Genomic DNA, 142,798 nt, shown 5'->3' with positions numbered 1-142,798 from the left:
CTTGTGAAGAGCAGAGTATTGTGGCTCCTAATTTAATCAACAAGTCTCTTCCCAGTAAATTCACAGGCGCCTGTTTTGAACAAACATAGCTGTGTAACAAGGTCTGATCTCCAACCGTTGTGGGGAGGGGCACGGTGTAAGGCAGAGTTTTAGGTTCCCCAGATATGCCCACCACTGTAATCACTCTGTCAGTAAGTCTTTCACGAGCAACATTCTTAATGGTGGAGTACGTAGCTCCAGTGTCCACTAAAAAGCTGCTTCTTCTTCTATCTACAGTTATGGACAGCATAGGGTCCGCCGTTGTCCCTTCACCGTCCTGGGCAGTCTGTGGGGTGTCCTATAGCTGGGGACCACCCTCGTAGTACTCCCACCCCATCACAGGCATCTGTGGGGCCGGGGGCACTCCAACTAAAGCACCACGAGGTCCACCTCTGTGGCCAGGATGCTGATAGGGCCCACCACGGGCTCCCCTGCCTCTTCCAGCAGCCGGGTTCAAAGGGCACGCTTTAGCCCAGTGTCCAGGTTGTCCACACCGGAAACAAACATACATCTGGCCTCCCCTACCACCTCCCATCTGACCCCTTCCCCTGAAACCACCTCTGTTTCCTCCAAATGGGGAACCTCTCTGCCCATAAGGGGCCGGGGAGTGATAAGCACCATACTGGGGGGGCTGTGGATCAGTTGGCCATGGGTTCGGATACAAATCAGGGGCAACTGGACCAGGAGGGGGAGCCGCAGCGGCCACAAGCTGCTTTTTAGGCTTGTCACCTTTTCCACCCAGGTCGTTTTTAGCTTTCTGCAGCTGAACCTTCAACAGTTGCAACTGTAAATCTTCGACGCTCTCCGCTTTATCATCAGACTTAATCTGCACTTTGTTAAGATTAAAAATCAAATGTTTCTTCCAGATTGCAAAGTCACAGTCCTGCAAATCAGGATTATCCTCCATTTTCTGGCTTACTGACTCCGGAATGCCCCTCAGCACCGCCCTTCTAAACCACATGCTCTGTGAACAAGTCCTACTGGGGTGATGACCTGTATGGTTCACCCAGTCTTCAACAGCCTGATTTAGATAATGGGTGGGATTTTGCTTTCCCTCCCATTTAAATTTCTGTAAGGTGCCTTGATTTTTGGGTGGGAATTGTTTGCGCAGGGCCGGTCCAATAAACCTCAAGGCCTGCATTAGTGGCACCTCGTTCTCATGCATGGTAGTACCCGCATTTTGTTCCAGGTCCGCTGCCTGAGATCGGGATGTGCACCTAGTTATAATAGCTCTAAAATCTCCCAGTGCGAGGTCCTGTCCAGCTGTGTATTTATCCAAACCAGCCAACCAGGCATTCCCTCCCTCCGTTATGTCAGGGAGTTTGTCCACTAGGGCCTGGACATCTCCGAATGAATAAGGTTGATACACTGGTCTACGTTGCGCTTTAGTCTGGACCAGGGGAAATATGCCTGGAGGCTGAGGCACAGGGCCCTTAGATCTAGTCTGATATCCTAAACTGGGAGGGGTAGAGGGGGGTGTATTGTTAAGGTCACTGAGTTCATCATCAGTATCCTCAGTTTCTTCCCCGCCTGGTGGGGTAGCAGCGTCAGCAAAAACGTGGGCTAAACTCATCTGTGTTTCCGGATCCTGACGGCCCACCAAAGACATGGTAACTGTGACATTTGGTGAAGTGCCAGGCTCAGTTTTTGCAGTAGCGGTCAGATCTCCTTTAACAGCGACAGGAGTGCTGGCAAAGGGGTTGGACCGGGAAAGAGGGGCTGACGCAACACGATTATTCACCTGGACCACTGACCTATGTTCATTTAAGCAGCTGCGTAATGCTGCTTCTTGATCAGTTAATTGTTGTTCAGTGGGTTCCTGTCTGTTCATTCGAACCGCAAATGGTGCGCTCGCAAAGGGGTCAGTTAGGCCCTCAGATCCGGTTCCAAAACAATGGGACATAGAAGAGGGGGCTCTACTACTAGCTGAGGATGTCGCCGACAGAGAGGAGCTTCCTGGGCAAAAATGCTTGGTATCTATGGGAGTTGGAGCTACGGGCGGTTCTTCTCCAATAGTCATTATGCCACCAGAGATATTAAGTACCGGATATATGCCTGCTGAGGGAGGAGTTGAGGCAGAATAGGGAGGTGGCTGAGACCTATTTTTCTTCATGTGTGGTTTTGCAGTTTCCCATAAACACACCCAGTGATTAAATTTAGCTTTGCGGCCTGCGTGCTTATCTGCTTCCTTTCTGTGTCTCACCCCGCTCATCACACCTGCACCTGCTGCTGCTGAGTTGGCTTCTTCCTCTTTCTCTTTTGCCTGCATAGCCTTATTCTGCCAAATTATTCCCCAGTTACCACTACTCCCCTCGTCCTTTCCCTTTTCTTTCATTAACCTTTCAGCTGTTTTCCTCAATGACTCTTTCTGCTTTTTTGCTTCTTTAGGCTGGTGTGTGGAGTTGATGACTGTCTCAACACATGTTAATTGTTCTCCCAATGTGCTAAGAATGACACCGGGACCCCAACCATCATCATTAGTTTCTCGATCTAATTCTCCATCCATTTTACTGTCAATGGAGGAGTGTTCTTTTATTGATTTTAAAGGAGAATTTGGGCCAGCTGGGTTTCTGCCTCTGTTAGGCACTAACAGCTGGGGCGCTGCTTTAAAGGTGAGTCAGCACTGAAATATCCCTTCAGGTGTTACCAGGCTTCTACCAAACCGGAGTCTGGCGGGTAACCTTGCCTAGAGCTTCCTGATAGGGGTGCTAGTTGGTTGTCACCTTGTTCACACGTCTCATTCACACTTCATACATTACCTGCAGTCACTCATTACCCTCCTTATGTATGTAATAAATGTGTAAAAAAAAAAAAAATTCTATGTGTGGTGTATTATTTTAACCAAAAGAGGAACCTAGTTCCTTTAATTGTGTAATCTGTGAACAACGGAGAACCAAACTGTCCTGCCCAGTGTTCCACAGCAAGCATTCAGCGTGTATTTATGTGTGTCCAATATCAAACAGAACATCAAAACATTTAAAACACTAAAATCATCGGGGTTTTAAGAAGAGATCCGTTTTCTCCTATTGATCAAAGGGACCCCTCCTTTGGACTCCAACCAGTACTTCTCCTTTTTAAGTTTTAGAGGATCTTTTCTAATAAAGTCCTCTGGGCCTTCCTAACCCTTCTGTAGTTTAGAGAATATTACTAAAAAATATTCTCAAGGCCTTTAACCTTTTAATTTGTTTAGAAAGGCGTTACTAATAAACCCTTTCAAGGTCCCAGACCTGCACTGAGGTATGTATCCGACACCGGAGAGCAACCCGTCGGCTGCAACCGTGGTCAGACCTCAGTTCACTCTTATCTTTATTCACTTATTCACTTATTTCTTATTCACTTATCTCTTATTCACTTATTTCTTATTCACTTGTCTGATTCTCAACAAGCCTTAAGTAAGCCAGACAATTTTGGTTATGAATTACTAGGAGTTTGGACACTAAGTATTTTTATAATGTTCAATATAGCAGAAATAAAAGGTCTGCTTACCTTGTTTTTGTGTGCACACAGCTTTTGTCCAAACTCCGTTCACTCAGACCACGGCCGAAGTCCTCCCATCCGTTCCAGTTGACCTGGAGCGGATCCTGTTCGTGACGCCAATTGAAGGATACAAAAAAACAACAACAGCAATAGAATAATATTAAACACAAAGTGAACCCGTCTTCCTTCATTAAATAGGTTCTTTTAGATGTTAAGGAGGAATTGACTTAACCAGGCTGGCGGAGAATGAAGACAACCGGACACCTGCGGCAGATGGGGAATCAGTGAACTTTTATTGAGACAGAGACAACCTCTCAACACAGCTCACATCAGGAGATTCCTAAAATTTGCTGTGAGGATGGGTATATATTCTCTAAAACTTACAGGAGGGGGTTGTGAGGAAAGTGCTGCATTAGCAGAAAAAACAACTCCATAAAAGGAAATCGGCCTTGGGTGTTCTAGTCTCTTCGCTTGCAGATATCTTGCACCTGCAGGATGAGGCGATCGCTTCTTATCGCTCTCAAGGCCAAAGTCGTGAGCACATTTTTATTACACAGTTGCACAGTAACTTTAAAGCTGAACAATATTTAAAGCTGAATAATGTTTGATCAGATTATATTTTCTTCATGTGGCAGCAATTTTTCACACCAGCATATTAATTAATGAAAGACCAAGACAGACTTTTAACTCATTTGAAAGCCTGATGCTTAACATTGTCCACCCCAGCTGTGAAACTCAGAAACCAGTCTTACTTGTTATCATCTATCGTCCACCTGGGCCTTACACAGAGTTTCTGTCTGATTTCTCAGACTTTATATCTAATTTAGTTCTGAGCTCAGATAAAATAATTATTGTGGGTAATTTTAACATCCATGTAGATGCTAAAAATGACAGCCTCAACATGGCATTTAGTCTGTTATTAGACTCAATTGGTTTCTCTCAAAATGTAAAAGAACCCACCCACCACTTTAATCACACTCTAGATCTTGTTTTAACATATGGCATACAAACTGAACATTTAACAGTGTTTCCTGAAAACCCTCTCCTGTCTGATCATTTCCTGATAACATTTACATTTACAATAATTGATTACACAGCAGTGGAGAGCAGACTCTATCACAGTAGATGTCTTTCTGAAAGCGCTGTAACTAAGTTTAAGAATATAATCCACCCACTGTTATCATCTTCAATGCCCTGTACCAACATAGAGCAGAGCAGCTATCTGAACACTACCCCAACAGAGGTCGATTATCTTGTTAATAATTTCACCTCCTCACTACGTACGACTCTGGATACTGTAGCTCCTGTGAAAACTAAGGTCTCTAATCAGAAGTACCTGACTCCGTGGTATAATTCTCAAACACGTACCCTAAAGCAGATGACTCGTAATCTGGAGAGGAAATGGCGTGTCACAAATTTAGAGGATCATCATTTAGCCTGGAGAAATAGTTTGCTGCTTTATAAGAAAGCCCTCCGCAAAGCCAGAACATCTTACTATTCATCACTGATTGAAGAAAATAAGAACAACCCCAGGTTTCTCTTCAGCACTGTAGCCAGGCTGACAAAAAGTCAGAGCTCTTTTGAGCCAACAATCCCTTTAACGTTAACTAGTAATGACTTCATGAACTTCTTCACAAATAAAATTTTTATCATTAGAGAAAAAATTACCAGTAATCATCCCACAGATGTAATATTATCTACAGCTACTCTTACCATTGATGTTAAGTTAGACTCTTTTTCTGTAATTGATCTTTCTGAGTTAACTTCAATAATTACTTCCTCCAAACCATCAACGTGTCTTTTAGACCCCATTCCTACAAAACTGCTCAAAGAAGTCCTGCCATTAATTAATTCTTCGATCTTAAATATGATCAACCTATCTCTAATAATCGGCTATGTACCACAGGCCTTCAAGCTAGCTGTAGTTAAACCTTTACTCAAAAAGCCATCTCTAGACCCAGCAGTCTTAGCTAATATAGGCCAATCTCCAACCTTCCTTTCATATCAAAAATCCTTGAAAGAGTAGTTGTCAAACAGCTAACAGATCATCTGCAGAGGAATGGCTTATTTGAAGAGTTTCAGTCAGGTTTCAGAGCTCATCACAGCACAGAAACAGCTTTAGTGAAGGTTACAAATGATCTTCTTATGGCCTCTGACAGTGGACTCATCTCTGTGCTTGTCCTGCTAGACCTTAGTGCAGCATTCGACACTGTCGACCATAATATCCTATTAGAGCGATTAGAACATGCTGTAGGTATTACAGGTACTGCACTGCAGTGGTTTGTATCATATCTATCTAATAGACTCCAGTTTGTGCATGTAAATGGAGAGTCCTCTTCACACACTGAGGTTAATTATGGAGTTCCACAGGGTTCAGTGCTAGGACCAATTCTGTTTACATTATACATGCTTCCCTTAGGAAGTATCATTAGAAGACATAGCATACATTTTCACTGCTATGCAGATGACACCCAGCTCTATCTGTCCATGAAGCCAGATAACACACACCAATTAGTTAAACTGCAGGAATGTCTTAAAGACATAAAGACCTGGATGGCCGCTAACTTTCTGCTTCTTAATTCAGATAAAACTGAGGTTATTGTACTCGGCCCTGAAAAGCCTAGAAATATGGTATCTAACCAAATTCTTACTCTGGATGGCATTACCTTGGCCTCCAGTAACGCTGTGAGGAACCTTGGAGTCATTTTTGACCAGGACATGTCCTTCAATGCACATATTAAACAAATATGTAAAACTGCGTTCTTCCATTTGCGCAACATCTCTAAAATTAGAAATATCCTGTCTCAGAGTGACGCTGAAAAACTAGTTCATGCATTTATTACTTCCAGGCTGGACTACTGTAATTCATTATTATCAGGATGTCCAAAAAAACTCACTGAAAAGCCTTCAGCTAATCCAAAATGCTGCAGCAAGAGTACTGACAGGGACTAGAAAGAGAGAGCATATTTCTCCTGTTTTGGCTTCCCTTCATTAGCTTCCTGTTAAATCCAGAATTGAATTCAAAATCCTGCTCCTCACATACAAGGTCTTAAATAATCAGGCCCCATCTTATCTTAATGACCTTGTAGTACCATATCACCCTATTAGAGCACTTCGCTCTCGCTCTGCAGGCCTACTTGTTGTTCCTAGAATACTTGAAAGTAGAATGGGAGGGAGAGCCTTCAGTTTTCAGGCCCCTCTTCTGTGGAACCAGCTTCCAGTTTGGATTCGGGAGACAGACACTATCTCTACTTTTAAGATTAGGCTTAAAACTTTCCTTTTTGCTAAAGCATATAGTTAGGGCTGGACCAGGTGACCCTGAATCCTCCCTTAGTTATGCTGCAATAGACATAGGCTGCCGGGGGATTCCCATGATGCATTGAGTTTTTCCTTTCCAGTCACCTTTCTCGCTCACTATGTATTAACAGACCTCTCTGCATTGAATCATATCTGTTATTAACCTCTGTCTCTCTTCCACAGCATGTCTTTATCCTGTCTTCCTTCTCTCACCCCAACCGGTCGCAGCAGATGGCCGCCCCTCCCTGAGCCTGGTTCTGCCGGAGGTTTCTTCCTGTTAAAAGGGAGTTTTTCCTTCCCACTGTTGCCAAAGTGCTTGCTCATAGGGGCTCATATGATTGTTGGGTTTTTCTCTGTATCTATGAAGCGCCTTGAGGCGACTTATGTTGTGATTTGGCGCTATATAAATAAAATTGAATTGAATTGAAGTCTATGAACAGCACTCTGACATATGAGTCTCTAGTGTTCAGATGTGTGAGGGCTGAATGAGGGGCAGTTGAAATTCCATCATCGGTTGAGCGTTTTGACGTGTATGCAAACTCAAATGGATCCAGGTTGGGGGAAAGAGATAATTTGATTTGATGCATGACTAACCATTCAAAGCACTTCATAATGATGGAGGTGAGTTTGACAGGACGGTAGTCCTTAAAGCAGGAGGCAGATGACTTCTTGGGTACAGTAATGATGGTGGAGGCTTTGAGGCATGTGGGAACGACGGCCTGACCCTAGTGATGTGTTAAAGATGTCTGTGAAGACATTTGTGAGTTCCACAGCATAGTCCGTCAGTGCTCGTCCAAGGATGTTATCAGGACCCGGAGCTTTGCGTGTATTGATTTTGGCAAGGGATCTCCACACACTGTCTGTTGATTGTGTCACCACGGTCTGCAGAGTGGGCTTGTAGTCTGTGATGGTTTGTCTGTGAAGGTTCTCAGTCATCCAGGTCATCGTAGTCAAAGGAGCTTGCAAAGAAAAGCGTCTGGACTTCTTTAAGTTACTTGAAGACGTTTCACCTCTCATCCGAGAATCTTCTTCAGTTCTAAGTTCAAATGGTGGAGAGTCCCAGATATAAACCTAGTGGGAGTATCCCCCCACAGAGGGACAAAAGGACCCCCTGATGATCCTCTAATCGCCTGAGCCAAGGTGTGAAACTGGGTGTGGGTCCCAATCAGCCAGAGTTTCGGGTGAGTTCATTGTGAAACCTGGCCCCACCTTATCATGCGAATTCCTGAGATCAGATGGCCCAGGATGTGAGTGGGCGTTAAGGCGTCTGGGAAGGGATCTCAAAACTGGATTATAGATGGCAGAGAGTTGGTGTCTTCAACGGCTTCAAGTAACTTAAAGAAGTCCAGACGCTTTTCCTTGCAAGCTCCTTTGACTCTGTGATGGTTTGTATTCCTTGCCACTGCCTCCAAGTATTTCTGCTGTCGCTGAAGCTTTGCTGTAGCTGTAGCTGATGCCACGTGACAGGTTTGCCCTTGCTGTTCTTAGGCTCACCTAATTCCCGGCTCTGAAGGCTTGCATTTCTCAACCTTAGGAGCCTTTAAACCGGACCTGTGAGCCATGGTTTCTGATTGCCCCGGACAGTGATAGTCCTGGTCTCTGTGACATCATCGATGCGTTTTGGGATGTAGGCAATGACAGTTTCTGTATATTCCTGAAAGTCTGTGGTGTTGTCGTGTGTGGCAGCCTGTGGTGGAAAAGCAGTCTTGCGGTGCCTCTGACGACCCTTCTGGCCACACAAACCAGTTCGTAAGCAGGTACTGCTTACGAACTGGTTTGGTGACTTTGACCAGGGGCCTGGGGGAACCCATGGCACACCTAGGTTTCTGCCTGTACTGACCCTTATGCAAAATAGGTGGAATTAAGACACAGTTCCAAAAGCAAACACAACTGATCAGTGCTGAGAGTGGTCCTGTTGCTGAGGTTGGGATGATCCTGTAATCTCTTATGAACTACCTCCAACGCTTCCGTGACTGGGATGCAAGTGAAGACAGATGTAACATCTCTCTCTCACTGTACATGTACTGTTTATAAGATTGGGGAAACCTGCACAAACAAAATATTTTGCAGCACAAACCAGCACAAATGTTTAACATCAATTTTGTTTGATTTGAAGAAGGTGGGGAGGCCAACTTCACTCACATGTGTTTATAAGGTTGGGGAAACATGCAGTCAGCTGAGACTGGAGAAGTCACTTGGATGAGTGACGAAACATTTCTCCCAGTGAAAATGTCCAGATGAACAGAATCAACCATTTGGGATTTACTTACCTGGATGATTAAGCGCGCATCAAGATGTTATTTTATTAATATTTTTAAAGTGATAGCAGCACAAACGAAAATTTCTGGTTGACCTTTTGACCTTTACATTTTCATTAATATCTTTAAAAAAGAAGCAGCACAAACAACAATCTTAGCAGCACAAACAACAATTTTAGCAGCACAAACCAGCACAAACGTAGCACAAACATTTGATACCACTTTTGTTGGACTTCAAGAAGGTGGGGGGGGCAACTTCACTCACATCCTCAATGGTAATAAGGCTTTCCCAAATCAGGGGAGGAATATAATCTTTTCAGCGTACCCCTGGTCTGCCAATCTGACATGTCCAAACCCCTCAATTGGATTGATTGATTGATTGATTGATTGATTGAATCTTTATTTTGAACATGTTGAAAAAGTATAAAAAAAAAAAAAAATAGAATTAAAAGAGACAAATGAACAAAGCAAACAAAAGGAAAACGAGCAACCACAACTCCAAATAACGTCCATGTTCAAAAAGGAGCAGGAAGAAGCATAAGCTTATTTAATCCCACCCCTTTTCCACTATCTAGTATCAATAGACTACAGAAATACCTCCTTGTAATTACATTATATGTTATGTGTAATTTCTTTTTTTTTTTTTTTTAATATATACACATATATGTTTCTATCTATCCATACCTACGTATATACACACATACGCACATATACACATTTTCAATAACCCCATTAACACCTGAAGGATACACAACCTACAATTTTATATATATTTAATGTATATATGTATATATATATATATATATATATATATATATATATATATATATATATATATACACATACATACACACACATACACACATATATATATATATATATATATATATATATATATATATATATATACACATATACATATATACCCATACCAACAAACCCGTGCATGCGCACACACATGAAAATATTAGACAAGAACACCCTATCAAATCTCTACCTTTTCCCTGTACCCTGTAAAAACCATATCCTTAAACCGCTTTTTAAACTGCGCCATGCTTGGACATTGCTTCATATCTTTACTTAGTCTGTTCCACATCATTTTAATGTGGAGGAACAGATTCAATTTTGGATAATTTTTTCTTATCAGTGAATTAAATCATCATCAAAAAACTGCATTTTTTATTTACCTGGGTATTTTTGTCTATTTTTTTTTTATGATCTGACAAAGAAAAAGGAATCAGGAAAAGGACAAATACTTTTTCACAGTGCTGTACATGTGGGTTAGAATGTAGATCAACTTGTAAATAGGTAGCCTGGATTTCACTTTTGGGTCACACCCAGTGACAGTCAAGACCTGTTGTCCATCCCAAAGACACGGAGAAGTAATTAACTCATCCCTCAGGGAAAAACCCAAACATACCGACAAGGCAAGACAGACTTGAGGAATTTATGAGCGCGAACCAAGAAAAACTAGTAACTGCACGTAGCTTCTGCACGTAGTTTCTGTTGGCAACACTCCTTATCTTTGTAAAAGATAAACTATAAGTTTTTTACAAGGCTGGAAAAAGAAAATGAAGAGGGGTGCTAACTAAAGTGACTTTCACTGAATTAAAGTACAAGATATCATGTTTACTTCCACTTTGTTGTCATATTATTCATTCTGTGAACAAAGAGAAACCTGTAAATAACTCATGAAAGAATAAAGTTACATTGAAACCAAGCACACCATTGTTTTTCTTGTGACAATACCAATAAGTTGCATACAACTGTCATTCACCCAGCAGTGCAAATGAAAATTAGAGCCGGTTCCTTGATCTAAAGTGTTCAGGGTGTGGTGTTTGGGGACGCTGAACCACACAGGTGCTCTCTATCATGTGATCATGCCTTACCTATTTCAGTAGGATGTCGAGACCTGATGAGAAGTGTGGTGTAGAGGTGAAATGGACAGCTGGAAAGCTGCACAAGCAGTCTGGTTTATGAAACACTTGCTAATAGAGGTTCAGTCATTTGTAAAGGTTCAGTCATTTAGTCTGGAGCGTTATGCCACAAAGTTATCTTGCAGGGTTATTTTACATGACTGGAAAAAGAAAAACAGACATGAGGAGTGGTAGTTTTCATTTTCAAACAAGCCTAACACAGATTTCAAGTCAAAAATATCGTGTTTACTTCCTTGAAAGTGTTAAATATCAACACTTCACCGAGTTCTTTTGATTCCTCAAAGGCATCTGATGGAAGAAAACACACTGCTCAGTAGATCATTTAACACTTTTATTCTCTCACAAAACACTTCTAGGAGGGAGATGCGTCCTGCGTGACACGCTGCCGCGGACCTTGAAACGGCTGTCCCATTCTAGTCTAAACAACAGCATTTCAGTAAATCTCCCCTAAAAGATGGTTCCCTGTTGTCTACTTGTACACTCAAGCGTGGGTAAAGGTCTCCATCATTCTACTACTAAAGGACATGTAGTCTAATGCCTTTATTATCAGGGCCATGTCCACTCAATACTATATGACATTTTGGTTAATATAGCGCAGTGATAAGGCACTTCAGAAACTTCATTTTAACAAACTTCCACTTTCTGCCAGATAATCTGCTACCCCGTGGTTGTAGCAGACTACATAAGCTCTCTTACCCAGTGAATTTGCTGAGAGGAAGAGCATTCGGTCGAAGCTTATTTCACTTTTGGTTTTATTGCCTCCTGCTGTGAGTTTCGACTCACTTAAGTGAGTGAGAGAAGTTTCTGTGCTTGTAAGTGTTTTTATTGCAGACCCTCGTGCCGCTTCCTAGTGTAGCAGGTTGGAAAAGGCTACATGTTTATTTTTGTAAGGAAACCAAATACCCCCTCATTTTTTTGTTTATTATTGTGAATTATTTTGACATTGTTATGCATTGCCAGACCAAAGTTATATCTCATTCCAGACCATCACAGACTACAGGACCACCAAACCCTCCCCCGCATCCTCTGATGTCTCCTTCCTCAACGAGCTCAACAACTTTTATGCTCGTTTTGAGCGAGGGAACCCCACAACCACAACCAAAGCAGATGTGACGCCAGACCACCAACCTCTGACTCTCTCCCCCACCGATGTAGGAGCGGTGCTGAGCAGGATCAATGTCCACAAGGCTGCAGACCCTGATGGCATCCCCGGGCGTGTTCTCAGAGCGTGTTCTGGGGAGCTTGCAGGAGTGCTCACAGACATATTCAATCTGTCCTTGGCCCACGCTGTGGTACCGGCCTGCTTCAAATCCACCTCCATCGTCCCGATACCCAAAAACTCCAACCCATCTTGCCTCAATGATTACCGCCCAGTAGCACTCACCCCCATCATCACTAAGTGCTTAGAGCGACTGGTCCTAGCACACTTCAAATTCCTGTCTCCCCCCCACCCTGGACCCCCACCAATTCGCATACCGCCGGAACAGGAGCACAGAGGATGCAGTCTCCATCGCAATGCACTCTGTCCTCTCACACCTGGACAACAACAACACCTACGCCAGAATGCTGTTTATAGACTTCAGTTCAGCATTCAATACAATCCACCCCTCACAACTCATCAGGAAACTGACAGACCTGGGTATCAGTTCCCTCACCTGCAAATGGTTACTGGACTTCCTGACCAACCGCCCCCAACATGTCCGGCTGGATAACCGCTGCTCATCTACCATCACAATGAACACCGGTGTACCACAAGGCTGTGTGATGAGCCCTTTCCTCTACTCCCTCTTCACCCACGACTGCAGACCTGCTGATGGTTCCAACACCATCATTAAGTTTGCAGATGACACCACGGTGATTGGCCTCATCAGTGACAACGATGAGGCCGCCTACAGGGAGGAGGTGGATCGTCTGGCTGAGTGGTGCGACAGAAACAACCTGCTGCTTAACACCGAGAAGACCAAGGAGCTCATCGTGGACTACAGGAGGAATGCTGACCCACATCCACCCATCCACATTAAGGGGATGGCTGTGGAGCGTGTGAGCAGCTTCAAGTTCCTGGGAGTCCACATCTCCGAGGATCTCACCTGGACGACCAACTGCTCCAAGCTGGTCAAGAAGGCTCACCAGCGCCTCTTCTTCTTGAGGACTCTGAGGAAGAACCACCTGTCCTCAGACATCCTGGTGAACTTCTATCGCTGCACCATCGAGAGCATCCTGACCAACTGTATAACAGTCTGGTACGGGAACTGCTCTGCCTCGGACCGGAAGGCGTTGCAGAGGGTCGTGAAAACTGCCCAGCGCATCGCCGGAGCACCACTTCCTGCCATAAAAGACATCTACAGGAAGCGGTGTCTGAAAAGGGCTGGGAAAATCATCAAAGACCCCAGTCACCCATCACATGGACTCTTCACCCTCCTGCCCTCTGGGAGGCGCCACAGGAGCCTCCGGACTAAGACCACCAGGTACCGGAACAGCTTCTTCCCCACAGCTGTCAGACTCCTGAACTCTGCCTCCTGACATCTGACCCACGTTAAACTCATGGACTGAACATACACACACCCACAATGGACAACTGTACCCTCAAACACAATAATAACATGGACTGAACCACCACTCACAACCACTAGCACTTTATATAGCCTCTGTAGAAACTATCTACACCCTCACTTATCTTAACTGCACTACTGTATAGCTCTGTGTAAATAATCATTCTGTACATTCGATAATCTTTAATCCTACAACTGTTTACAACTTGCATAGTTCCCATTTCTGTATAGCTGTATATCCCAGATTCTGTAAAGTTATTTATTTCATATTCTGTATAGTTTTTCATATTTATATCCTGTTCATATCCTGTACATAGCTTGTACTCACTACAGCCTGTACATACTTATAGTTATAGAATATTCACAACATACTTCATACCGTGTACATTATAACATACCATAATAGACCCATTTCTGTAATATACTCACATATCTATATTATTGCTAATATATATTGTAATATATCTATATCACTAAAGCACTTCTGGATGGATGCAAACTGCATTTCGTTGCCCTGTACCTGTGCATGTGCAATGACAATAAAGTTGAATTCTATTCTTCTATTCTATTATGCTAGTAGATGGTGCTCTTGCACTGCTGTAGAACTACCAGAGAGACTCTAGCTATAGGCTCTGCGCATGCGCAGCTTAGAAATAAATGAGCTCCGGCCTTAGCAAGACGCTAACTTTGGTGTCCTCTCTATTAATCCACAGGTGCTGACAAACAAACTTTTATGTTACCGAACTGGTTCTGAATGTCATGTAAGTTGAGTAACAACTGTTCGGCCATATTTTGAGATGATTGTGATGATGTTGTTTTTAGGGGTGCAACGATACTCGTATCGATATTGAACCGTTCGATACAGTGCTTTCGGTTCGGTACGCATATGTATCGAACAATACAAAATTTTTAATTTATTTTATCAACTTTCCTTCTGACGATGCTGTCTGTGTTGAGCGCTCAGTGGATCTGCGCTCGACAGTGCAGCCTAGGCGGAGTAGTCGAACGCAGATTCACTGAGCGCAGGGCAAGCTAGCGAGACAGAAGTTAAGCTCTCCTTGCAACATGGCAAATTGAACCCGCCCCTCATTCAGATCTGGCGTTTGGAACTATTTTGGTTTTCATGTGACGTATGACCCTGAAGGTAAGCGCGTCAGGGACTAAAGTAAAACAGTATGTTGGATGTGCCACGCAATGCTCAATTACATGGGTGGGAACTAGTGTGTTAGCGCAGTTAGCTCGTTAACGTGTTGGCCGTCCAGCCCCATTAACGGGGCGATCCGGGGTAGCTCGTTAACGGAGATTTGCCGTGTTGTGGCGTTAACGTCATTTCATCGAGATTTACGCTGACAGCACTAGTGGGAACACAACGAATATGACTGCACATTTATGCTGACATCATCCTAGTGCAAAGACAAGTGGAAGCAGACAAAAACAACAAGCACGCATGCTACAAACTTTACACAAGTCATTTAGAGAGCCGTTAGCACATGATTCTCCTTATGGGGACCTGATATGTTTATTATGCTGCTGAGAATATAGCCCAGAAGAAGTGTATAGTATAGCTTTTATTTCGGAAAGAGCCATTTCTCTGTAATAAACTCTCTTTTCCAAAGATGAGTGATTCCTCAATCAGATACAGGGCTCGCAAAATCGCTAGCCCGACATCCCGGGGCTAGCGATTTTTCCAGTCGGGCTACCAAAATCTATCTCTGCCCTGCCCATCGGGCTATTGTAGGAAGGAAAAATATATGTCAATGCTTTTGCATTCTTTCGGAAATGTAGCTGGGTAATTATGTCATTGGCATCGGTGAGCCACTGTCAATATGTGACATATTGAAATCGCGTTTGAATTTGCGCTTGTTTTTTGCTTTCACTTTGCAATCGCGCAAACTGTGTATAGAGAGCGACAGCACTGATCTGTGAGTGATGATAATTTGTGCACCAATTCCTCTGACATCGTCTTATCAATCGTTAGCTTACTACGCAAACATGACAAGTGAACTCTCCCGCAGCAAGCTTAAACATGTGAGAGGTTGATCGCGCAGAGAATTGCTGAGCTTATGTGAGTGCGCGTGTAAAAGCAGCAGGATTTATATTTTAGTTCTGCTGAGCCAAATAAGACAGGTCAGGGTGAAGGGTGAAGGGTGACAGCCAAAGAAAAGCTTACCACAAAACGGAAAAGTTATGACAAATCAGACTATAAGGCAAAAAGAAAGTGCAGCTTTATGGTTTCATGGACAAAAGAATTTCTGTGGCTGCAATATGACGAGCTAAATAACCGGGGCTGCACATAAGTGGTCCGCAGGTGCGCATTCGCTGTCAAAATAAAAAACGCGCACAAGATAAGAAGTTGCAATGCGTCTTTGCGTACATAAGATTTTCAGGAGGAGGACAGACATTTGTTTAGAATTCTTAAAGATGTTGAAGAAGCAAGCTCCTTTAAGCAATTACTGTGATGTTCCTCCACCTCCAAAGAAATGTCAGGAGTCCGAACCACAAAAGAAGCACGTATTCTCGGAAAAGTAGTTGCAGGAGGTGAGCTGGCTTCAAACAAATGATGAACGCACAGAGATGTGGTGCGGAATGTGCCGTGAAAATTTAATAAATGACAAATTAAAAAGGCATGAACATTTTTTTTTGTATCGAAAAAATATCGAACCGTGACACCAAAGTATCAAACCGAACTGTCAATTTTGTGTATCGTTGCACCCATAGTTGTTTTGTGGTATTTTGTTGTAATGAGTATTAGTTTATCAGTTAACGCTATTACATTATATAGCACTATAAGTATATGCTCTGACAGTGGCAACCTGGGCTTCAGAAAATGTGTTGTAGTGTTTGTTTTAGTGTTAGCCAAGCAGTACTGAGTACATGTGTTAAGGGGAAAGCTGTTAGTTGGTGAAACATTTGCAGTCGTCTGCCTCCATGTTGTGTTGCGTTCAGGGGATGCCATGTTCAAAAGTAATAGGGCTTTGGAGTTGACGTCAGTGCACTGTGGGATCGCGGCGCCATGTCAGAAGGCAACAAATCAAAACAAACACACTGTGTTGGAAGGCTCTAACCCTGACAGTGCTGCTCATCGCATGTTTACTTTAAAGCAGGGCCGGCGGAGCCTGGCAGACTTCTCCGTGGACTTTTGGATCCTGGCCGAGGAGACGGGTTGGGAGGAAAAGGCGCTCCGAGGAGCATTCCTAAACAGCTTAAACGAGAATGTCAAACGTGAGTTGGCCACTAAAGAGCTTCCTAAATCGTTAAGTGCCCTGGTTAACATGTGTATCAGTCTAGACGACCATATGCGGGAGTTTGGCAGGCGGACTGGAGATGGGCGACGGTCAGTAGGGGGCATAGGAGTTCCGACTGGACTCCCCTCTCTCGAGTGGAGAGAGGAGGGAACGGACTCACCTGACCTGCCCAGAGGGTCAGTCAATGAGCTCGTCAATAGCTTCAATGCTAACATGTTAAATGTAATGGACACTATTGCTCCCATTAAGGTGAAGGTTATCTCTGGAAGGAAAAAGTCTCCATGGAGAAACTCCACACTGGTGAAAAATGAAAAAAGAGAGTGTAGGAAAGCTGAGCGCAGATGGAGAAAAACAAACCTCCAGGTTCATTATGACATTTATAAAGAGAAACTTCACAATTATAATTTACAACTGAGGAATGCAAGGAGGTCCTACTTCTCTGACATCATCACTAAAAACAGCCATAATGCTCGGGTCTTATTTTCTACAGTTGACAGGCTAACAAACCCTCCTGTGTCAGTGGCAGCTGAACTTCATTCGACCATGGCCTGCAATGACTTTGCCAAATTCTTCACTGAAAAAATCCAAAAAATTAGACAAGCAATTGGTACATCAACAGCAGATCCAGTTGACCACAACATATTACTCAAACGACTGGAGAACTGGACAGGTCTTTCAGGAACTGTACTAAACTGGTTCAAAACATACGTAGAAAACAGGAAATACTTTGTATCAATAGGTAACTTCACATCTGAGCAGACAAGTATCACATGTGGAGTTCCCCAAGGTTCCATCTTGGGACCCCTTCTGTTTAACATCTACATGCTCCCACTGGCACAGATTATAAACAACAACAAAATAAACTATCACAGCTATGCAGATGACACACAAATATATATCACAATGTCACCAGGAGACCGAGGCCCTGTACAGGCTCTTGGTAAATGCATTGAGGAAATCAATGACTGGTTGTGCCACAATTTTCTCCAGCTAAACAAAAACAAAACTGAGGTAATAGTCTTTGGCGCCAAAGAAAAACGATTACAGGTCACCAGAGAACTTCAATCTATACATCTAAAAACCACAAACCAGGCGAGAAATTTGGGTGTAGTGATGGATGCAGACCTAAACTTAGAAAAACACATTAAGACAATAACAAAGTCAGCTTACTATCACCTCAAGAATATATCAAGGATAAAAGATCTGATGTCTCAACAGGACCTGGAAAAACTAGTCCATGCATTCATCTTTAGTAGGCTTGATTACTGTAACAGCATCTTTACAGGTCTACCTAAAAAATCAGTCAGACAACTACAGCTCATTCAGAACTCTGCTGCTCGAGTCCTCACTAAGACCAAAAAAGTGGACCACATCAGTCCAGCTCTGAGGTCCTTACACTGGCTGCCTGTCCGTCAGAGGATAGACTTTAAAGTTCTGATGCTGGCCTATAAAGCTCTGAATGGTTTAGGACCAAAATACATCAATGACCTCCTGACCCAGTATGAACCATCCAGATCCCTCAGGTCATCTGGATCCGGTCTTTTATCAGTTCCCAGAGTCAGAACCAGACACGGAGAAGCTGCATTCAGCTTTTATGCTCCTTATATCTGGAACAAACTCCCAGAAAGCCTCAGATCAGCTGAAACACTCAGTTTATTTAAATCCAGGTTGAAGACTCACCTGTTCTCAGCTGCATTTGAATAAAGCACCAAATCCACACTTTAAGCTTAAATTTCAAAACTTACATTTAACTACTGATTTTATCTACTGTTCTGATTTTATCTGTTTTGATTTTATATACTGTTGTTTGTTTGTTTGTTTGTTTGTTTGTTTGTTAATTAGTTAGTTAGTTTATTTGCTTGTTTTATTCAATTTTAAATCATGCTTTTTATTTGTTCTTGTTTCTAATGTCTCTGTAAAGCACTTTGAATCACCTTGTTGTTGAATTGTGCTATACAAATAAACTTGCCTTGCCTTGCCTTGCCTTGCTGACAAGGAGCAACCCATGCAGCTGGGACGGACTAAATTCACCCGGAGCAGAAGACAACTGGTGGGTGAGTGTTTTGTGTGCGGGAAGAAGGGGCATTTCGCGGACTCCTGTCCCTCATGGCTAAAAGACTCAGCCCGTCAGTAAAGGTGGGGATACTGACGGGTGCGCCGGTGAATACATTCCTCCACCTCAGCTGCCCCGCTAAATTACGGTTTCTTTCCCGCACCCATTCTTGTGATGCACTAATTGACTCGGGAGCTGAACAAAGTTTTTTGGATGAGGCTTTGGCCCACAAGATGGGTTTGCCTGTTGTTCCTCTCCCTGAAACGCTCCAGGTGTCAGCGCTTAATGGCAGGCCTTTAGCCGCTGTCACTCACTGCACTCAAGAAATCACACTCACTCTCTCCGGCAATCACACTGAACAGATGTTCCTGTTTCTCTTCAAGGCACCTGACACACCCTTAGTTTTGGGATTCCCCTGGTTCCAGTGACACAATCCACATCCACAGATTGATTGGGCCAAGGGATGCATCGTAGGGTGGAGCACCCATTGCCATGAGCAGTGTTTACGCTCTGCTGTGCCGGGTTGCATGTCAGACGATCCTGCGGGGCCGCCCACTCGCCTCGACTTGTCAACAATGCCAGCCAAATATCATGATCTAGGTCGAGTCTTTAGCAAAGACGGGGCCCAATCGCTGTCCCCCCATCGTCCGTACGACTGCGGGATTGATTTGCTCCCAGGCACCCCCTTGCCCACTAGCCGACTCTACAGTATCTCGAAACATGAGCGCGAGTCTATGGAGCGCTACATTACAGACTCCCTGGCAGCAGGCATCATCCGTCCCTCCACCTCTCCCTTGGGTGCAGGCTTCTTTTTTGTTGAAAAGAAAGATGCGTCCCTACGCCCCTGCATTGACTATCGGGGACTGAACAAGATCACTATCAAAAACAAATATCTTCTACCTCTGCTCGTCTCAGCTCTTGAACTCCTTCAAAGAGCCACCCATTTCACCAAACTTGATCTCCGCAATGCTTATCACCTGGTCCGCATCCGCGAGGGGGACGAGTGGAAGACGGCCTTCAACACCCATCTGGGCCACTTTGAGTACCTGGTAATGCCGTTCGGACTCACTAACGCCCCTGCCATTTTCCAAGCCCTGGTAAATGACGTCCTACGAGATTTTTTGAACCACTTCGTGTTCGTTTACCTTGACGACATTCTGATTTTCTCCAGGTCCAGAGCTGAGCATGTTAAGCATGTGAGACTGGTGTTGCACCGCCTGCTGGAGAATCGGCTGTTTTGTAAAGCGGAAAAATGTGAGTTTCATGCCTCAACTGTCTCTTTTCTGGGTTTCGTCATTGAACAGGGCCGGTTGCGAGCGGACCCGGCTAAGGTCAAAGCTGTGTTGGAGTGGCCTGTGCCCGGCACCCGGAAGAAGTTGCAAAGTTTTCTGGGATTCAGCAACTTCTACAGACATTTCATCCGGGACTTCAGTAAGGTGGCATTGCCTCTTACTCAACTCACATCGCCCAAACAGCCGTACCTGTGGTCTCCAGCAGCTCAGCAAGCATTCGACCGTCTCAAGAGCCTGTTTGCCTCGGCCCCCATCCTGGCCCAGGCTGACCTCGCCCTGCCGTTCGTGGTGGAAGTGGACGCTTCTGATTCGGGAGTTGGGGCAGTTCTCTCTCAGCGCAAGGCAGGTAAATTACACCCGTGTGCCTGTTTCTCCCGTCGGCTCACTCAGGCTGAAAGGAATTATGACGTGGGCGACCGGGAGCTTCTTGCCATCAAGTTGGCGCTGGAGGAGTGGCGGCACTGGTTGGAGGGGAGCGAACATCCTGTTATCGTGTGGACGGACCACAAGAACCTCGCCTACCTCCAAGCGGCTAAGCGCCTGAACGCCCGACAGGCCAGTTGGGCATTGTTTTTTGCACAGTTTAACCTAACCATTACCTACAGGCCCGGGTCCCAGAATACGAAACCAGACGCCTTGTCACGCCAGTTCGCGCCAGACACGGACCCTGAGGAGAAGGAGAGGCCCATTCTGCCAGCCTCATGCATTGTGGGGACCCTCACCTGGGAGATAGAAAGGGTGGTCCGAGATTCTCAGCGACAAGAACCCGAACCAGGCACCGGTCCAGCAGGTAGATTGTACGTTCCCTCAGCGGTCAGGGGTAAGGTCATCCACTGGGCACACACCGCACGGTTTACCTGCCATCCGGGCAGGAACCGAACTGTCACCTTTTTACAAAGACTGTTTTGGTGGCCCTCTCTTCATTAAAATAATCAAATTACAGCATTTACATTTATGTTAGACTACTTTTAATTAACTGCTTTAGCCCACTTACAATGAAAATTTTAAAAAAATCTTGTTCATGACCTGTGTAGTATGTGAACACTATTGGAAGTAAAAATAACTTGAACTCCAATTTTGAAAACACAACTTTCTTTCTTTCCTTTCTTTTTTTTTTTATATAAAGCTCTGACTTGTATTATGAGTCTGTGGTCTGGGAGAGTCCTGTAGCTCTCTGTCTACAAAATACAGTATATAATGACCCTTGACTACACTACACACTAACTACACAAGATTTGCGCTAAACGTCACATCTCAAAACAACACCGTCACTCCTAAAACTTCCCCCTTCCTAAACAACTAAATGTTGCCATATCATTTTTTTATTGGTCCACATAGTAAATTTTTCAACAGTTTGAGCCAGTGTCTTATTCTGCTTTAAAAGATATAATTGATCATCTCAAAATCTCTGGTTCCCCGCATGATATTGTTCCTTCTCGTTTCTTTAAGGAAGCTTTACATGTTATTGGTCCTTGTATCTTATCTCTGCTGAATGCATCATTGTCATCAGGTTGTGTACCGTCTGTCTTTAAGCATGCTGTTGTGCAACCTATTATGAAAAAGAAAAATCTTGACCCTAATGCTCTCACTAACTACAGGCCGATCTCTAAACTCCATTTTATTTCCAAAATATTGGAAAAGGTAGTTCTAAAACAACTTCAGGCCTTTTTAGATGCAAATGGTATTAATGAAAAGTTTCAGTCTGGTTTTAAACCTCGCCACAGCACAGAGACAGCCTTACTTAGAGTTTTTAATGATCTTCTTTTAACTGTTGATTCTGGATATTCTGTGGTCTTAGTTTTACTTGACTTGTCTGCTGCTTTTGACACGGTTAATCACAACATTCTTCTATCAAGATTGGAACATGTTGTTGGTCTCAAAGGTACGGTTTTATCTTGGTTTAAATCCTATCTCTCAGAGAGGTCGTTCTCTGTTGCTATGGGGCAACACTCCTCGGCTTCTGCCCCTATTTATTGTGGTGTGCCTCAAGGGTCCGTGCTCGGTCCTGCTCTTTTCTCTTTGTACATGTTGCCGTTGGGATTAATTTTTAGAAAACACAACATCTCCTTTCACTGTTATGCCGATGATATCCAGATTTATTTACCTTTGAAATCCGATGTGACTGCTTCTTTGCAACCTCTGTTCAACTGTTTGCATGAAGTTAAAATTTGGTTATCACATAATTTTCTTACATTGAACGAGAATAAGACCGAAATCATAGTCTTTGGTAGTCACACTCCGCTAGACCAGTTAGCTGACGCCCTAGGCCCTCTCGCTAGCCATCTTTCGTCCACTGTAAGAAACCTCGGAGTGTTCCTGGATGGCTCTTTTAAACTCGAGAAACAGGTGTCCACTGTGGTAAAAAACAGCTTTTACCAGTTGCGTCAGATTTCCAAAGCAAAGCCGTTTCTTCCTTTAAAAGATCTTGAAAAGCTTATCCACGCATTTATTACATCCAGATTGGACTACTGTAACTCCCTCTACTCGGGCCTCCAACACTCCTCTCTTTGCCGGCTCCAGTTAATTCAAAATGCAGCGGCGCGTCTTTTAACAGGTACGAGAATTCATGAACACATAACTCCAATTTTAGCCAAATTACATTGGCTCCCTGTTAAATATCGTATAGATTTTAAAATTCTTTTGTTCACTTTTAATATTTTGAATAATTTAGCGCCCAGTTATCTTTCTGATTTACTCCATTCATACAATCCCAACAGGGCACTTAGATCATCCAACCATAGGCTCCTAGCACAACCTAGGACTCGAATGAAGTCGAGAGGCGACCGGGCCTTTGCATCCGTGGCACCCAGACTCTGGAATAACCTCCCCGTTCATATTCGCACTGCCGAGTCTATCCAGTCTTTTAAATTACGTCTTAAAACTTATTTTTTTACTTTGGCTTTTGATTCTGTCTAGTTGGCTGTTTTAGCTTGTTGCGTTGTTACCTATTGTTTGTTGTCCTCTTCTATTGTTTGTTTTAACTGTCTCATGTTTTTATTGACTGTGAAGCACTATGGTCAACACTGTTGTTTTTAATATGTGCTATATAAATAAATTTTGATTTGATTTGATTTGATTTTTCCACCAATAGGAAACGATGGGGGGTTTTGCTCACAGGCGGAGAGTACTTTTTAGCGCTTTCCTTATAAAACGCTGTTTTTACCGTTTCTTCCCGCTGTAATTGTGTCCTATCAACACAATTTAAAAACTGGTATAAAGTCCACACATTTTCTGTCAATTGTTTCGTCTGTCCTGCTCACATCTCCATTGGTTGTGCACGTTGTCATTAACGTGGCTTCACTCCACATCAGCCACGCCGCTTTGCTAGCTAAAACACCGGTGTTGGCACACAAGGACGCTGTCGTAGCCTGTCGACGTTGATTAGCTGCGTACACGAACGTGAATCGCATTATTGGCTGGACTATGGGATAAGGTGGCATCATTCTAATCCCATACTGGAGCAGCCAGTCACTTACTGACTCCCACTGCAAAAACAGAATTGTTAAAGTATTAATTTTAATTACAATTCAGGTTAGATTTTTTTTCTGTGCGAACCGCAGATTTTCTGTGCGCAGAGACCGTGCCAGCAGTGCGCAATTGCGCACACGCGCAGCTTAGAGGGAACATTGGTTGGAACCCTGGCAGAATAGGTGCTAAAAAAGTACCTGGTACCAGGTACTATGACCTGATGGAAACTCTGAAAGTGTGGCAAGGCGTGGTGAGCCTGCTGAGTAGGTACTAATAGAAAAGGGACTTAATTCTCCCACAGTTTTCCAAGCCCTCGTCAATAACGTTTTAAAAGCCTGTTTGAACCAGTTCGTTTTTGTGTATCCAAATGACATATTGATCTTAGGAGTCCTAGAACGAGCAGAAGATCACAATCCGCAGAGTGCTACAGTGGCTTCTGGAGATCCGACTATACTTTAAAGCCGAAAAATTTGAATGTACTTGGTTACACCAATTTCTACCAACACTTCATTCTCAACCACAGTTTTTTATGTGACATAGGTTTTAATCCACTGTGGACTGGCTACACATGGGACAAATTAGCTGATAGGGACCACCTGCTGAGGCATGGGTGTGTCCAGAGGTGGCCTATCAGCTGTGTAAAGACCTTTTAAAGCAGGCTAGCTGAGCACTGAAGGAGAGAGGCTGGAAGGTTGATGCTAGATGTCCTGCGTGACACGGCGACCCAGTCATGACCTCATGGAAAGGCAACAGTAGGAGACAACGTGTGTGATTGGCAGCAGGGCAGAGGTTTACCTCTACTGTTGTTTACTGGGTGCAGCTGGGTTGGGAGAGGGTCGCCATGGCCATGAGCCAGGGCCGCTTCTGGGACCCTTGTTCTGGCCCCTATTTGTTATTTTACAGGACACCGACGCAAGGGGAGCTGTGGCGGTGGTCGCATGATGGATTCGGGTGCAGAACGCAAGCTGGGCTGGGATGTGATGGGCCAGGGGAAGGACAAGAAGATGGGAGGCTCTTCCTTGTCTGCCAAAGACGAGGCTGGCGTGGACTCTGCTCTACAGAAGGAATTCCTGGCCTGCTGATGGACCCATAATGAACATGTGGCATAATTATAGCAGGGGTTTTTAGTGAATGTAGAAAATGGTAGTCTTACAGGTTTTAGAATTGTTTTATTTAGTTTTAGAAGATTGACAACATTTTATTACGTACATTTTAAGGGTGTTTTTATTTGTGCTCCCTGGCCTAGTAATAAACTGTTTCTGATCAGACCTGCTTCATCTCTGTGCCCGTGGTATCTGACCCGCTTGCTCCCCCTTGTATTTTAAAGAAGCTTTCTTTTTAGCAGGACATTCTGGCGCGACTGCTTTAATGTCTGTGTGTTACACCTACACAAAAGTTCCTTTTATCTGGTCCACAGAAGCCAATGCCAAGTTGAAGCAGGTGAAACAACTATTCACTGTTGCACCCATTTTGGTTCATCCTGACCAGAGATGGGCAGTAACGCGTTAACGTGTTACTGTAATCCAATTACTTTTTCAAGTAACGAGTAAAGTAAGGGATTACTATTGCAAAAACGGTAATTAGATTACTGTTACTTTCCCATAGGAATGCTGCGTTACTACGTTACTAAAACTGGGATTTTTTGCCAGAATGTCTCATGACAGTGACGTAAGCAAGTGCGACGTTCGTGACAACAGCTGTGTGCAGATCAACAATGGATCACATATAGAGTGCGGAGAGAGTATGAGCGTGCAGCGTTTAAAGCGTGGAAGTACTGACCTTACTTTAAGTTTGATTCCATAAAAAGTGACAAAAACATTAGTGTCCGTTGTGCGTGGGAAGAAAACTTCTTTTTACAGTGAAAAAACCCCTAAACTTCCAAGCAAGCACCGAGTGCGCAACGATGTAATGGGAAATTCACAGAGAAACTCGTGGATTCTTCCACTGACCGCTGCGGCACATCTGCACCAGGGTAAACCTCCGCCTACCCTACTCCTGCTTTACAGGTGAAAATAGAGCAAAAGGACCGCTAGTCTTTGATGTTATTTATTTTCTGCTGTGTTTTACTTGCATCTATTTGAAAGACTGAGTGTAAACACACACAAAAAAAATTATGTGCTGGAATGTGCAGAAAATAGGTTTAAATATTAAACAAATTTCTTCCAGTCAGAGAATGTTGCATATAATTAAATTTTTGGTTGATGCATAAAGTTAAAAGATTAAAACTAATAAAACAAGTTTTAAAAAGGGACTTTTCCGTTTGATTACATTTTGTATGATGGATTATGTAGAAAAAGTAGAATTGGGCTGAAAGATCTATCGCTTTATCACCACTTCAGGTTGTAAATCGTATTTTTAAAAAGTAACTAAGTAACTAAGTAATTAATTACTTTTGAAAATAAGTAATCAGTAAAGTAACGGGATTACTTTTTGGGGGAAGTAATCAGTAAATAGTCACCGATTACCTTTTTCAAGTAACTTGACCAACACTGATCCTGACACAAAGAAATAGTTTACTGTCTAGGTAGACACACTGATTCTGGGATGGGGGCAGTTCTCATCCAGTGTTCTGGCCTGCATGGTAAGCTGCAGCCTTTGTTTTTTTTAATTTTACAAACATTCTGTTGTGTTATAAGCATTCACATATAAATCAGGACTCCTATTTGTACTTGTGGACTTTAAACTAGAGGCAGATGCGGGACTTCCATCTGCCTCATCAGGGACTCATTCTGGACTATAAAGTAGATTAAGCCTACATTTGAATTCTGTTTTTGTATTTATTCTTTACTTTCTCTCAGACCATCAAACACCATCAGGGCTACAGCTGAAATAACAAAAACTCCAACTGTCTGATGTAAATTTGAACATCCATTTAATGGGATACTCAATTATAATGATGTAATGATAAAACAATATTAATAAGTCTGTTAACTATTGGCATTTTTACTGGCCTACACTGTCCATACGTATTCACTGTTGGACGCTTTTGAAGTTGCAGGACTTGTGAAACTTGCCATATTTCAGCATGGTGTGCAGCTTATAGAAGCCAAAGATTTCAGCCAATTCAGCTCCAATCAGATGACTAAAGATAATAAAATACACCATTTTATGCTTCAAGGTCATAGGTCAAAGGTCAGACATTAGCGTGTTGTTATGAAAGCAGGCTGACATCCTTACGTTGTTATAAAAACATCATAAATCATCAAATAGGTAGTATAGCCCTTGCCCTTTGGGGAGAATTGTGCTCCACTGTTTATTCTTTACTTTCAGCCTATTAAACATCATTTGGGCTACACACATCCAATAACCATTGTCTATTAAGCACATTCACAGACTGCTTTGTAATCCTACACATACAGTAAAGTTCAGTTCCTATTTCCTCCATTTCCACCTTTCAGTAAACACCAGATCAAGGTCAGAAACTCAAAGAGCAAGAAGCTTAAAATAATTCAATGTGACAGGTTTCTTAAGAAATTTGCAATCATATAATCTGAAACTGAAAAAAAGATCAAATATGAGTATCAGTGAAAAAAAATAGTTTCCTTAAAAATGTAATCAAAACTATACTCATGATGAGGGAGTTCAACGTTCACTTTCTACTTTTTGTTTTTCAGTTTCAGCTCTGATTTGGCTCCATGGATCAGAATCTGTTATTTATTGGGCATCTGAAGTGATTTTAAACTTCAGAGCTGAATATGTTGCAAAATTCTCCATCTGACCAACTCAGTTAGCTGCAGACTACAACTGATAGACGACTACTATTCTACTTAATATTCTTTTTGCTCATTTATTAGAGATTATAAAGTCTTAAACGGTCAGTAAACACAGAAATTTCCTGATTAAATTGAGATTTTTCCTTTTTTCAGTTTTTGCATGTTAACCTACATTTAACCAAAAATAAATAAATCCTGATGAATTTCTGCTTTAAATACACATATCTCAGTAACTTGCAAACAAACACAGGGCAGGCCGTAAAGACGAGTGTGTAAAGTCTTATTTCTTAGTTTTATTTCTTTTGCTTGTTTCTTTATTGTTTTCATGTGTCCGTCTCAGGCAGGGACACATGAGAGCTTTTTGTTTCTTCTTCTCTTCTTATGTCCTGCAGGCTGTTACATGATGTCTTGCTGGTGCTGCGTGGACTCGCTGACAACCTGAAGGAGAAAAACATGAGACAGAAACATAAAAGCCTTATCAGATGACTTCTCTGTCTGGATGAATGTAAGATATCTGGAAATGAGTGAACACTGTCCCAAATCCATACAAACTACAACAGTCGAGACAGAAAGATTACAGTCAGAGAGCCCAGGTGAACACAGAACAGATTAAGAAACACCAGCAGTCACTTCAGCAGTTAATTACTTACATTAAAGCAATCTTTATTTGTATGTAAAGTTTCTAAAATATTAGGTGTAAATAAGGTAATGGACTGTTTTCTGTCTAAATATGGGACAATTGCATTTGCTGATGTGGCAAGAGTGTTTTCTGCAGCTCTGCTTCAGAGGAGTGGTGTGGCAGTGGGCAGTGCCAAAAGGCTGGCAGAGTAGCTGGGACTGATTGGTATGATCAGTCCTGGTATTTCAGTTGCCAACCTGTAACGTAGAGGGGAAGGCTGTGCCAGAAACAAGTCGGCTGAAAAGCTGCACAGAGCAATTTGGAAAAGTTGCAACTAATACTTACCCAGCTCTTTAACAGTGTGTTTGTGTTGGTCCGTCGTGTCACAGTGCTGTCGAAACCCAGATGCGCTAGGACAGATGTGCAACCAGTACAGCCAGTGGAAGTGCTGACAGCAATGCTGGCAGAGATGGCCATCGTGCACCAAGAACAGGCGACTGTGCATCAAGATCAGCTCCAGTGGCTACAGAATTAGGCCGAGCGCCAGATGAGAGTGCACCTAGTCTCGGTCTGGCATCCCCCTGGCTCCTCTGTTGTCCCACACAGTCATGTCAAGCAAACCGTGACATGGCTGTATGACTGGCCAAAAACCACCCGGCAGTGCAGCCAGCAAACCTGCTGGATCAACCACAGCCAGTTGTGGAGAATTGGCCAGTCCCAGCCCCAAGGAGGAGGTTCCCCAACTCCACTATAACTTTGCTGGTTATGGAGCAGCCACCACAACAGCCAGTCTCGCTGTCTCCCCACAGGTTCCAGCAACTAAGCTGCCCCCAACTCACAGGGAGCCGTGCAAATGCTGAGGCAGGTATGTTGGAGGTGTGGGCGGCCAGGACACTGACATTAGGAGTGCCCACTGATGGATGTGGGGTAGCTGTTCCGTGTTGCTGGCCCTCCAACACCTACCCCAGGTCCAAGAGGGACATGCACTGTCAAGGTGCCAGTGGATATACGCCAGGCTCTGGTGGACTCGGGCTGCAGGGTGAGTCTGGGCTGCATGCAGACCCTGGTCCTCCAAACCCTGGTACGGCACGGGGCGTTGGTGGAGGTTAGATGTGTGCATGAGGACATACACAAATATAAGCACTGACCTACCTGTAATTTGTATTGATTAAAGATAGGCTTCATAGAGCGAGTCATAACACTGGCACCTCCAGGCCCTGTTTCAGATCATCTCCCGAGTCGGCATCCCCAAAGAGATACTGACCGCCGGTTCATGACCGGCTTTGTGGAGCTGACCAGCCATGTAACTAATCTCACTCAAAAGAGTGCCCCAGATCTGGTCCAGTGGACAGAGCAGTGCCAGGCAGCATTTGTGCAGTTGAATAAAGCTCTACCGGTCTTTGATAAGATAAAATGTGATTTATAGAACTTAAATAAATTTTTCATGAATTTCTTGAATAAGGTGCTGGAGTGGATCACATCAAAAGAAAAGCAAACAAACAAAAGAAAAAATCCTTATGAAGGGAACTTAAAAACTTACAAGGCTAATGAATGCAGTTTTATATCTTAGCAGTTTTACCTCTCCATCGCGAGTCTCGATGGTCTTGATGAGGACAGTCTTCTTTGAATGCATCTCAGAGGAGCGCTGCTGCTCAGGGCTGGTCTCTGATTAACAAAGGTCAGAATACATTTAATTTTTATTTAATATGTAAAATGTGTTATGTTATTTTGAAAAATCAATGAAAACTTTATGTGGATGCCTCTTGGACCTATGAAATACAAATTAAATACAACCCCATAACACTGGGGTTGTATTTAATTTGTAGGTTAATTGATTTAGAAATCAATTCATTAATTAACACCCATTTTCTTAATTAAGTAAAATTTTAATCTTACATAGTTTTAATGTGGTAAAAAAGTAAAATATTATTGAAATGTATAACAAACAGTAAAAGAGGCTCCATCTGAACAGACTGTGGAATCAAACAGAATAAGGCCTGTGTCCTGGTTAAAGGAAGCCTAGCCCCTGGTGGTATGTTTAGGTAACTGCAGCTGTGTGTGCACCTCGGAAACTCAGCGTGGAGTAGGTTTGCACAGGCAAGGCAATCCTGCAACGGGAGAAGGGAAAGTGTAGAAAATATCATTTTAAATGTTATTTTATGTGTATCTGGATAAAATATTGACATTCTGAGGCAGTTTTCTTTTCCAAAGCTTTATTGTAAAGGCAGCACACTAAAACAAAAGAATTTTGGCCTGGTTGGATAGTTTGATAAATTACCTGCTCTCCTCTCCTTCCAGCAGCTTCCTGTAGGTGGCGATCTCCACATCCAGCGCCATCTTGACATTGAGTAGGTCCTGGTACTCACGGAGGTGGCGCGCCATCTCGTCCTTCATGTTGGCGATCTCCGCCTCCAGGCGGGCAATGCTATCCTGGTAGTTGCCGGCCTCTCGTCCATGACGGTCCTCCATGTCCCGCATCTGCCTCATCAGAGACTCATTCTGGATTAATCAGAGAGGAGAGTCTGAAATCAAACCGAGCTCAGAGAAGATTACGTTTAAATAAAAACCGAAGAAGGTTTATGAGACCTACGGTGCCTTTGAGGGAGTCGATCTCACAGGTGTAGGCCTGGATCTGGTGTCTGAACTCCATGGTCTCCTGACGGGCCTGCTTCAGAGCCTCGTTGTTCTTACTTACCGCCTGGTTCAGATCAGACACCTGCAGGGTCAAAGGTTAAATAGATTTCACAATTTATTTTAAATCCCCAACTCTTGGATGTCAGAATCGATCTATAAGTGTCGTTAATACAGACAACATCCCTCTGACCTTGGACTTGTACCACTCCTCAGCCTCTGCGATGTTCTTGGCAGCAATGCCCTCATACTGAGCCCTGATGTCTCGTAGTGCTGCCGTCAGGTCCGGCTTGGACATGTCCATCTGGATCTGGACTTGAGTCTCCTGCATCTGGGCCTGCAGCTCACGGATCTCCTGTGGGAGGAGGAGAAACGTAAGGTTGACTGGCCTGTTATATTTGAATTTGAATTTGATATACCTTTATTAGTCCCACAAGGGGAAATTTCATAAGGCTGCCGACCTATTGCACGCAATGGCGGTGCCAACTTACCCTCCGACCTTACATACATTACACAAAACATCACATGGGGAAGACAGGTCAGAGAGGTATAACAATGGAAAATGCACCACATGAGGAAAGATAAGGAGAGAAAAATAACTCCCCCCAGACTGAGCTCCAACAGGGAGATCAGTTTGAGAACAGAAAAAAACACCTCTGCACATAGCACATGAAAAAACTCAAATACACCAAAGAAACACATGACAAGCAACAGGGGTGGGTAAAGGGTGAGAGACAGCCGATTTAGACAGTGCATCCGGGCCTGTAGCCTGTGCGCTGGTCTCCTTGATCCACCGTCAGCATCGGAAGGGAATAAGCGTCGAAGGCATTTGGAAAGGGAGTGGGGATGAGTGTGTGCATATCAGTGTATATGTATGTGTGTGCGTGTCCAGAGTTCAGCTGAGACAGTGTCCTTTGCCCTGCTAGGTTAAGTAAACAGTCTTCCAGCCAACCCAGGTGGCCTTGCATAGAATGGGAAGGAACAGACTCAACACCGTCGTTATCAGGGTGTTTTTGTTTGGCTCCAGCCTTGAGACCGCAGCTGGCGCCAAAGGGGTATCCGCATAAGTGATGGTGGTTTTTACTTTAGTGCGAACAGCTCATATGAATTTCAAAGCAGTTCTACAGTCCAACATTGGTCTCTCAATCTCCCGTTGGAGAGCCGCGAGCTTCGCCATGATGTTATCAAACTTGCGCTCTGTGATATTGTCATTCTTGTGCTCAAAGAGCCGATTCTGAGAACTCACGGCAGTGTGCCTCCCCGAGATGTCATCCAATTTGCGCACAGAGATGTTATTTCGAGCTAGCCCTTCCGAGATGTAATCCAGTCTGCAGTCAGAGATCTTATTCTGAGTGTTCACAGCAGCCGTAGTCTCTCCAAGATCTTATCCGTGCTGACTCAATGAGCCCATTTTTAGAAACTCACGCCTCTTCCCATCGGCTCTCTGTGTGAGCTCTATGACAAATTAGTCATCTGTGCTAGATGTACCAGTGCCCTGGCCCTATGACAGCTGGGATAGGCCTTAAACATCACCAGTTTAATTGAGGAAAATGAATGGATGGCTATCCAATTATAGAGCATAACAAACCTTACGTAGTTTTAAACATCACTATCTCTCCTTGTTGTTTAGGACACAAACCCAGTCTGGCTTAATACAGAAAAAAGCCATTGAAGTCTAACTGTAGTAACCATGATTAAATTACATTCAACCAAAATCAGCAACTTTACCAAACATTAGTGAAAGTCTCTGGTCTGGAGGGCCAGAACTTTATACACCCACCATCAACCCCAAATTCCTTCTGCAGTTCATAAATATGATTAATGAGGACCTGATGTGTGACAGTAAGCCTTGGCAGTGAACGACCAGAAAAGTTGGCATCTCCCAGAAGCTAAAATGATAAATGAAGCTATAGAATGTGCAGATGGTGAACTATTAGCAATGCTATAAAATAAATTAAATAAAATACCAATAAAAAACAAAACAAACAAAACACAAGGAACAAACATCTGAGTAAGTGAGCACAGAGCTTCATACCTGCTAATTATTACAACATGAAGAAGAAAAACAACAGAAACAAGACTAATAATAATGAAGATAAAAAGAATAAAAGAACAACAATAATAACTAGAACAAGAATGAGAGGAAGAAAAATAATTACCACAAGAAAACCAGGAAGAACAAGGAAAAGAACAGTAATAAAAACAAGTGGTACAAGGAGATAATAAGAGTATGAAATTAAAGAATCCAAGTTAAAGACGCTTTAAGATGTTATCAGGATTTTCTTCCTCTTTCTTTATACAGTGTTGCAAATTAATTTGCAGATGTGAAGTAAAACAAGATTCACCGTCATCAGACCTTCTGAGGTTTTATTCCTCCTTTTGTCTAAAAAGTGACTTAATTTTAGTCCAAACTGTTTCTAACACTTTAATCCACTCTGAGTAACCCTAGGCCATGTCGAGCACACTACTTTGGCATCATGTAGTAATCGCTCCAGGCTGGAGACAGAACGAAGCCCATGCTGATCAGAGACGAGGATTTGTCCGCCGGTTGGTACACAGAGTAATTTTAGCCTTACATCTGCTGTGGGAGATTTCAGAGCTCTACTGCCACGCTGCCCAGGCCTGCTGCCAACAATGCAATTCTGTGCGTGTTTGAAAGTGAAAACTCCCCAAACCCTCTCGTTTGTCATCTCGCACACACAGAGACAGATGTTCTAACAGATGCTAAGACAGACCGAGAGCATTGTCACACAGCTCAACACACATTCTTAATCCTGTGAAGCTTGTTTGTGCCTCACTGACAGATTTATTTTAAAGCAACAATTTGTGACACCTTTCCTCCCTAAAGTCCTCTATAATCTACTTATTACTAAATGTGCGGAAGTGCTTCAGGAAGGTGAACGCACGCAAAGCTACTGGTCCGGACGGGATTCCCGGCCGCGTCCTCAGGTCATGCGCGGCTCAGCTGGCTGGAGTGTTCACGCACATCTTCAACCTTTCCCTCTCTCTGTCTGTAGTCCCAGCCTGCTTCAAAATGGCCACCATCGTCCCTGTACCCAAATCCTCCACCATCTCCTCATTGAACGACTGGCGACCTGTAGCCCTGACCCCCATCGTAAGCAAATGCTTCGAGAAGCTGGTCAGGGACTTCATCTGCTCTGCACTACCCGACTCACTGGACCCTCTACAGTTTGCATACCGCCACAACAGGTCCACTGATGATGCCATAGCCCTGACACTACACACTGCCCTGTCACACCTGGAGAAGAGAGACACGTATGTGAGGATGCTGTTTGTAGATTACAGCTCAGCATTCAATACCATCGTTCCCTCGAAGCTGGACAGGAAACTGCAGGATCTAGGACTGAGCAGCTCCCTCTGCAGCTGGATCCTTAGCTTCCTGTCTGACAGACGCCAGGTGGTCAGACTGGGCAGCATCACCTCATCCCCCATCACACTGAACACTGGTGCTCCACAGGGGTGTGTACTGAGCCCTCTCCTGTACTCACTCTACACCTACGACTGCACGGCCACTAACAGCTCCAACATCATTGTGAAGTTTGCGGACGACACTACAGTGGTGGGTCTTATCACCAACGGTGATGAGACGGCTTACAGGGAGGAGGTCAGCGCCCTGACCCACTGGTGTCAAGACAACCATCTCACCCTCAACGTCGCAAAGACAAAGGAGTTGATAGTGGACTTCCGGAGGTGCAGAGAAGTACACACCCCCATCACCATCAACGGCGCTGCTGTGGAGAGAGTGAGCAGCTTCCGGTTCCTTGGTGTACACCTGGCTGAGGATCTTACGTGGTCAGTACACACAAACAAAACAGTGAAGAAGGCGCAGCAGCGCCTCTTCTTTCTCAGGAGACTGAAAAGATTCGGCATGAACCCCCGCATCCTCAGGACCTTCTATCACTGTGCCATTGAGAGCATCCTCACTGGATACATCACCACCTGGTATGGCAACAGCACCGCCTACAACTGCAAAGCTCTCCAGCGAGTAGTGCGGTGCTCTGAACGGATAATTGGAGGTGAGCTTCCCTCCCTCCAAGACATCTACAGGAAGCGCTGCCTGAGGAAAGCGGGGAGGATCATCAAGGACTCCAGTCACCCCAGCCATAAACTGTTCAGACTACTTCCATCAGGAAGGAGGTTCTGCAGCATCTGGTCCCAAACCAGCAGACTGAGAGACAGCTTTTTCCATCAGGCCATCAGACTGCTGAACACGTCATAGACACCTCAGCTTCACTACTGGAACTTCAACATTATGCACTCCACACTGTATATAAATGCCACTTGTTTTGCACATATTCAACTCTGTATATTTTTATATATTTTATTATTATTATTATTATTATTATTATTTTATTTTTTATTTTTTACTATTTAATTTGTAAAAATGTGTACACACACACACACACACACACACACACACACACACACACACACACACACGTAGGAAAATATTTAGTATACACATCCAGAAATGCATACACTATTATATATTGTACATATATTTATTAGTTTCAGGTTGGCCATTCTTGTATTTTGCTCGTTTGTGTTGTTGTGTTTGCACATCTCTGTTGCTTGTGGGGCTCGCACACAAGAATTTCACTCGCATGTGCTGTGCCAGTGTGCCTGCACATGTGATGTGACAATAAAAGTGATTTGATTTGATTTGATTTGATTTGAAATGAAGAACCTACGCTGATGGCAGCAGTGTAATAAAACACTTATGAATGCATTTTAAACCCTGATAAAGGAGCTGGGATCAGCAACTGGTAAAGATGGAAGAGGGTGAAGAACAAACCTCTTCATGGATCTTCTTCAAGAAAGCGATTTCCTCCTGCAGCGTCTCGATGCGTCTCTCCAGGTCCAGACGGGCCAGAGTGGCAGCGTCCACATCCTGCAACATTAAAAATGTTCATTTTATGTAAAAATTAGATAATCATGGAATAATTATCGACATATTTTCCATTGAATCAAAGTGTATAATGATTTTAAAAAATGCATATATTACAACCTTCCATTAAGTTTGCCACACCAGCAGGCTAATTATTGTGAAACATGGCAAACATATGGCCCATGGGCCAAAATGCAGACCAACTAATCCAGTCCACTTGATGGCTTTGAAAATGTTAGAAGTACAAAACTTTTAACAGTATTTTCCCTTTTAAAATGTTGTAACCCAGATTTATAGCCTTCTTACATCCATAGTCTGCCATAGTACACCAAAAAGTAACAGAAAAAACGAAGATAAATTTTATTTATCACATTCATATTATTATATTAATATTATTATCATAATTATATTATTTTGTTATGTTTATAGTTGTTTTTTTATGTTTTTGCTTCTATGATCTTCAGCATTCTTCTTCTATCTTCTAGTATCCTCCTCCTCCTGTCTGTCCTCCTTCACTACATCCATGACTCTTCGCTATGAACTTGTCTTTTCCTCCTGCCTGGCAGCTCTATCTTCAACATCCTTTGTCCAGTAACAAATATCCACTATCCCTCTTCTGCATGTCTGAACCATCTCAGCCTTTCCCCTCTAACACTGTATTTATTGGGGAAAGTACAGGAAATGAGAGTGGGACATACCGCTCTGAAAGCAGCCAGGTTGTTTTCTGCTTCTTCTTTTTGAAGAATCTCCTCCTGGAGTCTGCAGGACAGTGAGACACAAAGCATGGTTTCAGACAGAGAGCCATTAATTAATGAGCAGCTGGATTAATGATTGGTTTGAACACACTGTAGAAGCTGCTGTCCACACACCAGGGAGCTCTGCAGAAAGACGTTAAAGCTGAATTAGGCTAATAAGTTCAAAGATGCATAATTTCATAGCCTGTATATAAAAGATGGATGTTGCCAGTGTGCTCTCACCCATTGGTTAGTGACGCCTCAGGTTTAGCATTTTCATTTTGGTGTTTTTAAACCAGAAGTGACTGCACACAAGGTGGCCTGCCTGATTGCACATCCTTCTTTATCATCCTTTCTAACCTTAAATGGTCTGAAAAATGTAGAAAATAAACATTATATTATAATAAATAAGATTTGAAACTAACATACAGAGGTGACGCCCCCTGCTGGCAATTAGAAACAATACAGGTTTAGCACAATTCCACATTGGCTTCAGACTTGGAAGTCCATTACTTTACAGTCTGAGCTTAAAAGGACACTTTTCCAAAGTAAAAGATGAAAGTGCATACTTTAACTTGAACTTGTTCACTTTTTATACCCTGTAAAGGTCACTGATCGGTTAAAGACTCCCCTTGTGGAATAGATTTTCTAAAGCCTGAGGAGGTTAGGAGGCTTGTTTGATCTTTGACTCTTGAAATACAAAATGCTTATAGGTTATCATGGCAACTTTTTTTGTCCAGTAAAGTCAAAACACACACTGCCTACCACATTTAATTATTTAAGGTGTCAGAAGAGCGCCTTTAAGTCTCAACCACAAGGAAAGAAATGAACTTTTGCTTGTTAAAAACGTAAACTGCAGACAGAGAAAGGACAGATCCTTCAGATATGTGTGAGCTTGTTCCTCTCCTTTTATAGAAGAGAGCCATGTAAACACAGTGTGTGATTAGCACTAACTTTGGTCAGTCTCAAGTAGTAACACACACACTGACACACACATGCCTATTAATCACATCAAATCAGTCGCCAATGCTTTTTGGAGTCAGAGAAAAATGATGCTCAGCTCTGAGATTAACAGCAGTTTATGTCACATTTTGAATGGACTGATTGAAGAATTGTATGCTCAGGAGCACTTCATCATTATGTCAGGCCTAAAGTTAAATCATGGCACACAAGTATATTTATTGATGCAGACTGGTTTGAGCTTTGCAAAATGCCTCTATAATCATCGCCTATTCGCTTTGGAGTTTTCAGGGGATCACACTTCTCTCATTTCTCTGCTTTGATGTTTTCATCATCTCTGCAGGTGTAAAATGAATAGCAAGACTTGTCATGCTGTAAATAACAATGCAGTAATAATATTAATAATTAATATTATTAAATAAAGAGCTACGTGGAAAGAAAATTACAATTTCTATCATTTAACTCAAATTGAATTTGTCAGAAGCGTGGTAACAGAGCTTACAATATAAAATTATTTTATAATAAACATATATATTGATGAAGTTACATTTTATATTTTCATATAAACTTTATAATGCTGTATAAATTAAACAAAATATATAAAAATCAACTACAATGAGGCTAATTATAAGATATTAAAACTAACATAATTTCCCAGCTTTGTCTTTCATTAAATTAATAAATTAAATTTTCTTTTCCAGTTATTAAAAACACAGCTTTTTTATTCAAATAATGGAGTTGTATCTAATTTAACACCAGACAATAGTTAGTTGTTGGCACTATAAGCTAACTGTCCTAATACAGAAATTAAGGTACATATTTAAACTTATCTTATTAAACACACAGTAATTAATCCTGTTCATAAGTTCAATATTCGTTGATAAATTAGAAAATGTTTTTTTATATTCCATAAATATTCCAGTTAAATCTAATCATAATAAAGAAGAAAGTAATAAAGGATGCTTAATTTGGAAATTATTAATTACTACTGTAATTAGCCTACGAGTTCAATGGTATTCAAACAGACACATTAATCAACAGTTTAATTTTTTTTTTTTATATTTTAGGAAGTTAATGTATTATATTAAATAAAAAACCAACCAAACCAAATCAACTATAATGGAGAAAAAAGTAACAAGAAGTTTAGCTCAGTAGGTAGAGTGGTGGCCCCATGATCGGACGGTCAGGGGTTTGAATCCACTGAACGGCTACCCTGAGGTACCCCTGAGCAAGGTGCCGTCCTTACACACTGCTCCCCGGTGCACCTGCTTAGTGACTGCCCACTGCTTCACTGAGCGAGTGGGTCAAATGCAGAGAGAGTAATTTCCCCACAGGGATCAATAAAGTATACATTTTTATTACTTTTATTATTATTATTACTAGCGGTTAAGCTCAATATTAAATTTCTTTAAGTCAATACTAATTTATTAACCTAGGTCATTATTTCTATATTAGTTTAAAAAAATAAAGTAATTTATTATATTACAACAAATATTGAATCTAATCATAACAGAGAATTACTATCTACATAATATTTATATAGATAGTAATTATTGCTGTTTAGCCTAGTTAGCATAGCCAAGTAAAGTAGCAGTAACTACCAAATAACTTGCTTATGAAAATCACATGACTTAATGTTATTAAGCTATGCATTTAATTAGATAAAGATTGATTAATTATGTGGTCACTAATCTTGCTCATTAGTTCAAATGAGGGAAAAACTCATTTGGCAGCTAGTTCCTCAGTAGCTTGCACCCTACACCATTTAAGAGTCCATTGTAATAGTCAGATAGCTTTTTAGCTTTTGTGCCAAGGTTAGTAAAAATAACATTTCACTGATATTCCGATGTTTGGTATAACCCTTTATTATCAGAGATTTTTTACCACAGCATAAACATGTTGTTAGCAGGATTACATAGATTATTTATACTTTTTAGATGACCTAATAAAATACTTTGGTTTATTTTTGCTGATTGTAATATTTTAGCAGCATTATTATTGTTAAGCTTCAGTCAAATATATGTTTTACTTTGATTTATCTGATTATACGCCCCTCTACATTCTAACATCCTTATACCCAAAATACCCCCTGTAAGGCACTCATCCTCATGACTCACCTGTAATCTTCTTCCTGTGATGATGTATAAATGATCCTGTTATATTTTGATTTAAACAGCTTTGCATTTATACAAAATATGTTTAAAATATATTTAGAGTATTTAGGAAATATCTTGAAAATAGCAAACGTATAATCAAGTAATCTGTTGTAAAGAGCACAATCTGTGAAACCAATAAGATGCACAGAGGAACCAGGGTTTAAAAATACTTCCTGTAACTGCAACAAACAGCAGATCATCTCCCACACGGCTGGTTGAATCTAGCACACACAAGCCTATGTATCACCTCATTCCTCCATTCATTATTCCACTCCACACACTTCTTTTCATTTTGCGTCACAATTTTTCACTACTGCTTGTTGAGCAGTTGGCAAGTGTTCACAGAAAAGTGCAATAAAATACAAAAACCTGCAGAGTTTTTGTCACATTTTAGTTCCAGATACACCACACAGTGGGTAAATGCTCCAGGTTGTTGCTTAAATTATGGTAATATCAATATTTCTGTAACTGTTAAGTGTATGGGACAAGTAATATTGTGTACTTGTGTATATATATATATAATATTGTGTTTTTAAGAAATATTTTCAGTTTACTTATTTTAAAATTATTTTTAAAATTGTTTATTTGTTTGAAGACTCACTATAAGTCTATAAAGATTTTTACTTTAAAATTAAGTAAAGCTCTTTTTTGTCATAATATATAAAGGTCATGTCAGAATAAACAAGAATAAACAAGCTAGTAAGACACATGACTCTTCTTGCTCCTCCCACCTGATTTTGAGTTTATCCAGGTCATCGAGCAGGTTGTCCCGCTCCACCTCTATGCGTGACCTCTGATTGGTCAGGATCTCCACCTGCCTCCTAAGCTCGCTCATCTCCTCCTCGTACAGGTCGGCAATGCGCGTGGGCTCACGGCCTCGCAGGCGCTCCACCTCCACCACTAGCGCCTGGTTCTGCTGCTCCAAGAAGCGGACCTTCTCAATGTAGCTGGCAAAACGATCATTCAGGTGCTGCAGCTCGGCCTTCTCATTGGTCCGTGTGGTGAGAAACTCCTGGTTGAGGGCGTCCGCCAGGCTAAAGTCCAGCGTCTCGCCCATGCCAGCATAAGAGCGCCCAACAGATGCCCGGGAGGTTGTCACCGGCCTGCCATAGTAGCTTGAGGAGACCCGGTAAGCTGGTGTGGCGCTGGTACGGGTCACCTCATAGACCCTGGAGGTGACATGACCCCCGCCACTGCCACTGTGGCCCAGCAGGGATCGGTTGAGTGATGGTGAGGCGTAGGTGCCATGACCGAAGGTGCGGCGGTACGATGAGGCGGTCTGACCGGAGGAGCTGTAGGAGGCCATGTTGGAGGACACAGAGAGCCTGGCGAGAGCTGCAGCAGAGAGGAGCACTGAAGAAGAACCTGCAGCCCTCAACTATTTGTAGTTACCTCCTTCCTCAATTTTCCCCCCTCCTTCCTGGGAACTGCCCTCCCTCTGTCTCTGTCTTTCTCCTTTAGCCCTTCTTGTTACATTCTTTTTCTTTCTTCTCTCCTTTCCTGCCTTCATTTCTTCTCCAGCTACCTTTTCCCCCTTGCCTTCTCTCCTTTCTCCCTCAGCCCTTTCTCTTCACTTTCTTCTGCTTTTGCAGGCATTCATATTCTATGCAGCCACAAATTTGTTTCCTTAAGACAGGATGTATAAAGAAAAAGGCAAAACAATCATAATTATGATCAAAGGAAGGAACAGACATGCTTAACACACTGCATTTGTTGTCACTAAGTGATTTAAGGCAACTATTGTTGTGATTTGGCACTATATAAATTAATTAAAATTGAATTAAACTGAATTAAAAACAACCATTGTCCAAGCTGTTACTTGAGTTGCTGACATAAGGTTTTTTTCCAATTTGTTTATAACATATTGATATTTTTATTGGCTTTGAGTGGTCATGTGAGTATTCATCAGTATTTTAAGCAAATGATTACAAAACATGTTTAACGAGCGGAAGTCCCTTAAAACATGTGAATTTTAAAGCCACAGTGTAGTGTGAGGTTGGGGTGGGTGGATAGGTCAACAAAATATTGGACATAAACAAAATAGACCTGTTTCATTTTTTTTAAACCAGTCAACCAACAATGTGTAGCATTTCCATATCTAAGTGTACGAAAAGGGTCTGCAATCAGTACGGACATCCATGTGTTTGGCACATCTGTAATAGTTAAAACAAGAAGAAGTCATGCAGCAGGCTATGGCAGCTTTTTTCCCCCCACTGAATAAAAGCTTTTTGCCATTTCAAAGTCAAAAATTCAGGTTACGCTTGCAAAATATTTAGTTAAGTTAAGGGTAAAATCAGGATTAATTCAATCACCCTGCTGGATACACTTGATCGACAGATATTAGTTTGTAGTGGCTGGTGGATGTAACTTTTAGACTTCCCAATTATTTGTCACTCAACTGAGAGAAAGGCACTTAAATGTCCATACTAAGTTACCTAAGTTAAACTAGGCTGACCTAGCTCTTGGTTAGGTTTAGGTAAGATTACTGGGTTAGAGAGAGCTAACATACAGGTCACTACATCTAGGGTTAGTGTTATACTAACTCAAAATTGTGAGAAAATAGTTTGAAATTGACCCAAAATTTAAAACTTCAGGTTTTTAAAGTTGATGAGATTTGCTCTGGAGCCAGCTTCCATATCAGGACCTGCTGCTGAGTGGGGGCAGTAATGTTTATATTTCGCCCAATACACGTGTTGCATTTATTAGTCAAACAAAAATAGAGGCACAATCAAGAGCAAAATAGTCCAAATTTCCTTGATTCCTGTTGAATGATCAATGTGGCTGTTCTCCCAGGTGTTACAATAAAGTTTATTGACAAGAGGATTTAAGGTTTAGCTTAGTTAGAACTTAGCTGGAAGCTAGGTAGCTAGCTGATATACATCCATAGATGATAAAACATGTTCTGAAAAAGGAAATACAGCAGTGCTATAACTTTGATGTAAGTAGAGACAGAAAACTAAATAGAAGTAATATTTGGTAGGTAGTGAATTTGGACTAACATATAATGGTCTGCTAGCCAAAGAGCTATGGTTAAGCTAATGTAAACACATTAGCTCAAGGAAGATGGAAAATTAGGGTTGAGCTATTCTTAATAAAGGTTAATGTTGACAGTTCTTGATGGGCAGAGACAAACACTATCACAATATTGCTGAATGAAACTTTGAAAGTCCAAGCTTCAGTCAAGAGAAAATTCGAGACGATTCATCCACCACAAGCAGTCTGCACTTCCTTCTTAATATGGTGGGGTACACTGACTAGCCAAATTCGAGATGGCCTCAAAACTTTTTGCATGCAGAACGTGGAGTAAAATTATTTTGAGGCTCTCCGTATCTTGTTCCCCATGACTCTTTTATGGTTGTTTGAGTCTTTTTGTAGTAGTTCTGCATGCTTTTGGGGTTATTTTTAATCTTTTTGTGAGTATTTAGGATGATATTTGGGGGGTGTTTATATCCTACTTTTGCTCAGCAATGTTTTATTTTCAATATAGACAACAATTATAGTCTATACCTACAGTTTGTGCCTACACCAATCCTTGCAGATCCATGAAAACTAGAACCGATCCTTTACAAAAAGGATAAACTTCCAAGGAAGACCTGTCGAGGTTCATGCGAACATCGTCTTTCCCTGCCGCTGTGATCTCACATCATAACAATGCGAGGATGCAAGGCAACTTTCAAGACTTAGCCTCGTCCTCACATGGTGAGGTGGCCCAGGTTGTTAATGACAGCATTCGAGGGGGAAGAGCTCTGACTAACCTGCCTTAAAAAGGAAAACTATCCCGTCCCAAGAGTCTGAGACACAGAGTGCAGCAGTACATACCAGAGCAAAGAAATACCACATTCACAAACAATATGTGCCATTAATGCTGATAACATTACATGTGAGTGTGAAGGGGATTTAAAGGGAGGTTTCCCTCTGCCAGCATTTAAAGTGGCAGATCTGGAGCCGTGTCAAACTTTAAAGGAATTACTAACACAAAAACATACTGAGCCAGATATTCATACTACAGTGCTACTGTAGTATGAACCTTTGATCTGTCCAACAATTTAATTTCATCTACTTTAGATAACAGTTTATAAATTGCTGTTTTATATGTCTCGCTTTTGTTTTTATGTGATATATTCAGTTGTATTTATAGTGAACCCTGGCTGGTTGTCTCCCTCTTTATGATGATGGTAGAAAGTGTGAACAGTAAGCAAAACAATGGAAATAAGTCTGCATTTCCACCCTAAGTACTTTAAGCTTTAGGTTCCAGGAGCTTTTTCTCAAGAAACTAAAAGGTTTCTTCAACATTAATCAGTCGTAACTTTCTTAAATCCCGCGGTAATAAAGGCCACACAGACGAGTCTCTCACAGACACTTTGACTCAGACAGGTTTTAATAATGAGATTAAAAAGGCTGCAGTTCATTCAGGTGTTTCTGCTGAAGGGCCCTGCAGGGCTTTCTGTGACACCTCATTAATGGGATTATGTACAACTGCACTAATCTCTCAGTGAAAACTCACACCTCATCAATGTTTAAAAAGGTTTCTGTGGACTGATCCTAAGCTGGATAACGCTAAATCTTTCCAAATCTAAAGCCTAAACAAAAAGGTAGAATATTTAGCTTGTGGTGATGAAATGCTGACATTTTTTTTAAAATAGTGTTTAGATGTAGTTGCAAAGCAGACATTACAAGTGTGAAATGTGATGCTGGTTTAATCCACTCAAGCTTCTTTTGCTGTCTTCGTAAGAAGAGAGTTTAACATGAGTATTTGGGTTATCTGACAAAATTCTTTTTCTTTTTAAATAGAAGTCTTATTTATTGATATCTGTTTTCTGTGTCATTGTAGGATTCCCCTGTGTTCCCTGGTGTATCTTTGTATAATTTAGTCTCAAAATGTCAAATTCATGTCGTCAGGTGCAAAATAAAATCACGATTATCACATCTGGTCCTCGGTCATTGACCCAATGTCTTGAGTAGGGCTGGGCGATATGACCCAAAATTCACATCTCGATATTTTTTAGCTGGACGGCGATATAAGATATATATCTCGATATATATTTTTAAAGCCATAAAGTAAGAACAAAAAGAGAGTTCTTAGTCAAAGCTGTGTCCCAGAAGTCACACAGGCACTTTTATTAACATAGAGCAGATGTACATAAAATTTACTCAAAAATAAATTATGAGCATTTATTAAATAATAATGCTCCATAAATAAAAGAAAACAATGTTGTTTTTGTGCATAACAAAAAGCTCACAATTGTGCAGTCAAAATGTAAACTAAAAGACGCTGAGCATAGTAACAAAGACAGATTTCACAGCTGCTCTGTTCCCAACTTGTACTGACTTGTACTGACAGCCTGGAGTTTGAAATCCGCTTCGCAACCACGTCTCTTAACAGGTGCCATTTATGGTCCTTATACACAGGGTAATATTACGTTGAAGCACAGTACGTATCACTCCGCGAGGCTCAGCCGTAATGCTCCGACAATCCATCAAGCGGTGCAGCTCTGTAGCTTACCAAAGTCGTACTAAAACATTTTTTGACAGATTGCTGAGCGCCGTGTTCCACATAAAATCGGTTCGCGGCCATCAAGCACAACCAGAATTCATACATAAGGCGCGCTATCAACTTTTGAGAAAATGAAAGGATTTTAGTCCGTGCAGCCCCTCTGGGCTGCATGGCGTTAGCGTGGTTAGCTCGTTAGCGTGGTTAGCTAGCTAACACGTTGACGCCGTCCAGCCCCACGCACGGGGCGATGCGCAGTAACTCGTTAACGGAGATTTGCCGTGTCCATCTTGTCGCTTCCTGCAGGTGAAGCGATGGGGGAGGAGGGGGAGTTGTGTTCAGTGAAGGAGAGGCGAGGCCGAGTAACGTTGCGTAAAGACGAAAGTGGGCGAAAGAGAGGCAAACTTGCGGCTCCACAAGTGTAATTATAACGTAACATAGACTATATCGATATAAAGGATATTGTCACATCTTATATCTCGTATAAAATATATCGATATTTTTTAAAAACTCGATATATCGCCCAGCTCTAGTCTTGAGCTTATGGACGTTCTAGTTTCAGTTCCATTTGTTTGTTTGTTTGTCTGTTTGTTAGCAGTCAAGTGTTTTTAAGGTATCAGCTCGAGCTAATTTAATTTTGGGGAAATTCAGCTCAAGGTCACACCAAATACACCAAAATCTGTAAAATCTTTATATTACCCACAATTTTTTTGGATCATTGTCAAACTTCACACTCCTTGGGGGACTTGAATGCCGAGGTTGGCTAAGCGTTTGACCTTGACCTTCATTGTTAGCGCCCAAGGTCAAAGTAAACCATATCAAGTAAAATATGATATGAAAGGGCATGAAGAGAGCTGTACAATACATGTTTTTTATTTTCAATACGACACTCTACAACATGACAATGACACTGTAACAGGCTAACGTCAGCATGTTGCAATAAGAACATCATTTTTTTTCCATTTATTTTTTTAAGTTTTCTTTCAAGCCTGTAAATAAATCAATTTAGATTATTTCAGTCCACTGAATTGCCATGAAAATAGACTTAATCCTCATCCTTCCACCTGACATTTAACCTCCTGTAGCTGAATGTTGGGTCTTTTATGGCCAGCACCACCCTCCATGCTCTGGTGTGGACGGTGCAGATGCTAACAGACCTAACAAACCTATCTAGGTCAGTAAGGTTGTGGAAATGGAGCTTGACTCCTTAATACATAACCCCATGTTTGCCTACTGGTGGTGGTCAGAGGGCCCGGTGGCGCCTGTGTCCGGCAGCCTCGCCTCTGTCAGTGCGCCCCAGGGCAGCTGTGGCTACAAATGTAGCTTGCTATCGCCAGTGTGTGAATGTGTGTGTGAATGGGTGAATGACTGAATGTAGTGTAAAGCGCTTTGGGGTCCTATGGACTAGAAAAGCGCTATACAAATGCAGGCCATTTACCATTTACAGGTGTAAGAAACACTGATAAGCCTTCACACCCTCTCAATGAGGTGCTGGACAGTTTAGCAAAAGAGTCTTTACACCATGATGCACTACAGGAAATCTTTCCTACCTGTGGCCATCAAACTACACAACACCACCTGGACGTGCTCCATCTTGTTTATATAGTTCATGGCATTGCTCACCTTTGGAGTATTTATTTTAATATACTGCACCTTGACTTGCACCTGGAAATGTATCCCTCTAGTAGGTCATTAGTGTCCTCTCCAAGAGCAAAACTGTAAACTAAAGGCAATGAAGCCTTCGTTTATTCAGGTCCACTAGCATGTCTAGTTATTATCATTATTGTTATAAAGTGATTGCAATTAAGGCCTGATGCTCATACCAAGAAATTATTCCAACAACAAATCCTCCAAATGAAAAGTCACAGCAGTTTTTGATTCTCCATGCAGGCATTCCTGATTGATGAGAGCCATGCATCTCTAGCAGGGAACTGGAGTTCAGTGCTCATGTTGTCATGGTTTGAACTGGAACAAACTTGTTTTTACTATGTTAAATACACGTTAAACAACTCAGTTTTCTGTGTTTCTGTCATGGTCCGGAGTCTGGTGACTCCATGTTTATGTTTTGTGTTTATTAATATTTTAGAGATTTCTGTTTTTTGTTATTTTTCTTCCAGTGTTTAGGTGTTCTCTGTGCTCCCCTTGTGTTCGTGTCATTTTACTTTGACGGTCCTTTGTCTCACGTCTGTGTTTCTAGCCTTGACTCCATTTAGTCTCGTCAAGTGTGATCAGTCCAAGCTGTGCTCTCCTCCTGTGTCCCATTCCCTCGTTATCCCTCAGTGTATTTTAGCCCTGTGTTTCTTTCTGTCAGTGTTGGTTTTTGGGCTTCTCCTGTTGTGCCCCCTGGAATCACCGGCTGTGGTTTCCCAGTTTTTTGTTATTAGTTTCTAGGTTTTAGTTTGGTATTGTAAGTTGTGCCACTGCAATAAAGCAGCCTCCTTCAGTTCATCCCTGTGTTTTGAGTTCTGCATTTGGGTCCTTCCTGCTGCCTGCCATTTCATGACAGTTTCAAGTGCATCTTACCATCCATCCAACCATTCAGGCATAAGCGGTGGAAAGACTTCAGTGACGTTACTGCTGTTTGGAGTTTTCTAAGTTTTCGTTTAAGTTTTTTTTTGTTTTTTGCTTGTTTGTTTGGTTTGTTTATTGTCTGTCAGCAGGATTACACAAAAAAATACTTGATCAAATTTGGCCTTGAAGGAACTTTGGCAATGTGCAACTAGAACAAGAACAAGAACCAACTATCTAAGAACCAGTAGTTATTCTATTTTCTACCACTTATCCAGTCCAGTCTGAAGGTAACTACTCTACATATATTTCACAACCACTTTGTCACTCTGGCCACTAGAGGTTGCCTAACTTTAAAACATAACTGTAAGCTTTCCCTAATTGATCTATCCTGTGATTTTCTGTGTGAGGACTATTCTAAATCCCATACGATCTGAATGTGTTCAGCACTTCCACTGATCTCACATCTATTAATAAAGTCTGAATGCTAATGTGTGAGTATGTATTTTCATCCCTCTGGGCTTCCTCAAGAGCTGACAGCTGAAGTAAACCTCTCTTCAGCATTTTCTGCCTTTCCTCCTCTTCCTCCTCCTCCCTTGGTGTTCAGGACTATATAAGGATGGTTCCCCTGGTGATACAGTGATGAATGGCAGCATGGTGGGGGGATGGAGCATAAACACAGAGGTCTCCAGATAGAAAATAAAACCAAATGAGAACAAAAAAGAGGGTGATTTGGCTCTGTTAGTCTGCCTAATGAAACACACAAGTCTCAACAATGCATTGCAATTTTAAATCTGTTATTGGCACTGCAAAAAGACAGAAAATGATGGATTTTAGGAATTTAGTTTAAGCTCTTGTCAGTATCTGAAGCCTCTGTATGCTGCTGCTTTTGGTATTATTTTAAAACAGCTGATTGCTGTGCTGATTTTTTCTGTAGCAGTGTGGGTGTTAACACAAATATCTGATCAGCCAATAATATTAAAGCAATTCCCAAATGTATCTAAACACGGTCAGGATGACCTGCTGAGGTTCAAACTGAGCATCAGAATGAGGAAGAAAGGTGATTTAAGTTTGGATGTGGCATGGTTCTTGGTTTGAGTATTTCACAAACTGCTGATCTGCTGGGATTTTCCCACACAACCATCTCTAGGGTTTACAGGGAATGGTCAGAAAAGGAGAAAATATCCAGTGAGCTGCATTTATGAGGGAGAAAATGTCACAAAGCTTAAATCATGTCAAACTAGTTTCTTGAACATAAGCTAACTGTACTAAAATAACCTCCACAATAGAGCACCTGTGGTATGTGGTGGAACAAAAGATTGTCATCATGGATGTGCAGCTGACAAATCTGCAGCATCTGTGTGATGCTGTCATGTTTTTAGTACCTTGTTGAATCTATGCTATGAAGAATTGAAGCAGCTCCAAAGGCAAAAAAAAGTGGCTCCAATTTGGTACTAGCAAAGTGTACCTAAAAATTTCAATTCAGGGTATAATAAAGTAAAATATATCACAAAAGTGACCCAGTACAAAGTGTAATGACTGATATTAATAATTAAATGAAGGAATTAGTCTGAAAGCGGAGTCCTGTGAGAGTTCCATTGCGCCTCCTGGCCGCTGGGTGTCGCTGCTGCGCTGTTTGTGACTCTGCTCCTTTCTCCGCCGCTGTCAGCTAATCTGTCGTTGCTCGTCTTCTTTGTACCATTTCAGAATATCAAAGTCCGGTTAATGCAGGTAAGTGCCATAACAATGATTACTGTGGAGCCGTCACGTGGAGGCGGTGCTTCCTCACTTTAGTCGCAAAAGAAAAAGAAAAAAAGAGTGACGAAGAAGACGTTGAAAGCTCGGGGTGTCCCGATTAGGTTAGCTAGCAAAACATAGTTAGTTCCATTATCGGACAAAAACAGATCATACATAAGAACTCAACTTACAGTCCGAAGTTGAAATTAGGCGCTAGCTGTTTGTCACGATTACTAAGATCTTGCTAGCTTTGCTGTCGCGTTTACTGTGATCAAGTTATTCTTTATTGCCCACAGTTTTCACACTTTTTATACTTTTCCCCCCTTTAGTCGCTGATCATGAAGAGCTCCAAAGAGGCCGTGCAGTCAGCAGCCAAAGAGTTTCTGCAGTTTGTCAACAGAGGAGTGTCTCCGTATCACGGTAAAGTCTGCAAAACTCTGGATTTATCCCTTCAAATGTAATAAAATATGTATCATACGGAACTTACGTACATGGCAGCGTTGAATGTTTTTTATCCAAGTTCCAAACTGTACCGAACCAAACTCCGTTTATAAATCTTTGAATTTAAAGTCCTGTTGAAGCTCAGCACCCGTTTATATGAGGTAAAGTATTATTGCAAACCTTCTCCGTGTTGTCAGAGGCAGGCTTTTACTTCGGCGACCATGTCCAGTACTTAGTAAGCATAATAAGAAAAAGTCCAACTTCTTAAAAATGTTACTGGTGCATGGCTGTTGTAGCTCGCTTATTGAGAGTCTTACTGGCATATTTGTATTGGCAGTACATTAGAGCCACAGAAGGAAAATGAATAAATGGGGAAAGAAGGAGCTGGAGGTGGCTAAAGATTTGAGGAAAAGAAATTTGGAAATTTCAAGATTAATATTGCAAATTTACACAAAATGTGCATGTGGTAAACATTGCCACCCATTTCTGAGGGAAAGAACTACCAAATTTACAAGGAAAACTTGTAATTCATAAGAAAAGATATAAATAAAATTCTATCAAGATGGAAAAAAAATGAAAAATGCATTAGAAAAAAAATCCTCCTACAAATTCATGAGGAAAAAGATGACATTTACAAGAAAATTGGCAAAATTAAAAAAGGGGAAAATTCTGAGAAAGAACTGGTAAAATTACAAAAAACTGAAACAAATACATGGAAAATACTTAAACAGGTAATAAAGAAAAAACACCATTAAATTAACAAAAATCTATTGAAATTATTATTGAAAATTATTTTTATTGAAATTATTGAAAAATTAAGCAGTTATTTGAATTTACCATTGCTCTTATAATAAATGCCCAGCTGGAAACTGAGGTTTATTTTCTGTCTCTAAAGAGAAAGTTTTCTCATTTAATAAAGTTTGTTTAACAAGCAGCTGAAAGTAAAACAACTTCAGTAAAGCAGGTCCAGTCACATACTATCCAGTTCAGTATGTTGTACATGACACATGCATTATAGGAGTCCACGGTATGCCACTCTTTTCTTTGTGGTGTAATTTTAAATTTGACACCTGTTTTTCCTCGCACCAAGTTTTTTATGCTGACAGTTTGTTGCTTTTGTGCTTTAAAACCAGTGAGAATCAGTGAAGAGAAGGCAGCAGGTTGAGTTTGATAGGAAAGACGGCGAGTGTCTCTCTGTTGTAATCAGAGCATAAACGGGTCCTCATGTTTCAGCATTAACCAGCTGAGATGCAGTTCAGATCACCTTTGAGCCAGAGAGATAAGATTGAGATGGAACAGATATTTCACCATGTCTACAGCCTTTGCCCTCTGAACTCTATCCCCAAGAACAAATAAAGAACCAAAGAATTTAAATAATTTTTCAGTTCCTTAACGGGAATGAAGTGCAAAAGGTAATAACGTTTTGCACTTTTTTTGGTTTATTTTGGTAATTTAATTATTGAATTGGTAGCATCTTTTAAATAGCTTTCGCACACTTGGTTGAGAAGAGATAGACATTTTAAAGTCATGTCTTTGCTCTGAAACTCATCTCTACCTCATTTTAGGCTTAACAAAATCTGAGTTTTCACTAGTTTGAAAAACAACTGAAAAGTAGAAAATGGCTCCCATTGATTTACTGAGGAGTAGTTAAATGTGACAGTGAGGTCTCTAAAACTCAGTCTCTGTTGTCTCAGTACTTTAATCAGCGTTGAAAAGTAATCATGACAAACAACGCCCAGAACTGACAGTAAGGCATGTAGTCAGACTGCATAGATCAGTTTGACTTTAACAAAACCAAATAAACTTCATGTTTCCTCCACTTTCTCGCCCTGCAGTGGTTGAAGAATGTCGCCGGCATCTGCTGGAGGCTGGGTTCATCGAGCTCAAGGAGACGGAGCAGTGGGACATCAAGCCAGCCAGCAAGGTGGGGTAAAAAGTAGTAGAACGGAAATCTAAATGGTTCGCACAAGATTGCACTCTCAACTGTACAGGGAGTGCAGAATTATTAGGCAAGTTGTATTTTTGAGGAATAATTTTATTATTGAACAACAACCATGTTCTCAATGAACCCAAAAAACTCATTAATATCAAAGCTGAATGTTTTTGGAAGTAGTTTTTAGTTTGTTTTTAGTTTGAGCTATTTTAGGGGGATATCTGTGTGTGCAGGTGACTATTACTGTGCATAATTATTAGGCAACTTAACAAAAAACAAATATATACCCATTTCAATTATTTATTTTTACCAGTGAAACCAATATAACATCTCCACATTCACAAATATACATTTCTGACATTCAAAAACAAAACAAAAACAAATCAGCGACCAATATAGCCACCTTTCTTTGCAAGGACACTCAAAAGCCTGCCATCCATGGATTCTGTCAGTGTTTTGATCTGTTCACCATCAACATTGCGTGCAGCAGCAACCACAGCCTCCCAGACACTGTTCAGAGAGGTGTACTGTTTTCCCTCCTTGTAAATCTCACATTTGATGATGGACCACAGGTTCTCAATGGGGTTCAGATCAGGTGAACAAGGAGGCCATGTCATTAGTTTTTCTTCTTTTATACCCTTTCTTGCCAGCCACGCTGTGGAGTACTTGGACGCGTGTGATGGAGCATTGTCCTGCATGAAAATCATGTTTTTCTTGAAGGATGCAGACTTCTTCCTGTACCACTGCTTGAAGAAGGTGTCTTCCAGAAACTGGCAGTAGGACTGGGAGTTGAGCTTGACTCCATCCTCAACCCGAAAAGGCCCCACAAGCTCATCTTTGATGATACCAGCCCAAACCAGTACTCCACCTCCACCTTGCTGGCGTCTGAGTCGGACTGGAGCTCTCTGCCCTTTACCAATCCAGCCACGGGCCCATCCATCTGGCCCATCAAGACTCACTCTCATTTCATCAGTCCATGAAACCTTAGAAAAACCAGTCTTGAGATATTTCTTGGCCCAGTCTTGACGTTTCAGCTTGTGTGTCTTGTTCAGTGGTGGTCGTCTTTCAGCCTTTCTTACCTTGGCCATGTCTCTGAGTATTGCACACCTTGTGCTTTTGGGCACTCCAGTGATGTTGCAGCTCTGAAATATGGCCAAACTGGTGGCAAGTGGCATCTTGGCAGCTGCACGCTTGACTTTTCTCAGTTCATGGGCAGTTATTTTGCGCCTTGGTTTTTCCACACGCTTCTTGCGACCCTGTTGACAATTTTGAATGAAACCCTTGATTGTTCGATGATCACGCTTCAGAAGCTTTGCAATTTTGAGACTGCTGCATCCCTCTGCAAGATATCTCACTATTTTTGACTTTTCTGAGCCTGTCAAGTCCTTCTTTTGACCCATTTTGCCAAAGGAAAGGACATTGCCTAATAATTATGCACACCTGATATAGGGTGTTGATGTCATTAGACCACACCCCTTCTCATTACAGAGATGCACATCACCTAATATGCTTAATTGGTAGTAGGCTTTCGAGCCCATACAGCTTGGAGTAAGACAACATGCATGAAGAGGATGATGTGGACAAAATACTCATTTGCCTAATAATTCTGCACTCCCTGTATATGCTGAAATTTCAGAATTTGTATTTGTAAAATCTGACCATGTTCACTAACTATCCAAGGGCTTTTATTTTGGAAGTATCATGATAAATGTCTGTAAACGTCTAGGGGCTTTTGTTTTGAAAATCTGACATTCGATTTTGTTTTGGGAAAAAGAGACCCTTTAAAGTATCCTGGTAAATTTCTATAACAGTTAAGGGTCTTTTATTTTGAACATTAAATGTGTATTTTAACATCCTGAAGTCCTTTACCTTGTGTGTTATGTGTATGTCAGGTAGACTTTTAATACGAAGGAAAATTATCCTGGTGAATTTCTATAATTTTATTCATTTTCTGCAACAATCAAAGGATTTAATTTTCAAAGTTTTGCATATGTCTGAATGTCCTCATAATTTCCCAAAAGTAACTGGGGACCTTTTATTTAGGAAAAAATGACCCTTTATGATATTCTGGTGAATTTCTATAACAGCTGAGGGTCTTTTGCTTTGAATATCTGACTTTCATTTCACATCCTGACAAGTTACTGTAACTAACGGAATTTTTTATTTTGAAAAAGAATAAGAACACATTATTTTGAAAATGTGTTTGAGATTTCTGTTAAGTTATAATAAAGTGGGGGTATTTAATTTATCTGCATATGGCTGAATTTCATGATGCTTCCTGTCATAATAGCTTCCTAACAGAAGCTTTTATTTTGAAAAATGTGCATCTGTAGGTTTCCTCCTATAGTGCAAAGACATGCGTGTTAGGTTAACTGCTGTTTAAATAGTTTTCCATTTGCTCTCTCCATTTGAATCTACCAATCACAAGCAGGTTGTTTCTGATTGGTGGACTTGCTTCAAGGGAGACCATAATGGGGATAAATTTGCCGTCTTTCCCGTCTTCTCTCTGCAGTACTTTGTGACCAGGAACTTCTCCAGCCTCATTGCCTTTGCGGTGGGTGGACGCTACCTGCCGGGAAACGGCTTCTCTATGATCGGCGCCCACACAGACAGCCCCTGCCTCAGGGTGAGACTCCGCCCACTCATTCACCTGTATCAGCTCTTTGCTTCCACTCTGGATGCAAAGCCAAACCATAGCGGGGAGGAGCTGAAACATGAGGAGAGTGAAGCTGAGCCGATGCCGAGAGTCATGAGGAATGGTTTTTATTTTACTATCAGCTTCTTCCTCTCATGTTTAGGAGGGTGGACGCCAAAGGAAATGCTGCGTCTGTCTGGAGAACCAACATGGTTTTGTTTTAGTCATTTTAAGGTCTTAGAATAATCTGAAAACTGAGGCAACCTCATCCAAATTCTTTGTACCAAAAGAAGGGAAGAAAAATCATGATTGTGTTTATTTTTTGATTGTGAGATTATTGATTGTGTTTGTGCTTCCAGGTGAAGCCGAGGTCTAAGAGGACCAAGCAGGGCTGCCTGCAGGTCGGCGTGGAGTGCTACGGCGGCGGAATCTGGAACACCTGGTTTGACCGTGATCTCACCATCGCAGGCCGCGTTATGGTCAAGGTAGTGTGATTGTTTTTATGTTTACTTCTGTGGCTTACTATTAAATCTGTGCTGTCTGGTTTTCTTTGGGGTTTGTTTTTTTTTTATTTTTTTTAAGCTGTACAGAATATAACTTACAGAAATGTTAAATTCATTGTAAGGCTCAATTGTAAGGTTTTGGTCTTAAATTTGATATAAATATGTAGCTATTTTTCTGTAAAATAAAATGTATGTAAATTTATGACCAAAAACATGAAGCCATTTTCTTTCTAATCAGGAAACTGGTTTGCTTTCTATGCGGAGCCTGACCATCAGCTTTGACCCATTCCTCTATAAAATGTCAAACTTCGGTGCTGCTTTTTTTGATGACATTTATCGAGCGCACCACTGAGGACGAGAGGCTAAATGTCTCGCCTACAGCTGTCAGCTCGAGCCAGACTGTGACACAACAGTAAACCCGTTTAAATGAGTAGTCGAATCGCTTTTTACAGCAAAACATCACAAAAACGCAGCTGCACGATTCAGAAAATTCAGACAGGCAATACCTTTTTCAAAGACCACTATCAGTCACCTTAACATTATTGAAGCAGCGTGGGATCATCTTCTGTTGAGTCCGTTGAGGGGAAAAAAAACAATATAACAATCAGTAGGAGCTTCGACAACAGTGACATATTCACAACTGTTTCTGATTACATGATCCATACTGTTGATTTCCTCTTAATGTGTGCATGCAGGAATCCCTGTTCAACTTTGGCCAGAAAATAATTAACAAATCAATGTAGAACCGTAAACTGGGATCCTGTTTTCCAAGCTAAATGTAGCCCACAGTTAGTTTATGTAATGTCCTTTTGATATGATGGAAACTCCATATTTTTTACTTCAGAGTGGCGGGAAGCTGGTGAATCGACTCGTTCACGTCTCCAGGCCTCTGCTCAGGATCCCTCACCTGGCCATCCACCTGCAGCGGGACATCAATGACTCCTTCGGGCCCAACAAGGAGAACCACCTGTCAGTTACTAAACGCAACACTTCTATGAAATGCACCACTTTTATTGAATTTGTTACAGTGGAAGCTCATATTAAACATGGACACAGGCACAAATAATAAAACCTAATCCCCGTGAACACTTTATTTCGGGCTTCTATTCTACCCTTGGATCTGCGTGATGTCATAGATAGGCAGGGAAGCCTGTGTGTCATTGCCTTTTCTTGTTCTATTTTTAGTCCATCATTGATGTGACTTTGAGATGAGCTTTGGTTTATAGTCGGTATGTTTCATCTGTCTCAGTGTGCCCATCATCGCCACTGCCGTCCAGGAGGAACTGGAGACAGGCTCGGCGTCCTCTGGAGACGCCTCCTCTGCTGCCAGCACGGTAACCCCAACCTACTGTAAAAAGCCCTGAATGGGATTACATTCATTCATCCAAAATTTGGGTAAAAAATTGGTATTAAAAGCTCTTTCAGATACCTTAAAATGCTGAGATACCTTGGCCTGCAGAAGCTGGGAAATGCCAAATATTTAGATCATTTTGAGGCCTGAGTAATCTCTGGAATAAGAAAAGATAATCTATCAGATTTGGTGTCTGAAAGCTAAAGATAAACCGCGTACTTTCAGCTGACATCACGAACATGAGTCTTAAAGATGCTGCGTTGTGCTTTGTGTCCCTTCCTCAGGCGGAGAAACACCACCCAGCGCTGGTGAAGGTGCTGTGCTCGGAGCTGGGAGTCGAGCCAGAAGCTCTGCTGGACTTTGAGCTGTGTCTGGCTGACACGCAGCCTGCGGTGAGTCCGCGAGTAAACCATTGACTTCCTGTCACTTTCAATGCAGTGATGATCCCAGGAAGTCGGCCGATGTCTTTAGTTTAATCAGTTTTTTGACAGCTGGCACAGAATCCAAGACAAACACATGCAGAATTTGTTTGAATCAGGTCAGTAGATCCAAAATGATCATGTGTTTGACTGCCAAGAAGAACCAGCATGAAGAGAAATGTGGACGAACTGATAAATGAAGGCAGACTGAGGCTTGGGCACACTCAAGATTTAGCTTGAAAATGCCATCAATTGCATTAGTAGGCTTAAGTATCTGTCACAACAAAGGAAGGAGAGCGATGTCTGCACAGTTAGCTCAGGTTGACTCTGCAGGCATTTCAGAGAAACTTAAAGCGACTAAAACTCTAAAACATCTTATGTCAGGTTTCATTTCAGATGTGTGAATAAAACAAGTTGAGATGGAGCTTCTATGGCTCTGATTTTATTCCAGTAAGTTAGATTAATTTGAGTATAGTTTTTAGAGCACCGGTTCTCAGCAGTGTGCTTCATACTGTAAAGACCTACCGATAGAGAGAGAGAAGCTTATAAACGTAAGCCTAATTTTATAAGTAGAGATGGTGTCTGTCTCCTGAGTCCAAACTGGGAGCTTATTCCAGAGAAGAGGGGCCTAAAAGCTGAAGCCTCTGCCTCCCATTCTACTTTTAAATATCCAGGAACTACAAGTAAGCCTGCAGTCTGAGAGCGAAGTGCTCTGTTGATGTGATACAGTTTAGACAAGAAATGATGGGCTCTGATTATTCAGTACTGTGCAAAAGTCTTGAGTCACCCCTCATATCTTTATATTTTTGCTAAGAACGTATGAAATGCGCGCAGCAATTTATTGAAGCATGCAGAAATATGCCACTTCTTTTTTTCTTTTTCTTTTTTTTTGTCCTCCACTTGTACGGGTCCCTCAATTGTTTTTTTTAAGGACACGCTGCACACCATGCTGAGAGACACCAAGTTTTCAGCTAACCGCTCTTTGGGAATCACCTCGCTGGTGAAAAATACTATTTCATGTCTGTCAAACTGTGTTGTGTTTGGGATTTTTCATAGATTCAACTAAAGAAATGGTAACAAATTGTGTTTTTCTGCATGAAGATACAATTCAAAATTGGCTCTTTGCTAAGTTGATAATTGAGTAAGGTACCCTTTTCATGCTTGAATGATTCATAGGTCAGCGTTAAGGATTAACTAAAAATGGTAAGGTACAACGATTGGACTGAAAAAGCAACAGCTGTCCAAAGAAACACTTTGAAAGAGCTTCAGAAAGTTGGGAGAATTGTCGCTTACAAGCACTTTCAAAATTACAGCAAAGTCTGGAAGCAAAATGTAAAGAAATGATGGGGACTCGAGGCTTTTCAGAGTAGTGTGTGTGAGAAGAAGGATTTTAAATTCAGTTCTTTGATGTGTTTGGGATCAACCGGAGGCTTTTCAGAGAGCTTTTAGAACAGCTTCATAATGATAAGATGTTACAATGAAGTAATAAATGTACCAGTTATTTTTTTCAGCATCACTCTGCGACAGGATTTCTAATTTTAGTGATATTGATCAGATGAGAGAAAGCAGTCTTCCAGATTCAAACACACTATAAGGCATACAGGAGCTTCTCCTCACACTCTGTTTTTCACCTCGAGGACTCTGTGAGATTTCCAGCCTCGGTTTAAATGAAACTCCTCAACAGTTTTATGAAAGAGGGTCGAAAGGGCAGACTCTCATTCTGCTCACTTATTCCAGGCATGTTTGATAGGGACTACTTGCTGGAGTAAAATTTGTGCAGCGTTGGTGACTATATTTGAAACAGTGGAGATATGTCTGTGAAGGTTCTTAGTCATCCAGGTCATCGTAGTCAAAGGAGCTTGCATGAAAGGCGTCTGGACTTCTTTAAATTACTTGAAGACGTTTCACCTCTCATCCGAGAAGCTTCTTCAGTTCTAAGGAACTGAGAGGATCATCAGGGGGTCCTTTTGTCCCTCTGTGGGGGGGTCACTCCCACTAGGTTTATATCTGGGACTCTCCACCATTTGACCTTAGAACTGAAGAAGCTTCTCGGATGAGAGGTGAAACGTCTTCAAGTAATTTAAAGAAGTCCAGACGCCTTTCTTTGCAAGCTCCTTTGAAACAGTGGAGAGTTATGATGGTACTTACAGTCTCTTTGTACCAGTGTGAGTTATGTATATGAGATTGAACAGAGTTTAAAGTTTTTTTTTAAATCTGACCGTTTATGTTCTGTAAGTCTAGTAACAAAACGTGAGTCGGCGCCTTCCTCTCTTGTCTCTGCAGGCTTTAGGAGGCGTGTACGAGGAGTTCATTTACTCTCCTCGTCTGGACAACCTGCACAGCTGCTACTGCGCCCTGCGGGTCAGTCGCTTTTCCACCTGCTGCAAGCACAATTTCACTTTTACTACCAGGCCAAAAAAAGAAAAAGGATTTATTTCTCTTTTTCTTCTTGTGTCTTTCATTTTGTTCCCACTGCTTGAAAAAAAACCTTTATATGTATATTTTCAGTTTATTTATAGTTCTTCAACATTAAATGCAGCAAATGTGTTTTGTTCTGTTGTTTAGTTTAAAAATAATGGAAAGATTTACTTTAAAAGCTTTAACATTTGAATGCTCTGAATGAAAATGTAAATAACTGGCATTAAGCTGGGATTCAGTTAAATGAACTCGTGCTAATTTCTTCCTCACAAAGACTCTCCCAAATGTTTTTCACATATCTCACAAAGCAGACGGAGGTTTTTAATCACACCGAGCCACGTTTCTCAGTCCTCACTTCCTCTTTCTTGCTCAGGGGCTGATGGAGTCCTGCACAGCAGACTCTCTGGCTAAAGATCCCAACGTCCGTATGATCACTCTGTACGACAACGAGGAGGTGAGTCCACCAAGCTTTTAGAGAGGAGACTGGGCCAGTGTGGGGCAGCCAGGATACCAGAGAAGCAGGCAAACAGCAGCTTTAGTGTCTCATAATTAAACAGTAATAATAATAATAATTAAAAGCTCCTCTGCAGGTGATTCTGAGATGATGCGAAGCTGCTGTTTGCTCTGGATATCTCACGTGAAAAAACGTGAAAACAACCAGCAGAGCGATGAAGAATGATGTCATCGCCTGCAGGTGAAACTACCTGGGTGTATTTTTTACAGTATGGCCTGTTTCCTGTAGGTGGGATCAGAGAGCGCTCAGGGCGCTCAGTCCAACCTGACAGAGCTCATTCTCAGCCGCCTCGCCTCCTCCCCCTCCAACCTCACCGCCTTCCAGCAGGCGGCGCCGCTCTCCTTCATGATCAGCGCTGACATGGCGCACGCCGTGCACCCCAACTACCAGTCAGTATCAGAGATTACGTGCTCTCAGACATTTGCACTAAACGGTCATTCGAGAAAAAGAAGGCGTTTTAGATCATTAAGATCAGATAAAACCTGTAATCGCTGGTCTTCATTTGTATTCTAGTTTGATATGTTTTTAATTTTGTTTCCTCTCAGGGAGAAACATGAGGAGAACCACCGGCCGGCTTTTCACAAGGTGAGTCAATTTAATTGCTATTTAAAGTTTAGGAGACTCACCAGGTGGTTGATTTCCTGTGTGATTTTTTTTTTTTTTTTTGTTTGTTTGTTTGTTTGTTTTTTTGTTTAAGGGCCCGGTAATCAAGTTCAACAGCAACCAGCGTTACGCAACTACGGCTGTCACCGCCTCCATTGTCAGAGAGGTGGCCAGCAAGGTCAACGTGCCGCTGCAGGTAAATTGAGAACTGAGTGATGGCATTTGTGTGATTGTAGAAGACTGTTTGCAGTAAAAGTTAAGAAACAGGAATTAAAACGGTGGCGTTTATGTCACTGTAATTCATGAAGAACTCAGCTTGTTTTCTGTGATACCAGTATTTGTGTAAAAGCACATTTCCAGATTTTTCCAGATGTTTACATGTTATGTCCTGGAATTAGTTGCAAAGATCCAGCTTCTCCAGTTCCATTACTGATACCAATGGATACTAGTGTTACGTTAATAAGCTGTATCCCTCACTGTGAGGAAGAGACTGTGGCAGCATCAGGTTCGATTTAAACAATAAAATAAAATGTGACAAATGGATCGACCCAAGAATGTCATTTTATTGAAGTGGAATGTATTTGTAAAATAATCAGACAAAAGGACCACTGGGTAAAGGACCGAGTTTAAATGCAATCTGTTACTAGCAGCCTGTCACAAAAGCACATTATTTGTTCTCCTTTCTTTATTTGAATTTATGAAATACCAAAGTTAACACAGTTTGACGGACATAAAATAATATTTTTGTACCAACAAGGTGATTCCTAAAGAGCTATTAGCTGAAAACTTGACATATAAGGACACACTAAAAAAATCTGAGGAAACTGGAGAATTGGAGGACAAAAGAAGACTTGGCAGGAATAAAAAACTATCGATTACTTAAAGAAATGAGTAAGAGAGTTCAGACTGTGCTGAAGAATAAAGGTGGTCACACCAAATTTATTTACACTATTCTCATTTCAATTCATGAGCGTTATTAATGCACTTTGCTGTTTTATATAGTGTAACTCGTTTCACCTTTCCTTGCTCCTTGACCTGCAGTGCCTCTTAATACCCACTAGAGGCAGTTTTTATTTTTACTCTAACTTAATAGTCTGAGCGTTCCTGTTGGTCTTCTTGTAGGACGTGATGGTCCGTAACGACAGCCCCTGTGGAACCACCATCGGTCCCATCCTGGCGGCCCGTCTCGGCGTCCCCGTGGTGGACATCGGCTCCCCGCAGCTCTCCATGCACTCCATCAGGGAGATGTGTTGTACATCCAGTGTCCTGCAGAGCACCACCCTTTTCAAGGTAACAGATCAAATTGGGTGTGAATTATGTAGAGCTAATTAATAGACCAGCTGGTTTTACTTTTGAATTCACACACATAATAGCTTCATAAAGTTTGGATTTCCTGCAAGATCTGGCAGCTTCATCAGCAGTTTAATCCAAACATTCTCTGTTGCTTAGGTAAGATTTGTGTGTCTCCCCTAATTCATGACCTTGTAAATTTATGTTTTCTATAAAGGACGTGATTAATGAAGTATAAATACCAAAAGTGATGGTTACATGGTAAAACACAACTGACTTTAATTGTTCTTATCATTGTTTCAGTACTTTGTCGTAAGTCTGCAGCTACTTTTGAAAGTTGCTTAAATAAACTTTAACATACAGACACTGGCCTCAACTTCTCAGATGTAACACTTTAACTTTGTCTTACATCTTTTGGCTTTTTGGTTTCTGTTTAATGGAGACGTCTCTTGCCTTGCTCCTGCTTATCAAACAGATCCCTTTATCTTGTAAAGACAGAATTTTCCTCATCCTCAGCCACCTCTCATGTGGAGTTCCCCAAGGCTTAGTCCTTGGTCCCATTTTATGTTTTTATGTTTTTATATATATATATATGCTTCCATGCTTTGGACTCATCATGTTTGGAGCCGCTGCCCATCCATCTCTGCTATCTCAATCGAAACAAAACACCACATCGCCCCCATCCTCGCTACACCGCACAAGCTACATATTTTATTAAATTGATTTAAACCTTTTTTTATTGATTATGCCATGTTTTATTTGCTGTTGTTTATTTGAGTTTGGAAAAGCGCTTTATGCTATTTTTTATCTTTCTGTCTGTTCAAACCAAGGCTCTCAATCTGGGGCCTGTTCAGTCATTTTTAAGCCTGTATAAGCCAATTATTGAACATTTTATAAACTTACATTTCTCTTTACATTGTTAATATTTTGAGAACCTCCATGGTGCTTTACTAATGTATGTCTACTTGTCAACTCCTAAGTTACTGAGATAAATAGTCATGAGCGCCTGAGCTGACAACGAAATATCCGTTTGTCACAGTTCTAGTCAGAATATGTCAGGTTTGAACTGTCCAGCTGTGGCATTAGAATCAAATTAAGTGATCTCATTGCTGGCATTTGACAGAGTTCTTTTAGGTTATATTTTTACCTGTTATTGTGCTTTTTTCATCTACTTTAAAAAATCTTAGTGATATTAAACTTTGCTGTCACTTCCTGTTTTCTGCTTCTTCTCGCTTCTTCAGGGTTTCTTCGAGTTGTTTCCCACCGTGAGGAGCACGCTGGTCGTTGACTAGAGCTGGGACAGCCACAGCTGATCGGGAATAAAGGATTATACAGACATGTCATTCTCAGTGAACGACTGCATTATTTTAAAATCTTCTGCAAATCTGCAGTGCTTTATTTGTGATTTAAATGCCAAAAAAACATATCTTTTAAAATCACCTGACCCCCTCAGAATCAACACTTTCTTAAAGTATATAGTAACTTTGGTATATTTAATGAAACCAGGCAAAATTCAACCAGTATTTTAGTGTTTTGGATCTTTCATAGCTTCGAGTACACATGACGTTATCAGGGCTGAAAAGCACATTTAAATAGTTTTTTAAAAACTGCAGCCAAATCAGTTTGTGGCACTTTGAGTGGGTGTAAATCTGAAGAGTAAATCTTGTTTCTATTGATCTGTTTTCTGATGATTCGCTGGTGAAAACTTTCAAATGTGCACTTTGGGTCAACTTCTAAGGGACAATATCACCATGCGTGACAGGCGGCCTGTTAAAAAAAGTTTTAGGATATGAAAAGTCTCCTTTTTTCCTTACATTTGGATACCAGGCTTGTCTTCTAGTCGTGATTCCTTCTGCAGTTGAAATAACTTTTAACACTCTGAGCCACATTCATACATTGGTTTATTCTCTCCCCTTTAAGCACTTTTTCACCATCTCACACACTTACACTCCAGTACTGTGTGGGAGCAGTTTGAGATTCAGTGTCTTGCCCAAGAACACTTCGACATGCCAACAGAGACGCATGAAGTTCACATGTTGTGTATAATGATTTAGAAATATAATAATGCAACAAATTAACTTTCAGTGCATCGAGATCAGTGGTCCTCTCTTAGCGATATATGAACCAGATGTTCCCACCTGTACCTCAGACTCACCTGATCATGTTTACATGTTATTTATGTTTGTCACCAATTTAAATCAGATTGGAGCTTTCCAGGGATACTGGATTTTGGGTGTATATTTGGCTCTGTTGCAGTTCTGAGCAGAGCTTAAATGTGTATATGTTCTTGTGAAATTTGAACAGATCAAAAATGCTGGAAAAATAATGCCATGATGCACGTCGAGGGGCCTGTAACATTAAATATACTGAAGTTACTGTACTTTATATAAAATGAGCTGATTCTGAGGTGATCGAGTGGGAGTGAGAGTGGGTTGAATCCTTTTATAAAAATGTCTTTTCTTGTGTGTGGATGAGTCTAGGTTTTAAATCTGATCTTGCTGTAATTGTGTTCGATTATATCGGACGAAAAAGCTGCACTACTTCAAGACCTCATGTCTTTCTTATGAAATGAAATTGTGTAGAAGAAACTTTGGAAAAAAATGTTTAAAATCCCTTCTGTCTCGCCCTGTTTTTATTACTTTCTTGTTGGTGGAGTCGGTAAACACGGAGTGGAGGTAAATGTGAACGTTTCATGCTGCAGGAGAGGCTGCAGTAATTGAATTTCACCTCCTCTGTTTTAATAAAATGCAGCGAGGAGCTGGATGTGCCGCTCTGCCAAGTGCCGGACAGTTTCTTGGCAGCATGAGGAGGACTTATGAGCCATATCAAGATGCAGCAAGAAGAAGGCACTCCTTAATCCTGCTTTTAGTCTCATGGGCTCTGTTAGAAAGTCAATTACAATCCTGTTGGGGAATTCATCAAAATAAATCACCTGAAATTACAAAAATTAGGTGAAAAACAAGCAAGAATGCTGAAATAAGTGAAATTAGAAAGAATTGTGGCTGCTGGTTAAAACATATTTAATAAGTTTGTTGTTTTTATTGTCATTTTGTTGAATATTACAATTTTCAAAGCTTTTTAAACTTATAATTTTAACAAGTTTGATCAAACAAATACATGCATGGTACACAGAGGAGGATATTTTCAGTGTTTATGCATTTATGTGTTTTTCTAACCCTTAAACATCTCAAGTGGTTCAGATGACTTTAAAACCGTTCACATATTTTTGCAAATGAGCCTTAAAAGCTCTGGATAGAAACTTTAGCCCTCGATTAAATGAATTTAAAACAATCACTTGTGATGTGATTGATAGTACAAAGAAAAGAGAAGTAGGGGTAACTTTGAAGGACGAGTGTGTGAATAGTGCTGTGAAGGTCAGGCAGGATCGTGGAAATCAAAAATGTGATGTGGAGTGGGCACCTTGCTAACCAAGCTTTCAAGCATTAGCTAATAACGTAGCACTGCACCTGCTTGTCCAAATATGGTCACTTATGGTGACATTAAAAAAGACAACAAAAGAACAGGGCTGAAAACATAATTAAAGCTTAAAAATTGAGTTCAAAACAGCCACGTTTGATGTCACGTGGCCACGTCCATCTTTTATATACAGGCTATGGCAAACACTTGCGTGTGTTTGAAAAACAGTGTCAGAGATGATGACGTTAGCCCCACTAAGTCATCCTGTATTTTTTTTATTATGCATCTAATTTGCACATTTTCTAAATATTACGGACACCTCTTGCAGTTTTACGTCTGCTGTTTCTACTTAAACTCTGGATTTAATGACGCTTTTAATGATGTTTCCTTTAGTTTTTGCAGTTTAGCGCCTCCTGTGGCTCGGATTATCCACCCATCCCTCCTCGCTCTCTCTTTCTCTCTGCGTCTCTGTCTCTCAGCCTCACTCTTCCTCTCCATCCCTCCTCCAGCAGCAGCTTCTCCTCTGACATGGAGAGCTGGTAGAAGCGCGGCGGCGGCTCTCCCCTCCTCGCTCCGATGGATGTTGGATGTACCATGCGGTCACCGCGGCTCTGGGCAGCTCTGTGCCTCCTCCTCCTCACCGCCTCTTGCCGGCTGTGCTCGGCCACCCGACACGGTAAGAGAGTGGACGTGGATCTGATGCGATGTGATGGAGACAGATGCACTTCCCTCTTAATAAAGTGGATCTGTCCACCCTGCGACGCGCGGTGCGTAAATCACGATTTCCCCGAAGAGGAGCTCCCCGCTGTTAGTGACCGCAGCACTGAGCCGCCTCGGTGCACTTTGTGCTCACGTTTCACTTTCTTTGCAAAATATTTTAAAGAGTGTAAAACCTATTTTCATCGGCGTTTACTCAAATTCACAGCGGGGTTTGTGAAAGTTGCTCGTTGTCTCTACTGGATGTTTTTCAAATACGGTTGAACATAATCTGGATTCAGCGAGTTTTGCTCGGCTTTGACACTCCTGCATAAAAAAGTGCAGAAAGTGAATAGAAATAACACATGAAGTGCCTGTTCTTGCATTTCCGTTTGTCCGCCTCTGAGGTGTTTACCTCGGTGCTAAATTGCGTGAGTGACGCAAAAGCTGTGACCAGGGGTCGGCTCGGATGTGTCTGAGCGCTCAGATGAATCATTTTGTTGATCACAAACAAACAGAGCCAAAACAGCAGCAGGAGAGGCAGAGAGAGAGGGAGGGGCGAGGGCTGGGTTGGTTTGTTTTGGTTCACAGTTAATTTGCCTTCACAAGGAGCCAACATGATGATGATGTAGAAACTGACAGGGAGTTATTTTCATGCAGGGGCCTCTGAGGTCACAGCAAGATCCATGAGAATCCAGAGGAGCTAAAAGCCGGATCAAAACACCCTTCATTGTCTTTATGTGGAAAATTGTTTTGGCAACGCCGAACATCTGACTTGTAAATGCAAAGTAGAGTGACTGCCACAGTGTGAAAAATAGCAACAGCAGGAGTTCACACAGTCTGCTAACAGAGCAGTTTAAAAAGAGCCAAATGGACAAGACGTTTGCTGCCTGTTTTATTAAGCTGAGCATGAATCTAATAAAGCAGCAGTTAGAAACATTCATATCCAGACTGCAGCACCTGCAGGTGCTTGGGCTGTTTGCACTGTGGTCTATAAAGATGTGCTTCATGAAGAAAATGTCTTTAAAAGCATTTAGGGACTTAAGATCAGACATTATGAAGTCAGTAATGTGCATAAACGTACAGGAAACCATCAAAGCGAGCCTGCAGATCCTATTTTTCTTTACTGCTTTCTGTTTAGCCAGAGTTTTACTGACTGAGCTTAAGGCAGGGATTATATTCAGTTTGTGGACATGGAAACAAACCTGTGTGGACATCACGAGTAAGTAGTCATTGTAGTAGGAGCAGCGATATGTGGCCTCAAAATTAAATAACATTTCAAGAAAATGTGTGATAATTACATATTTTCCATCCTTCTTTTCTAATGAGCTAATGAAGCAGATAAGATAAGATGAGATGAGATAGCCTTTATTAGTCCCAGAGTTCAGAAATTCACATTGTTACAGCAGCAGAGGGGACAAGGCAGGAATAAATAAATAAATAGATGATACACTTCCTAATTTGAAATATAAATCTATTGAAACAAGGCGCCAGCAGCATTATACCCACAGGCACAGCCTAATTAAATATAAGTGCAAAAGTAGCCCAGGTAGCATTTTTCCTGGAAAGTTTCAGTAAAAGTATAAAATAACTATTAAATTAAATATTGATGAAGTTTGTCGTGGATACCAGGGTTAGTATAGGTAAGTAAAACTGTTTGGTTGAGTAACATGTTCATGACACAGCAGTGTCTATCTGGGAATTAGCAAAAAAACCTAATGTTAGGTGGCGTGGTGCTAATGTGGTGAAAAACAGTGGAATAGCATTGGTATGTCACCGTGTTTGGACAGGAGCGTCTTCTATCAGTTACGGGAGGGTAACATCAACCGAGTGTTTATTTATTATGTGCAATCCCTCCTAAAAAGCCGCAACACTGCCTTCAAGTCAGGGGACAGGGCTGCGTATAGGGCGGCCAGGGCAGACCTGAGTAGAGGCATCAGGAAAGCTAAGGCTGCCTATAGGAGGAGGATTGAAGATCACTTTGCTGACAACGACCCCAGAAAAATGTGGCAGGGGATCAATCACATTACCAACTACAGAAGCAATAACCAGGCAACATCTAGGACTGATGCCTCACTGGCTGAGGATCTAAACCGTTTCTTCGCCCGCTTTGAGACGACCAAGCCCTCAGCTGCCACACCACTTCCACCCGCCCCCAGCACTGGCACACTAACACTTAGGGAGCACCAAGTGAGGTGTGTTCTAAGGTCAGTGAATCCCAGGAAGGCGGCAGGTCCTGATGGAATACATGGAAAGGTTCTCAGAGCATGTGCTGACGAACTGACCGGAGTCTTCACTAAAATCTTCAACCTTTCCTTGTCATCAAACACCGTCCCGCCCTGCCTCAAAACCTCCACCATCATCCCCATCGCCAAGAAGACAGCTGTGGCCAGCCCAAATGACTACAGGCCTGTTGAACTTACGCCTGTAGTGATGAAGTGCTTTGAGAGACTGGTCTGTCAGCACATCAGGGCCGGTCTGCCTCCCACTCTGGACCCCCACCAATTTGCCTACAGGACAAATCGTTCCACCGAGGACGCCATCACCATAGCGCTCCACACTGCGCTGAGTCACCTGGAGCACCGAGGAAGCTATGTGAGAATGCTCTTTCTGGACTTCAGCTCAGCATTCAATCATATCATCCCGGAGATCCTGGTCCAGAAACTGTCTCACCTGGGACTCTCCACCCCCATCTGCCTCTGGATCAAGGACTTCCTGACAAATAGACCACAGTCTGTCAGACTCGGCCCCCACCGGTCCAGCACCATCACACTCAGCACCGGGTCTCCACAAGGATGTGTTTTGAGTCCCCTCCTGTTTACGCTCTACACATCCGACTGCTCCCCTACCCATCTCTCAAACACCATCATAAAGTTCGCGGATGACACCACAGTGGTTGGATTCATCTCAAGGGGGGATGAGTCGGACTACAGAGATGAGGTCAACAGACTGACTGAGTGGTGTTCAGTTAACAACCTCCAACTGAACACCACGAAAACTAAAGAACTTATCTTGGACTTCAGGAAGGGCAGAGCAGACCCGGCCCCACTTTACATTCACGGGAGCTGTGTAGAGAGGGTACACTCCATGAGGTTTCTGGGCGTGCAGATATCTGATGACCTCTCCTGGACTGCAAATACTACAGCGGTGGTTAAAAAGGCCCAGCAGCGTCTCCACTTTCTGAGAGTGCTCAGGAGGAACAACCTGGAGGAGAGGCTGCTGGTGACATTTTACAGAGCCACCATAGAGAGCATCCTAACGTACGGCATAACAACATGGTATGCAGGGTGCTCAGCTGCAGACAGGAAAGTACTGCAGAGGGTCATCAACACAGCCCAGAAGATCACTGGCTGCTCTCTGCCCAGCCTGGAGGTCACTGCAAACTCTCGGTACCTCAGCAGAGCTGGCAATATCATCAAGGACCACTCTCACCCCAGCAACCAACTGTTTGAACTATTACCGTCAGGCCGACGGTACAGGTCACATAAAACCAGGACAAACAGATTCAGGGATAGCTTCTTTCCCAGAGCTATCACCGTAGTAAATAAGCACAAAAACAATTGAACCTATTCCATACCGTCACTGTCATTATATTATGCTGCTATTCATACTGTCATTATATTAATGCTGCTATCCTGTATATATTGTACATACTATTGTTTGAGTACTTACGATTGTTTTTTTTGTACTTTTTATATTTTACATTTATATTTATTATTGAAACTTGCACCAAGGGAGTGGCACTCCAATTTCGTTGTACTCTGTACAATGACAATAAAGGCTATTCTATTATAGTTTGCGTGGTAATATTTTATATTTGTGAGTGTGAGACAGCACCCATTATCTGCTGCTAATGGTATGTGCCATATTCATTAGTGATGGACGGGTGGAGGTTGACAGGTAGATTAGGGCTTCATCTGTGGTAATGCAGGCGTGGGTGTTGTTTTTAGATTTACTGGTCAATCTGCGCTCCTACCATAACCAATGGTCACGAGCTCTGAGTGGTGACTATGGATACAAATGATTGTGGCTGAAATGAGCTCCCTCCATAGGCTCACCGGGTTTTCCCTTATGTAGCAGGGTGAAGCGCTCAGGCTGCTCCTTTGCTACTTGTGTCAGAATCAGTCAGTGTAGGTGGTTCTGGGATTTATTTATAATGCCTCTTGGGAGCCTCCTTTTGGAGGTTTTCCAGGCACAGCTCAGACCTCGATGAGGAGATTATATATCTCACCTTGTCTGAGAATACCCCAAGACCCCTTAGGAGGAAGTGGAAGGTGTTGCTGAAAACAAAAATGCCTGGAATAGCAGCTTAGCCTGCTGCCACCACGATCCAACTTTGAATAGGTCGGGATGGATGATGCAAAGTTCCAATCTTGCTTCCTGTGCTTCTCATTTAAGAACCACTCAAAAACCTGCCAATTAAGCTGCTTTACCCTGTGTGCAGTCACTGCAAATCGCCTTGCAACCCGCCTCCACTCCAGTGCCTGCTTTTCGTGTCGTCTCTGACTTAATCATTGTCATATCTGTCGTCACTGATGTCGACAACTGGGAAACTCAATAGGACCAGAGAAATGATGGACACCCCTAAAAGATAGACAGATGTCCATAAATTGGCTCCAAACAAAAACAAGTCCTTGAAATGTGCTCTTGTAGGAGCATTTTGGGGTTCCTGAGCTCAGGCCTCTTTGTGTCTGATCACAAACGAATAACAACCGAAAGCTTCATTCAAACATTTTCAAAACTAGTGCTGGAGTATGTGGGTCAGGTAGACGCTGAACCGTAAATAAAATCTGTACATAAAGCAGCTTTAAAAGCAGCTCATTCTGACAGTTATGACTCATAACCAACCCCTCCGTCAGCTCCGTCTGCTTGCTGTAATTACAACAGCTCGCCGTTTGTTTGATGCACTAAACACGACGCAGTGTTTGAGCACCGCGGGCAGAGAGCAGCACAGAATGTTAAACCTTTCTCATCTCACCGTCCGCAGGCTTATTTATCGTCTCATAATCCAGGAAAAGGACATCATGCAGTTTGACTCATGACACATACCCCTGCAGAGATCCTAAATGCTGTGTGATGTTCCTGAAGGGATCTGTTGAGTTGATGGATTTATGTTGTGGTTTTATAGATTTTTCTAAAAAGTTTGTAGACAACGATGAGCGGTGCTGTGCATGGATGCAATGAGCTATGATTTAAATGTAAATTTCGTTGTTAGTGACTCTTTCTTCAGTTAGAAAAGAAAACGTAATGTGTATGTTATAGCATGCGTGTATTAACTGGCACCTTCTCAACTCAAGGGATTAACCAATGTTGTGTCTACACATAACAGACCATTTAAATTGTATCTTTAGACTCTTTGTTAATAGCAGCCTGTCAAAAAAAAGTAATTTGTTCCCATTTCCTAGTTTGACATAAGATGGTATTTTTGCACCGACAATATGATTCCCAAAGAGCTATTAGCTGAAAACCTGCCATATATCAGCATGGTGAGCAATGTGTCCTTAGAAAACATAACTGTTCACTGAAGCATCATCAGAAATGGTCTCAGTGGAAGGGCGACTGTCAGGAAGCTTTCTTATGGAAAGGAAACAGGAAGAAAAGGCTGAGGTATGAAAATTACACAAGAACTGGACTGAAAATCAGTGGAAACAAGTCTGATGGGGTGATGAATCCAAGTTTGAGATTTGACATTTTGATCCATCGTCTGGAAAGCATCTGATTGTCAACAGCTTCATCTTTCAGCCTGACAATGATCCCAAACACACTGCCAGTGCAGTAAAATCATCCCTGGATAGAAAAACACACAGTGGAACTCAATCAGTCATGGATTGGCCTCCCCAGAGCCTGGACTTCAACATTATTACAAAGGTACTCTGTATGAAAATAAACATGATGATAGATTTTTCACTCTACTTCCATTTTGTTAGTAATTTAAAAAAGTAAACAATGGCAGTTATTTTAGCTCTGTAGCTTCGTAACTGTAACAAAAAAAAGGGTATTCTTGTAATGAAAAAGTACCGGATAATCATAAATATACTCCTGCATGTCACATGTGGTAAAGGTTTTAATTATTTACACCTAATTATAAAGCTTCGGTGTCCCCCCAGAACAGCTGTAGGAGGTAGCTTGGGAGTGGCATCTCTGTTTACACAGTTAGCCCCATGATCCAGATCTGAATAAGCAGCAGAGGATGGATGGATGGATGGTATTAAATGTACTTCTATCCGATTGTTCAGTCTGACGTCACTAGCCGTGTCTGGGTCTAAACTCCGCTGCAGGTCCATATATCAAACGATCACTGTGGCATTACTGAGAGTTGAAAAACTGTCTAAAGTCTTTCATCTTTAATAAAATGATCAGCGTTCTGCTCTACCAGATGTAACAATTGAGTTTAACATCCAGGCATCCATGAAAACGGAATTTATGACATTTAACGGAATTAGAAGTTAGCAGGGAGTTAGCTCGCTAGCTTCTATCTAAATACAATATAGCATGTCCTGACTGCGGGGTTTTGGAAACAAACTAAAACGTACATCTCTGCTATCACTTCCAGCATAAATGAAGACAGAAAACTAAACAGCAGTGACGTTTGTAGGGTTACTGAAGTTGGGCTAGCTGGTATATAATGATGTGCTACGTGACCGCTAGTGACACAGCTATGTTAGCATAATATAAACAAGCTAACTGTTTTTCCACTCGATAAAAGTTAACGTGAGTGTTCTCGGTGGTCAGAAACAAATGTAATCGCATGGCAGGATGCTGTAAAAGGACCAAACTTTAGCCAGGAGAACAACTGAGATAATCCATCCACAATACGAGGTTAGTCATTCATATACTGCTGCATGGGCTGGGCTGTAGTTACATCCTAAGGTTTTAAAAACTGAGCTTAAATAAATAAATGATTAATGGTAATAAAAGCCGAGGGAGGTCAACAGGGATCACTGACTGTTTTAGGAGCTTTTCGAGATCAAATAGAAGAAAATACATAACATTAAACATGTTAACAACACAAAAGCCATATTAAACGCAGACTACTTTAGACCCGGAAGTAGGATTCGTCGCGTCATCACTGAACAACCGGATATGCATTTGACAGACAAGAGGTTCAAACAGTTAGAAGAAAACTGTGCATTGCACAAACAAGAGAAGAAATAAAATAGCAAAGACACTGAATGTTTTCAGAGACACTGCTGGAATTATAGTTTGCAGACTTAAAGTCAGAGTTACTGTGGCTGCACCACCCAAATTAGGCAGAGAGAGGAAGTTATCACTGGCAGATCACTACAAAACTACAAGAAATACTACAAAAAAAACTTTCAATTGGACTCTGTGGCAGCAGGTTTCAGTTCATACAGTAAGGTGCTCACTACATGCTGAAGATCTCTATGTCTTCCTGTTAAAAGGTAGTTTTTTCTTCCCAGTCTCGTCAAGTGCTTGCTCATAGAAGGTCATCTGATTGTTGGGGTTTTCACTCTAATATTATAGGGTCTTTAACTTACAATATAAAGTGTGTTGAGGTGACTGCTGTTGTGATTTGGTGCTACATGAATAAAACTGAATAGAAGTGAACTATCTGGATAAGCCAGTGAAGTGTTGCAATAGCTTTGTGTGTCTCTGCAGTATATTGGAAAGAGGAAGAATGAAGAGCTTTCCCTCTGCAGTGAAGCATGGTGCTGGCTCAGTGCCACTTTGCTCCTGTCATGTAGCACCCAACATGAGCTTCTGGAAGAAAACATCACACCATCAGAGCTCAAGCTTGAGTGTCGATTTACCCCAAGCTTACCTCGAAATCCATCAAGACCTGGTTGCAGATGAAGCCCTGGAATATTGTGTCTACTGTGGAGGCATGACTTACATCTTGCATAGAAAGTCTCTGGTTTGGATTTGAAGAAGGATGTGACAGAACTGGAAGCCTTTTCCAATGAGGAATGGTCTGAAATTCCTAGGGAACACTGCCAATAGATGTTCTGGAAACCCAGCATGTTTGGAGCAGGTTGAAGCTCAGCAAAGGATTAATAACACTTGTCAATTCGGTTGAAGCAGTTTTGTGGCTGCAGTATTCAGTAAAAGTATCATGTTCAATTTGGGAAAAAACACCCTTTTAATATTGGTTTAATAAAGACATTTAAACCACTCTTAGGTAATTGGATTCATACAAACAGCTCAATTATTGTAATTTATACCAATAAAGCTAATATGCAGTAGGGGTTGAATAATTTTTCTTCCAACTATATGAGCCAGATTTTGTTTCACACACCCTGCTTGTAAGAAGGAGGCATTTTTCTGCTTGTTTTCACTGGATTTTATTCAAACTGTCAGTAAATCTTTCCTTTAAAATGCGGCGCCGCGAGCTCCAGTCAGAGTGATCAGTGCGAGCCGGTGTAAAAGTTCACAGGTCGACGGAGCCAAGAAGGGTCTCAACCTGGCTTCCACTGCTGCCGGTAAGCAGCAGCCCTCAGGTTTGCTCTGCTTCATCCAGGCTGACTCATTCCACCTTAAATATCCCACCCCGTCAGCCTGCAGAGCAGAGGACGAGTTCACACTCACACCGCAGCGGCCACAAATGCCAGAAGCTCCATTATGAAAACGACACTGAATTCATCCAGTCTGACAGCCGGCTAATGGACGATAAAAGCAAAGTATGGACACTCTGATGATGACGATGGTGATGAGAGGCTGGAGTTCAGTAGATCCACAGCCTTTCATATGAAGCCGCATTTTTGTGTTGATTTTTCTAATTACTGCTGCTTTGAAATTAGTATTATTACTGCGATGCCCTCTGTGACAAAGTGGCTAGGACAGAATTCATTTGCCATTTGTCACTTGTGTATATTGTTATTCTGTGTTCTGTTATTTTACAGTCAGCCATAATGCTTTAATTTAGACAGTGCTGGTGTAACTTCTCTTAACACACAATATCCCGGGTTTTGTTTGTGGTAGCAGTAGTTACATTCTTTACATCCATGCATGTGTTTTAAAGCAAACACTACTAACCATCAGATCATCTGAATTTTCTTTTGTTTACAGGCACATGTCTAGTAAATTATGTTTCTTTATGTTGCTTTGGTTATACTTACCATGGTGTCCATGTTGTGCATTCAGGTCCTGTATGTGAGACGGGTGTATGGGAAGGGCCGCCCACTACTTCCTGTTTATATAGGGTCATGAGGTCAATGATTGGATCACTGGGTGTAACCAAATGGAGGGTTTTTCATTTTGTATAGTATTGTTTGTTTTCTTTAAAGTAGCCTTTTGAGTTATATTGTATGCAGTGTTTTACTTTACAAACCATTTAGTTGAGTAAATGAGTTTGTCAGTTTCATGCATGACTTTATTCCTGTTCTTTGTTTAGAATTGTATTATTTGGTTTGACCTATTTTGTTCAATGGTAGGGGCTAACGAGGTCAGGTGTGGGCAAAGTCTTGTATAAAGCCAGTGGGATTTTTGCATGCCTGATTGATTGTTTTATGGTAAAAGGGAGATGCTAGCAATAAAGTATGCTTAAAAAGAACTTCAATTGTCTGCTAATGCTATTTACTTATCACCTTCCTTGCTGCTTAAGTTATGCTACATCACACCCTCCATGATGAGCCATGTTCTCAACCTACACCTCCAGGAATGGTTAAATTTATAGTATGCTTATAGTATTTAGAGCATAATTTAGTAAAAGTCAAAGTCTTTAAGCTGAAGCTGAGATTTAAGTCCAATTTAAGTGAGTAAAATTTTAAGATAAATTCTGAATGGCTGTGTGAAGGCAGGCAGGAAAGGTGGACCCAAGAGCAGGACTCACGGAGGCACAGGTGAACTCAAAACCCTCGGCTTTATTTGGGATTGCAGACTGAACAAAGAACTAACTAGCCTGGAATGCAAATAAACTAGCAGGCAGGCAAACAGACCACACAGGGTGGTATGAGGATGAACAGACATTAACGACGCGACAGAAAACAAAGGAAACACAGGGCTTATATACACACACGGCAGTAATCAAGGGAATGGAAAACAGGAGGGAGACACAGCTGGGAGAGATTAGGGCTAACGAGACAGGGGAGCAAAGCCGGACACACTAACATAAGACACAATCCTTCAAAATAAAACAGGAAACAATAAACCACTAAACAAAGACGCAGACTGAGAGGCAGAATATAACACATGGCTCTCAAACAATACATGGGACCACAATTCCTTAAACACGGATAAACAGAAACATGAAACTCTAATCATCATCATCATCATCAATACAAGCGCTACAAGAGAATAAGAAAACAATCCATAATGAAAAAACACACCAAAACATAACTCAAAATTCTGGGTCAAACTGACCCAGAACCCTGACAGTACCCCCCCCCCCCCCAAGGGCTGGCTCCAGACAGGACAACAACAAAAAGAAGAAATGTCACCAAACAGAAAACAAGGACGGACAGAGTCCAAAAACAAACTAAAACCCCCGATGGTCAAGAAAAACTAAACCCAACAAACAGTTCAGGGGGCCGACCCGTAGGCCGACAGCGCAGGAGGCCAAAACAGTTCAGTTCCGGAGGCCGACCGTGCGAAAGGCTGCGGCGGCAACGGGCAAGCAAACAGTTCTGGGGGCCGACCGTGCGGACGGCAACGGCGGCGACGGGCAAACAGTTCAGGGGGCTGACCATGCGGACGGCAACGATGCAGACGAAGCCAATCCGGAGGTCTCCCGCGACGGTGATGACGTCCGGCTGGTGGCCCAGAAAGTGGCCAGCAATGCTGAGGTACTGGACGTACCTTGGTCGGCGGTGCAACAACTGCAGGGCCAGGTGAAGCTGAAGAAGCTGCTGCTGCAGGCGAAGCGGATGATGAGGCTGCTGCAGCTGCGGGTGACGCTGCAGCTGCGGGTGACGCTGCAGTTGCGGGTGACGCTGCAGCTGCAGGCGAGGGTGAAGCTGGACCAGGCGAGGCAGATGAAGCTGAAGCTGGACCAGGCGAGGATGAAGCTGCTGGTGGCTGGACGGGCTCCTTGGGCCCTCCAGCAGGTGCAGTCACAGGACCAGTAGGCACAGGGGCCCCTGGAACACACAGGGCAGAACCAGTAGGCGCACGGCTTCTGGCGCACCTGCTGACCTCTAGGCTCAGAAAGTGAACAGAGAGAGTCTTTCTCACTCACCACCGGCGGCTCAGAGGCTCTGGAATCCGGCTGAGGGGTGAAATGCTGGCGGCGTGTACGCCGCTTTCTCTTGGAGGCAGGAGTGGAGAGTGTAGAGGAGACCGGTAACAGCGGAGTGGTTGGGGCCAGCTCCTCATTCCCCGACCACATTGCTGCCAGCAAAGACGCAGGTGAGCGATAGTAGGAGCAGACCGGAGTCAGTAGATCATTCTGTGGCAGCGGCAAGGGATTGACATCCTGCTGTGGCGACCGCTGTGGCGTTGCAGACAGCTCCGCGTTCTGCTGCTGCGTCGCAGGGAGCTTACGCTGCTTCACAGTGAGCTCCGTCCGCTGTTGCTGTTGCTGCTGCTGCTGAGGCCTTGGCATGGAGTACTGTGAGCGAGCAAAGGCTGCTAGCTCCTGAGCTTGAAGAACCTCCCAGGCTTCGTGCAACTCGTTCATTACACCCATAAATCCTTTAAGTTGGCAAAGATGGGGATTTCCCTCGAGGATTGCTCCGATAGCGTTTAATCCGATCGCCATTGCCTTAGTATCCTTCGTGTGGGAAATCCACTTTTTTAAGCCCATGATGCGGGTGAGATCGCTCTCCCGGGATGAGCCCGCTGGGTCCAGGTTATGGTCGCGTCGTTCTGTCATGGCTGTGTGAAGGCAGGCAGGAAAGGTGGACTCAAGAGCAGGACTCACAGAGGAACTGGTGAACTCAAAACCCTCAGCTTTATTGTGGGATTGCAGACTGAACAAAGAACTAACTAGCCTGGAATGCAAATAAACTAGCAAGCAGGCAAACAGACCACACAGGGTGATATGAGGATGAACAGCCGTTAACGACGCGACAGAAAACAAAGGAAACACAGGGCTTATATACACACGGCAGTAATCATCCATCCATCTTCATCCGCTTTATCCAAGGCCGGGTCACGGGGGCAGCAGCCTAAGCAAAGAGGCCCAGACCTCCCTCTCCCCAGCCACCTCCTCCAGCTTATCCGGGGGAATACCAGCCGAGAGATATAATCTCTCCAACGTGTCCTGGGTCTGCCCCGGGGCCTCCTCCCGGTGGGACATGCCTGGAACACCTCACCCAGGAGGCGCCCAGGGGGCATCCTTGTCAGATGCCCGAACCACCTCAGCTGGCTCCTTTCGATGTGGAGCAGCAGCTGCTCTACTCCGAGCCCCTCCCGGATGGCAGAACTTCTCACCCTATCTCTAAGGGAGAGGCCAGCCACCCTTCGGAGGAAGCTCATTTCTGCCGCTTGTATCTGCGATCTCATTCTTTCAGTCACTACCCACAGCTCGTGGCCATAGGTGAGGGTAGGGACGTAGATCGACCGGTGAATTGAGAGCTTCGCTTTTACACTCAGCTCCCTCTTCACCACGACGGACCGGTGCAGCGTCTGCATTACTGCAGCTGCAGCCCCAATCTGTCTGTCGATCTCCGGCTCCCTTCTCCCATCACTCGCGAACAAGACCCCGAGATACTTGAACTCCTCCACTTGGGGCAGGATCAAGGGAATGGAAAACAGGAGGGAGACACAGCTGGGAGAGATTAGGGCTAACGAGACAGGGGAGCAAAGCTGGACACACTAACATAAGACACAATCCTTCAAAATAAAACAGGAAACAATAAACCACTAAACAAAGACGCAGACTGAGAGGCAGAATATAACACATGGCTCTCAAACAATACATGGGACCACAATTCCTTAAACACGGATAAACAGAAACATGAAACTCTAATCATCATCATCATCATCATCATCAATACAAGCGCTACAAGAGAATAAGAAAACAATCCATAATGAAAAAACACACCAAAACATAACTCAAAATTCTGGGTCAAACTGACCCAGAACCGTGACACTGAATAGATTAAAGGAGAGAAGCGCCTGGGAAACTACGAAACGTACAAACCTGTTTCCAAAACAGTTGGGCTGCCGTGTAAATGTAAAAAAAAAAACCAAAATGCAGTGACTGAAAATCTCTTGAACCCATATTTTATTAACAATAGAACACAGAAAACTTTTAAAATGTATAATTTTAAGAAGAAAATTAGGACTTTTTAAAAAATTAAATGGCATCAATATATCTCATAAAGTTGGGACAGGGAAACAGCTGCTGGACTTTTGGGAGAGGAATGTTGTCCCATTCTTGTTTAATTGAGGATTCTAGCTGCTCAACAGTCCTAGGTCTCACTTTTTTTTTTATTTCATGATGCTCCAAACATTCTCAGTTTATGCTGGACTGCAGGCAGGTCAATTCTACAGGGTGGGCCATTTATATGGATACACTATATAATAAAATGGGAATGGTTGGTGATATTAAAGTCCTGTTTGTGGCACATTAGTATATGTGAGGGGGCAAACTCCTCAAGATGGGTGGTGACCATGGTGGCCATTTAGAAGTCGGCCATCTTGGATACAACTTTTGTTTTTTCAATAGGAAGAGGGCCATGTGACACATCGAACTTATTGGTAATGTCACAAGAAAAACAATGGTGTGCTTGGTTTCAACGTAACTTTATTCTTTCATGAGTTATTTACAAGTTTCTCTTTGTTCACAGCCATTGACATGTCGAAGAGGTTAACACATGAGGAGCGGATCGAAATTGTGTTGATATCTGGTGAACGCAGTAACCGGGTCATTGCAGCAGATTTCAATGCAAGATACCCTACGAGACCACCCATCTCCCATGCTACAGTTAGCAAACTGCTTGCTAAGAAACTGGTTCAGTGTTGGATTTGCCAAAATGCGGACGCAAGAAAACTGTCACTAATGAAGAAACATCAGTGGCTGTCCTAGCTTCATTCAACAAGAGTCCACAGCGTAGCACTCGTCGCATGTCACTGGAGAGTGGCATTAGTCGAACATCCCTTCGGCAGATATTAGCCATTCACAAATGGCAACCTTACAAACTCCAGCTGCTGCAGCATCTCAACGAGGATGACCCAGATCGGCGCACAGAATCTGCAGAATGGGCAAAACAAAAATTGGAACAGGACCCTCAGTTCATGCAGAAGATTTTGTTCAGTGATGAGGCAAACTTTTATGTGAATGGTGAAGTTAACAAACAAAACCACCGCTATTGGTCTGACACTAACCCACATTGGATGGATCCCTCCAAGACTGTTGGAACAACAAAAGTGATGGTTTGGTGTGGTATATGGGGTACAACGATAGTGGGTCCATTCTTCATCAATGGAAACCTCAAGGCCACTGGATATTTGAAATTGCTACACGATGATGTGTTTCCCTCTTTATGCACTGAAGCTGGCACGTTCCCTGAGTTTTTCCAGCAAGATGGAGCACCACCACATTATGGGTGCCAGGTCCGAGCATTCCTAGATGAACAGTTTCCTGGAAAGGGGATTGGTCATCGTGGGCCAGTTGAATGGCCCCCAAGGTCTCCCGATCTGACCCCCTTAGACTTTTATCTTTGGGGTCATCTGAAGGCAATTGTCTATGGTGTGAAGATGCGAGATGTGCAGCACCTGAAACTACGGATACTGGATGCCTGTGCTGGCATTTCTCCTGCGGTGTTGCTATCAGTGTGTGAAGAGTGAAAGAAGAAGGTTGCATTGACAATCCAACACAATGGCCAGCACATTGAACACATTTTATAAGTGGTCAGAAACTTGTAAATAACTCATGAAAGAATAAAGTTACGTTGAAACCAAGCACACCATTGTTTTTCTTGTGACATTACCAATAAGTTTGATGTGTCACATGGCCCTCTTCCTATTGAAAAAACAAAAGTTGTATCCAAGATGACCGACTTCTAAATGGCCACCATGGTCACCACCCATCTTGAGGAGTTTGCCCCCTCACATATACTAATGTGCCACAAACAGAACTTTAATATCACCAACCATTCCCATTTTATTACGGTGTATCCATATAAATGGCCCACCCTGTAGAAGGTTGCTAAGTATTGTCTTGGTGAGATATGTAAGGCCTTCTCTAAAAAAGACATTGACTGGACGGGAACATATGTTTATACCTTTCAGCATTGATGGTGCCTTTCCAGATGTGCAAGCTGCTCCAAAATTTCCTGTTCCAAGATTTTTGTTTTTGTTTTGTTTGTTTTGGGTTTTTTGCAGATTGGTGAACCTCTGCCTATCTTTACTTCTGAGAAACTCTGCCTCTCTAAGATGCTCTTTTTATACCCAATCATGTTACTGACAACTTTCCAGTTAATATTCTTGGGCAAGATACTAACCCCAAGTTGCTCTCCGATGCATCCATTGGTGTGTGAATGTTGGATAAGAAGCATTTGCGCATAGAAAAAAGTGCTTGTATGAATGGGCTAATGAGGCAAGTGAGTGCTTTGAGTGCTCAGTGGAGTAAAAAGGCACTATATAAGAACCAGTTTATAGAAAATCATCTGTTAGAGTTAATCTTCCTCACAGTTCTCCTGATTATAATCACCTTTATAAACTTTAGGTTTAGTTCAGTGTCAGTCAGTCAGAAATGAAGAAATAGGCCTCAGAGCTCAGAGGGGTAAATTCTTTGTCAGATCTCTTGTTCACAGGTGTGAATGCTTTGTTTTATTTTGCTTGAATCAATAAAGATCATTTTATGTCCAACAGAGATTAATGTCACCTTTCTAACATTTTGGACCTTTTTTCTCAAACGAAGATGAGACATTGAGAAAAAACATTCATCCGGCAGTTAATCAGCATTGAATGGTTTGCTGAGATGCCCATCTACAGTGCAGTTTTCTGCCATCATACCGTGACACTGTGATACTGTTTTCCCCAACCATCATTATTTGAACTGGGTTGTTTTGATGTTGTTTTCTATGGTTGTTTGTTTTCTTGAGTTGCTTCCAGATGTGAGAGCAAATGATTTCTTGTGGAATAGATCAAAACTCACATGAATGCATTTCATCCTCACCCACCAGGGAAACCACAGATAGCAGTGTGGTTTCTAGTGTCTTCTTTGGAAATTAGCTGATCAGAAAGGAGCTTTGGTTCTGATGGCTGCGCTCCTGTACAGATGCCAAGATGGAGCCGGAGCTGTATGTGGCCTCGGAGGAGAGATACTATGTGATGTACAGTAGAAAGCCAGACGGCGACTTTACACAGCATGTACTCTGTTTAATTAATGTGAGCTGAGGGGAGAAGTTTGCCAGAGAAACGAGGAGTTTCCCTGGAGAAACGTGCTACTGTGAGTATGACAGGCTTTTCTGCTGAAACTGAATCATGCAGGAGAGCGTATGGCAGAGTCTGTTTCTATGACTCCGTGGGTTAAAACGCTTTCCAGGGGCACAGCTTCTAAATCAGTTCAGCTGCAGAAAATCTCCTTAAAATCTATGAGTGCTTTCTGTCTGTAAATGAGACACGGAGCTTCTTTTTCTTAAATCTGTAAAAAAGCAGCTTTTGCAGGCCTTAGCTGAGTTACAGCTGGGGCAGGGATCAAAATTTTTAAAAATGCTTTATAACCAGCATATTTGGGTGATGTGAGAGGAAAATTGGAAAGCCTCCACGTTTCCTGGGTTCTAGCTAATCCATAAAATCTCACCTGTCAGGCAGGTTCGGGTGCACCCCTTTGAACACCTCTTTGTGCGCGTCTTCCTTTTTTTTCTTTTACTGTATTTACTTCCTTCACGTCAGCTTTCAAGATCATTTAGAGATATTTCTTATCACTGTTGTGCTGATGATATTCTGTTTTATATCACTTTTTAAACCTCAGTGAGTTAATCAAGTTTTAATTGTACTGAATTGTTTGAATTTTATAAAATCTTGGATGTCAGTTTAACGAGAATAAAATAGAGATCTTTATTGCAAGCCTGGTCCACCCAAGCCCTTAGAAGTCTGAGTTCACCCTCCTTTTATTTTAACCCATCCACCAGGGATACATTTTGACATCCTATTATATCCAAATCTGAGATGGAGATTGTTTTTCATGCTCGTCCTTGACCACTGGAACTCACCAAACCTCCTCGGAGTGTCTCTAGCTTTGGTTCCTCATCAGATCAAATGTTCCCGTGTCACATCTCTGCTGATCTCACTGCGCTGGCTCCCCATCAAGTTTAGAATTAAACTCAAATTTCTGGTGTTATGTGCCTGGCAAAATATATATTAGTAAACTTTTGCAACGATATGTCACCAGCATCTTCTGATCAGCGGTTATTTGCCATTCCCAGATCTTACCTAAAAGCTGAAGAAGGTGACAGAGCCTTTGTATTTTGTGGCCCCCACTCTCTCAAACCCTCTGCCCTCCAGTCTACGATCTGTGAGCTCTGTGAACTCAAAAAGCAGCTGAAGTCCCATCTTTTTAAAATAGTGTTTGGGTAAAATTTCATTCCACATTTATTTATTTTTTTGTTGTTGTTAATTTTATTTTGATCCAAAACACCTTGGGATATCTTAAAGGGTGCTATTAAATAAATTTACTTACTTACTTCCTGCTTTTTGGGCATCATTTATAGAATTCCAGTAACCTACTAATCCAGGTCTTGTATTTCCTCAGTTTGTCATGGAATAAAGAGGGAACAAGCCTTACTTGGCCATGAAGCTTTTTACAAGTTGCTATGTCACTAGTTGCTATGCTTGCCATCAAAGATTGTTCATCCACCTGTTTTCCAAATAAGTGTCCTGCAGTTTTTCCACACTTGACTCTAGTTTAGCCTTCTGTTATATCACCTTATTCATCTGTCTGTTTTGTGCAGTGCTTTCAATTTGATTTGCATTTGTAATTAAACTTGGCTCCACCCTTCTGATTCCAGGCAGGAGATGCTGCTGAACGGGCCATGGGTGGGGCTCAACTCTCACTGCTTAACCTACAAGGAGTACACGTTTTTTAGCCATATGAAACAGCAGTAGTACAAATAAAAAAGGAGATGAAAAACAAAAGAATCGATCGATCTTTTTTCCCCTCTTTGGTTTATTGTGCCACTGATGAAGTCCACAGAGATGATGCGTCAGTGAAAGGGAGAGAGCGATGGCTGAGCCACAGAGCGAGCTAGAAAGTGATCGAGATGAAACAGAGAACTAAGAAATTTCTGCTTCTAATAAAAAAGAAACAGATTGGCCGTAAGCGAGCAGAATAAAATAGATGGAGGCGAGATATTACCTAGTGCCTGTTTCTATAAACAGAAACACAAGTAAGACATTTTTCTAAAGTCACCTGTGTAAAAACAGCGATCACTGTATCAGAAGAGTCAGCTGAATACTATTCATTGCAGGAAAAACACAAATAGTGCTGTGGCTCTACCCATCAGGATTTGTGCTGTCTGTAGTGTTAGCTGTCTTTTGTTTATTGCCTGTTTTACTATAAATGGCTATTTTCTTGCTTGTTTTCTATTAGGTTTACCTCTGGGGCTACCCACCATCACCTGAGAGGAATTACTTTCATTTTGTCTCATTTCCCTCCTGTTTTTCAGTCTATGCTGTATAGACCATCATGCCTTCCTTTTTACTCTTATCAAGATAATTGTTGAAGCTCCTCTTGTTTATTTGGATTTATCATTTTTATCTTATTTATTCCAGTATTTCTATTTATGCTTTCCTTTTGGCCTTTAATTTCAGCCCAATAAAAGGCTTGTTTTTTGTTCAAGTTTGTCTTCATGTCGGCCTTCTCCACACATAACGTTTTAGGCACACATGACATAACATAATTTCATGGATATTTCACCTCACTTTAGTTTTATTTAAACAGTACCAGCTCACAGCAAGAGTCATCTCAAAATGCTCTGTACTTTGGAGTAAAGAACCTACAATAACACAGACAAAACCCCAACAATCAGACGATCCCATACGAGCAACGAATAAGACCATACGAATGAATAAGACCATATGAATATGGTCTTATTCATTATGAATATTATTCAATATTCATTATTATTCAATATTCAATATTGAATTCAATATTCAGTCAATATTATTCAATATTATACTTATTCAATATGAATAAGACCATACGAGAAACAGTTGGCGACAGTGGGGAGAAAGAACTCTTATATACTGTACTCCCATGTATGTTTGCACATGTTTCAATAAAATGCAGTACCTATTTCCTGTTTTCCTAACAAATAAATGAGGGGTGGCTCAAGACTTTTCCAGAGCACAGTAAGACACAAGAAAATCTACTGTAAAAACACGTTTTAAGATTGTATGTAGTATTGACTAAGGCAATGGTGATTATGATTTTTGCCGTAACCAAGAAGTTTTAGTGCTGTGTTTCTTCCTACCGCAGCTTTAAGTGGATGGAGGCTTTTGCAGTGTTGAGTGTCTCTAACCTTCACTGTAATTATTAACCTGCTGGCTACTTAGCATCTAGAGCGTTACCAGCAATTCGCCAGCAAAGTCAATCCAGACTTTGTAGTACTACAAATTTTCAGTTCGGTAGGAGTATTTTATGGTTAACTCATTGTCTGTGTATTCAGCTAATGATAATAGAGCATGTCTTTTTTTAAAAAGAATAGTATTACCTGTGTATTTGAAACAAAACCTCAACAAGCAAAAATAATGTTGTGAAATAAGCATCAACAAATCATTTGTAAAAAAATAAATAAAAAGGATTTTCTGATGCACGAAAGCTAAAAAACATCCCCTCTTTTAAAAAGTTTGACTTACTTTGAAAGTTCATTTATTTATCTTTTTAATACTTCCATATCAATGATGGCAATCAGCCACCCATTCTGGATGATTAATTCATAGTTTAATTTATTCTCTTGTTCTGGTTTCTCCTCTGTGTGGATTTCTTATTCTTCTCTCATTTTAAGCTGATTTGATTTTTGATTTTTGTTGTTGTTGTTATTGTTGTTGTTTTTTACTAAATTTAATTTCCTCACATGAAACTAAACAAACTGGTCAGGGTGGAGATTTTTGACAGTGCATCCATCACTCTGCTCATTACAGACTTAATTACACTGAAATTCCTTCTTATTAGCCAGCAACGTCGCATTTCAGAGGCGCTGATTGAGTGACTGAAATCTTCATGAAACAGTCGAAAGGAGGTTATGGATGGATGAATGGATGGATGGGTGTGTGGGTGGTGGAGAAAGGACAAAGCAGAGATTAGTCATCAGTGTGGAGTTTGGTCAGAGGGGTGGCGAACAGATGGATGGACGGATGGAGATCTCTCCGCTCTATGTTTAGCCCTGTGTCAGATTTCTGCTTTAATGGAGATTCCCTCTGTGATATCTGCTGCAGAGGTGGCTTGTTTGTGTCGTCATGTAGTCAATACTCAGGCGGACTTTGTATAGATTAAAGGTGAAGCAGAAGAAAAGCCTTGGGATTTAAGAAAATAGCAAAATAACACTGACATTTACCTAAAGGGTCCTTTTGCACAGTTTCATTGTCGCTTTCCTGCTGTGTGATACTGACATCCTCCTTATAGATGGTATTTTTTTTTGTTTCCTCCGGCATTGGCCTCAAGTCGTAGCAAAAACAGAAATACCACAGTGGGCAGTCGTCTTCTCTGCTAGATGCAAAAACACTCCCACCAGGAAACACCAGAAGCTTGAAACACAAAAAAAGAAAATAAGTAGTTCAACAACACCAGAAAAGATTGATGTTATTTGATGCTGTTATCTGTAGAAATATATATGGCGTGGGCTCACAAAGTGGCTTGCAGATGTGCATTTGTATGTGCAGCTTTGGTTGTTTGCCATTTATTGGAACGATGCATTAAAGCAGCAGTAGCCGGTGTGACTGGGCCTCCTACTGCATGCATGTCTAAGGAGGCTGAGATCTGCACACATCATAACTCGCAAAAATTTCTTATTGGTTTCAAAACTTATTTGCTATTTTTTTATATTAATCACAGTTTACAATATAAACATAGCACTGTAAAAAATTAACCTCAAAACTTGCAACTGAGACTTTTATCTCAGCAGTAAAATGTTTGATGAAGCCATAGATCAAGGGAGAAGTTTGCCCATTTTCTTACAGGCTTTTTCTTTAATCACACCACATGAGTCGCCCCCTGCTGGACATTAGGAAGAATGTAGCTTTAAGGCTGTGGCTTAAGCCATTTGTATTTACAACTCAATGCAGTCTACTGATGCTGACAAAATATGAGTTAAAAATGAAGGTTAAATGTTTAATTTGTGAGCACTGAACAAAAAAACAAAAAGCCTATATGAAAGAAGCAATTGCAGAAGCTTTGCCGCTAATCTACCCGACCTCTAATGACAATTAGGTCACAAACTTTTTGGGCTGATGGAAAATAACTCTGCTATTCTTATCTGAACCGACCCACGTGCCATACCCTGTTCTAAGGCTTTGTGTTTATCAGAGCTGCTGCAAACGTCTGTGGGATTTTGAATGCCGTTTCTGACATTGGAAGTTTCATTTTGTCACTCGAGAGCTGAGAAAGCTATTAAAGTCTGAATTTTTATTTGTCCTGACAGCTCAGACGGTGGAAGCTAAGTTGGTGGGCACGCAGGCAGTACGCTGCATGACAATGTGCATTTTCTCAAGTTATAAATGGGTACTGTATAGAGGATTATATAAATCCTTAATGAATATCCAACTCAAACACATAAATAAACAGAGCAGAGCGAGTAGCTTCACGTCTGCAGCTGTTTACTGCCTCGCAACAGATTAAGCCCGGGAAAAGGTCAACTGTAACGTACACACATGCACACAGATCCATCCGGACTCTTAGCAACACAATATTGATGTCCAACACAATGTAGCTCTCTGTCCCAGGGGGTTTCCCTGCCTCATTTCTGGCTCTGTTTGAGTCCTGCAATTAAAAAGAAAAAAAAAGAGTTTTACAGAAACGCAAATGAGTTCATGTTTGTCTTTTTGCTTGTAGTGTGACAAACTGGAACTGATAACCCTATTTAAGGGTTCTTAAAGTCTTGAAACAGCCATCAAAGGTTAGGAAAACGTGAAGAACTGACATAAATAGTCAGTTTTATAGGCTGGTTGTCTTTGAATTCTTATGCATCTTCTAAATTTGTGTCTGCAGGTTGCTTGTTTGAGAAGAAGCTGTGTCCCAGAGATCAGCTGTGCAATGATGGTGAGTATCAGCTCTTTAATCCAAGTTCATACAACACCTTACACCCGTTAGATCAGTTACTGTTCTGTTCAATTCTTTTTATTTATATAGCGCCAAATCACAACAGCAGTTGCCTCAAGGTGCTTTATATTCATATAAATGGAGTTTCATAGGTTTTGCAGCTCTTTGGTTCAAAAGGGTTTATCACAAAAGTCTGGACGATGTGGAGTTGGGGCAAAATTTCACTGCAATATCTCATCATCTTCAAGCTGGGCTGGAAAATGCAGAAGTACCAAAAAACTGCAGGTCCTCTAACAGCCACTTGAGGCCACCACCTAAAGTGAGTCAACCCCCATAGACCCCCATGTTAAATTGTCCAACTTTACAGGAAACAGGTTTGGATACATTCTTTCTTCATAGCAACATTGCACTGGGTGATTTTTTAAACGATTACTTATAATCCTCCACTTTGAATTTTATTAAGGCTTAAAGTCGCGGGCTCTTTGATTGACAGGTGAGTGTTGACACAGGCGGCTGTAGCTTCTCGCTGTCTGCTTGTTGATACAGACGGTCCAAAATCTCTGTGCTGCTGTTTTGGTGAGTGAAATGGTAGAATTTTATTGATCTGTATTTAGAGCAATGCTGAGGCACGGCCACTGATAGATCCAGAAGAACCTACTGGAGACATTATATATACATACTGTCTTGTGTGGAAGTGGCAAGAGTTCCTGGGGAGCGTGGAACACCTGCTCACCTTCAGATAAGATAATGGATGAACATGTCGCACCAATTAGCTGTTATCTGTGTCCAAGCATTGTATCAATATAGTCTATGAATCCAGCTCACTAACCAAGTTAATTAGCCTTCACTGATAACTTAGCACTCCATGCTCTCTGGTGGCCAGAACACTAACTTTGACTCTTTGAGAAACCAACAGGTGATGAAATCTTTTACTTATATCAGGTCACTGTATTTCCAGTTGTTATCCCATAAATCAAAACTGTGCAACATTATGAAGAAGTAACAAACTCGTTCTCTTATACGTAAAAGATTGATTTCAGGTCAAAGCTGCTGTTCTGCAGTTTGAGATTCATATTTCTATTTACGGTGCTGTGTTTTCACTTTCAGCACTTTCACTTTATCTTAATGTAGAGTATTATTGTACTTCCACTTTCAACATGAATACTGTGAATACTAAATAAGTTCCTTTACTTTAAACTCAGACACTACAAATTTAAAACTACAAACCCAGTCTTGTTTTAGTTAAAAATGAAGCTAGACTGTTTCAGCTTGTAGGTCTTAATGTTTTCATCGTTTCAAAGTTTTTAAATTCTTAATACATAACTTGACCCGCGAAGGCTGCTGTTATTTTGCATTGCATTCTGGGTCGCTGATGTAAACTGGTGGCATTTCAAAGCTACGATCACAGATCTGCTATTTCTTGGGGACGGGAGTTTACATGCATCCATGAACATAATCAGTGATCCATGGTCGCCTACACGGTATTGAAAGTCCAACTTTAAGTCATCAGATACAATCCTATTAAAGGAACATTTTGGATACTATAAATACTGCTACTAATAAAAATAATAAAAAGAATACTTAGAGTATTAAATTGTTAATAAACAATCAGAATATTCCCTAAAGTACATCATTAATTTTTGTAATGAAACTCAGATAAAAGGCATGTTTACCAGGACAAACCATCGTGGCAGTGGCCAGTCTATATTTATTTATTTATTTTCATAATTCTTTTTAATTCTTCTGCTTGGGTTACCTGACCCTTTAAACATCCAGTTTTTTCCACGAGTTAAATTAGAGCTCAAACTTCCTCCTCAGTAGGGAGCTCATATTTACGATAACCTGAATGCAGCTTAATGGGAATAGTAAATTGAGTGAAAGTGAGTGATCCCAGCAGGCTCCCGTTACCGCGGCACGCTTCAGCAAGCTCTGGCACGTCCCCTGTCCATCACGCAGCCTGGAGCCCATCAGATGTCACGCCTTTGACGGCTCTGCTTATAATCGCTCGCTGGGTTTCCTGTTTCCTCCATGCCTTTTCAAACGTTTTGAGGTTGTCATTACGAGAGCAGGCACACGGGCGTGCACCTGAAAGGGGCGCCTGCATTATTGATGGCATGTTACCCCTTCCTCCCTGAGGATGTTTTGTTCCTTGTTTTTACCTTGAGGTGGAACATGCCGTGCCAAACATTTGATGAATCCAAGAACGAGGCTTTGTGAGAACACGCAGCTCGTTTTCTCAGCCTGGCACATCTGAACTGAATATTCACGTAATTGAAATAATTTCAAGACCTTTGGGGGGAAAAAAGAACAAATCTGATGGATTTAAACATGTTTAAAGTTATTCTAGACTGCTTAATGATTTTCATTTTTTATGTCCTTCAACATTTGCAGTTTGGAATAATGATTACGAATCAATTTGCTACCAAACTTCATTCAAAAATCCTCTCATTTTGTGTGTCTGACCATTTGTAGTCTTACAACATTAAGATTCATCAAAAATGTAGGAGTCTTCAAAAAAAAACACCCACTTTGAAGGTCCTTTTTTTGAAGATGTAATTATTTCAGCCTGTGTCATCATGTATAAGAGGAAAACACCCAGACTGCATTTTAAAAACAGCCCATTTTATGTGCTTAAGCATCTGTAAACACACATTTCCAGACTTCATGAAGATGCACAAAATTATTTCTGAATACATCAAAAGTGACTCACCCCAGTGGTTTCATTTTGGTGCTTTTTCTTGTGAAGATGCATAAAATAGTTAAAAATGAACAAAATAACCCATTTGGTGTGTCTTTATTAAACACCTACAGTTTGTGTTCACCATCTGGAGGGTTTGAATAAAACAGGTTTAGCTCCATTCTGAGGTAAAAGGATTGCAGAAGGCATCTGTAATCTGTGCAGAAATGGCCAGACTGAATTTTGCACACTGCCCATTTTGTGTGCTTTCCATCACATATCCATGCCTCAAAACGAATCTTCACCCAAACTGTGCTCACAATATTTTCTTATGCATAAAAATGATCATTTCTGTGTCCATAGACGTGCAGTATTTAGAGTGTACAAAAAGACATCTTTAAAAGCTTTAATCATTTCTAATCTGGGCTAAAATGCTTGAATAACACACACACACACACACACACACACACACACACACACACACACGTTCTCTAGATTTCATTCATGAAAAGGTCATTTTGAGTTTTTCTTATGAGGTCAGATGAAAATATTTCGCAGTAAAGTAATAAAGTGATGCAGACTGAAAGACTAAAAATAGGGTTGAATGTTGTCAGTGCATTAGCATTAGCGCACCCTGGGTTGTTTAATTGTCCTTAACAAAGTCCCGGTCCTGGGTTTGAATCCAATGTCAGTCTGCCTGGGTTCTTCGTGTGTACCTGAAAAGAAAGGTTTGTTAGGTTAACTGGTGATTCTGAACTGGCGATCTGTCCGGAGTGGCCGCTGCCTTTCAGACACTTGTCCTGGATTGCATAAGCGAGAGTGGATGGATGGAAAAAGACACACTGTGTGCAACTTCTGCTGTGTGTAAATAAAACAAGCTGCAGTCTCGCCAAAAAACAATAGAAGCTTTATTCATTTGCTGTCTGAGTTTTCACAGCAACTCCAAGCCAGTATAATCCTAACTAGTTCTGGTTAAGTGGCTGCATAAATGAGGGTGGCTGTTTCATGAAGGGCGACCGACATCAAATCAAAGTCAAATCAAACATGCAGATTGTCAAGAATGAGATTTCCATACCGGGTCATCAGTCAGGACATGGATTAATAATGACCGCTTTCAGTGCTGTGCTGGTGGAAACTGTGCACGTTAGGAGGTAGCGAGAGAGAAGGAAAGGAAAGAGTGTGGAGATGACAGTAGGGACTTGTGCTGGTAAAGGACGAGACCTAGAGCAGGCCCAAGGACAGGCTGGATTAATTCAATCCATTTCAATTTTATTTATATGGCACCAAATCACAACAACAGTCATTTCAAGTCACTTTATATAGTGATGTAAACACCCTACAATAACCCAGACAATCAAATTCCCCCCTTTGCGCAAGCACTTGGCGACAGTTGGAAGGAAAACTCCATTTTAACAGGAAGAAACATATAAGGAGAACCAGGCTCAGGGAGGGACGGTCATCTGCTCCAACCGTACTGCAACTGGTTGGGGGTGAGGAAGGGGAGACAGGATGAAAGCCAGAGATCAATAATTGCATCTCCTGGCTGGACTTGGAAAGCCTCTGTTCTGATTAGGCTGCTGCCCCCACAACCTGGATAAGTGGTAGAAAAAGGATGGACGGAAAAGCTTGAATGCAGATTTGTGTCCTTAAACATCTGCAATATGTTTTCAGTCTCTGTAGTGATGAAATCAAAGAAAAGTGTTTCAAGACTCTAAAAATAGACAGACTGCTTTAAAGCTTTGATCATGTTTGTTTAAAAGCTTCAATGGGAGAGAACATTTCACTGCACTTAAACATCTGTAGTTGTGCATTTTGAGTTTACTAAATGTGATTCAGGACTGTGTAAGACAAAGACATCTTTTGTAGCTTTAAGTATTTGTAACTTGTGTTACACTTCTTATCTTGTAACATCTGTAATCTTAAAAAAGAAAAAACTTCACCCATGTAACTGCCTGCACCTCTGCAGATGTCACCGTTCAATTTGAGCAGCTGATGGATGTTTGTGAGTGTTGTGCTGAAGGATGAGTGTAAAAATTATTTTTCTATGAGCTGCGTCAGTTGGGCAATAAGATTTACAGGAAGTGAGGGAAGCGACGTCAAGATGGAGAAAGAGATGAAGATAAACAGAGTAATGCAAGAGGAAAAGAGTAAACGAGGTCTCCCTCCGTCAGACGGCTCCCAGCCAATCGCAGGTCGATTGGCTGAGAGCCGTCTCTATGACAACAGTGACATCACTTGCCTGACGACCGTGTGTCTCCCTTGTGTGTGTGTGTGAGATGGAGACAGAGGTGATGACTCACCACAGCCCACACTCACACACAAAACCACCACCACAGTGAGTGTGTGTGTATGAAGCCAAGTGTGTGTTTGTGTGTACACGTGTGTGTGCATGTGCTGTGTTCGTGTTTACATGCATTACATACAGCATGTGTAGTGTAAATTATTGATGAGCACTCATACTGCTGCTGCTGTCCTGGTAAACTCAGAGCAGTTGCTTGTTTTTGTTCTTCTCATTCTTCTTCTACAAGGAAAGAAAACAGCATTTAAACTGCAAAGTACGGTGGCCCTGAGGGCTCAAAACAAACCCAGCTGAGAAAAACACAAGCTAAGAAATCTGAAGTGAGAAAATTGCAAAATGCTGAAGCATTGAAAGAATGTTTAACCCGATGTAGCTTCTGGGTGTGAACGGACAAGCAATGCTGAAGTACCTTAAACCTACATTCTTTTTAATGGTCAGCAGGTCAGTCCTCTGGTCCATGGGTACCAAACTGGACTATGTGACGGGAAGGAGCCCACAAAATTTCACCTTTATATTAGTCACCATGGTAGGGGTTTTTAGGGCTAGAAGTGAACATATTTGGGCAAAACAGCCAACATTGGCTCTCACAGTAATCCATGCTGTAAAGCTACTTTTGGCTGTTCCTTTATAATGGAGTTTTCCCTTCCCATTGTCACCAAGTGCTTGCTCATAGGGGGCAACTGATTGCTGGGTTTACATCTGTGTCATTGTAGGGTCTTTGCCTTACAAGCCAAAGAACATAGAGGAGACTGTTGTTCTGATTTGGTGGTATATAAATAAAGCTGAATTGAATTAATTTATTGAGTCTATGGGGATTGACTGGCTTTTGGAGCCATGCTGACGTGGACATTGAAGAACTGCTGGTTTCATTTTTCATGGGTTCTTCCATTGCCCTGCCTCTTCAGTAAGTTCAGTTTAGTAGATCTTTGCTGACAGACAAACAAACCACCTTATGGCTCCTGCTTTAAAAATGCACAAACATTTTTTATGGTGTGTTGATATGTGGAGTTTTGTGGTTGCTGTCATGTTTGGCAACAGTAGAATCTCTTTCTGTGCAGATGGTTTGTTTGGACAGTGCCAGGCTCCTCATCAGGAACCCGTCCAGTATCAGGTGTCTGTACCCGTCCTGCACAAACTGCAGGAAGTCCTCAAAGACCTGATGGTTCAGGGTGAGTCTCTGAATACAGCGGCACACTTTTAATTCAGCTCATGTGCACTAAAACAGAGGGGGGAATATGGTTTCCTCTTTTATGTCTTCGTGATCATTGCATGTGTAACAATTTTTTGGCTCAGTATTAGTTTTTTTTATTTGTTATAATTGAGCTATATTTTGGGTATTTGCAAATATCCACGTCTACATTTGTAACAGCCAATAAATGCTCATTTTGTTCACCATAGCTGCAAATACCCCGTTAACATCACAGAGTCTCGCATAAATAAGTAAATAAATAACTATGCATAACAAATGTTAGGGAACTCTGTTTATGTGTTTGAAAGAAGGAAAATATCTGTCGATATATTGGATTGTTTTTAACAATCACCACATATCAGTATTACCATTGGTCTAAAAAAATCCTCTGTTAATTGGGATTTATTTCTTGTATTTTGCTTTCTGTGGCCATCGGTTCTGGTTATTTTTGTCTTAAAGTCATCACTTTTTGTCATTAAGTGGTCTTTTTTTTCTTTTTGTAGTCCTTTTTTGTCCATTTCATGTAGCTTTGCCATTTTTAAAGTTATTTGGGGCTTTTTTTGGTGCTTTGTGCTAATTTTGCCCTTCCTCATCTTGTCTCTCTTTATATTTACAGATTGTTTTTCTGGTGGTTTAGTATCTTTTGTGGTCATGTTGTAGTCATTTTATGTCATTTTTACACATTTTTTCTCTATCTGTATTAATTTGGCATCTGCAAGTGGATGTTTGATCTTTTTTGTCATCATTTTTGCCTTTTGCCTTCATTTTGTATTATGCTGTGATTATCCTTTGGTTCTTTTTAGTAATTCTGCATCTTCTAGTCACCTTTTGGACATTTTGTGTCATCACTTTTTGTTCTTTAATGGTTTCATTTTGTTCTTTTAGCAATTCTTGCTCCCTCATTGCAGTTGTTTTTTTCTTTGTGCTGTCACTCTTGGTGATATTTCTACATGTGGCTGCACAGGTCTTAACTGGAAGGACGACATGACCCAGGCAATCATCAGCCGAGAGCTGAGCCAAGTTCCCACCGTTGAAACCCACTCTAAACTTAATGAGAAGTCACCCAAACTGTAAGAAGAGCTTTACTATCATTAAAAATGGGAGGGTAGCATCTTAGACAAGACTGAGCTGTTTTATTTCTTAGGTCCTCCAGGTTGCTGGGCCCCAGTCCACAGAGGGATCAGGGTCCTGAAGATCAAGCTGACCCCAAGATGATGCAGCAGTATGTGGACTACATGGTCCTCAACCCCTCCCGGTCTTCTGTCCACATGCAGACACCCCTGCTGGACCCATACACCTACCACAAGGTGGGAGGAATGTTCAGACAAACACTTCAAAATAGTTTACTGAAACCCTGCGGCAATATTTTATTATGCAGGGAGAAATCCCCAATGTGCCGGACACGTTTAAACCAGAACATCTCTGAAAGCAATACATTGTTATTCTACTTTTGTGTTTCTCTGCCCCCTAGTGGCCAAAGCAGCACATGTCTGTTGTGTGTGTGTGTGTTGTTGCAGCAGCAGTACGGCTACCAGGAGGAGGAGGAGCGCTCCCTCAACTCTCTGGATGATAACCCGGCCCTCCCGCTCCATCCCTCCTCCTATCGCTCCAGATCTCGAGGAAGTCCTCTGGACCGAGACCGACAGCTCCTCCAGGATCTAGTGTCCTTTTACCTCACTTCTCCTTCCTCCTCTTCTTCTTCCTCTTCCTCACCTGTTCAGTCTCTTCCCCGCCACAGAGGAGCAGTAGCAGCAGCAGCTGGCCTCCCATCCTCACTGTCCTCCTCATCTTCTTCCTCCTTTTTCCCGGAGCTGGACTTCCCTCTGGACTATGGTGAGGACTACGTTTCCCAGGTTGCACAGCAGGACCCAGCAGAGAAGAAGGCACAGGATGAGTACGATGCCCTGTCAGAACTGGATGGTGAGCGAGACGAGAAAAGAAGACAAGTCATTATTTCTTTTGTCCATCGTGTTTATTTTTTGTGTATTTCTTTTTTAAATATTGTGTGTGTGTGTGTGTGTGTGTGTGTGTGTGTGTGTGTGTGTGTGTGTGTGTGTGTGTGTGTGTGTGTGTCTTTCTGCTCACTTTTTACTCTTTTTTTTCCCTTTTTCATGAAAATGTTTGTAAATTTTTACAATTTTTTTCATTTTTCATCCATCCATTGGGCTATCCATACTCCTGTTCCATCCCTCCAACTCTTTATTCAGTTCAGAGCCTGTCTCAGTCGTTATTGGGCGAGAGGCAGGATACATCCTGCACAGATCACGTGGCTGTCTCGGGGCTATCCATTATCTAACTTACATTTATTATAATGTAACCAAAGAAAGGCAAAACTTTGCTCTTGTGAAATGTAGCAGAGGAAAAAACTGATAGTTCACCTAATTAAAAAAATCCACAGTAGTAAAGCTGTGTTGAAGGCTGTTATCTGTAGATGTGTCCTTCAGTGGTTAAAGTGCTCTGTGCTGTATTCGTAGAGCGTTCACTGCAGAGACTGGCTCTGCTGCTCGATCACTACGGTCTCGACATGAAGGACTTGTCCCCCGAACAGAAAGAAGATCTGCCTGCCGCTCTGAAGCAGTTGCAGCTGGAGAGCTCCTACGCCCAAAAGGAATCCAAAGGTCGATCTTTTCACTTCACTAACATCACAAACTTCACTGCCTTCTTTAAAGCTGCAGACAGGCAACAACATCAACAGATATGCTGATCTTTGAAGGACACATTCGAAATTTGTACCTCCAATAAAGTAAAGATCCAATCAGATAAACAAACCTGTCCACCATTTGCATTTAAAGGGTTGAAAAAAAAGTCTCTTCAGCATGTTTTCTTTTTGTTTATTCTTCAGATAAATACGGGAACAATGCTGCTACAGGAAAGAAGGTAAATACGTTGCTTCCCACCATAAACGATGTGATGGTTTATCTGTTTATTAAAAAAAACAAAAACATATCAGAATACAGCAAAAACACAGTCGTGTACATTTTGCCTGTCAGTGCTTCACAGTCTCTGGTTGTCACATCAGAGCTAATCTCTTCTTGTTCAGGGGCTCAAAACGTTGCCTGCATTTAGAGAAAAATTAATCTAAGGCAATAATTTCAAGCTAAATTAATTTGTTTATAAATCTCATAAATCAACAAGTAAATAAGCAAAAATATTCCTTCATTATCTATTTCCAATCAAATGTGTTCATTTATCTTCTTCTATCAGGTCTCAGAGGGCTCAATGGCCTATAAAATGTCTGCCCAGGAGGCTCCACCCTCCAACGCCAAGCCTCCGACACCAGAGGGAGTCCAGAAAGAGGCAACACCCACCACAACAGTCAATCAGGACAAACTGGGGAAGAAGGATCCAGTAGGTCAGGTGGACGAATTTGGCTACATCGTCACCAATCAGAGGTATGCTTCCTGAGTGTCTGGCCAATCAGGACGCCTGAAGGTGTGAGTGGACAGACATCTCGTTATGTGTTGCTTTCATGTTTGTGGTGAAAGGAGTCCACATGCTGCTCACTAATGTGGACGCAGCAGGACAACTAATGCTGAAGGACAAACACTGAAAAATGGAAGAAAAGGATAGAGACACGGGTGTTGAAATAAAAGGAAGGAACTAAAGGAAAGAAGACTGGAAAGAAATAATGAAAGATAACTGAACAAATAAAGAAAGAAAGAAACAGTAGAACAGAAAAGAAATGAAAAGAAGAAGTGGAAAGGAATGAAAGAAGGAGCGAAATGAAGAAACTGGAGTGATGAAATTTAGAAAAGGAAGAAAATAAACAAGAATGAAGGAAAAAAGGAAAGAAAGGAAAATGACCGAAGAAAGCAAAGAAGGAAATGAATAAAAGATATCTGTCCATCCATCTGCCTTTCATCCATTCACCACCAGTCTTGCAATCCATCAGTCTGTCTTTCCACCCATCTGTCTGCTTATCCATTTCAGGCTTGCAGTGGTGCTTCAGCCAGTCCTAGTCGTTAGGGCCAGAGGCAGGATACATCCTGGACAGATAACAGGGCTGTCCATCCATTAGTCTAAAATTTCTTGTAATGTGACCAAAGAAGGTTATTATTTGCTCCTGTGAAATGTAGCAGACAGTTCACAAAAACCATAATCTAATATATAGCAAAGTTGTGTTGAAGGCTATTATCTGTGACCTTGTCCTTAAGTGATTAAACTGCTCTGTGCTGTGAGAAAGAAGCAAAGAAGAAACTGATGACTAAAAGAAGAAAAGGCAGGAAGGAAACACTTGAACATACAAGGAGGGAAATAAAGGAAATGAAAAAATCAAGGAAGGAAATAAGTAAACACAGAGCAGTGGGAAAATGGAAGGATGTAAAAGAACTGACAGAAGGAAAATGGAAGAAAAGAAAGAAACAGAGGTATTAAAAAATGGAAAAAGGAAAACGAGGAAAGGGGGGAATGTATGTCAAGAGAAATTAAACCAAAAGGATTAACAGAGAAAACTGTGTTGAATAAACAACAAGGAAAAAACTATAGGGAAGAAGACTAGAAAGAAGTAAGGAAGGCTTAATAAAATAAGTGAAGAAATAAAAAGGAAGGAGGTAAGAAAATTAAAAAGAATGAAGAAAGGAAAGAAACTGAGATATTGAAATTAAAAGAAGGAAAGACACCTAAAGACAGGAAGGAAGGAGGGAGCAAACGAAGAGGAAGAAAGTAAAAGCGCCGACCCTGAGCTCAGATCAGGAAATCAGAAGCAGAAGCTGATAAAGTGACTGTCAGATGGACTCAGATTCAGAGGTCAAAGGTCTTCTTTAAATCTTTGAACGCTGCTGTGTGTATGTGTGAGAGAGTGTCTGTTCATGTGTGTGTTTAAATGTGTGTGTTTTGTCAGCCCCCTCAGTCTGAACGACGGGGTGCGACTGCTGGAGCTGCTGTCGGAGAGGATCGGCCTCTCCACCAACTCCTTCATCAGAATCAGGTAGGAGCGAGGACGTCACTGCTCCTCAACCCGCACAAAAAATAAGAACGAAAAATCTAAAAGAAAAGGAGACGTCCTTTCTGGCTTCAGCCTCTGGATCCTCGCTCTTTGGTTCATGAGGTTCCCCAGACCTGGTGAAGCTGGACGGCAAGCTGCACTGACTTTCTGCTCGTGGAAGTGATTCTTTGACCTGCTTCTCCTCCTGCTCCTCCTTCTTCCTGACCCTGCAGAAAGTTCCGGCCTGCAGAAATCTCCTTCTTATCCAAGCAGATTTCTTTATTAACATCGGCATAAACTCCATGTCTTCACAAGATTTAATAAAATAGTAGCAGTTACAGTTTATTCAGGACATTTCAATGAACAACAGAAAAAAACCCATTCAATTGAAGAAGTAATAAATGCAATAAAAAAATTAATATGCACAAAAATACGCCGCTGTACCTCAGATACAGGAGAACTGTAAGTAATTTTAATGAAATTGAAAGTAAAATACTGAGTTCATCCCAAAGAAACATCTCAAAGAGTCGTTATTATATTAAAATCGTTTCCATGTATCTGGATAAAGTAAATATTAGAGCAGGTTGCTGCTCTAGAATGAGTAAACATTCATTTTTACTTAAATTAAATTAAACATGAAAATATTGAGGACGCTGTTGCAGATTTTCGCTTCTTAGAAGAAAATGAGACTCGTTTAGAGAAGAACTGACCTGAGGAGATTTCTGCAAAGTGTCTGTAAAAAGTAAAAGTGCTCTTTGTTCTCCTGTTGCACAAACTATTAGATTAGGTAACTTATGTTCAGCTGGTGTTTTAATTCAGTGTAAAACTCACCTGCTGGGCATTCTCTGCCTCTCTGCAGTGTGGTCGGACCTGCAATCACCTTCAGGATCAGACCCAACGCCAAGAACCTGACAGCCGCAGATGTGGCCGACAAAGCTGGTACGCCACCTGTTCACTTTTTAGCGCTGCCCGCTGCAACGCTTCAGTTATTTCAGTGCTGTGTGTTCAATCAAAGCAGTCACAGAGGAGAAGACCAGGAAAGAAGGAAGGGGGGAACAAAATGGAAGGACAGAAGGAATAAGGGATGAAATTAAGGGACTAAGTAAGGTAGGATGAAAGGAAGGAAGAAACTGAGGAAGGGAGGGAGGTAGGAAAGATGGATGGCAGGAAAGAAGAAAGAAGGAAGGGAAGGAAGAAAAGATAAGAAAGAAGAAATGTTGGAAGCAAGGAGGAAGGGAAAAAGAACAAAAGGAAGAAGACAACGGAAGGACAGAAGGAATAAGGGATGAAACTGAGGAACTAAGTAAGGTAGGATAAAAGGAAGGAAGGAAGAAAGAAACTAAGGAAGGAGGGAGGTAGGAAAGATGGATGGTAGGAAGGAAGAAAGAAGGATAGAAAAGGTGAAGGAACAAAAAAAAGTGAGTAAGGAAAGACAAACGAAGGAAAAAATAAAAGCAGAAGTGAAGGAAAAGAAAAGAAACTGAAGGAAGGAAGTGATGAGGAATATGAAAAGGAAGGATGAAGGAATGAAGAAAGGATGAATTGAGGAACTAAGTAATGATGGATGATAAGGAAGGGAACTGAGGAAGAAAACAGAGAAGAATGGAAGTGAGGAAGGAAGGAGGAAGGAAGAAATAAAGGAAGAAAATTTAAGAATGAAGGACAAAGGAAAGGAAGGAAGGAAAGAAAAAAGAAGAAAGGTAAAAGAAAAGAAGATCAGACAGGAAAGGGAACAAAAGAACAAAGGAAGGAATCAAAGACAAAGGAAAGAATTAAGACAGGCTTGAAGAAAAATAAAGAATTGAAGGAAGAAATGTAAGAAAAATAAGGTAGAAAGAAAAATGATTAAAAGAGAAAGGAAGGATGGTAAAGAAGAATAAACTAATTGAAAAAGAAAAAATAGCAAAGGAAGAAAAAATAGGAAGGTAGGAACTGTATAGTGTGTTCAGGACAGTGAAACAAAGAAGGACTGACAGAGGAAAGAATGCAAGAAAACATATGAAAAGGTTTTAAATGTAAAGAAACTAAGAAGAGAACAAAACTGGACGAAAGGAAGCTTAAAAAGTAGGAAAGATGCAAAGGCGGTTTTGTGTCACAAACATCACAGGTGTAAAGTACTTTTTCCTTTCTATTATCCAAAACATATTATCATCTGGTTTCTCCATCATTTACACTAACAGAGGTTTATAAAGCCAGCTGATGAGGGAGCATCTTTAAACTTTGGTTTATTGTTGATTGGCTGGTTGAATCAGTTGCAGAGAAGAACTTCCTGGAGTCTGAGACGGGCTTGAAGGTGCTGCAGAGCGGTGTTGGAGAGGTGAGTGCATTTACACATTTATCTACGTTCATCTTAAAATCAGTTCTGTAGGTATTCACTGTTGCTGATACGAGTGGTCAGAGGCTAACAAAAAGGAAGCTGAATTTAGGCTTTTTTCTGCCCACTTGTTACAGAAGAATAATGGGAAGTCTTTGCCCTTGGCGACCAGAGTCCAGCCCCGCTCCCGCTGGGTGTTTGCAATGCTGGTGGCCATGGCCTGCATCGGCGGCATCCTGGTGGCGGCCATGACCATCACCTGCCTGCGCCACCATGCACACCGACTGGCGGCAAAGAAGCTGGGTCTGGGACCAGAAGGAGGCAGCTTCAGCCACCAGGAGTACCAGGTGAGGGCGTACCTCAGGATACAGCAGGTGTACAGAAATGAAATTTCAATGAATGTTACTGCATTGGCACCATGTGGTTGAAATTTTAATTAACTGATAGTTGAAAGTAATTATGCTAGCAGATGGACGTTGAAATATTTGGATAAATGGCCAAGATGGAAAGAATAATAGGCAATAACAAAAGGTTATAACCAGTATAGGCAATAAAAATTCTAACAGTCCGCTAAAGTCAATAAAATGGAAATATGATGTACAGGGAGTGCAGAATTATTAGGCAAGTTGTATTTTTGAGGAATAATTTTATTATTGAACAACAACCATGTTCTCAATGAACCCAAAAAACTCATTAATATCAAAGCTGAATGTTTTTGGAAGTAGTTTTTAGTTTGAGCTATTTTAGGGGGGTATCTGTGTGTGCAGGTGACTATTACTGTGCATAATTATTAGGCAACTTAACAAAAAACAAATATATACCCATTTCAATTATTTATTTTTACCAGTGACACCAATATAACATCTCCACATTCACAAATATACATTTCTGACATTCAAAAACAAAACAAAAACAAATCAGCGACCAATATAGCCACCTTTCTTTGCAAGGACACTCAAAAGCCTGCCATCCATGGATTCTGTCAGTGTTTTGATCTGTTCACCATCAACATTGCGTGCAGCAGCAACCACAGCCTCCCAGACACTGTTCAGAGAGGTGTACTGTTTTCCCTCCTTGTAAATCTCACATTTGATGATGGACCACAGGTTCTCAATGGGGTTCAGATCAGGTGAACAAGGTGGCCATGTCATTAGTTTTTCTTCTTTTATACCCTTTCTTGCCAGCCACGCTGTGGAGTACTTGGACGCGTGTGATGGAGCATTGTCCTGCATGAAAATCATGTTTTTCTTGAAGGATGCAGACTTCTTCCTGTACCACTGCTTGAAGAAGGTGTCTTCCAGAAACTGGCAGTAGGACTGGGAGCTGAGCTTGACTCCATCCTCAACCCGAAAACGCCCCACAAGCTCATCTTTGATGACCAGCCCAAACCAGTACTCCACCTCCACCTTGCTGGCGTCTGAGTCGGACTGGAGCTCTCTGCCCTTTACCAATCCAGCCACGGGCCCATCCATCTGGCCCATCAAGACTCACTCTCATTTCATCAGTCCATAAAACCTTAGAAAAACCAGTCTTGAGATATTTCTTGGCCCAGTCTTGACGTTTCAGCTTGTGTGTCTTGTTCAGTGGTGGTCGTCTTTCAGCCTTTCTTACCTTGGCCATGTCTCTGAGTATTGCACACCTTGTGCTTTTGGGCACTCCAGTGATGTTGCAGCTCTGAAATATGGCCAAACTGGTGGCAAGTGGCATCTTGGCAGCTGCACGCTTGACTTTTCTCAGTTCATGGGCAGTTATTTTGCGCCTTGGTTTTTCCACACGCTTCTTGCGACCCTGTTGATTATTTTGAATGAAACGCTTGATTGTTCGATGATCACGCTTCAGAAGCTTTGCAATTTTGAGACTGCTGCATCCCTCTGCAAGATATCTCACTATTTTTGACTTTTCTGAGCCTGTCAAGTCCTTCTTTTGACCCATTTTGCCAAAGGAAAGGACGTTGCCTAATAATTATGCACACCTGATATAGGGTGTTGATGTCATTAGACCACACCCCTTCTCATTACAGAGATGCACATCACCTAATATGCTTAATTGGTAGTAGGCTTTCGAGCCTATACAGCTTGGAGTAAGACAACATGCATGAAGAGGATGATGTGGACAAAATACTCATTTGCCTAATAATTCTGCACTCCCTGTATGTGTGAGAAGCGAATGTCCAGGTTCTGCTTTTTATTCCCAATGTATGAACTGACTTTAATGTAACTTGCTTTAATGTAAAATGAGGCTTTCCCCAACTCTCTCAGCTGCCTCCAATCACCTTTTTTAGTGACAAAATAGTCCATTCAGATGCTTTATACAAATACAAATCTATATAAACACTTAAGAGGCACAACACAGTGAGAGGAGTGCAGTGTAACAGTGCATGCATAACTGGCTCACCAGGACCTGTGTCGCCAGCATATGGCCTCCAAAGGTGCCTTTGGACGCCTTGAAGCTGCCGCCCTAGGTGCTGTGGGAGGAGCAAGTGGAGGAGCAAGTGGAGGAAGTGGAGGAGGAGGTGGAGGAAGTGTTGCGGGAGGTGCAGTGGGAGGCGGAGGTACAGACTCGAGGGTGAGCAGCGTTTCATCCCAGTTCAGCGACGGCGCCCAGCCAAGCCCCAGCTCCCATAGCAGCACGCCCTCCTGGTGTGAGGAGCCAGCTCAGGCCAACATGGACATCTCTACTGGTCACATGATACTGGTTAGTACTCGATGACACGTAAGTGCTGTGAGGAAGTGAGGAAGCCAAATTTAATAGGTAAAACCTTAGAAAGGGATCAGTCAAAAGGTTCACAAGAAGATTTATGAAAAATTGAAAAATTAGATAAAGTCAAATTTACTTAAAGAGTATCTTTGCCTCACTGCTCATTTTGATGTTAAAAACATTTATAAACAGTCGCCAAATACTCATAACGACAGGACTTGTGTGTAAATATTTTGCTGGCTCTTCATTTTTTTGACGCCATTTGTCTCAGTTGTAGGATCACCAGGTAGCTACAGGATGAAGGATACTCTACGTTATTCTCTATTTTACTCTAAAATGGAAATTGATTTACAAAATTAACATTGTTATATTAAAGAAAACTTAAAATAACAGTTGAGCCCATAAACACATTAGACAAGTGTTGACTGAGGTCATTAATAACGTGAGAAATAGGCTGATTTTCAAATAGATTTCTATACAGTCAGACTTCTTCAAGCGCCCCCTGCTGGCCATTAGAAAGAATGCAGGTTTAAGGCTTTTATATACAGTGTACATACTGGCATTGGTAAGATTTTTCCCAGAGTTAAACTGCACATGAGTTTGGGCACATCTAAAGTGTTAGATGCTTACTCTAAAACTGGGATAAATTTAGTTTTAATTTGCTTTATTATTTTTAAAATCCTAAACTTTGGGTCAGTTTGTTAAAAGGTCTAGACAACACATACATGGTTCTTCATATAATGGAAAGATAGGACTGAATGTCCTATACTCCTAAAGGCTTACATGGAGGACCACTTAAGGAACAAGGACAGGCTGCTGAAGGAGTGGGAGGCTCTGTGTTCCTACCAGGCCGAACCCAGCGCTGTCTCCGTGGCTCAGAGCGACACCAACGTGAAGAAGAATCGCTGTCCTGACTCGGTGCCCTGTGAGTTCCTCAGCAACTTCACTCCCATCAGCATTAAGTATCCTGTAAAAGTTGCTCTGTTAAAACACGGGGCAAAAAAGCTGTCTGAAACACCCTGAGAGTTTGAGGCTGCTTAATATTGAATTATATCAAGATTTTAAGTGTATCTGTGTTCTCCAAAAAGTTGATTCTGTTCATCTGGACGTAGTGTTTTGTGGGAGAAACGTTTCGTCACTCATCAAAGTGACTTCTTCAGTCTCAGCTGACTGCAGGTTTCCCCAATCTTATAAACAGTACATTTGCATAATGACTGAAACCAGCCCACTGAAGGAACAATGGGCTGGGAGGTCAGTTCCTTAATCTTAATTATGCAAATTCTCATGACCATTGATCAACAACCACTGACCAAAACCCACTAATCAAAGACCATTGATCAATGGCCATGAGTACCATTTACAGAGAGTTGCGGAATGGCCGCAATCACAGCATTGTAAGATGGCGAAAGATGTACCCTTAGGCCGCTCCTCGATTCAGAGATGGTCTTTCCCTTTTCACATAAATGACCTCCTTGACTCCGCGCTCAAACCAGCGTTCCTCCCTGTCCAAGATGTGTACTTCCTCAACCTTGAAAGAGTGTCCACTGGCCTGTAGGTGTGAATAGACTGCAGAGTCCTGGCCTGACGAGGTAGCTCTTCTGTGTTGTGCCATCCGTTTCGCCAGAGGTTGTTTGGTTTCCCCGATGTATAAATCCTGGCAATCCTCCTGGCACTTAACAGCGTACACTATGTTACTCTGTGTTAGGGGACCCGATCCTTGGGGTGGAACAGTTTTTGGCGCAGCGTGTTTTGGGGTTTAAAAGCCACAGAGACCCGGTGTTTTGGTCAGTGATTGTTGGTCAATGGTCATGAGAATTTGCATAATTAAGATTAAGGAACTGACCTCCCAGCCCATTGTTCCTTCAGTGGGCTGGTTTCAGTCATTATGCAAATGTACTGTTTATAAGATTGGGGACACCTGCAGTCACTTTGATGAGTGACGAAACGTTTCTCCCACAAAATGCTACGTCCAGATGAACAGAATCAACTTTTTGGAGATTTACTTTCCTGGATGATTGAGAATGCATCAAGATGCATCTGTGTTGATTTCTGGTTTCTCATTCTAGGCTTGAATTAGTAATGGTTTTACTTTTTTTTTTTTTTTTTTAGCTTAGATTGTTTACTTATTTACTTAAACTAAAACTTCAAGGGAACAGGATAGCAAAGAGAAAGTCAGGAAAATCTATAAAAATTAGACAGGCATACTTGGAGACTAGGTATACAGAGCTGTAGCAAACACAAAGTAAAAAGAAGAAGAGTTTCAAGGATGTGGAGCAGATTAGGGTAATTAAGAAAGAAAGAGAAATGTGCTAACGAATGCATAGAACACATTGAAAAGATGAAAGAAGTATTTTGAGGAGCTTATGAATGGAGAATATGAGGGAGCAGGGTAACTTTTTACAGGGAATTTTTAGTATAATTGCCCATCGAAAGGAAAATGCAGTTCAAAAAATTGACTACTCAAAGTGAAACAGTTAGAACATGCACAAAACTTCAATAAAATGTTGACAAATCTGAATTTTACCAGTTTATTCTGGCTATTGCAACCTGTCTGACCTCTGAAGTCACACACAAATTTAAGATAAATACGTTTTGAATACTTATTTCTGTGACTGTTGTCCTTTAGATGACCACGCAAGGGTGAAGCTGAAGGCAGAGATCAACCCTTCGCGGTCAGACTACATCAATGCCAGCACTATAGTAAGTCTGACCCTCCACTTTCACCTAAGCAAATCAAAATGTTGTCCTGTTAGAGAAAAATTAAGGCCTTCTGGCCAGCTTTGGTCTTGCAGACTATTATGGAATTGTCCAAATATCATTTGTAGATCAAAGACTCTCCCAATGGTCTGGTCCTGGTCAATGAAGCAAAAACAACAAAATAAGTCTCCCAGGAAAATGCAGTCCATCCAGTAGATGTGTCTGTCCACACTCTTGACCCCCCGTTCATTTCTGTCCTCTTCTACAGATCGAGCACGATCCCCGTATGCCGGCCTACATTGCCACCCAGGGCCCTCTGTCTCACACCATCTCTGACTTCTGGCAGGTCAGTTTAGCTGCTGATCAGAACAGTGTGCAGACATATGTGAATAATTTGTATCAGATCGGTTTTAAATGTGTATGTTAATCAGCACCTGTGTACTTTGTGTTAGATGGTGTGGGAGAATGGATGCACTGTGATCGTGATGATGACAGCTCTGGTGGAGGATGGAGAGAAACAGTGTGACCGCTACTGGCCTGATGAAGGCTCGTCCCTCTACCATATCTATGAGGTGATGAGTGCGTGAGAGGGTGTGAGTCTGTGTGCGTGTGCAGCAGCAGCAGGGGTGATTTTATTCTTATTGTGTGTTCGTCCAGGTGAACCTGGTGTCGGAGCACATCTGGTGTAACGACTTCCTGGTTCGAAGTTTCTACCTAAAGAACGTGCAGACGCAAGAGACCCGGACGCTCACTCAGTTTCACTTCCTCAGCTGGCCAGCTCAGGGCATCCCTACCTCCACACGCCCCCTGCTGGACTTCCGCAGGTACTGCAGTTAAATGCCAAACTGAGAGAGTTAAATCCCATTCAAACAAGGTTTGAATGGGAGGTGGATTGACTTTCTTATTTATGGTCTTGTGAAGAAGAAAGCTTTGAAAGGACACTGTATAGTTCTGTGAGAAACTAGTACACCCTGACTGCTTCCATTGGAATTAACAACATAAGTAGCAGTGAGGTGTCACTAATCAGATGCCCATGATTAACTGATCATTAGTGAGTGTAAGCACCTCTATAAAATCAGAAATTTTGGCAGTTTATCTGTAGCATTTAGTTGTGTGTTAACACAATGCAACAGTGTTCCCAGGTGTGGACGTCCCAGTAAATTCACCCCAAGGTCAATGCTGTGCAATGCTCAGAGAAACTGCAAAAAACCCAAGAACTACACCTTAGGCTCTACAGGCCTCAATTAGCATGTTAAAGTTCATGACACTACAATTAGAAAATGACTAAACAAGTATAGCTTGTTTGGAAAGATTGCCTAGAGAAAGCCTCTTTTATTTGAAAAGAACATGGCAGCGCAGTTTAGGTTTGCAAAGGGGAATCTGAACAAAGCACAACACTTCTGAAACAATGTCCCTTGGACAGACGAGACCAAAGTAGAGATGCTTGGCAATAACCAAAACCAGCACATCTGCACAAATACCACACAGTGGAGGAGGGGAGATGATTTGGACTTGTTTTGCAGCCACAGGAGCTGAGCAGCTTACAGTCATTGAGTCGACAATGAATTTCTGTCTATACCAAAGTATTCTAGAGTCAGCTCTGACAGATAAAGCTTGGCCCAAACTGGGTCATGCAGCAGGACAATGATACCAACTCAGCAGCAAATCTATAACAGAATGGCTGAAAAAGAATTAAGGTGATGCAATGGTCCAGATCTCAACCTGACTGCAATGCTCTGATGGGACCGTAAGAGAGCTGTGCAGGAACCTCAATAAACCAAAGCAATGTTGTAAAGACGAGTGGGCCAGAATTCCTCCACAACAATGAGAATCCTGATAAAGTCATACAGAAAATAATTACTTGAAGGTATTGCTGCTGAAGGTGGTTCTACTAACTACTGAATCATGGGGTGTACTTAGATTTTAACAGGACTGCAGAGTCCTGTGAAAGCTTTCTTTTCATTCAACTGTAAATTAAAAGTGCTTTACATAACATAATTACATACTTTAAATTGCTTTTTATTGCCAGTGTCTGAAGAGATTAAAATAAACTTTAAAATTTGAGTTTCCTTGAGTCTCACATTGCCTCTAACAGCTTGTCGATTGATTTCTATGTGAAGTACTCCAACAGTCCAAAGGATGTGTTCCTGACCAACACTAGCTGATAATAGCTTAACGAATGTGAACTAACTATAGGCTACCTTCACTACATAGACTCAAAAACAAAGTCCACATAAGGGCCAAAAGCAGTGCTGCTGTAGAACCACTGAGAACATTAGCACGTACTTGATTAACTTATAACAAGGGCTCCACTAGCTATCATGTGTGGTTTGTCACCTAGGTGCCATGTTTTGTAAGAAGCAATTTGTCCATGACGATACATGAAGTCAATTTCTAAATTATGGTTATTATTTGATTTCAAAACACCAAGAACTCAAGGCTTCATAACAGTAATCCACTAACCGCTAGCTGATGTCATGTTGGTCAAAGTGCTAGTTGGCTAGCTTGCCAATTGACTTCACCAGCTTATCCATGATGATGACTTCTATATAATGTAAAACAGCAAGAGCTCACACAAGCAGCAAATCAAGCATGCATATCAAGTAATACTTGATGTGCATGCTTTGGAGGAGTCTAGAAAATAAGAAAAGATGACAAAATCTTCCTTCAAAAGAAGCACCCAGCTATCCTCCCTCTGACCCAGAAGGAACAAAGTCATGCAAACTAACAATAAGGTAACTTAAAGACGTTACCTGATAAATAAACACTATAGATTCCCCCATCTCAGTCTTTCAGCCATCCGCCTCACTCCCTCCTCTCCTCCCACCCTGTGCGATGGAGGTCAGCGGGCCCCTGGTTTAATTTTGAACACATCTGTCTGTGTCATTCTTGTGGTTTGCAGCTAGTAGTCTGGGTCCAGTTGCATAGTCACAAAAATGATCATTGACTGATGTGGCTGCAGCAGGAGGTCCATCACAGAAAACCCACTTCTTATCTCTGTCTCTCTCTATCCATCTTCAACATTTATCTATTTCTTTCTTAACCTACAAAAGCTTGTATTTAAAAAATATCTGTCTATAAAACATTTTTAAACACATGAAAAAGGACAACATTTTTGTTTGTACAGTGATAGGTAAATTATGGCTATGCACAGATTCCTAATTTGTGGTTAGGTCAGAGTTCTAAATTATCATCCAGTGCTAAGTAACTTAATTAGCAAGAAGCAAAATAATGAAATACAAAAAAAAAAACCCCTCCCAAAATTGATGCACAAACCTCCTGGAAATCCTTTGCCAAACAGCAAACTCGATTATTTGTGAGATATTAGAATTAAAATAAGTATGGCCCATGAACCAGCTCATTCAAAACACCTGTGCTGCTAACTCCAGTATTCAGATAATAATGTGGTCCTGTATTCTCCAAATCCTGTTATGATATTTATTACTGCTCTCAAGCAAAATTTATAATTTTTACCTTATAAAGTGCAGAGCTTAATAATACAATTGTTACGGGCCCCAGGAATGGTGCCACAATAACAAAGAAGAAATCCCTGCAAACACAGGTAAAGTTCAGGATCAATGAAGACAGTGCACTCGGTTTGCCTCTCAGATTGCATCTGACTCGTGGGCGGAAGTCCATCCCCCTAAAGCAACCGGGTTGCACCTGTCTTGGAATAATAGTTCCGCCTGGGGTGTTGCTCCATTTCTTTGTACCTTCTATACAGTTTATGTGACAAAATAATGCACTGGTTAGGTTGGTCATGTTGTCAAAGTCATTTTGGATATTAATAGCCACAGAAAATAACTGATAAACAAATTAAATAAATTAAATTAAATGATTAACACAAAAGTGGCCATGCATTTTGGGTGTGCCACACACTCCCCTACAAACCAAAAGTGGCTCCCGACACTTGCAATTAACAGTGTAAACTTCCATTAACTCTGAATCAAACTTTAACTCTTCACTCAATATACTCACAAATTACAAATACATATGGGTGTGCAATGATTTTCTACATTTTCTGAATACCCAACACTATATGTACCCAAGGTCCTATGCCCGTCTTAAACTCAGCAGCAGATCGGGTAAGTGACAGCGGAGTGTACACCAGGCATAATATGGATGGGTTGGACTGAATGCCAGTACGATTGTGGACACTGGTGCATATAGAACACTGGCTGTACACCCACAGAACTAACAGCAAGACGTGGCTGATACGTTGGCTGGCCAAGGGAAGAATAGGTCAGTATCTGGCCAGGTCTCCTCTGCCTTGTAGATCTCCTTAGTACGGGCTGAGGTCCAGGTTGAGACCCTTGAGTGTTTTCACTGGAGTCATTGGTCTGGGGCGTCAGCTGCTCTTCGCCAAACTCTGGTTCCTCCACAGGGGGCGAAATGTCATTCTCTCTCTCCTGCTCCATCTCTCCTACACTCACTCGGTCAAACTCTGATCCCATAGGAACATCGCCACCCTGCATGTCACCAGGTGTCTCAGGACTAACCAATGACCCGCTCACTGGGACCTGATTAGGAATGTCCCGATTGGTCCTTAATGATTCTCTGGGTACCCGCAGCCAGTAACAAGGTGCCTCCTCATCTGTTTCAGATCCACTTACATCACCAGCCTCTATTTGGTCGACCGTTTCACGTGGCTGATTTGACTTTCCTTTTGCCCTTGGCGGTCTATCAGGCATGCGATCATCTGTAATGTCTGCTGGTAGATCATTAACTTGAAGCAACAAATTTCTGTGGAGGGTGCGAGTATGGTGACCTCTGTTTTCAGGGCTGACCTTATAAACTGGGTTGTCACCAACCTGCTCTCTGACAATGTAGATAGTTTTCTCCCAATAGGGTTTCAGTTTGCATGGACCTCCCCTTTCTGCAACGTTGCGAACAAGAACCCTGTCACCTGGTTGTAGGGTTACACCCCTGTTCCGTTTGTCATAATAGTGCCTTTGGCACTCGAATGTTGGCTGTTCGTGCTGGCTATCTTGTACGCTTCGATCATTTTCTCCTTCCATCGTTTTGCATATCCACTTGGAGTGTGCAGCTACCAACCCAAAGAGGAGATCGACGGGGAGACGTGGATGGCGACCATAAAGGAGGTAATATGGAGAAAACCCAGTGGACTCATGTTTGGTGCAGTTGTATGCGTGCACAACGTGAGACAGGTGATCTTTCCAGTTCTCTCTCTCTTTCTCGCCCAACGTCCTGAGCATTTGTAGCAGAGTCCGATTGAACCTCTCTGCAGGGTTGCCCTGTGGGTGGTATGGGGAAGTCCTAGAATGGTTTACACCGGCCAGTTGCCTGAGAGTCCTAAACAACTCATTCTCAAACTCCCGGCCCTGATCATGGTGAAGCTTAGCTGGATAGCCAAACCGTAGGATGAAGTCACCGAAGATTCGCTCCGCAGCTGTCTTTCCAGCCTTGTTTTTAGTGGGGTATGCTTGTGTGAATCTGGTGAAGTGGTCGACTACAACCAGTATGTATTCGTACCCACCCCGGCTGGTCTCAAGCTGCAGAAAGTCAATGCATACGAGCTCTAGCGGCGAGCTCGATGTAAGGCTCCCCATAGGTGCCCTGTCAGGTAAGGCTGGCTTTTTTTGCTTAATGCAACGACATCGTCTGGTGATATATTCCTCAACCTCTCTCTTCATAAAGGGCCAATAAAAGCGATCTCTTACTAGGCTAAGGACTCTTTCCACACCAACATGTCCCATGTTGTCATGGAGGTGTGAGAGGACAGTTTGTTTGTAGATGGCAGGCAGGACTAACTGCTTTCGGCTGGGAGTCTTCCTATAGAGTAAGCCATTTTCCACCTGCAGCCTACTCCATTCTCGTGACAATTTCCTTGTGGACTTGTCCAATGTTCTACGAACCTCATCAGTTAGATCTCTGTTATTCTCCTTTAACTCTAACATTTTGCTGATAACAGGATCTTTCCGCTGCTCATCTGAGAGCTCTTTGCAGCTGATGACTGGAAATGTTCCAGTGTCTGCATGTGTCTGGTGTTGTGATGTTATGTTGAGGGCTGCCACCCATGCTACATCCCCTTTTTCTGCAGTCCTAGTTCCCTCCCAGGTGGCACACACTGCCTCTTCTGGTAGTCTTTCTGAGCACTGATCCATAAAAACACTGATATCAAGTGGACAGCGCGAAAGCGTGTCTGCATCAATGTTCTGTTTGCCTGGCCGATACCTGATTTCAAAATGGAAATCGGCAAGCTGCCCCACCCAGCGATGACCCACAGCATTGAGCTTGGCTGTGCTCATAATGTAGGTCAGGGGGTTGTTGTCCGTGAAGACCATGAAATGGGGCGCATAGTACAGGTAGTCGACAAATTTTTCACATACTGCCCATTTCAAGGCCAGAAACTCCAGTTTCCCACTATGGAGGTGGTAATTCTGTTCTGCTGGGGTCAGTGTGCATGACCCATAACCTATCACCCTCATCTTATCATCTTGTTTCTGGTACAGGACCGCCCCCAGGCCCTGTTGGGACGCGTCTGTGTGCAGTATGAAAGGGTGATCAAAGTCTGGGTAGGCTAGCACTGGTGGGCTTGTTAGAATGTCTATGAGACGCTCAAGAATCTGTTGGTGTTGGCTGCCCCACTCTACTGGAGTCCGTGAAGATAACTGCGGCCCCTTCCCCTTTTCTCTTACAAGGTTAGTTAGAGGTGGGCTGGGGTTTGTCTTGAGCAATTCATAAAGCGGTCTGGCTATGCGGGAGAAGTCCTGCACATAAGCCCGGTAGTAGCTCAGAAAACCCAGTAGCTGCCTGACATCACCGACTGTTTGAGGGGCTTTTTGCTTTAGCGCCTGTACTGCCTCTAGGTCCTTTGGGTCTATCCTCACTCCATCTGCCGACACCAGGCGGCCTACATACCTGACCTCTTTGCGGAGTAGCTCACATTTCTCAGGGCGGAGCTTAACTCCATGGCGTTGCAGAGCTTGAAGTACACGCCGCAAGACCTCAACATGTTCCTCAAAGGACCTGGAGAAACATAGCACATCATCCAGATAAGGGATGCAACACTCATCCCTGAGTGTGTCCAACATTTCCTCCATGCTTCTTTGGAAGGCTGCTGGTGCATTAGAAAGGCCAAACGGGATCCTGACCCACTCATATAAGCCCCATGGGGTGGTGAATGCAGTCAGGTGCCTGGACCCCTCCGCGATAAAGCCTTGGTGGTAAGCCTTGCCCTGATCTAGGATGGAAAACCACCTGTAGCCTCCGAGTGAGTCAATCAGGTCCTGTATGCGGGGGAGGGGGTGCCGATCTGGCACAGTCTTTTTGTTGAGAAGCCGGTAATCAATGCACAGGCGCAATGATCCGTCTTTCTTTCTCACACAAACAATAGGGGCAGCATATGGCGAGTGTGATTTTACAATCCACCCCTTCACAAGCAGCTCCTGTATATATTCTTTAACCTCCCTGTACAATGGCTTTGGGACTGACGCATAAGCCTTTTGGACTGGGGTGTCATCTTTGAGTCTAACTGACATTTGGAGAGAGGGTATACATCCAATGTCACTGCCGTCCCGTGCAAAAGCAGCTGATTCCTCATTCAACATTTTCTCGACTATTCTCTGCTGTTCTGAACTAAGGTGACTGAGGTCAACCGGTGGTCGCCACAGGTCAGCAGGGGAGTACCAGGAGAGGCCACATTAACTTCAGCCTTCAATACACAAGCTTGTGTTGGACCCCCATCTCCAACGTCCTGTTCGCCTGGCTCCAGAACTTTGGCAACATGTTGGATGGAGCCAAGTTGGGACCTCTTTGGCAGAGTGATTACTTGGTTTGTGTGGTTGGAAATTGGCACTCTAACAAATGGTTGTTTGGTGTTACTGATTTCCAACAATCCTTCCCCCACACTCAGCTGCTCTAGCGTGGCACTATCCTCTAGTGGCTCATACAGGACAACAGGGTTGGAAATGTCAAAGGTAGATGGTACTTTACATCGCACATTTACCGTTTTACCAGGTGGAACATAAACATTTTCCTTCCCTACCCTAATGGTGGTTATACTGTGGTTTGACTCTTTCTGCAGATTGATAAAGTTGACCATGGCTCTTGCCTGTTCTTCCTCCACTCCTAGGGCTTTGCGGAGAAGGCTGAGGATCATAGTGTGTGCATCTGCATCACACTTATGACTATTAATCATCCCTTGGAGGACATTGGCTCCCAGTAGTGGCTGGGGGAGGGGGAGCTGGCTGATTAGGAAGGGTACTTCCATTGTAAGGTTGGGATCGGTGTTCCCCGGGAGATTAACTGTTAGCTCCACCCACCCATCATATGGGATTGGCTGTCCATTTGCTGCACACAGGTCAAGGCTTTCCCCAGGATCAAGAAGTTCTTGTAAGGGCCTCACTGCATATTGGGGAATGAACGTCTCCTTCCAGGATCTATCAATGATGCTCACTTGTGAGCCAGTATCAAATAGTACTGTCACAGCATAGCCGTTGACAAAACAATTTAGTAGGCTCCTTTTACCAATCAATGGCACTGTTCGGGCTGTACTGTCAGTAACTGCTTGGCTTTTCGGTGGGGAGGGCTGGCTTTCTTTGCAGCGTTTTTTTCCCTTTCCCTTCAGACGTCTCAGTTTGCTAGTGGGCATTACTGAGTGGGACTGGGGATTTGGGATGGTCTCTGTCTGTCCCTCAACAGAGACCAGCTCCCGTTTCGCGGCTGGTTGGTTCGTTTTAAACAGCCAATTGCCCTATGCCCGGCATCCCCACACACAAAGCAGTGATTACAGTTTTCTGAGCCTTGCTGCATACATTTGGTGCAGCTGGGTATTTTACCTCTCCTTGCAGCTGAAGGTTGACTTGGTGGAGGAGTGAGTGCCTGGTTAACAAGAGGTTGGGTGCCATGGAATTGGTCCTGGCCTGGCGTTTGGAAAGGTGCAGTCTTTGATTGGGTTGTATGAATAGCTGCCGCTTGTTGGCCCATTAAAGTCGCAACCATGTTAGTCAAAGCCTCTACTTGTGCACTAAGCTGTTGGATCGCATCATTATCCCCACTGTTTGCACTCACATCTCCTCCTTCCACCTGGACACTATGTGTATGTGTTGTTTTTTGACGGGGGGCATGACCTAACCTACGCTGGTGTTCATTTTCATCGCTAATCATCTTCATAACCTGTCTGAGAATCTCCTCATCAGTGACGTTGCTGTTTGAAAGGAGTGGCCTTAGTTGCTGTCTGATGTCAGTATGTTTTGTGCCCAGGCCTTGGTAGATACTGTGAAGAAAGACTTCCTGAATAGTTTTGGGTTCATAACGAATGTCTGTACTGACCTGTTTTGATTGGAACAGGATCTTCTGTTTGAGTCCAATCATGCGGTACAAGAACTGTTGTGGGGTTTCTTGTTCACTCTGTCTTGCACACATAAGCTCTTGGAACAATTCAGTGCTGGCCTTTTCACCCAGGTGTGATCTGAGAAAGCCCTTGAGTTCATTCACAGTGATTTCATCTTTGTTGATGAGCATATCCTTGAAGACACCTGGCTTTACAATTCTCAGTACACCCCGGATAACCTCAGTCTCTGTGAAACCCTCTCTAATGCCTTCATCTATCTGTTTACACATGCTGCTATAAGTTATGTCAGCATTGTGGTCCCCAATCTGGCCACCATGTACCTTAAATTCCCTCCGTTGGAGGTTAGAGAGGTCCTTTAAGGAAACCATTCTCTCAGTGGTTACATGTGATGAGGGGTGAGGTATTGCTGCATGTGTTACTGGGTCACCTATACTGTGTGCCCCACTAGGATGTGTGTTACTTGCATTTCTAAAATGCTGTGGCTCTCCACCCCGCTCATCATTTATGATTCTAGGCTGGGTTGGACTCAGATTGGTGGTGCGAGCCTGTGCACCAAAGTCAGTCTGCTGTGATGTTGTAGGCTCTCTGGGGATGGAAAGTAAGGGGGTGGTATGCTGTTGAGTGTTAGTAACTGGTGGTAACTGGCCTAAGGTAGCATGTGTCACTGTAGTGCGCTCGACTGTCTTAGCACTAACAACTGGTGACTCCAGTGGCTGCGCCACCCCATTAGCAGTGTTCAATAGGCCACGATTTTCAACCATACTGCATACAAGATCATTTAGCACCAGCAACTGACTCATTCCCTCATCCTCAGAATTTAACAAAGCATCTGACTGCATATAGTTGATAATGCAATCCACACAACCTTCTTCATCAGTGGACTCTAATTCACTACTCTGGCTGTCTGTGACCAGGTCCCTTGCGAGCTGATAGGCTTCTGCACCTGAAAGCTTATACAAGTTCTTTTTGATGCTCCAAACCAGCTCCTTGCGCGCTGCTGCCATGATGAGCTTCGACTAATGAGACACAGAGGTGCAGTTCCGTTGGTGGAGTGAAGACCCTCGTACAGATCTTGACTTCTCTTTGTGGACACCCACCAGCTGTCGTCTCGGCTACAGCGATGCCATCTCACGTTGACTTTCTGGTTCTAGTATCTCTGGACCCTCTTCCTTAGAAGACTCAACAGGAAGTGGATCCCGGACGAGCCCCCACAATTTGTTACGGGCCCCAGGAATGGTGCCACAATAACAAAGAAGAAATCCCTGCAAACACAGGTAAAGTTCAGGAGCAATGAAGACAGTGCACTCGGTTTGCCTCTCAGATTGCATCTGACTCGTGGGCGGAAGTCCATCCCCCTAAAGCAACCGGGTTGCACCTGTCTTGGAATAATAGTTCCGCCTGGGGTGTTGCTCCATTTCTTTGTACCTTCTATACAGTTTATGTGACAAAATAATGCACTGGTTAGGTTGGTCATGTTGTCAAAGTCATTTTGGATATTAATAGCCACAGAAAATAACTGATAAACAAATTAAATAAATTAAATTAAATGATTAACACAAAAGTGGCCATGCATTTTGGGTGTGCCACACAATCATAACCACCTGCACCCCATGTACCAAAGGCCATTTGCTACATCCTATTAACCTTTCCTTCCCCACTTCCCTATATGATCTCTCTCCTCAGGAAGGTGAATAAGTGCTACAGAGGACGATCCTGCCCCATCATCGTGCACTGCAGGTACTACACAAATGCCAAGATATGTAAATATTTGCTAAAATCTGCCCCTGAATACCACAAACGGTGTGACATATGTATACACTTGACCAACTTTCATGGAACTTCTGTAGTATAAACAATTAGTTTTAGTACTTTTTAAAGAGTTTATTATCATCTGTAGTTAGTCTTTAATTAAGTAGACAGTAGTCAGTAAGCTAGAATGGTGCTAGTTTGATGTTTTGTTTGATGTTATCTGAGTAAATTGAAGAAATTCTCATATTTATTTTGTGGTGTCTAATATTTACCTTTGTTCTTCTTTGCTTACAGTGATGGTACAGGACGGACCGGGACTTACATACTGATTGATATGGTTCTGAATCGCATGGCTAAAGGTAAACACTTATATTTATGACTGCACGTGGGTTTTTGTTCCATGAGAATGTAGTGTGTAACACGTCCAGGCAGTTATTTTAAAGCCCTGATCTATACAAATGGAGAGAGAGCTGTTTATGTCAATGACCACTACAACATAAAAACTGCATTTGCAGAATTACCAATCAAATGTGATAAAACTGCTGCAAAGGTTTGGTGATCTAGTCTAAAAAAATTTCCTATGGCTCTCTGCATAGTCATTGTCTGTAAGCAGTAAATCTTTTTCGTTGATGTTACAAAATTTTCCCATAGATTTTCTAAAGCTACAGTCATGAAGTGCTAGACACTGGTTGCTGGAATAAAACACTCCTTGCATTTGCTTTGCAGGGATCACTAGTAGACTGTAGCAGTCCCCTGTAGTTTGTTAAAGTCTTTCTTACAAAAGAATAAGTGAGACACAAACTGGAAACATGTTTGTTTGCCTTTAAAGTAGTCGTGCCTTATCACTGGAGTTAAAACGTGTGAAAGGGCAAAACTTTCACTTTGCCCCCCAGCAGTCTGCTTATAATTAAATCAGTCTCAAAGAGGGTTGTGTTGCAGAGTGATTTCACCTGGCAACTGCCTCCAACAACCACTCTCCAGCTAGAAAGGGAATATACATTTTCCCCTACCAACCAGTGTTTTTCAGGGAGTCATAAATTGATCTCTAGGCCTGTGCAACTGGGGCCTAACTGAGGTAAGTGACCCAAAGAAAGATGATTCCTTTGTTATCTCCTTGAGCAGAGTATACACTGACCATCCTTTTTGAAAGAAAAGGAAATTAAGCCGTTCCACGAGTGTAGACAAACGAATGCAAACCAAATTAGCGCAAAACTTAAACTCCCCTTGATCATTTTTAATACAGTTAATAATCTCTAATTGGAGAACTCTGCCTTTTACTGGGTTGTCCACATTTATAGTCTAAGAACTCTTGGGCTCCCCTATCTGGAACACTTATATATAAGCCATCTATGTCCACTGTGAATGACCATCTTTGAACAGAGAGCGGGGCTTTACGACACCAACTGTCTGCTATCTAAAATTCAGTTATGAGATCCCTTCCCAGACGCCTTAACGCCCACTCACATCCTGGGCCATTTGACCTCAATAAATCACGATAGGGTTGGGCTAGGTTTTACTATGGGTTCACCCGAAACCTTGGCTGATTGGAACCCACACCCATTTTCACACCTTGGCTCATGTGATTAGGTAGAGGATCAGTAGGGGGGCTTAAAATCCGGGACTGTCCACCAATTGCGCTTAGAACTAAAGAAGTTTCTCGGATGAGAGGCTTTATTAAGTTTTCTTTAAGTTCAAGAAAACTTAAAGAAGTCCAGACACTTTTCTTTCCAAGCTCCTTAGACTACGATGACCTGGAAGACTGAGAGCCTTCACAGATGAACACTTGTGGTATTATTATCTAGAATTCTTGGGGATCTAGAACTGCTGGGTTGTAGTATCTAAGATTTTCTTTTTGTATTCCATCTTCAGGATATTGTAGTTTAAAGCCATCAGATCACTGTCAACAGCATCTGTAGTAATATAATTCTAGAGTATGTAAAGTCTGTCTGCCCTTTTCCTTAGTCCTTACAAAAAACAATCTTGTAATAAAAGTTTAACCAGTCTATCTCTTTTTGCAGGCGTGAAAGAGATAGACATCGCTGCTACACTGGAGCATGTCCGAGATCAGAGGCCTGGGATGGTCCGCACCAAGGTGAGTTTCTCTTCTCTCTTTTCATTTACTTGCGGTTCATTTTTTTGTTTTTCTGAAGAATAATAAGAAATAAAGAAAAAATCTGTCTTAAACTAGTTTAAAAAAAGAAGCTTTATCTGAATTTGGTGACTACATTATTTTAACTGGTTTTAGACTGGTTTATGGCATAGCTTTGACTTTTAGTTTTTAGCTGGTTTTAGACTGCTTCATGACTTTAAACTAGATTTAGGTTTCTAGTTTTAATTGGTTTCAGTTTTATTCTGGTTTCCAACATTAATTGAAACTAGTGTTGGAAGGAGTTTTAATATTTTAACTTGGTTTTTATAGAGCAAAATCATAGCTCTATAAAAGGTAATATCAGGCAAGGTAATATCAGTTAGTCACATCAAATCATTTTGATGATTCTAATTGAACAATTAGGTCCAAATATGTCTTTGTTCTTTCTCTGATTGGTGGACTAGTTTTAACCACACACTTCATTCAAATGTGGGCAGTTATTGTTGCAAAAACTTTTGATGGGATGTTTTGCTACTAGTCTTTGTGTTCAGTGATATGTCTTTCAGTCTTACATTAAATGCATATAAGAGTACAATACTTTTGCAGACAGACTTGAGCATTTCTTAGCTTCCAGTATTTTCTACTTTACGCTAAGTTCCTTTAACTTCGGGGAGTACCAATGGAAAATTGGCCTTTTCTCTTTTCCAGGACCAGTTTGAGTTTGCACTAACTGCAGTTGCTGAGGAGGTGAATGCCATTCTCAAAGCTCTGCCCCAGTGAAACCAGTATCGAGCAGGGCTCTGATGAACGGACCCCAACGACTTGACCCACGCGCTTGACTTGTAACCTACCTTTCTCTTTCTGTCTACTGACAAACGACAGCATTAATAGGAGTCACAGAGACTGAAGATTTTAGCAAGGAGTTAATCTGTTTCGATAGTTGACACGGGTGTGTCCAGGGACCTTCAGGAGAAAGGAGTAATGAAAATTAAACCTGGATCATGTGGCTATTGAAAGTGGTTTTCAGTTTTAAATCTGATTGTTACCTGTTGAAATCCAATCTGAAAGTGTTGTAGCTGTTGAAATGAATTGACTTTTGCCTCAAGGAATAAGCTAAATTTAAAATGCATATTTAAGTCTACATGTATTTGAAAGCATCTGAATGCTCTAAAAGTGTTGTAATGCAGTGTGAAGACTGAAGACTGACATTTAATTTCCTCTCCTCACACGACTAACATCCTTTGTGCCATTTGGATTGTTTTGTGTCTCTGAATATTGTTTGTTGCCTCACGCAAGATAAAAGAAAATCTTAAAAAAAGAAACTATTCTAAGAGGAAAAAAATAAAAGCTATTTTGTATCTGTAAGACCTTAAATAAATCTTTTCGTGTGCAAGTGCTGCAAATACTTCATGCGAGTTCTGACTTTGTCTGAGGCTTCGCGACAGCCAGTTCTTTATTGCGGTTCTTTATATACTACATCCATGCATACCACTTAGCTATACTTGCACCATTTTAATCCTTTAAATTTAGATCTCTTCACATGTTTTAATAGCTTTTTATAGACTCTTCAATTTGATTAGCTGGAGCTACAAATGTTTAAATTAATTTTTCTGCAAGTTTTCTTCCAGCTAACCAGGTTTGAGTCACTCATTTCCAAGCATTTACTTTGATTACATTTAACAAAACAAAATAAATAAATAAATGAAATAATTCACACAAAACTTAAACTCTAATTCTCTGAACTTCATGTTTCATAGAATGTACACATTACAACTTGAGAGATTGCATTCATTCCGACCCAAAGTAAACACAGACAAAGTATAACTTTATTGTGGTTTTATTTGGAATAAATGCATTGCTGGCTGGAATGTGCAGAACTGCAGAAAGATACAAGTCCAATATTGCTTTGTAAACACTGAACTACAGCAATCAGCAAATGGACCTTCCAGAAGCCTAGTACTCCTCGCCTTCGTCCTCCTCTCCAACACTGTCGGTTCCCACCTCCTCATAATCCTTCTCCAGGGCAGCCATGTCCTCTCTGGCCTCTGAGAACTCTCCCTCCTCCATTCCCTCTCCCACATACCAGTGGACGAAGGCCCTCTTGGCGTACATCAGATCGAACTTGTGGTCGAGTCGAGCCCAGGCCTCTGCGATGGCAGTGGTGTTGCTCAGCATGCACACTGCTCTCTGCACCTTGGCCAGGTCTCCTCCAGGAACCACGGTGGGGGGCTGGTAGTTGATGCCCACCTTGAAGCCTGTAGGACACCAGTCCACAAACTGAATGGTGCGTTTTGTCTTGATGGTGGCAATGGCTGAATTGACATCTTTGGGTACTACATCACCACGGTACAGGAGGCAGCAGGCCATGTACTTTCCATGGCGAGGGTCACACTTCACCATCTGATTGGCCGGCTCGAAGCAGGCATTGGTGATATCAGCCACAGAGAGCTGCTCGTGATAGGCCTTCTCTGCTGAGATAACAGGGGCATAGGTGGCCAGAGGGAAGTGGATGCGAGGGTAGGGCACCAAGTTGGTCTGGAACTCTGTCAGGTCCACATTCAAGGCTCCATCGAAGCGAAGGGAGGCGGTGATGGAGGAGACGATCTGACCAATCAGCCTGTTGAGGTTGGTGTAGGTGGGACGCTCGATGTCCAGGTTCCTGCGGCAGATGTCATAGATGGCCTCATTGTCCACCATGAAGGCACAGTCAGAGTGCTCCAGGGTGGTGTGGGTGGTCAGGATGGAGTTGTAGGGCTCCACCACGGCTGTGGACACTTGAGGAGCTGGGTAAACTGCAAACTCCAACTTTGACTTCTTGCCGTAGTCAACAGAGAGACGCTCCATGAGCAGAGAGGTGAAACCGGAGCCGGTTCCTCCTCCAAAGGAGTGGAAGATGAGGAAACCCTGCAGCCCTGTGCACTGGTCAGCCTGGAAAATAAAAGTGTCTGAAACGTTAACCCTCAAGTCTTATTAAAAGCACCAGCTTTAACTTGTTCCAAAGATTTGTGCTCACCAGTTTGCGAGTCCTGTCAAGAACCAGGTCAATGATCTCTTTACCCACTGTGTAGTGACCTCGGGCGTAGTTGTTGGCTGCGTCTTCCTTTCCAGTGATGAGCTGCTCGGGGTGGAAAAGCTGGCGGTAGGTTCCTGTACGGACTTCATCTGAGGAACAAACAAATAGACCTTTAGTGGTGGCTCCACTTCATCATGAAACACTGGGCGCCTTTCTTATATTTGTGTCCAAAGCTGCAAAAATTTATGCTATGAGTAAAATCATTTATTCAGAATGAAGCTATATTTAAGCCTATTTTAGACCATTTACTGAGGGGTTATGAAGTGGCTTCCTACAAGAAACTTAAAGTAACTCGACCACATTTATTTAATTTGAAAAAATTGTGAGTCAACACTCACTTTTATTGCCCAAGTCATAATGGATGGCAACCCAACTTAAAAATGAAAAACTGACTTTTGCAACTGCCTCCAAGAGCCTTTGGACCAATTCCTATGTGAAGGCTAAAACCAAAGCATGTGGGTCTTAGTTTTGCTTTCAAGTGCCTCACTTGTGCTGCTAGCACCAACAGTGAGCAGCCAACTAGCTATTCTGTTCTATTCTATTAGAATAGCCCTTTATTGTCATGGTACATGTACAACAAAATTATGAGTGCTCCACACCAACTGTGCAGGAGTTTAACAAAATGGAAATGACATCACGAATAAATAGCAAATGGAAGATTGGTAGCATTAGTCAGAAGAAAGCCAGATTTTTGTAGTAAAACCTGTCTGACCAAATATGAATTTGACAGTTAGGGGAAACTTCGATAAACATCAAGAGGCTGTTCCACTGAGTGATACGAAGTCAGAGAACATGACAAAAATGTTCCTAATGACGGCAACAAAAGTAAAGTGGCTAATGTAATCCAGAGCTCAGAGCCAGCAGTGTTGGTATCAGCAGGGAAAGGATCAAAGCAGATTGAAGAAAATGGCACAGAAAGGGGATCGATCTCTTGTTATCTGGTGAAGTTGCAAATATACTGGAGAATGATGTGTACCTTACTGACTTTTTGCTCATCTGTAGTCATTTGTGGGGAACTTCAACATTCATTTAAACTTTCTCATACACAACTGGTTTTAAAATAAGGGACCAAGCTGCACATTTAGAAATATTTACCAATGACTGTCGGCTCCAAGTCCACAAAGATTGCTCTGGGAACATGTTTGCCAGCGCCAGTCTCACTGAAGAAGGTGTTGAAGGAGTCGTCGCCTCCTCCGATAGTTTTGTCACTGGGCATTTGACCGTCCGGCTGGATGCCATGCTCCAGGCAGTACAGCTCCCAGCATGCATTGCCCATTTGGGCTCCGGCCTGGCCGACGTGCATTGAAATACACTCACGCTGTGGAAGAGCAGAGGAAAAGATGAGTTAGCCTAGCTCTTGCTTTGCATTTACAATGTTTATCACAGAACTGCATTTTAAGGCAGTCTATAAATGATCAAATATTTATGACTGTCATGTATGTTTGAATAAGTAACCTTGTTGCCAAAACTGGTTATTTGCATTTGGGTGAGTGCATGAAAAACCCTGGTTAATAGGGCACCATATCAGTTTTAATATTTTGATCTTGGTTAGCAAATACACAGCAGATCATAAACAGGAAAAGTATACTATTACTCTAATTACAGTCCAGATTATTTTACTTTTGAGGAAGGTCAAAGCTTTTTAAGGTAGTAATAAACTTGCATGTTCTCGTGAACAACAGGGCTTTGTAAATATTTGCACCATTTCCAAACACTGAAAGATTTTAATCCAACAGAAAGTCTAAAAAGGTGAACCGACAGTTTTATTTTCCTATATTTGGAAATGAGCTGTTGGAATCCAGATTAAAGTGGTTTCCTGGTTATGTCCATTTCCATCCTTCGTGTGGTTGTTTCTCAAAGTCTTTTTAATCAAGAACCCTCAGAAGCAAAAAGAGAGTTGAATGTGATACTAACAAAGGTGTAACTAATTGTACTAATCAATTTGACTGAACTTTAAAGTTTCTGTAAGTATCTAGACCCGATTTAAAAAACTAACCTCCCATTAGTCTTATTGAAGGTTTAGGTTCTTTATTAAAGCAAGTAACAAAGGCGTTGAGAATATTACCCTCTATATAGTGAGTAAACTCGTGGGTTAAAGTACGATCAAAAAATAATAATTCTGAAATGAAAAACAAAGTGGTGTAGGTGGTTAGAGATAAGTGTCTGAATGTTTAATGACATAAAACATTAACATTTATTTAAAAATGTTTAATTCAGAAGACTTCGTAATTTCATTTGTAAGATTTTTGGAAACAAGACACATTCAATTGTAGAGTGTGAAAGGAAAAAAGATTAACTTCAGTGCAGTGTCAGGACATGCCTGTGCCAAAAAGTGATTGTCTGCCAAAAACTGATTTCCGGTATTTGCCAAAACGCAATTGCTCATATTTAAAGTGCTATAAGTAACTTGTTGGGCTATAATATGTTAAACATATGTCAAATGCATCCCTTGACATAAAGTCATCTTGAGCCACAAACAACATTCGTGTAACAAGATACAAGCCGCAATCAGTTTTTGGCAGCGACTTTTATATAACCTTTATTTATGCAGTAAAAAAAAAAAAAAAAAAAAAAAAAAATCTCATTAACATTAAAAATTTATTTTGTAAGAGTAAGTTGCCCAACAGGACAGCAGAAATGGCAGCAAATATTACAATAGTTCTGTAAAAATATTTTAAATGGGGATAAAGGACCGGATTGGCTATAATGTAAGTACAAGTTGTAAAGATACTTAAAAAACAGATAATTTTTTAATTCTTTATGCAACCCCTTTGTATCCCCTGTTCACCGAAGTCTATTTACGAACATACGTAAAGATATTACACATAAAAAATACACAGAAACACTGGAAATCAGTTTTTGGCAGACAATCACTTTTTGGCACAACACCGGAACATCCGAGCAGCAGTTTTACCCTTAGGTAGGGCTTTCCGCATGCCTGATGAGCTCCAACATGGCAGGGTGACCCCTCCCAAAAACAGCAGATCACTAAAAATCACCCTGCGGGCAGAGGAGTTTTGAAAAAAAAAAAAAATCCATTCAGAGCGGAAGCAGCTCTGCTCCCTGCCCCCACTCTGATCCCCACCTCTGTGTAACGTTCACGGACAGGGCGTTATCTAATGGCGCCAGTTAAAAAAAAAAAAACCCCAGAAGTTTCAGTTTCAGCACGACCGCTTACAGAAAGACATGACACGTGTGCACACGACCGTTACAGGCCATTTCTATTTCTTTAAAACGTCTTTTTTATTACGAACTCGTGGGGTTTGATCTGCACTCTTTTTTTTGTCTCTTTAGTTTTAACTGCGCCAGCAGTTTGGCCTGCTTCCACGTCACATAATGTTAAGTGCGCACATGCGTACACAAAACAGAATTTTTAAAAAAAAATATATTCAAAATACTTTTACTTAGAGCTATATTTTAAGATTTAAATAAATTAGTCCATAGCGCTTGGCAGTTTTTTTTAATCATTTATTTTTTTTAACAAAAACCTTGCGTTTATTGTAACACCCGTCATTATGTGACTTAAAAAGAAAGCAAGCAACGTTATTTAAAAAAAAACCGACAAACGTTTACTAAGCTTACCATTTTGTGCTGTTTTCTCCTTCGACCCGACGTTGAAGAATCGGTTGGTGAAGGCAGGACTGAAGAGCGGAAGAGCAGCCGGTCTTATTTATACTTTTTGAGGGGGCGTAGCCAAACCGAAGGTTTGAATTTCCTGTTGGCGGGAACGAACGTTGGGTAGTGCTGCATTCACATACGGTCCGATTTTGTATCTCGTCTTTCAGTATGTCGTCTTTTCAGCTCTAAACGTGTCTTCACATTTCGTGTTAAGACAGAAACAAAAAAGATAGTCTGGATAAAAGGTGAATTAAAAGCCACCGTTGCCTACAATAATTGTCCATCAGGCTTTGAAATAAAGTTTTAAATATTAGTTGGGCTCAGAGAGCCAGATGAAAAATACTTTAAATAATTTGAAAAACTGAAATTAAGGTGCATTAACTCTTGCTTTTTTTTCTTTAGGGAAAACAAAGAAAGTTGAACTGACGTTATTGTAGTGATGACATATAACTGTGACTTTTTAACTTTTGTTGTAATTACCCTCTAAAGAATTTGATTAAAACTTTTACCACCAGGTAAAGTGGGTGTTATGAGACATTCTCTGGTATCTACTTTGAGCACTCAAAGTGCTTTTCTGCTATAAGCTTCACCCACAAACACATTCATACAAGTGTGTCTTATACCTAGACACTTTTAACTTTAAAAAAAAATGCTTTTAAAAAGTGTTTACTTTTTTCCTTTGATTCTTACCCCCTTTTTCCCAATAACCTTTGTCTTTTGCCAGGCTGCCATTTCAACTCAGGACGTGTTGTTCATGAATTACCTTGTAAAACAAAGGTTACACTGAAACACTCACTTAATATCTCCTCACCAAAATGAACACAACTAGGACGTGAATTCTAAGTGGTTGTTTCTTCACATCCCGTTGTTAATTTTAGCGATTAAAAAAAATATTTTTATACTATTTTTAATTGCAGTCATTTAAGGGTTTTTAAACTTATTTCTGAGATATGTCATATAAAATGTAAAAAGCTCGCAAACATGCATTTTTTCGTTCAGCTTCCCTTTCAAATAATGACAAAGAAAACCTCCTTAAGACAACATAATGACATATTTGTTCCAAAACATATGAATAAATAAACTGCAACAAGTGATTACCTCACATTTATTCTTTATGGATGAAGAGCAAACACTACAGGGAAAGCAGGTCTAATCCTGGGTCGTTGTTTTTTTGGTGCGTAAGATTTAGATATTCAGGCTATTCAGGAAGGGCAAATAAAGCTTGAGTTGTGCAGCATGATTAGACAAAGACTTGTCAGTTTAATGTCTCAAGAAAAAGACACACGGTAAACATGATATCTTGTCACTGCAAACAGAGGATTGTAGAGTGGAAACTAGGGTCTAAGAATATTATACAACAATGCAAATGTCGAGGTGCTTGCCAACTTTGAAAGGCTTATAGGTAGTAGTTTTAATTTCACAGAACTGAAGGAGCAACAAAAGGCTTTACTGTGCTACAAACAAAGCTTTTGTCAGATTATTGTCTAAAACCTACAGGAATGTGCAGCTCAGTTTGTTTGAAAGAAACTTAGACTTGATCTCATTGATTAATTTAGCTTTAAAACTCCTCCCCCTCTTCCTCTCCTTCATCGCCGATGCTGTCAGTTCCCACCTCCTCATAATCCTTCTCCAGGGCAGCCATGTCCTCTCTGGCCTCTGAGAACTCTCCCTCCTCCATTCCCTCTCCCACATACCAGTGGACGAAGGCCCTCTTGGCGTACATCAGATCGAACTTGTGGTCGAGTCGAGCCCAGGCCTCTGCGATGGCAGTGGTGTTGCTCAGCATGCACACGGCTCTCTGCACTTTGGCCAGGTCTCCTCCAGGAACCACGGTGGGGGGCTGGTAGTTGATGCCCACCTTGAAACCTGTAGGACACCAGTCCACAAACTGAATGGTGCGTTTCGTCTTGATGGTGGCAATGGCGGCATTCACATCTTTGGGTACCACATCACCACGGTACAGAAGGCAGCAGGCCATGTACTTCCCATGGCGAGGGTCACACTTCACCATCTGATTGGCCGGCTCGAAGCAGGCATTGGTGATCTCAGCTACAGAGAGCTGCTCGTGATAGGCCTTCTCTGCTGAGATAACAGGGGCATAGGTGGCTAGAGGGAAGTGGATGCGAGGGTAGGGCACCAGGTTGGTCTGGAACTCTGTCAGGTCCACATTCAAGGCTCCATCGAAGCGAAGGGAGGCGGTGATGGAGGAGACGATCTGACCAATCAGCCTGTTGAGGTTGGTGTAGGTGGGACGCTCGATGTCCAGGTTCCTGCGGCAGATGTCATAGATGGCCTCATTGTCCACCATGAAGGCACAGTCAGAGTGCTCCAGGGTGGTGTGGGTGGTCAGGATGGAGTTGTAGGGCTCCACCACAGCTGTGGACACTTGAGGAGCTGGATAGATGGCGAATTCTAACTTTGACTTCTTGCCGTAGTCAACAGAGAGACGCTCCATGAGCAGAGAGGTGAAACCCGAGCCAGTTCCTCCTCCAAAGGAGTGGAAGATGAGGAAACCCTGCAGCCCTGTGCACTGGTCAGCCTGGTGGTAGAAAATAAATCTTTTTATTGTTACTAGTTACACTGGAAATTTTAACTCATGACATTACAAGTGATAAACTCACCAGTTTACGAATTCTGTCAAGAACCAGGTCAATGATCTCTTTGCCGATGGTGTAGTGACCTCGGGCGTAGTTGTTGGCTGCATCTTCCTTTCCAGTGATAAGCTGCTCGGGGTGGAAGAGCTGGCGGTAGGTTCCTGTACGGACTTCGTCTGTATTTGGAAGACATTGAGAGTATACTCAAAGATTAGGAATGGTGGTTTGGTTTGACACTTAATTTATCACTCTCTAGTTATTCCTGCATTCTTACCAATGACAGTTGGTTCCAGGTCCACAAAGACAGCCCTGGGAACATGTTTTCCAGCTCCCGTTTCACTGAAGAAGGTGTTGAAGGAGTCATCTCCTCCTCCAATGGTCTTGTCACTGGGCATCTGACCATCCGGCTGGATGCCGTGCTCCAGGCAGTACAGCTCCCAGCATGCATTGCCTATCTGGGCACCGGCTTGGCCAACATGGACAGAGATACACTCACGCTGCAAGAACAAGTGGTTCAAATGTCAAACAAAGATCTGAAGTAAAAGCTACATTTTAATGTCTTTGTCACAGATTTTCTTTCCAGCTTTAATACACTAATCAGAGGAGATTATTCAACAGAAAACAACCCCAATGGCAGACAGAAATTCTGTTGTATTTTGTAGCATCAAAAGGGGACTTTTTATTGGTAACTTAAAGAACACAAAGGTCTGTACTACAATGGCAGGAAAAACATCTCAAATGAACTGACAAAGGCATATGCACAGACTATATATCAGAGTTATTATAGATGTACAAATTTATCACTACTTACTGTTATTTATTTATGTTTTCATCTTTTTTTGTTTTCAATTCACTTTATTTGCAGTTAGTCTTTAGAATGGCCTGCTCATTTCAGTTTAGTCTTTATTGTTTTTAAATTTTTTGTTTCAGTGTTTTAGTTTTTTCACAAATTAACTGGGGCATTTATTGTAGTGGGGGTTTAAGAAGTTTAGAAAGCGTATTAAAATAAACCACTCTCATACCATCATGAATACTGTCATGTAGACATGCCAGTTTCAGTGCTTGATATGTTGACACATTTGACCAAATTTGAAACTAAAGAAGAAAACTAAAGACATTTCCTATACATTTGGATTTAATTTTAGTTATTTGGTTAATAAAAAAATATCATTTGAATCAGTTTTGGTTTCAGAATAGTTTTTTTTTTTTTTTTACTTATTTTTATTGGCTAAAAGGAAGAGGTGAATTTAATCAGACATTTAAGAAAGATCAGAAAAGAACAAAGAAAGGAATGGGAAACAAAGAAAACCACACCAGAATATAACCTTCAAAATAAAACAGGAAGTAAACTGAAAGGGGGTCCAAACTTAGTAAGATGCAGAAAAATACAGGAGGCATTTGGAAAGAATAAATACTCCAAGAAAGAGATAAACTAATAAATAAATAAATAAAAAATCACACTCCATTTTATACACCCAATGTCCCTGTGAGAGGTTTTTTTCTCTCAGAAATCATACGAAGCTGTTCAACAGAGGAACTTAAACAGAAAATGAAAGACTTCTCACCATATTTTTGGAGCTTTGAGGAGTCCCTTGTTCACTTGAGAGGAGTGGCTGGGGATATTGTGTGTGAAATGCGAGTGCAGTAAGCTGCTTTATAGCCAAGCATCACCAAGCAACAGCCTGCAATGTTGTGGTAACTGGAGGAGCTGAAGAAGCAAACACCAGCTCCTTCAATAACAAATGAGGGTGCAGAACACAAAAAAGAAAACCCACTGTACAAACAGAAGGTACTAAAGCTGTTGTTATACACACAAGTAACCAACAGTGAAATATTTGGCCCATAACTGTGTCACCTCACCTAATTTTTCATGTTAGATTTAAGGTAAATCTGCTGTTCTGTCTGTGCAGTCAGTACCTTGTGGTTCAGATCTGAATGAAAAATTTAAATATGATGGAAACATTTATCTGTGGATGGCTCTAACTCATAACTCTTTAATTTAAAAAAAAGTTTCTGTGTCAAGCATTACTTCTTTAATGAAATACTGCTCAAATTAGAAGTTTGGTCATGTTGAAGTGACACATTGGCAGCCTGGGTTTTCTAATCTTGCAAATGAATGATAACGGATACCTCCCCAGAGTGAATGAATAGGCTTTTGTTACAGCTCACCGTTGCATCACCACTTTAGTCAAGATTCATTTGCAATGCAAAGGCAGCATATTCCCCAAGGAAAACATTGCAACACGCTTTCCTCAAAGCCAGCTGACATTTGAGATCACCGTTTCTTTTCCAGTAGGTCTCAGTTCAGAGCTTTCAGCTATGTACACAGGAGAAAGAAAAGGGGAGTATGGTGGTACTATTGAGAAAACCGGATAAATGCAATACCTGAGGCTGGAGATTAACAAAGGATTATGTTTTCCTAAGGAATTTTCCTCAAAAGATTAATTTCTTAAAAACCACCAGGTCACCAGTAACCTGTTTGTGGTAGAGGTAGTTTCTTTTACCCAGATAGAAATCATTTGCCAGTAGGCCAGAATATGTAAGATCTAAAAAGTAATATCTTTTAGTTTCTGAAACTAGAATGTCTTCCTCCCATCACCCACAGCTTGTTCTGAAGGAACAATCTAAAGTATCATCAGGCGATTGTGATTTGGTGCTATATAAATAAGATTGAATTAAATAAAACTATACAGTGTAACCCTACACCTAAGAGGGTTGTTGGTGAACTGGAGGAAGTTAACAGGTTAGGTTTAACAAGAACTTCCCCAGTTTCTAAATGGACATATTATATTGACTAAAGTGCTTTAGGAAGTTTATAACCCAAAATGAATTTCAGAACCAATCCTCTAAAGTACAGATTTACTGTCTACTGATGCCTTTTCAGAAACCTGTTTTCCTTAGAAGATGTTTTTGTGTAAACCTTGTGTGCTATTACCCGTGTAATCTATTGTTGGGAACTGTTAAATCTTTCACCCGTGCATCTGCTGGTAACCCTAGAGCTGTAACCACAAACTACCACCTAAGGTTTCCAAGAACATGCTCACACTTGGTTTCCCTAGTTACTGTTCTCTCAGGCCTTGTTTGCTTTCAGGTGTCAGCTGACAACAACAGACAAGTCATTATAGTTCAACAGCAAACATGCACATTGCTGGAGGAGACACATATAGTGGGAGAAACTGAAATGCACAGACAGACAAATGCTTTGCACTCTTGGTTTATTTTTGCACACACATGCACACACATATATATAAAAAACCAATATGGCATTGCTCACTGCTGAAATACAATAATGATATCATTATGCAAAACTAAAACGTATTACTCCTCCCCCTCTCCCTCATCGCCGATGCTGTCGGTTCCCACCTCCTCATAATCCTTCTCCAGGGCAGCCATGTCCTCTCTGGCCTCTGAGAACTCTCCCTCCTCCATTCCCTCTCCCACATACCAGTGGACGAAGGCCCTCTTGGCGTACATCAGATCGAACTTGTGGTCGAGTCGAGCCCAGGCCTCTGCGATGGCAGTGGTGTTGCTCAGCATGCACACTGCTCTCTGCACCTTGGCCAGGTCTCCTCCAGGAACCACGGTGGGGGGCTGGTAGTTGATGCCCACCTTGAAACCTGTAGGACACCAGTCCACAAACTGAATGGTGCGTTTCGTCTTGATGGTGGCAATGGCGGCGTTCACTTCTTTAGGAACCACGTCACCACGGTACAGAAGGCAGCAGGCCATGTACTTTCCATGGCGAGGGTCACACTTCACCATCTGATTGGCTGGCTCGAAGCAGGCATTGGTGATCTCAGCTACAGAGAGCTGCTCGTGATAGGCCTTCTCTGCTGAAATAACAGGGGCATAGGTGGCTAGAGGGAAGTGGATGCGAGGGTAGGGCACCAGGTTGGTCTGGAACTCTGTCAGGTCCACATTCAAGGCTCCATCAAAGCGAAGGGAGGCGGTGATGGAGGAGACGATCTGACCAATCAGCCTGTTGAGGTTGGTGTAGGTGGGACGCTCGATGTCCAGGTTCCTGCGGCAGATGTCATAGATGGCCTCATTGTCCACCATGAAGGCACAGTCAGAGTGCTCCAGGGTGGTGTGGGTGGTCAGGATGGAGTTGTAGGGCTCCACCACAGCTGTGGACACTTGAGGAGCTGGGTAAACTGCGAACTCCAACTTTGACTTCTTGCCGTAGTCAACGGAGAGACGCTCCATGAGCAGAGAGGTGAAACCGGAGCCAGTTCCTCCTCCAAAGGAGTGGAAGATGAGGAAACCCTGCAGCCCTGTGCACTGGTCAGCCTGCAGGGGAACAAAACAGCACTATTTTCTCCATACATAACTACACTCTAAACTAATACATGTAGATAAACTCACCAGTTTACGAATTCTGTCAAGAACCAGGTCAATGATCTCTTTGCCGATGGTGTAGTGACCTCGGGCGTAGTTGTTGGCTGCATCTTCTTTTCCAGTGATAAGCTGCTCGGGGTGGAAGAGCTGCCGGTAGGTTCCTGTACGGACTTCATCTATATTCACGAAAAATAACTGTATATGAGTATATGAGAAAACTTTTCAAATCCTTTACGTATAAATATATTTAAATTTATATTAAAAAATTGAAATTTTACCAATGACAGTTGGTTCCAGGTCCACAAAGACAGCCCTGGGAACATGTTTTCCAGCCCCGGTTTCACTGAAGAAGGTGTTGAAGGAGTCGTCTCCTCCCCCGATTGTCTTGTCACTGGGCGTCTGACCATCCGGCTGGATGCCGTGCTCCAGGCAGTACAGCTCCCAGCATGCGTTTCCCATCTGGACGCCTGCCTGGCCAACATGAACAGAGAGGCACTCCCGCTGCAAGACCAGGCCACATCAACATTAGAAAAGGCTTTGTGGAATCTAATAGGCAACACTATCACACCTTTAAAAGTGGACATTACAGAGTCTGTAAGACACTGCAGAAACTTACCATGGTTCTAAATTCCTGCTGCTGACTGCGAGGATCTGCAGGCGAAATCTGCTCTCTCTCAAGATCTCTCTGGTACTTATAGTATCTCCAAACTCTATAGTAACGGGTCTTGTTGTTCACAAATGGGGGTTAACTGAGTTTACCAGAGGGCAAAATCATTGTCCCGACACGCTCGGTCACACATCCATGACCATTTTTCCTGTGGAAAGATAATGTATAACCCTGAGCCCATACATCAGGCACACAAAACTCATTTAACTCACAAGCACCTAAGGAAAAAGCACAGAGTGGTTAATAAACTCAAAGCTCTGAGGGGGGCTCAAAGCTCCATGTGAGAGAGTCAAAGGAATTCTACATTCCCCACATATTTGTAAACAGAATATTTTTAACAGCCCCCCTCACAGCCTGTTTGTACGTTGCCCAGATGTAAGTTACATTTGTGGGCACTTCAGCAAGTTGAGCTTATAGGATCAATGTTATTTACTGAAACTGATAAGAAGAGAAACTATAAAGTCTGTTCTTTAATGTAAGCAACGTAAGTAATTTTAACAAGAAATTTAACAACTCATGGGCTTCAGTGATAATGTATAAAATAGCTTTTTATAAGCTTTATCCAGTTACATATGTGAAATGTAGCCTAATTAGTTTTAGGATTTGACTTTGGCTATTTCATTTAAGCCCTTTTTTCTGACTACATTTAAATGTTTGCATATTTGCATTTTGTTATGAAGTACCATAAGACCACAAAGAGCCAGGGACTAAATTAGAAAACCACAGAAAAGGGAACATAAACAGTCAGGGAGACAAGCCTACAGTGTATACCCACTGGCCACTTTATTAGGTACTACTAGAACCAGGTGGGAGCCCATTTTGCCTTTAGAACTACCTTAATTTTCATTGCATAGATTCAACAAGGTGCTGGAAACATTCCTCAGAGATTATCCATATTAACATGACAGTGTCCCACACAGTTCAGGTTACACACATGCATCACAGCATGTAACCCCAGTGGCCTAATGGATAAGGCACTGGCCTCCTAAGCCAGGATTGTGGGTTTGAGTCTCATATGTGGGGATTTCCAGCTGTTGAAGTGGGCCCTCAACCCAGAGCGCAATGAATTGCAGCCATCCTCATTTGGCCCGTGGTCTTTACACTGGTTAACTGTGTTGCTACAATTCCATAATGGGAATCTCCCCTGTTACCATAACCCAAATGTGCTCTATTGGAATGAGATCTGGTGACTGTGCAGGTCTAACCAGGAGGTTTTTTTTAAGGCTTTCCACATGCACATGTAAAATGCAGATTGGAGTCAACAGATTATATGAATTATATATTTCTTTGTCGCTGGAGGGCACCCAAATGTCAACTAGTCACTGAAACTTGCAAAGTACAGGGAAGGACCGTCACTGTCAAACAGATAGGGGTGGCAAAAGTGCAGACATTCTTTGCTTAAGTAGAAGTATAGACATCTGTTTTTAAAACGACTCTGGTAAACACTGAGGTACTGACTCAACATCTGTATTCAAGTTGAAAGTAATTAGTGGTCCAAAGTAAGCCCTTTAGGAGATTTCCACCAGCGTTTTTTTTTTTTTTTTTTTGCCAAGCTAACTGACCTAACTGAAAATGGTATTAATACAAGGGAGCAAACTTTCTAATGATTTTGCTCATCTTGACTACATGTGATGTAGAACAAAGTGAATTTTTAAGAATAGCTCTATGCTGTTGTTGAGATAAACCTAAGATGGAAAAAGAATCACTTAGAAATAATTTGTAATAATTTAAACTGTGAGTAGATTATGTTTACAGGCTGTGATCAGCTGACCTGTGATGCTGCTGCCTGAGGAATTCAACAAGATCTAAGCATGGAGACAAAGTCAGAGAGGCAAGGACTGGACATATGCAGAGGACGGATAGTCGATATAATGGACAAAGGTGATGAAGATGGAGTTGCAAGAGAGAGAAGAAAAGAGGAAGTAAAGTAAAAAGTAAAGTAAAAACTTCACTTCAATAGCACCTTTAAAGATATTGGTCCCAAAGTGCTGATCAGAAGCAAGAAAAAACATTACACATCAGTACACTGAAAAAGTTACTTAAAAGCAGTTGTAAAAAGAAGTTTTTAGTTGCTTTTTAAAAAGCTCAACAGAGTCTGCAGACTTCAAACTAAAGGTGAGAGAGTTCCAGAGTCCTGGTGGTACTATTGAGAAGGCTCAGTCACCTTTAGTTTTCAGGACCTTAGGGACCCCCTAGAGTTCTTTTTCTTTAATATATGCCAGTGCTTGACCATTTAGAAACCTATAAGTGAGAACCAAGAGCTTGAAATGTTTTCTGGAAGCCACTGGAGCTGGACGAGTAGTGCTGTGACATTAGAAAATCTCTTTGATTTGGCCAGAATTCTGGAAGCAGTCTTCTGTACAGTCTGCAGATGGTCCAATGATGCTTTAGGAAGGTGAATAATGAGCTACAGTAATCCAATCTCGAAGAAACAGTAATGACCATCTAAAGTAAAACCAGAGTCAAAATTTGATGGAAGGTTTAGCATGAGATGCTAATCCAGCTTTTTGCACTGTCTAAGCACTTGTGTAAGACACGCAGTTGTGATACCTCATGAGGCTTAAAAAAGAAACATATAACTGAATCATTCCAGTAGCAGTGATACGAGATATCTTTAAAAGTGCTTAAAATGTTCTGTAGAGGGAGCACATAAATCGGAAATAATATGCATAATAATAATAAGCAGCCACATCAGAAAGATATGATGTAAAGGATTGTAAGGCAGTGGTCTTGGGAATATTTGTGATTGGGGTGGTCTGCTCATCTCCACTCCAGAGTCTGGACTCTGGAGTGTGTGTATGGTTCATGTCTGTGTGTGTCTGTGTTGGGCGAGAGCTGAGTGTTTGTGTATGTGTACGTAAGGATGGGAATAAATGTTTGTGTCTGTGTCAGGTCGGGTCTTAGATTCCACTCCTCTCTCCCCCTAGGTATGGGGGTTTATCTACCCCCACCATACTCCCTGCCAGTGGCTGGTGCCCCACCTGCTGGTACATTGGTGGTTCTCTGCGTCCAGGGCTGAGTGCTCGGGTGTGCACTGGCTCACTCCTGGTGACTGCTTGGCAGGGCCTGTGCAATATCTCAGTCTGCCCCCCGGCTCTGTCTGTCTTTTCTTTCCAGTCCCCCGGTCCTCTCAGTTCTGATTGTAAATACTTAAAATAAAATACAAATAAATAAATAAACAATCCTGATAAAAAACTTCTAAATATGACAATCAAGTGGTCCAGTATAGCAAAAGAGCATGTTGGGGGAAAACTCTGTAAAAGACCCAGGAGAAATAAAGACACAATGAGACAAGATCACTTTTTATGCTTTAACGTGCACACGGGTAAGCTGTTCAGAACAACTCACAACGTGTACAGAGGCTGGGCACTTTTTATAGGAAAGACAGTGAGAACAGGATAAGAAAATACAAAACAGATAAAATAAACAACTCCATATGTGGCGCTAGTCTCGTCAGCAGAGAGCTGGGAGAAAGCTGTGAGAGATAAAACAATCTAAAACAATATGTCCCAAAACAGTATGTCTTTGCTGAGAAAGTCTAAAAAGATAATTCTAAACTAATCTAACCATAGACAAAAGGGCATGCTTGCACATTTAAAAGAAGGTAAAGAAACATAGAATCATTTTTCCTGTAACAGAGCACTTAGGAAAATAAATATTAGACAATAATTCTGTTTGCTACAGCGCTGTAAAGGACAGGCAAAGAAACCCCAAACATAAATAAATAAATAAATAAATAAATAAATAAATATTTGTGATTGGCTGTCCAATGGGGAGAGGCCAAGGTTTAGCCTCAGCACTCCCTGATTTGTTCTCTTCATAGTCCTTCCTCATGGCATAGACAAAGATTTAATTTCAGTGTGAGCTCATCTGAGATTGTCAGAAAGAATCAACAGGAAGAACATTTTAATGACCTTTTACAGATTAACTGAACATGAACGTTTGCCAGTGCTCAGACACCTGGTTAAACTTAGGTCTAACCCTGAACTAAGTTTTTTGGCACAAAAAAAAGCAGGTCAGAGTAGATCCAATCAATTCTGAGTATTTTCAGTATTACTTATCATCCTGGTGCACTTTATCATAAGTCAGAGTCCATCACTGTAATCATGTTTTATAGTGGAAACCAGTGCTATTTTGATGTTAGCACGTTTCCCCGTGTCAGACTTTACACAGTGCTCTGTCGGTGTCTGAATAATGAACTGTTTCTTTGCCTGTGTTGTCTTTGGGGAGTTGGACAAACCCAAGTACTGCATCGAGCTGTTGTCTCACACAGTCTGCCTGGTGAGAGTTTGGAGGGGCACGGTGGTTGGCTACACCAATAGCCTGCAGGGCTTCAAGCTGAAGGTGAGCTCCACCCCTATGTGTGAAGAGTAAACTTTGCAGAGGACATTGCGGCAAACAAATCTCAAAAATCTTTTATATAATCAGATTTTATAACTGGGAACATCAGACACAACAGAATGCTTGTACAGTGTTTGTATTAGATGTTCTGAGTAGAAACTTTAGATGACCATTTTTGCCATTCCTGCCTGCCATCAAAGTCTACTTTAATATCCTGGAGTCCAGCCTTGCCAAGATGCTCAAGATGAGCACCATGGTTCAGGGTCTGGGTCTTCAAAATGACCCTGAATGTCCAGACCATCAGGATCACTTACACTAAGTAACGGTCATTCTGTTGATGAAGAATCAAACTGTAGTGATAAAATATTGTGGATTGACTTCTGATCTGTGAAAGTTTTAATTGCTCTTTAGTTTTTAATTTTGGTTTTAATTATATATCCAAAAGCAGCATAAGGAGTAATGTTTTCTTTTCTTTTTATTGAACAGACACTGCTGAGCTAAAGCAGCAAAGATGCAGTTCTTATGCTTCAGCAGAGCTGTCAGACCCTTCAGGTGTCCAAAAGACACAAAAAACAGACCTTCCCTGACCGTTGTTCTTTCACTCTGTTTTTAAACATGTTTCCAGTGTGTCTTGTTTCGCGACATGTCTACCTGAACCTGCTAAAAGTAGTAATAATTAACCGTGCCCAGATGTAACTATTAGCTTTCAAGGACATCCAAACAAGCGTTTATGGAACCCCTCTGTGTCAACATCCGAGTGTTACAACAGAAGGGAGAACACCATCAGGTGTATACAAATATTTATGCATAATAATAAATTTAACTTATATCAAAAACACAAAAAGGTTATGAATAGAGTAAAATTATTTAGCTTGGCAGTATTATTAACAATTTCACTAATGAGGACTCAGATCTCAGTGCGTTGATTCTCTTTCCTAGGTTCATCTGATCAGCAGATGAATAGAAAGCGTGTGTGTGTGTTCCTGTGTTTGTATTTATGTTGGGGGGGGGGGGGGGGGCATCTCGTTTGCATTATAATTGTAAAATTCTACCTAATACAGCTAATTATAAACATGATTCGGCTTGCAGATATTTTTTACTCCTGAATAAAATATCTACATCTGCCCAAAAATTTTCAGATAAAATTTTGGGCAGTCTTTAATTATCAGGTAGCAAAACCTGAAATAATGAACCCACAGAATGAGGAACTTTTTTCTGCAAATCTTCAAAACCTATTTTTGGGTAATCAAATACAGTGGGGCAAAAAGGTATTTAGTCAGCCACCGATTGTGCAAGTTCCCCCACCTAAAATGATGACAGAGGTCAGTAATTTGCACCAGAGGTACACTTCAACTGTGAGAGACAGAATGTGAAAAAAAAAAAAAAATCCATGAATCCACATGGTAGGATTTGTAAAGAATTTATTCGTAAATCAGGGTGGAAAATAAGTATTTGGTCAATAACAAAAATACAACTCAATACTTTGTAACATAACCTTTGTTGGCAATAACAGAGGTCAAACGTTTACTATAGGTCTTTACCAGGTTTGCACACACAGTAGCTGGTATTTTGGCCCATTCCTCCATGCAGATCTTCTCGAGAGCAGTGATGTTTTGGGGCTGTCGCCGAGCAACACGGACTTTCAACTCCCGCCACAGATTTTCTATGGGGTTGAGGTCTGGAGACTGGCTAGGCCACTCCAGGACTTTCAAATGCTTCTTACGGAGCCACTCCTTTGTTGCCCGGGCGGTGTGTTTTGGATCATTGTCATGTTGGAAGACCCAGCCTCGTTTCATCTTCAAAGTTCTCACTGATGGAAGGAGGTTTTGGCTCAAAATCTCACGATACATGGCCCCATTCATTCTGTCCTTAACACGGATCAGTGGTCCTGTCCCCTTGGCAGAAAAACAGCCCCATAGCATGATGTTTCCACCCCCATGCTTCACAGTAGGTATGGTGTTCTTGGGATGCAACTCAGTATTCTTCTTCCTCCAAACACGACGAGTTGACTTTATACCAAAAAGTTCTACTTTGGTTTCATCTGACCACATGACATTCTCCCAATCCTCTGCTGTATCATCCATGTGCTCTCTGGCAAACTTCAGACGGGCCTGGACATGCACTGGCTTCAGCAGCGGAACACGTCTGGCACTGCGGGATTTGATTCCCTGCCGTTGTAGTGTGTTACTGATGGTGACCTTTGTTACTTTGGTCCCAGCTCTCTGCAGGTCATTCACCAGGTCCCCCCGTGTGGTTCTGGGATCTTTGCTCACCGTTCTCATGATCATTTTGACCCCACGGGATGAGATCTTGCGTGGAGCCCCAGATCGAGGGAGATTATCAGTGGTCTTGTATGTCTTCCATTTTCTGATGATTGCTCCCACAGTTGATTTTTTCACACCAAGCTGCTTGCCTATTGTAGATTCACTCTTCCCAGTCTGGTGCAGGTCTACAATACTTTTCCTGGTGTCCTTCGAAAGCTCTTTGGTCTTGGCCATGGCGGAGTTTGGAGTCTGACTGTTTGAGGCTGTGGACAGGTGTCTTTTATACAGATGATGAGTTCAAACAGGTGCCATTCATACAGGTAACGAGTGGGGGACAGAAAAGCTTCTTACAGAAGACGTTACAGGTCTGTGAGAGCCAGAGATTTTCCTTGTTTGAGGTGACCAAATACTTATTTTCCACCCTGATTTACGAATAAATTCTTTACAAATCCTACCATGTGAATTCATGGATTTTTTTTTCCACATTCTGTCTCTCACAGTTGAAGTGTACCTCTGGTGCAAATTACTGACCTCTGTCATCATTTTAAGTGGGGGAACTTGCACAATCGGTGGCTGACTGAATACTTTTTTGCCCCACTGTATAATCTGAAGTAGCTTCTTTTTTTTTAACTCATTGCGTATTTTGGGTACTGTGCTAATGTGCTTTAAATTGGAGATTATGTATCGGAATTTCAGGAGCAGGACCACGCCTCCAAACACACTCCTTTCGGCTGTCATCTATATAGGTTCCCCTAGTTCTTCAAGCTGATCATTCTTGTTTACGTGCCCCACCTCCCCTCCCTCCTTCTTCTCCAGTCTTCAACTTCTTCACTTCTATTTAGTACATGGGGATCTGCCCGGCCCGGGAGCCGCTGCCAGTCCCCTTCGAGGCCTTCCCCAAACCGCAGCTCAATTCATGTCAAAGCATTCACCTTTACCTACTAAAACACTGTCAAACTTAAAATGAGGACGTGGGCCCAGCTAGTGACGTATGAGTTTTTATAACTGATTTTAATATTTGATGTTTAATATGTAATGGGGATGTTTTCTTTTGTTCGGTACCTCTCTCAAACTCAAAAAGCAGAGAAGAGCATCCCGGTATCAAACACTCTTATCCTTAAATGATTCTTAGATGCTTAGATGATTCTCAGTGTTCACTTTTTCTTTATTGTCGATAAATATTTTCAGTTTGCAGTGACTGCAGTAGGAAGTTAGCTTGTGCGGCTAAACCTGTCATATTTACATAAAGAACTTAAGTGCTGTTGTTAATTAATATGTTGTACTCCTTTTGAACTTAATACGAAATAAAGAATATATAATGTATTCTATAATAAAAGAAAAAAAGAATTTACAATCTTAAAATGAATCTGATAAAAAATTTGCTTAAAAGACTGATAGACTCATCAGAACATAAGAAATGTGTGTGAGACTGCAAACTTTGTATCAATCCGATACAGAGTAAATACAGGGCCTGTATTGCCGACACCATTACTGATACTAATACTTTTAGCTTATTTAACTTTTGAAGTTCTTTACCACGGCTAAAGCCATAGAGTTAGATTTAGTCTCTTGTTTGGATTGCAGAGACCTGGACCCTAATAAAGACTCAGATTTGCAAATCAAAGGGAGCCTGATTGTCTATAATGACCCCAATAAGAAAGCTATCGACGAGGGCATCAACCTCTCAGGAGAAGGTCAGTCCACCACCCATCTTGTTACTGATTGTGTTATTGATCCTGGTTTCGATTTAATGACTGAGTGGTTGTGTTTGTGTCCTGCAGGTCTTTGTTTCAAACTTTTCTATGTGAAGCCGATCAAAACCTCAGGAACGGTGGATAAGGGTGAGAAGATTGGCACAATGCTGCCCATGCAGAGCGTTTACCAAGGGATCACCTCGCACATCCACGTCCAGATGTGTAACAGAAGTGAAGACCCCACAGAGTATTTCTCTGACTTATGTCAGACTCGTGTCCCTTCTGAAGAAACGGAATTAATACCAGGACGATTCTGGTGGTTTGATCTGCCACACTATTACGCCTAAGAAAGAAGCTTTTACTTATTCTTTTCTTAACTGTGTCTGTTTTATCTAAAATGGCTTGCACAGCTTTAATCCTTTTGAAAATGGAGCATTTATTCAGCCTTTTGATAATTAAAAAAATTGAAATATTAATTTGCTTTTGACTTTAGAGCTTTTATTGTCATTGTGCTGTTTCTTGCACAGCGAAATTGGGTAGCTGGAACACAAAGGTGAAATATTGAAACAGAAACATTGTGGGGCTGTATACAAGTCCAGTTATATAATATCCTTTCAGTCTATTGGTTTTGCACCTGATGGATCTGAACCTTTTTCCAGAGGGCAGGATGGAGGTAGTCTTTTATAATTGCCCTGGCTCTGGAGAGACATCTCTAGCTGGCACGGTTGAGATGTCCAGGGAGACCGTTCACAACCTTGACTGATTGTGAACGGTCTGTGAGAACGTTTTTGATCCATGCACATGTGGCGTGGGGGGGGGGGGGGGGGGGGGGGAGAGTCCAAATTTACCACCTTGGCTAT

At 41.9% G+C, this 142,798-nt stretch overlaps 8 protein-coding genes across 11 annotated transcripts; 3 read left to right on the top strand and 5 right to left on the bottom strand.

Annotated features, from left to right (window-relative positions):
* Positions 1 to 225: 225 nt before the first annotated feature.
* Positions 226 to 4,136, bottom strand: LOC147301988 (uncharacterized). Its single transcript, XM_086282469.1, has one exon. The coding sequence runs from the start codon at positions 2,543 to 2,545 to the stop codon at positions 338 to 340; it is 2,208 nt and encodes a 735-aa protein (XP_086138595.1). The 5' UTR covers positions 2,546 to 4,136; the 3' UTR covers positions 226 to 337.
* A 23,470-nt stretch (positions 4,137 to 27,606) lies between these two features.
* desmb (desmin b) lies at positions 27,607 to 40,670 on the bottom strand. Its single transcript, XM_086283764.1, has 9 exons — positions 40,069 to 40,670; positions 36,186 to 36,246; positions 35,395 to 35,490; positions 30,772 to 30,933; positions 30,538 to 30,663; positions 30,226 to 30,446; positions 30,012 to 30,055; positions 29,527 to 29,612; positions 27,607 to 27,766 (listed from the first exon to the last, which is right to left on the bottom strand). The coding sequence occupies exons 1-9, from the start codon at positions 40,641 to 40,643 to the stop codon at positions 27,725 to 27,727; spliced, it is 1,413 nt and encodes a 470-aa protein (XP_086139890.1). The 5' UTR covers positions 40,644 to 40,670; the 3' UTR covers positions 27,607 to 27,724.
* An 8,292-nt stretch (positions 40,671 to 48,962) lies between these two features.
* Positions 48,963 to 63,820, top strand: dnpep (aspartyl aminopeptidase). 2 transcript variants are annotated; one of them, XM_086282729.1, is made up of 15 exons: positions 48,963 to 49,067; positions 49,403 to 49,493; positions 51,350 to 51,438; positions 53,960 to 54,073; positions 54,442 to 54,567; positions 55,430 to 55,554; positions 55,835 to 55,919; positions 56,221 to 56,328; positions 58,639 to 58,716; positions 59,147 to 59,227; positions 59,516 to 59,676; positions 59,833 to 59,872; positions 59,985 to 60,086; positions 61,013 to 61,180; positions 62,422 to 63,819. In XM_086282729.1, the coding sequence occupies exons 1-15, from the start codon at positions 49,062 to 49,064 to the stop codon at positions 62,470 to 62,472; spliced, it is 1,425 nt and encodes a 474-aa protein (XP_086138855.1). In that variant the 5' UTR covers positions 48,963 to 49,061; the 3' UTR covers positions 62,473 to 63,819. The 2 variants fall into 2 exon arrangements, with proteins under 2 accessions (XP_086138855.1, XP_086138856.1); XM_086282730.1 differs by lacking the exon at positions 48,963 to 49,067 and adding an exon at positions 49,123 to 49,195 and having other exon boundaries at positions 62,422 to 63,820.
* Positions 63,821 to 64,918: 1,098 nt separating this feature from the next.
* Positions 64,919 to 120,752, top strand: ptprnb (protein tyrosine phosphatase receptor type Nb). 3 transcript variants are annotated; one of them, XM_086282727.1, is made up of 23 exons: positions 64,919 to 65,273; positions 87,348 to 87,398; positions 93,433 to 93,543; positions 94,528 to 94,633; positions 94,708 to 94,870; positions 95,084 to 95,483; positions 96,038 to 96,181; positions 96,406 to 96,440; positions 96,768 to 96,955; positions 98,404 to 98,490; positions 99,347 to 99,426; positions 100,740 to 100,804; positions 100,939 to 101,148; positions 103,199 to 103,495; positions 104,276 to 104,423; positions 106,125 to 106,198; positions 106,464 to 106,541; positions 106,648 to 106,767; positions 106,853 to 107,019; positions 117,195 to 117,248; positions 117,555 to 117,619; positions 119,279 to 119,352; positions 120,058 to 120,752. In XM_086282727.1, exons 1-23 carry the CDS (start codon positions 65,174 to 65,176, stop codon positions 120,127 to 120,129), a joined length of 2,889 nt encoding a protein of 962 aa, XP_086138853.1. In that variant the 5' UTR covers positions 64,919 to 65,173; the 3' UTR covers positions 120,130 to 120,752. The 3 variants fall into 3 exon arrangements, with proteins under 3 accessions (XP_086138853.1, XP_086138852.1, XP_086138854.1); XM_086282726.1 differs by having other exon boundaries at positions 95,081 to 95,483; XM_086282728.1 differs by lacking the exon at positions 98,404 to 98,490 and having other exon boundaries at positions 64,990 to 65,273; positions 95,081 to 95,483.
* Positions 120,753 to 121,170: 418 nt separating this feature from the next.
* LOC147301984 (tubulin alpha chain-like) lies at positions 121,171 to 126,157 on the bottom strand. The gene is made up of 4 exons (XM_086282731.1): positions 126,005 to 126,157; positions 123,518 to 123,740; positions 122,363 to 122,511; positions 121,171 to 122,277 (listed from the first exon to the last, which is right to left on the bottom strand). Exons 1-4 carry the CDS (start codon positions 126,005 to 126,007, stop codon positions 121,303 to 121,305), a joined length of 1,350 nt encoding a protein of 449 aa, XP_086138857.1. The 5' UTR covers positions 126,008 to 126,157; the 3' UTR covers positions 121,171 to 121,302.
* A 986-nt stretch (positions 126,158 to 127,143) lies between these two features.
* Positions 127,144 to 130,255, bottom strand: LOC147301983 (tubulin alpha-1A chain-like). The gene is made up of 4 exons (XM_086282367.1): positions 130,200 to 130,255; positions 128,909 to 129,131; positions 128,662 to 128,810; positions 127,144 to 128,579 (listed from the first exon to the last, which is right to left on the bottom strand). Exons 1-4 carry the CDS (start codon positions 130,200 to 130,202, stop codon positions 127,599 to 127,601), a joined length of 1,356 nt encoding a protein of 451 aa, XP_086138493.1. The 5' UTR covers positions 130,203 to 130,255; the 3' UTR covers positions 127,144 to 127,598.
* A 1,682-nt stretch (positions 130,256 to 131,937) lies between these two features.
* On the bottom strand, positions 131,938 to 133,618 carry LOC147301982 (tubulin alpha-1A chain-like). The gene is made up of 4 exons (XM_086282455.1): positions 133,589 to 133,618; positions 133,251 to 133,473; positions 133,000 to 133,148; positions 131,938 to 132,924 (listed from the first exon to the last, which is right to left on the bottom strand). The coding sequence occupies exons 1-4, from the start codon at positions 133,589 to 133,591 to the stop codon at positions 131,953 to 131,955; spliced, it is 1,347 nt and encodes a 448-aa protein (XP_086138581.1). The 5' UTR covers positions 133,592 to 133,618; the 3' UTR covers positions 131,938 to 131,952.
* Positions 133,619 to 137,833: 4,215 nt separating this feature from the next.
* Positions 137,834 to 142,408, top strand: LOC147301981 (uncharacterized). The gene is made up of 3 exons (XM_086283562.1): positions 137,834 to 138,009; positions 141,829 to 141,938; positions 142,026 to 142,408. Exons 1-3 carry the CDS (start codon positions 137,834 to 137,836, stop codon positions 142,283 to 142,285), a joined length of 546 nt encoding a protein of 181 aa, XP_086139688.1. The 3' UTR covers positions 142,286 to 142,408.
* The last annotated feature ends 390 nt before the right edge of the window (positions 142,409 to 142,798 follow it).

Source organism: Aulonocara sp. 'chitande type north' Nkhata Bay, linkage group LG23 (assembly GCF_057382095.1).
Source record: "Aulonocara sp. 'chitande type north' Nkhata Bay isolate Kocher_YH1m ecotype deep benthic linkage group LG23, A_spYH_male_GT1.1, whole genome shotgun sequence".
In the NCBI taxonomy this organism is placed as follows: Eukaryota; Metazoa; Chordata; class Actinopteri; order Cichliformes; family Cichlidae; genus Aulonocara; species Aulonocara sp. 'chitande type north' Nkhata Bay.
Note: the sequence above shows the minus strand (reverse complement) of the source record. Positions and strands in the feature narration are given on the sequence as shown.

Coding starts and splice junctions, on each gene's coding strand:
- LOC147301988 (XM_086282469.1), bottom strand. CDS start 2,545: ATGGATGGAGAATTAGATCGAGAAACTAATGATGATGGTTGGGGTCCC.
- desmb (XM_086283764.1), bottom strand. CDS start 40,643: ATGGCCTCCTACAGCTCCTCCGGTCAGACCGCCTCATCGTACCGCCGC. Junction 35,491..36,185: donor ACCTGGCTGCTTTCAGAGCG/GTATGTCCCACT, acceptor TTAATGTTGCAG/GATGTGGACGCTGCCACTCT. Junction 27,767..29,526: donor TCGAGACTCGCGATGGAGAG/GTAAAACTGCTA, acceptor TTTCTCCTTCAG/GTTGTCAGCGAGTCCACGCA.
- dnpep (XM_086282729.1), top strand. Junction 56,329..58,638: donor TGGCTGACACGCAGCCTGCG/GTGAGTCCGCGA, acceptor TTGTCTCTGCAG/GCTTTAGGAGGCGTGTACGA. Junction 61,181..62,421: donor AGAGCACCACCCTTTTCAAG/GTAACAGATCAA, acceptor TCGCTTCTTCAG/GGTTTCTTCGAGTTGTTTCC.
- ptprnb (XM_086282726.1), top strand. CDS start 65,174: ATGGATGTTGGATGTACCATGCGGTCACCGCGGCTCTGGGCAGCTCTG. Junction 95,484..96,037: donor TGCCCTGTCAGAACTGGATG/GTGAGCGAGACG, acceptor CTGTATTCGTAG/AGCGTTCACTGCAGAGACTG. Junction 106,199..106,463: donor ACATCAATGCCAGCACTATA/GTAAGTCTGACC, acceptor CCTCTTCTACAG/ATCGAGCACGATCCCCGTAT.
- LOC147301984 (XM_086282731.1), bottom strand. Junction 122,512..123,517: donor CTTGGAGCCGACAGTCATTG/GTAAATATTTCT, acceptor TTTGTTCCTCAG/ATGAAGTCCGTACAGGAACC. Junction 122,278..122,362: donor TTGACAGGACTCGCAAACTG/GTGAGCACAAAT, acceptor TTTATTTTCCAG/GCTGACCAGTGCACAGGGCT.
- LOC147301983 (XM_086282367.1), bottom strand. Junction 128,811..128,908: donor CCTGGAACCAACTGTCATTG/GTAAGAATGCAG, acceptor TTCCAAATACAG/ACGAAGTCCGTACAGGAACC. Junction 128,580..128,661: donor TTGACAGAATTCGTAAACTG/GTGAGTTTATCA, acceptor TTCTACCACCAG/GCTGACCAGTGCACAGGGCT.
- LOC147301982 (XM_086282455.1), bottom strand. Junction 133,149..133,250: donor CCTGGAACCAACTGTCATTG/GTAAAATTTCAA, acceptor TCGTGAATATAG/ATGAAGTCCGTACAGGAACC. Junction 132,925..132,999: donor TTGACAGAATTCGTAAACTG/GTGAGTTTATCT, acceptor GTTCCCCTGCAG/GCTGACCAGTGCACAGGGCT.
- LOC147301981 (XM_086283562.1), top strand. CDS start 137,834: ATGAACTGTTTCTTTGCCTGTGTTGTCTTTGGGGAGTTGGACAAACCC. Junction 138,010..141,828: donor TCCACCCCTATGTGTGAAGA/GTAAACTTTGCA, acceptor TTTGGATTGCAG/AGACCTGGACCCTAATAAAG. Junction 141,939..142,025: donor CATCAACCTCTCAGGAGAAG/GTCAGTCCACCA, acceptor TGTGTCCTGCAG/GTCTTTGTTTCAAACTTTTC.